General features: G+C 44.5%; 1 protein-coding gene across 1 annotated transcript; it reads left to right on the forward strand.

The window, feature by feature from the left end:
• Nucleotides 1-31,631: 31,631 nt before the first annotated feature.
• On the forward strand, nucleotides 31,632-71,414 carry LOC146208980 (glycerophosphocholine cholinephosphodiesterase ENPP6-like). The gene is made up of 9 exons (XM_084587344.1): nucleotides 31,632-31,756; nucleotides 31,918-31,949; nucleotides 37,126-37,602; nucleotides 41,518-41,865; nucleotides 46,770-46,879; nucleotides 50,549-50,710; nucleotides 56,862-57,005; nucleotides 57,327-57,438; nucleotides 69,988-71,414. The coding sequence occupies exons 3-9, from the start codon at nucleotides 37,290-37,292 to the stop codon at nucleotides 70,155-70,157; spliced, it is 1,359 nt and encodes a 452-aa protein (XP_084443470.1). The 5' UTR covers nucleotides 31,632-31,756; nucleotides 31,918-31,949; nucleotides 37,126-37,289; the 3' UTR covers nucleotides 70,158-71,414.
• Nucleotides 71,415-137,088: the final 65,674 nt, after the last annotated feature.

Raw genomic sequence — 137,088 nt, forward strand, 5'->3', positions numbered from 1 at the left:
CTGCAGTGGGTATAGTCAGGCTGATGATGATGATGATGATGCTATGGGCGATTAACAAAGCATTAAGCCAGTGCTATTCAATAATAGCCTAATACCGAGCGCTTAAAGGCGACAAATATATACAAGTATCAGAAGGCTGAACATGCTACGGAGAGGAACTGTCCTTCTTATTCGATGTCTGAATGCATTTTTTAACATAAAGAAACATTTAGTTTCAGTGCAGTTTTGCAGAAACAATGGATTCAGAAAGTCGCCCATAACCCGAGTCTACCATGAGCTCTAGAACAGAATGAGAAACAACCTACTTAAGTTTTTGGAGAGATGGAGTAACAATGAAATAGTTTCCAACATGAACGAAAAATCTTTTTTTCCTCTTGTTCTCAGTAGCAAAAGGCAGGAACACATTGAGTCTTTACGAATAATAAAGCAAGGCACAATTGTTTGCCCTACTTAAATAGAGGAAAATTACTCAACACTAAAATATTATTTGCCAATGCGATCGTTTTATAGCCAACATTTCAGTTTACCATATTGAAAAAAGATTTCTGTGTCTGTTTAAATCTCATTTCACAAACCCGTACTGTTGCTGTGTATTCGGGCCATCTATAGAATATACTGAACGGGTAATCGCTTGTGGAAACAAGGTTAAAGGCAGCCTTTCTACCAATATTTTTGTGACTGTAAAAATAAAACTTCCCGTGTTTCCGTCTTTAATTCCGCGAGTGATTAGACGGAGGTGTTGAAATAGAGGCCCCCTTTTCTGACAACACGCCACGCGACCACCTCGGAGTTCGTCGCACCAGCACTGCTACGGACGCAGCGACGTGGTGACGCATGTCGGCGGCGACGGCAGCATCTACACAATTTTATTTCGGTGGGCACAGGGTCGCTAAATAGGTCGTTGAAGAGAGAACCCGCCTATGTTCGTAAAAAATTATAGGGGCCCCTGCTTGTCAGCGCGAGGAGAGAGCGTGTCATCCCGCACTTGGAGGTGGGCGGTCAGTGCAATTCACAAACCACGGAGTGCTCCCGCGCGAAGGACCTGCGTGGGTGGCGTATAGTTTTCGACACTTTCGCAGCAACCAAACCTCCTTTCCGGGCCACCATGTCTGTCACCCCCTAGGTTTAGTCACCATCATGACGGAAGGGTGGAAAGTGAGTGCTAAAAGGGAATCTCTCGCTGGCGGTTCCCGAAATGAGTGCGTGTGATAAATTCGAGGGTAAATGAACTTGACAAAATGGACTAACTTCTTCAAGTAGGGACTTTGGAAAAAAAATCAAAAAGGGAGACCGAACGCTTGCTTGTGGGTGTCTTCTCTGATATCTCTGATATCAACATGTGAATAAACCATGGTGGGATAGACTCCAATAGAATTATGGTTACAAGATTCGGTGAGGGCTTGGCCTTTGTTCCCTTAGCTTTTACCTGCTTTTCAATAATTACGTTTAAAAAAGGGGTATAAATTCGGTTGATCCTCAGGACGTTGTCACCTGAAATTATGGGACGATAAGCTTTCTTAATGGAAGCAATTATAGCATTTCGGTTAACCATGAATTTGAAAGCGGTTTTTGAAAATTTGAAATTTGAAAAAGTCGGTTTTGGTGGAGTTGGCTCAAAGTTTGTGTTTGGACGTTCAGGACCAAAGCATAAAGCCACCTACCATCGATGCTATTGAGACACTTGAGGCAGACGCGAATCAGCTCTCGGAAGGCCCAAACCTAACAGCAACTTTCCTAGATTCAATGCTAAACGTGCTAACGATAATAAAGAATGAATATCCTACATCGCCCTTCTTTCCGTCGGGTGATTTTAATTACCGGCCAATCAACACGCCTTCGGCCCCTATCCTAAGTTGATCATCATCATCAAAAGAACAGAAAATGTGTTTAGGACTTTCTCTTGAATTCAACCTTCAATAAATGATCACCAGTTTCACCAGAGGACCCTTTGCTCACCCTTTGCTCACAACTCCCCCGGAGGTTGTAAAATCTGTAACGGTCCTTCCTGAATTAAGCAATCATGAACGCATCCACATCTGCATGTCGCTTCAGTTAAAATTAATGACATCTTAAACAAGAAAAAATTACAGGAGTTCAACGCTGCTGAACCAAATATTGAGCGGAAGCAATAGCTGCGGGTGACAGAGCGTTCTTCCTCTTCTCTTTTTTTTCTTCCTCAGCCCACTCATAAAGCCCCGTTTTAAGCAAGCCGTATGACCGTGCTTTAGCGACCTCTAAGGAAAACGTGAATGCCAGGGTCCTAGCAGGCTGATTCTGATATAACCGTCACATGTGAAACAAGAGACCAAAGTTGGCAGCTCCTGCTAACTAAGCCGCGGCTCCGACCGCGGCAAGCAGATCGCCTGAGTTCAGAGCCCCTCTCTCGCTTTTGTGTCACGTGGGGTGTGACGTCACAGCGTCACGTGGGTCCCACGTGGCTACCGCCGCGCTACGCCGACCGCTTGAGTTGGTAACCCAGCTCTCACCCTAGTTTCACGTGGGGTGTGACGTCACAGTATCACGTGGGTAAGACGTACGTGGCTACCGCCGCACTACGCTGAAGGCTCAAAAACTGGAGCAGTATTGCTTTCGCAATAAATATAAATAAGGATTACGCAACAACTTATATTGAGCTATTACCAACGTTCTAACCTAACGTTTTCTAAGATTTGTGTTGCTGTAATCTACACCGCACATCGAGCGAAACCTGGAAGCTGTTGAAACGTACCCTGCTGAAACTGTAAAAAAAGCACTTCCGTCTTTGCTTATAAAATCAGATTGCCACAATCAATTATTCAAAAAACCCGTAAACTCTTTTCGGTACAAAGAAGCGCATGTAGCGCTAAGCAAAACACAACAATAATCACTCAGTATGGGAAACGTATCGCATATGCGCCTTACAGCACCCCGCAGAACTTAAACATGCTAAAGTAAACATTTACCTACAATATTTATTGAGGACCCTTCGATCTAAACTGATCAATATCTAGCGCATACTGTCTCGAAAACCACAAGGTCGCATAGTACGGCTCCTGGTTCCCGAGGGCGACCATATCAAAAGCGATGTGTGCGCCGCTGTTCTCAGTAATTACTTTAGATGCGATTTCTCTGCTGCTTATCTTCAAAGTAGTGAACGCAATCCCTAAATCGCGCACCCAGAAATGCCCCAAAAAAGAAAATAATTTGGTAGGTATATCTCAGTAATTTATTTAAGTTATCAAAGTCACCTGGCAGCAATATAATCGATAGCAAACTTTTGAAAAATACTGTCCCTTTATTCACTCAGATATATCTAATTTTCACGTGGTTTTTAGAAACCAAATTCGTCCCCGACGACTGGAAAATGACTGAAATCACACTAGAATTTGAGGCCAGTCACTGCGTGCGCTCTGACAACTATCGTCCCATCTCTCCGCCTAAAATACTTAACATACGTCAATTTAAGGCGACAGCCTGTGCATCGGCTTAAAGTGACCGCCGAACATGACCGTAGGACGCGTCATCAGGAAATGTCGCCGTATGAAGACCGATTAAAGGCAGACTAAAGAAAGAAATATGATGGATAGGGACAGTTATTACTCACGGTTATAATAGAAAGTGGTAATGTTATAAGACCGTCGTTAATAATGACTACTAATGACTTGTAATAACCCATATTCTAAAGATGCCTTGTAACGACTACAACTGGTTAGAAATGACTAAAATGTTTCATAATCAGAAGTAGTGACAAACATCACCTACTAAACACTTGTAATGACCAGTGTGTCTAAAAACGACTTGTAATCACAATATGTCTAGCAACAACTTGTCACAACTAAAACTGATTAAATTGACTGAAATGCTTAATAAGGAATTCCAATAACTAAACTACTACTAATGACTTGATATTACAAATAAGTATAGCGACGACTTTTAAAGACTAAAACTGATAAAAAATGACTAAATAGGCTTACTTATAAGAAATAATCACTAAATTGACCACTAATACTAAGTTTGCACCGCTCACCTATAAAAAGATATCTTAAGAGACCCTGTAAGTGTTTTCCAATCCAATGACCTACAAAGCAACTAATAATTATTTCTTGGCGAATCAGCACCGCTTTAGGAATCACCTCTCATGTGAAGCACAGCTCGGTTAATCGATGAATGACATACTATAGTACTTAGATCTGTTTGCCAAGGTCTATACCATGTTTGTAGAATTTTCAAAAGCATTTGATTGTGCCTTAGATAACAATTTTTATTTTGTCATCGCCTGGCATTCTAGCAAACTACCTTACATGACTGGAATATTTGTTAAAAGGACGCAAGAAGTTCACCCTTCGATAACTGTAACGCCGCTCTTAAGAACTTGACATATGGCGTACCGCAGGGCACCGACACATCACATCTCTTGACCTACCGATTGACATAAAATCCTCAGTGCGTTTATTTACAGATGACTGCCTTATTTTCAGTCCTATCAGCAGCGCTAATGACTTCACTTCTCTCCAACCGGGGCTGACATGTCGATTGTAACATGGTGCGATAAATGGCACAACTCTCCAAAAAAAAGCTAATTCATATTATTTTCCTGCAAGCACACCGTAATTGTCAACGCATACAACATTAAAGCAGTGACCTTTAGTAATACGTTACCCAACAAATACCTAGAAGTGTTCATTACGTCATTATTACCATAGTCAGCCCGCATTAAAAGCATATGTTCTAAAGCTTCGTGCACACATATATTTCTTAGGCACAATTTGAAATCTGCATGACCTTATATAAAAAATTTAACATAAATAACATTCTTGCGCCCGATATTAGAATAACCTTTACCTGTCTAACATCCTTCAAAAGCATAACACACTTCCGGTCTTGAAGCTATCGAAAACCGCGCCACCCATTTCATCAAATCGGAATACTCAAGGAATGCGAGCGTCACATTACTAAAACGGTCCCTTACTCTTTACTCTTTTTACTCTTGCTTGCCTAAAATGTACGAAACTGGGTGGAAGAAGAGCCAGATACTACGGTCGTTATTAAACATCACAGCTGGAAAGTTTGTCTCGCGTCTTGCACAGACAAAAAAAAAGCTGGAAGAAAACTACCAGAATAGGAATGAGGCTGGGTGAATAAGACAGCCTTTAAATATATTGTAACAGTACTGAAGAAGACGAAGTTTAGAAGACAAGTGAAGGAGAAAGACGTTAAAAAAAGGACTCTCGTGCCGGACGCGCTGCCGTTGACCAGCTGAGCTCCCGACCCTATCGTCTTGTTCAGCGCTCCGATGTCTTACCCCCTTCGTAACAAATTGGTGGAGGTGCTGGGTACGACTACCCTCAAGACGCATCCTCAATCGCTGGAGCTTCGTCGGAGCCGTCGCCTCGCTGGTCTCCCACCCTTTCCAACAAGAATGCAGCAGACTACTGAGCAGCCCCGAACATCAACACGGGATCATCTACCCCCGTCTCGCGATGCGCCGCCGACCACCACGAATGCGACGCTACCGTTTCGCGAGCCTCGTTTCTTTGCCGGCCAAGCAGGGGAAGATGTTGATGACTGGCTCACTCATTATGAACGTGTGAGCCGCTATAACCGCTGGGATTCAGTGGCTAAACTAGCCAATGTAGTCTTTTTTTTTTGACGCAAACTGCCTTGATGTGGTATGAGAACCACGAGGACTCCCTGACAACTTGGGAAAGTTTTGTCGAAGCTATCAAGGAATGTTTCGGCGACCTAGCTGCAAAGAAGAAACAGGCAGAGCAGACACTTGCTCAGGGGGCCCAGGCAGCCGGAGAAACTTGCATCACCTACATAGAGGCCATACTCAAGTTGTGCAAGACCGTCGACAGCAGGATGCCTGAAGATGATAAGGTAGGCCATCTGCTCAAGGGCATTGCGGAAGATGTCTACCACTTCCTCATTGCCAAGGAAAACTTGAGTTCGGTCTCTGACGTTATCCGGCACTGCCGAACATTCGAGGCCCTAAAGACTCGCCGTATTACACCGAAATTTGGACGGCTCGCAAATGTGACTACAGTGGCTAGCATTGAAGAATCGCCATCTCAAAGCCTCCTGTGCGCGATCCGTGAGATTGTTCGAGATGAGACGTCACGACGTGAGCAGCTTGTCCGGCCAAATGGCTTCGGAGGGGACGTATATGCTCGTCCAACTTATGGGGGTGCGTGCCCGCCGATGTCCACGAATGTCACCGACTTTGTCTGCCGCGAAGACCTATACACTCCGCGACCAAGGCCTGAAGAGAATTTCCAACAATTATCTTGCCATCAGCGTAGAGATCCTCGCTCTTACTCCAGTCGTACATCGCGCCGACCGCCGGACAACTACATCGTCCCGGAACCACCATCCGGATATTCGTCGCGGCCTACCATGCAGGAACCAGCTGACACGCCACTTTTTGAGCGACCTCTTCCGGTGTGCTACCGGTGTGGGGCCGCGGGTCACATTTCCCGCTACTGCAATCGGCGCACATCGTTCCGGAATCCCCCGACGGCACCGAACCGACGCATCGTCCAGCCCTACATCGACAACTATCGGCCAGAACATCCTTCCCGGAGGGGCCGTTTTCAAAACGAAGGGCACCGCAGCCATTCGCCAGCGTCTGACCGTACTGTGACACCACCTCCGTCATTTCGTGTGCGCCGCTCCCCGTCTCCACGGCGCCGATCTCCACCACCAACGCAGGAAAACTAGCCAGCGCGGCCAATGGAGGTGAGGTCGCTGGACAATGTGCGCTGCTACCTATTATTCCTCCGTCTGTGTTCATGTTAAAGAACAAGGTCAATGTGATTGTTGATGGTTTGCCAACGATGGCGTTGGTAGACACTGGTGCTACAGTTTCAGTGATGAGTTTAAATTTTAAGAACCTTTTGAAGAACAAAGTTATGTTTGTTTGGGACAAAACTGCAAATTTTTATGTAGTAAGTGGAGAGTTATTGTATCCGGTTGGGGTATGCAGCGTTAAAGTTTCCTTGGGGGGCACGGTATTTCCGGCGGAGTTTGCAGTACTGCACCGATCTACGCACGACGTAATCTTGGGAATTGACTTCCTGCGTATGTGCGGCGCTACAGTTGACTATCGAACGGGAGAGCTAAGTGTTAGTGGTTCTCTTCCTCGTGAACTTTTGGAAGAGACATCAAATTATGAAGACGTTTTGTGTGTGTGTGATGAAGTCGTCATACCGCCACATTCAGCAGTGTGTGTCCAGGTGTCCTGCTCCCGTCATATTAACGACTCTTTTGAGGCTACTGTGGCGCCTCTTAATTTACAGTGCGTAAAGAAAAATGCGTTAGTGCCGCATTGTTTGGTTCGCGTGAAAGAGGGCCGTACCGGACTGTGGACTATAAATTGCTCATCGGAACCAGTTGTTTTTCCAGCGGGTTCCAAACTAGCTTCATGTAGCGCAACTCTCCCGAATTGTGTAGCTGTCGTTACTCCTGACCTAGACAACCCCGCTAGTAACTCACCTGCTGACGAAAAGCTTCTTCCGATGATCAGTGCATCGTTGAACACCTCACAACGACAGATATTGAAGAACCTCTTGTCCCAGCACCTATCCGTCTTTGATTTCACGCAGTCCGACGGCTCGCAACGTTTTCCCCTGTCGCGCGCACGCCACAGGATTGACACGGGATCTGCCCATCCGATCCGTCAAAAGCCATACCGTGTGTCACCATCAGAGCGTAAGATCACCGAGCAATTCCAAGACATATTGAACAGGGGCGTAATACAGGAATCCTCAAGTCCTTGGGCTGCTCCCGTGATATTGGTGAAGAAAAAAGACGGAACATGGAGGTTCTGCATTGACTATCGTCGCCTCAACTCCATCACTAAAAAGGATGTGTATCCTCTCCCACGCATCGACGATGCCATAGATTGCCTTTTCTCCGCGTCTTATTTCTCTTCAGTTGATTTGCGATCGGGTTATTGGCAGATCCCGATGGACCCTGCTGACAAGGAAAAAACTGCATTTGTTACGCCGGACGGCCTATTTGAATTTAACGTGATGCCCTTCGGCCTATGCAATGCGCCGGCCACATTTGAAAGATTTATGGACACAATACTTCGTGGCCTCAAGTGGGAAATCTGCATGTGCTATTTAGACGATGTTGTTATTTTTGGCCGGACTTTTACTGAACATAACACGCGACTCGCTGTTGTGTTAGATTGCCTACAGAAGGCTGGCCTTGTCCTGAATTCCAAAAAGTGCCGTTTTGGTGAACGTCAAGCGCTGGTACTAGAACATCTCGTCAAAAAGGACGTCCCTTTCGACTGGACCTCAGATTGCGACGCGTCTTTCCGCCAACTAAAGTTTCTGCTTACGTCACATCCCATACTACGGCACTTCAACCCCTCCGCTCCGACTGAAGTCCACACTGAAGTCCACACATGCAAGTGGGATTGGTGTTGGCGCTGTGCTTCTGCAACGTTCGACAACAGGCGAGCATGTAATTGCGTATGCAAGCCGTTCCCTCAGCAAACCTGAGCGTAACTACACTGTTACGGAGCAGGAGTGTCTCGCTGTAGTTTTAGCTGTTCAGCGGTTTCGGTGCTACCTATATGGACGCCATTTCACGGTTGTGACGGACCATCATTCCCTGTGTTGGCTTGTCAACCTTCGTGATCCATCTGGTCATCTGGCACGCTGGGCCCTTCGACTGCAAGAGTACGACTTCACTGTTTCGTACAAGAGTGGCCGCAAACACGCCGATGCAGACTGTCTTTCACGTCTTCCTCTTCCTACGACCGAATGTGACTCTGGTGATTTCGATCATTACATCGCCTCCGTCGTGCCCGAGTTTCCCGACGCCTCGGCTTTGCGGACTGCGCAAGAGACCGATATAACCCTCGAGCCCCTCCTTGCGGAGGCGCGAGATTCCACTGCTTCCAGCCCATTTTGTCTCCGCGATGGCCTTTTGTGCAAAAAGGCTTACTCAAGCACAGGTACGAATTTTCTGCTTGTGGTTCCCGAGAGCTACCGCTCGTGCATCTTACGCGCCATGTACGACGACCCCACTTCCGGTCACCTGGGCTCTGCAAGAACGCTCCATCGTGCCCGCGACCGGTTTTATTGGGCAAAGATGCGCCAGACGACTGAGCGATATGTGGCGAGCTGCACTGAGTGCCAACGACACAAATGCCCTACGTCCACGCCACAGGGCCTGCTGCATCCTGTGACTCCACCACGGGGCGCATTTGAGAAAATCGGAATCGACCTTATGGGTCCCTTCCCGAAGTCATCCGACGGAAATCGTTGGATCGTGGTTTGTGCCGTTTACCTCACCCGCTACTGCGAAACAGCAGCTCTTCCTTCAGCCACCGCTCACCACGTGTCCCTGTTCTTGCTCCGTTCTGTGATCCTCCGCCATGGACCTCCGCGAGTGATCATCAGTGACCGAGGTCGCCAGTTTATGGCAGATGTTGTGGAAGAGCTTCTTCGTTTGTGTGCGTCGCATTTTAGGCATTCCACACCATATCATCCTCAAACCAACGGCTTGACGGAGCGCACAAACCGCACACTCACAAACATGCTATCTATGTACATCGCATCTGACCACAAGAATTGGGATACTATACTGCCATTTATAACGTTTGCATTCAACACTGCAACCCATGAGACTACTGGCTACAGCCCGTTCTTCCTGCTATATGCCCGTCCTCCTCGGTATTGTCTAGACACCATTCTTCCTTACTGCGTCCATGATGAACCGTGCATCGCGGAAACTCTTTGTCGAGCCGAAGAAGCTCGCCGTCTCGCCCGTTTGCGAATTCTCGCTTCGCAAGAGCGTTCAAAAGCTCGGTACGACAGCCGGCATAGCCATGTGTCTTACGCCCCTGGAGATTTAGTGTGGCTTTGGCGACCTCTCCGAAAGCGTGGTTTAGCGCAGAAAATGTTGGCGCATTACGCTGGCCCTTACGTTGTGCTTGAACGCATCAGTGAAGTGAACTACCAAATAGCACGTATGACAGCAAGTGGTCGTCGTTCAGTCAGAAATGAAGTTGCCCATGTCGCCCGGATGAAGCCGTGTCACTCTCGTGGAAACGAATAACTACCTCGCCCGGAGGGGCTTCGTCTGCCCAGGGGGAAAATGTAACAGTACTGAAGAAGATGAAGTTTAGAAGACAAGTGAAGGAGAAATACGTTAAAAAAAGGACTCTCGTGCCGGACGCGCTGCCGTTGACCAGCTGAGCTCCCGACCCTATCGTCTTGTTCAGCGCTCCGACGTCTTACCCCTTCGTAACAATATAACAGTAAGCAGAGGGCGTACACCTCTCAGAACAAACGCCATTTTCAAAGGGTATTTGCTTCAACTTGAAAGCGACGATGAACATACAAGGATTTCGTTGTCATGCATCAAAAATGTCGTTGTGAACGGAAAGCCGTGTCGCGTGCTTCAAGATTGAGCAGCTACAATGGGGATGTAGTCCATCAATCGTATGTAGAGCCAAGAAATATTCCGGAGACTGTGTATGGAAAAAACAAACAGTGAATGCTTACAACGAGTGCCTTCCAAACGTCAAATGGACCTTCCAATTGAAGGTCCATTTGGCGTAAATCATGCTGAGGCTGTCGTATCAGCCTGCGTGCCGAAGCAGTACCCTTTTTTTTAAGGCTAGAGCTTTTAATGGCTCCTTCTCTCGGCATCTGGTCACACTGCGGCTGCCAAACAAATCACGTCATGATAATGGCATCTGAAAGATAAAAAGCCTCTCTCAGCCAGATATCGAACCTCCATGCCTCGGATCCCTAACTGAGCGGTTTAACCAACTACGAAACACCCGGCATCGTGAAAAGCATATCATACTTCTGCTTGTCTACAGTGAGGAGGATGGTGGTGATGATAATTATCCTTTAAATACTTATAACGACAACGACGACAGTAACAATCATGACAGTGCATTTAGTAGATAAGGATAATGAGAACAAACGTGATGCACAGTGTGGAGCAGCAACACTTAGGCTTTCGCATTTCTGCAGTGTAGATTTAACACTGCTGTCTGAATTTTTGAACAGATCTCTCCAAATGATGCAGCAGAAGGAACTGGTTTTTCGGAAAAAAAGAGCTGTCTACCGTTTGACTCCTGGTGTCCCATGTCGGTAGCGACAGCAGTAGTTTCCCCATACAGTACAGTACAGTGGGCTAATAATTCACTGAACAGCGCACGCGCCTGTGTTGTAAGCAGAGCGCAGCAGCACCTGCGTCTTAGCGCCGAGGAGACAACATATCAACCCTCCCCCCCCCCCCCCCCCCTAACCTTGTAGAGAAGACCAGTCGCAGCATTCCTTGGGAAGCTGCCAAACCTTCTCTCTGGACCACCATACCTCTCATCTCCCAACAGAGTTGCCATCGGGCTGAAAGAGTAGAAACAGTGTGCTGGGATGGCCCTTATGGTAGGTGGTTCTCTACGTGTGCGCATGTCAAGAACTCGAGAGTGAACAAACGTGACAAAATGAACAAAATTTCCCGAATAGCAATTTTTCTCGTCTTCCCTCTTAATACCATGTAAATAAGCTGTGTTCAGTTCTGATTATCGACTCATCTCTGTTTGGGTGACCACAAAATAAATCCTGACTCGGCTCCTCGCTACCAATGGATCCGCTACTGGAGCAGGTTCAAGGCAACAGCTTACTGGCAGGTTTGGGATGCACTTCGTAGGGACTATAGGTACAAGGTACGGTGAGTATGTAGCTTCCCTTCACTAAGGGTTTACCAGGCTTTGAAATGAGGTAACAAAAAAGCGTGTAAATAACTATCCTTATCATGTCATTTTAAAGTGCGAGACGATAAACGTTTTCTGGATGGAAGAAGTTATAGAACTCGGGGTAACCGAGAATTTGAGAGCACTGAAAAAGCCGCGTTTGGTATATTTGGCCAAACGCCTATGTTTAGGTATTCAGGACCAAACGAGCAAGCCAGCTATCATCGAGACTGTTGAGCCACATGAGGCTGACGACTATGAGCTCCAGTATTGCCTGGATCTGATAAAAACATTTCTATAGTCCCTGCGAAGCAAGGTTATGATCATTATAGAGTGTGTCCTAAAGCGCCCATCCTTTTGTTAAGTGGTTTCAATTACCCACAAATTAAATGGCCTTCGCTTCCAATCCTAATTTCATCGTGAACCAATGAGTAGAAACACTTCTTAGAACTAATTATTGATGTAACATTCAACAAGTGAACCACTGGAGCAAAGGCCGTATATTAGACATTTTCCTTACTACTAGTCTGGACGATGCCAAATCTATAATTGCGCTTCCCGGATTAAGAAATCCTGGTCTCATCTACACGTACATGTCCCTTCAGTTAAAAAAAAAAAATCTCCAACGAACAAATGAAACACAACAAACGTGGTTAATATTGACGGGATTAGCAATGGTCTTGCAAAAATATTTGAACGACTTTCGTTACTTTTATCTACATCGATCATCAAACGAAAACTGAAAAGTGTTTAAAAGTACCATGCTGATACTGTAAAGCAAGCACTTTCGACTATACTTATAAAATCTGATTGCCAAAATAAATGATTCAACAAACGCGTTAAGTCGTTCCTCGGGAAAAAGAGACGCCTGTATCGAACAGCAAAGCAGAACAGTAATCACTCATGGTGAGAAAATATCGTTCATGCTCCAAACAGTACGCCACAGACCGTACAAAAGCTAATGGCAAGTTTTACTCAAAAGAGTTCTAAACAGATGACGTTCTGGCACATGCTGTCCAGTAAAACACAAAATCTCATCGTAAATCTCCGGGATTCTGACGGTGACCTTATCGAAAGCGATCAATGGGCCACCGTTTTCAAAAATTACTTTACATCTGTTTTCCCCGCTCATAATCTGCAAACTAGCGAATGCAATTCCTAAATCCCACCAGAAGAAATTCTCAAAAATTAAAATATTCGGAATATATCTCAGGTTATTACTTCATTTAAATAATCCCTGGAGCTACTAATCATTAGTAAGCGAATAAAATACCATAGCTTTATCCAGCCAGAAATTTTCTCGCCAACTTTTGAAACTTTAGCCGTCACCGACGACAAAAAAAGGGCTTACTTAATACCGTATTTGAGGCCAGTGACCGCACGTGCTCTAGGAACTATCCTCCACCCCCCTCTAAACACTTATATACTTCATTTAAATGTGAAAGCCTTTCTAGCCTCAAAGCGCGCCGACAGAAAGTGACCGTCAGTCGTGGCTGCCAGATGCGTCATCAGGAAATGTCCACTGTATGAAGGCAGATTAAAGAAGGAAAAATGATTGATAGTGATAGTAATTAATTGAGGTAAATTAGAGATTGGTAGAGGTTAAAATGAATTATAAAAACTAATAATGACTACTTATTACTTGTAATCACCAATATGTCTATGAGTGACAAGAAATGACTACAGTTGATTTGAAACAACTAAAAAATGCTTAATAACGAGTAGTAAGGACCAATATGACTCACTAATGACTCGTAATGACTACTAATAACTAGCAAAAATTAATACCTCTAAATACAAATTGCAATGACTGCAATTGATTAAAAACGACTTAAAATGCCTAATAATGAGAGGTAGGGACTAAAGTGCCTACTAATGACTTGTGAAGGCCAATATGTCAATCGACAAGGTTGATGACTGGGCACGTTGGTATGGTTGGTTGATAGTGCAGCCTTGTCCTGTCCTCCTCTTCGCTGTGTTTCGTCTTTTGGCTGGTTAAGTATCTCTATCGACAACCTGAAGCAACAGAAAATGACTAGAAATTACCTAAATGCTTAGTAATGAGTTGTAATATATAAACGACGACTAAAAGGTATAACAACAACTTCTAACGACTACAACTGGTTAAAAATGACTAAAATGCTTAGTAATGAGTATAGTAATGACTAAAATCCCAACTAATGACTTGTTATGACCAAAATTTCTAATGACGACATTTAACGACAATTGATTACAAATGACTAAAATGCTTACAAATAAGATGTCCAGAGTAAAATCTTTAATACAGCTACTGCTGCTAAATTTTTGACGTTCACGTATTAAGAGTTACCCAAAAACACCCTTTATTGTTTTCCATTTTAATGGAATACATGCAAAATTAACTTCTACTTTCCGAATCGAACATGGCTTGGCTTTAGGAAGCAGCTTTTATGCAAAGCACAGGTCGCTAGAGTGACCAATGACGTATCGCAGTACTTGGATTACCCTGTTCAGATCGGTGCCATCTTTCTAGGCACTGTACTTCCCAAAATTTCCTTTCCTGGCTGGAACATTTTATAAAGGTAGCAAGCGATTCGCCTTTGTCAATAACTTTAGGTCAGCTTTTAGCAACATGACATCCAGGGTGCCGCAAAGGCAAGCCTCATCACCTCGGGGGTTTCTAGTATTCGCATCCAGCTCTCTTGAGTGCGTCACTATAGGAGTGACCTAATAGAAACGCGAGGCAAAACGGGCAGAAAGGCTGCGTTTATGCCTTTTCTTGGAGGACCCTGGCTTGAAAAGGGGCCAGCTTCGTCTCGCAGTTAGCCGACAGAGGGTCACAAATGAGACATATAGTAAAATATCAGAGGTCGTGTCTGAAACACACCCTTCTAGGACCCTTGCATTTTTAGTCAGACATGCTACCCCTAGACCACGCAGGCGCATTCGGAAGCCTGGGTTAAACGGGCTCTATATCCATATGTAACTTGGTCTTCCGCGTAATATGGTACCTTAATAATGTTTGGTAAATACTATGCGTCTGACAGTAGAGGAAAGAATTTTGAGATTATTGTTATATACAGCTAATAAAATGCGTGTACATCACGAGGCTTTGCGAAAGGAGAGGCGGGCGTTGTTTAGAGTAAAACTATTATAAAAAAAAATGGCAGCTTGAACTCGACCATAGTACCGTAATTTGTTTAAAATGCTTTAAGGTGGTGAGCGAATATGTGCAAATATTTCTTTGTCCCATTATAATTGATGAGGTGGTTACTGTCGTTATTTGCCATGGAAAAACACGAAAAAGCAAAATATTGAAGCCAGAAGTTCGGTAGTGAATTTATAGAGTGAAAGTTCTTTAGCATTCGTCTCGGGTGGAAAAGTGAACCCCTGAAAGAAAAAAAATCATTGTGCGTTCATTAATGCAACAAAATGTGATATCTGTTGACAATGAACGTAGATCCGCTTCTGAGAATGGGCCCTAAGGTGAGCGCTTGTGTATACAAACCATATAAGGACTTGGGGCATTTTTTATTCGAATGAATACTGGTGAAAGGTGACTTTAGCTTGAATGTTACAGCCCCACGTTCTTATTCCCCTATGTCAACAAAACAGAAAGTCGATAATTGTTTCTAATCATCCTGATATGTCATTCATCAGATATAGAAATTCCATGAAATCTGCAAATATTACTGAAATATAAAGTTCAAGATTCCACTGTCCTGTGGACGTCGGACAAAACGAGACGCCTACGAACTTTAGCTAAACACTTCGCCTTGCATTGAATGCGCGCGATGTCTTCATTGTCATCTAACCACATCTGCGAGTTGACTTGAATGAAAGACACTGCACTGAGAACTCGACACAATGATATTTTTCTCTCGCGCCTACAGTTATTATGTGCTTGCTGCTTTCACATGCTTTACTTCACTTTATCGCACACAAAAATTCATACGGATGAACATTTCTCCCTAATTTGCCGTGGTTATGGAAGCATACGACATATCACTGATATCGTTGTTTTTTACGAACACTAGACACTGATTTCTACAACTCATTCACAGCTGCACCAGTAAGGACCTAGTCACCGCACTATATATTGTCATTGTGTCATTCCGCGTTCATTTTTTTGTGCACGGTGTCATGTCGTGAAGAGGTTTGAAAATTCGTCTCTTTCAAATCCTCGCTATGGTACGTTTTTGCATTTATGGTCTGAGCTTAAGCTTTTATTTGCTGCATTTTTACCAGTGTGGGTTTGTCGCGAGGCGTATTGAATGACAAGGTGATTTGGAATAATTTTCTGCGCCCGAAGCCGATGTCTAGAAATGTGACTGCTGGCCCAATGGACCAAACGCCGTTCTATTGTCACAGTATGTTGTTAAAATGGCTATTTTTCCGCGGCTTTATTGCGATCCTGAGATTCTAGACATTTGAAACATTTTTAGAGGGGCGGGGGGGGGGGGGCATAAAAGGCATTTAATATTGTTTTACTTACTTTTACTGCTCTGTGCTAGCTATATTCTGGAGAAACAAAACGGTTTATTAGAGACACGGGCGCTATATGCATCTTTCTCTTGTTTCCGTCGTCCCTTCTGAGTCGTAGTTTCTATACATCATTGCCTTTTTTACTTGCGCACCACTCTACAGCGATCAGTAAACAACGATAATGCTTTTTTTAGAACAACGACATAAGACATTATTATAGCTCTGTCAGGCAATGTCAAGGTTATGGTGCAACCTAAATTTAGCCAGCTATTAAAAAAAGTATTCTTCATGAAACACGGGCACAACTCGATATTATTCTCTAGATTAGACTAGGCAACAAATAATCAAAACATATAAACTGCTTCTTAAACATGAAGTGTATGGTTCATTCAGCTCCACAGTGTTGAAAGATGCGTTCCTCAAAGTAAGAGTCCTTTTCTTTGCTTACTTGTCCACTAAGAAATGTGTGGCATTTTGGTTGGCACTGCAAAGGTTTGTAGCGGACACGTACCGCGCTATAAAAGCTTAATAATAATTAAATTTGCGGATTCCCATTTCTTTATTTGGAGGGGCGAGGGTAGGGGTGCCAAGAAACAAAATTTTGTCGCTTACTCCCCTCTCCGTTACATTTCATCAATATGGCCCAAACGGTTCGCGCGAGGTGCAAGAGCGATCTAAATAATATTTTAAAGAAAACAAGACGTGAATATATCAGTTACAAAATATCAGCGAGTGAAATACTTAAATATGTTTCCAACACAAGCACATTATTCATTCTTGAATAAAGAAAAGTCGTTTCATATTCTTACAGGAAAAATGCTAAGTAGTTACTTCACGAAGAAAAATATTACCGACGACAAATACGTTCCTTTCAATACCTTAATTATTTATGACTGTTTTTCTTCACAAAATAGGCGTCGTTGCCGACGCAATTCACAAATAGCATAAAAGTCCAAAATCTTTTTCCGTAGAAATCGTACCTCTTCTCATCTTGCCACCCCAGCCAAGAAGTATTCGTGAGCATACAGCTTAATTCAAATTATAGGTTTCAACAGTATTGCCATCAAGAATAAAAAGTTTAGCGCGATCCAAACGCGCAGCGAGAGCATCAGAATAAAGGTGAACTTTATCTCAAAAGTTCAGATTCAGCACAGGAAACTTCCTGTGTTGAGAGAGGTATACGTACGCTCGGATACATGTTAATATATTTTCGCTATCTTATACGACATAAATGAATTTAGAGGCATTCATAAAAATATTCAACAAAATACATACAAAGTTGCTGTGATACTGTTCAGCTTACAATTCGAGCTGTGAAGAAAGCCTGACATGGTTTTTAAACATATAAACTAAAACAACAAACGTCAATGCTCACTGCCAAACGTGTTGCTGATACAACGTGACATGAGGGTTCATGTTTTAGAAAACCTCCTATGTCTGCTCCCTTGCTGTACATTCACAGTTCTTTAGAAATAATAACGATGAATGAATGAATCAGAAATAGCAGAGAGTTCTGTACCATGCTAATAACACGACCACGGCCACTTGCGCATAGTGGTCACTGCTGGCTGATTAAGAAGCGGTGGCTTCATACCATCAACTTCGAATTCACTTATTGAAATCAACTTCGAAGATCATCGAAATCGTGTGTCATTTCTTGTTGAGATTGTTTCAGTATTGGCCTCGAGATTGAGCAGAGTCGCCACCTTACGGCGCAGCGGTGAATCCTATTCAATGTAGATGCGTGTGCGCGTCACGTGCCAGGCCGCAGTGATTTGATGCGCGCTTGCGGTGTGTACAAGCGGGCTTTTTGTTTGTTTCGCGTTTCCGGCGCGCTTTTGCTTGCCCACTTGCCTCTTGCAAAAGAAATGTGAGCAGGCTATGCGACGCTCCATTAAAGAAGAAAAAAAAACCTTCCTATCGAGATGAGGACATCATCAGTCGGTCTTGGGCGTTTGAGATTCTTTGAAAAGCGGTGTCTCAAACGAAGCGTTTGTGTTGTTAGGCGACGTGCCAAAGCAAAACAGGTCACCGCCACAAATATACAACTTAACGCAAACGCTCAGAAATCGTGCATTCCCATTTATGTTTGGAATATTATAGCTACTGAAGCATGCGACTGCGGACTGCTCCATAACAGAGCACAGTTCGAATAGACCACACTTTGCCTTCTTTATACGCAATATAGTTGTTTGAGTACCTTTTGCTAAACCGCCATCGTGGTGTCTGAGTGGTAGGGTGCTCGATTGCTGAGTTCGAGAACGGGGGGTTCAATAGCGGTTCTTGCGCAAGGCGCTGCTCTGCTGTGGATTTGACTGCATGTTAAACAACCCCTCAACGACACCGATGCCCGGTGCTACTTCATTCGTCATAACCGATGTCACGTCGGTGCGTTAAACCCATTGTGCATTCCTTTTGCTGTTGATGGTTTGTAAGCAAATCTTGCTTTAGTGAAATGCTCGAACGTTTGAGAAACATATCTTCCCAGCGCCTAATTGTTACACTAAATATTACATAATACATCTTGATCAATGTGTCTCACTGGTAGCCCATTACATTTTTTTTTTTCGTCTAAATGCTTCCACTGTCTTCCGAGCAAACTCGTTGTTTCTGACAAGGGGAGTGAAATAGCTTCCCACGGGCTTAACTATCGGTGCTTTGCTCGGGCATAAATGTACATCTTTAGAGTCGCATGGTAAAGTAAACTCTGTTTCTTTCTGGGCAGTTTTATGTCTGGCACTCGTTTTGCAACTAATTCTAATATTTTGCTTCGCATCATATTTAGTCACTCAGAAATTAGTTATTAAAACTCTTCAGCCTCTCAAAATGCATTGCCAGAACATGACAGCGCCCATGCACAGTGTTTTTTTACCATGTCTTTGCAGCGACTGATCCGAAGCTTGCACTTCAACCTTATTAAAAATTAATCTCTGATTATCCTAAACTTTGTCAAGTGTGTAAATCTTTTCTCACACAACAAAATTTATCGGTGGTAAAGAATTATTACACTACTAATTTACCATTTGTCAACTTCACACACATCAGATCCCTTATACTTTGATCGGCTTCAGGAAATAATTTAGCACTATTGGCGCTGTAATTTTCTGACATTGACAGCAAGAAGGTTTGTGCGTTTAACATCCCAAAGGGACTCAGGCTATCAGAGGCGCCTTAGTGGAGGGCTCCGAAAATTTTGACTACCTGGGGTTATTTAACGTGCACTGACATTGCACAGCATACGGACGCCTAGCTTTTCACCTACAATGAAAAGTGGCCGCCGAGGCCGGGATTCGATCCCACATGCTTGGGCACAGTAGTCGAGCTTCCTACCACAGCACCAACTGGGTTTTTTCTTCTTTATTACCACTGCACAACCACAGCGGGATAAGACCGCAAGATGCATTCACCTCGTTGTGAGCTCGGAAGACTCAAGCCACTCTTCGCTCTACACGTGCACAGTCAGGTTTCCTGTGAAGCGAGATTTTCTGCACAGTGTCATTGTAATCTAATTTTCGGAGAATACGCCAGGTTATGTAGCCAGAGTGATGTGCGCTATGTTGTCAGTGCTACATTTAACCAGCCTATTCTCGAGTTTGTCTGTGTCTGTGTCTCGATCGGGACCAGACTGTGTCTCGATTCGTTCTAAAGTACTGTAGGTTAGAGGGCGAACGTTGTGTCTGCGTCGGCTTAACACTAAATTTGCCGGTCTGACACCCGTATAAGACACGCGGATACTGTTGAAAAAGCAATAAGAAAAAGCCAAAGCTGTCATTAGTCAAGTGGAACACAAAAAAAATATAACGCCCATGACCGCGCGGTACAACGCGAAAAGCGTGCAAAACGACGCCAGTAAATATAAAAGAGCGGTGGTTGCGTGCCTGGTTACCCTAAAATACACGCTTATTTTCTGCAGCATTGACCAAATTGTTTTTATGGAGCACTCTAAACCATGCTAATGCACTGCGGAAGGCACGTTTTCTTCGCCAACAAACTCGCCGTAAACTTGGAAGCAGACCTACGCCGCGTGCGTTTCCGCGAGCGCCACCGGCTGCCGATCCTCACGGTTGGAACGATGGTGGCGCCACCTCTAGGTAGATCTCGCGGCGAATACTGTCCTTTCCGTGCAAAGGAGGACTTGCCTGGAGCAGCGGTAGATTCATAAGTCGCAGCTTTGTCTCTTCTTCGTAAGGCCACTAAAAAGCTCGTGCCGCCACCTACGCCTTTGCAGACATTTGGCACCAACGGACCGCGCACAAGATAAAAACATCGCGCAGATCAGCGACGGGAGTCTTGTTACGCAGCTAATGGTTGGCGCTCAGAAAGCGGAGACTGACACAGGGTGAATGGCACGAGCGTTGGCTGCGCGATGCAGCCGCCGCTGACACTCGGCCGCTGCTCGAAACACGACCTGCGATCGTCGCTCGCAGCCGCCGACCAGCCGCGCCCGCTGACGAGTTTGTTGTGTCGGCGGGCGCCTCTTCAGCTCGCCGCCACTCCATGTTATTAAAGCTGGCGACGCGTGTATCGCGTGCGGCTTTGGAGTTCAATGGCACGCCGCTGTGTTGACCACCCACGTTCCACTATCGACATCCACGTCCTAGTGAGTGGGAATAGATCAGGTTCGACTAAAGTTTCAAGGCAGAAAGTTCAAGACTGAACTCTTCAGGTGACAGTGCCTTCTGAGCCTTGCAGTCGGCTGCAAAAGGGTGAGGAGCAATCTCCATCCGCACCCTCAGGTGTTCTTGGTTAATTTAAAACGGCCCCGGAGGCTCAACAAGACTACGTAACACCTTCATGTGGCTTAGAAATCGGTAAGTATAGGGGATATCTACATGATTAATTCTAAATAACATACTATGTAACTTAGACGGTACTGTCGTGACGCTGGGGCTAAGTCGACCCGGCCTTCACTTGGTAGCGTGCAGAGACTCGGGGTTGAAGAAGGACTGAATCTTCGAAGTTGGTGAAATATGTACAAGCAGGTTTAATGGCACTTTGAGAAACTTATTTACAAGATTATTTACACGAAAAAGAAGGGTACATCAGCAAAATGGCAAGCGTTAAGAGTTCATAGCGAGAAGCGACTGGATGAGCCGTTTACCCAGGGCCCAGAGCGACATTTCGTGCTCTGCAGCGTCCTTAAAAACCCCCTATGTCCAGCCCCTCTCTGAAGATGCTGACCAACCAAATCCAGGGCACGCCCCTCAGGTATCGGCATCCAATCGAACACATCACTGCACTGATGGTCTGAAGCACTGACTGGTCCGGCATTCATTCGTTGGGCGTGATCACTTGTTGGCGGGAAAAGCTTGGGAACGGCGAGGAGAGGAGGTACATTTCTATTCTTCAGCAAAGAAACCACAGGCTGGTTCTGACAAGGGGTTTTACTTCTCAGAAACCCGAGTGCACGTGGCGCCGCATAGGGCTCCCAACATGGTCCCTTTTCGACAATTGCAAATCTTTCCTGCATTCCCGGGAAATCACTTAATGGCCGTATGAGTCATGCTCCTTTCTTGTCCTGCACGTCAGCGGACATGTCACTCTGTCGTCTCCTTTGGATAGGAGGCATTCATCACTGGAGGATAGCACTTCTCGACTGGAAGGGTGAACAAAAGAAAGAAAGCACTTCCTGCTATTTCCCTCAGGGGGACGTTTCTTTGTGTTTTTCCAGACGTTCTCTTGACAGGGTCAATTTGGCATTTGCAGGTTGTCCACAAAGCAAAACATGCTTACAAAACAGGATTCCTGGAAACAGGCTCACTTAGAGCCATTGGACCATCACCACATATTCACAAAACTTATCCATGCCCACAGGCGAACAATAGAGCGCGCAATTGCGGATGCTTGGTCGTAACAGCCTCCTCCCCCGCCAGAAGAGACTCGGAGGGCAGCAGTCCCAGCTGCTGCATGAAGAGACGACTTAATGGCCTGCACGTGAACGCTTGAAGCTCGCTGTTGCTTGTCGCGTTGTCTTGATTGTTGTAGGCCAAATTGCTCGAGCTGTCTGAAACTCAACCACATGTCGAAGCAAGCACTCGGCTCCCGTCTGAAGAGACCAGGTTAAAAGAAAACTGCCATTGTTGTTCGAGAAAAGCCCACTCTCAAGACGTTCAGGACCCACGTATTCCTAGAAAACCAAACGTGCTGCTTTACATAGTCACACATATACAAGCGCACGAAAAAAAAAAACCTGATTATCAATTTGGATACATGGTGAGGAACATCTCGGACCGCTTAGAAAGAGCGGCTAAGCGCGTCCGCATTCCCATTTAACTTCCCCTTTTTGTATCTTATTTCAAAATTGTACTGCTGTAAAATCAAGCTCCACCTAAGAAGGCGACTGTTCTTCGATGTCGCAGTTTGCAGCCAAGCCAGGGGACAATGGTCCGTCTCTACGGTGAATTTGGCCCCTCCAAGATAGCACTGCAATTTTTGAATGGCCCATACAATGCAAGCGCACTCTTTCTCTGACGCGCAATAAGCCCTCTCTCTAGAACTCAGTTTTCTGCTCAAGTAGAGCACGGGGTGCTCATTACCGTCGTCATCTCTCTGGCAGAGAACAGCACCTAACCCTCGATCACTGGCATCACACTGGACCGTGAATTCTCGGCCATAGTCTGGAGCTCGCAATACCGGACGGCTAATCAGCACAGCCTTCAGGTTTACGAAGGAGGCTTCCTTTTGTTCGTCCCAGACTACATTTGTCGGTTCTGTCTTGCGGAGAGCGTCGGTCAGAGGGCTGGCCAAAGCTGAATAGTTAGGGATGTAGTGATTGTAGTACCCAGTCAGACCTAGGAATGCTCGAATTTCCGTCTTCGTGCTCGGCCGCGGATAGTCTGCTACCGCAGAAATCTTAATCTCGCTGGGTTTCCTGAAACCTTGACCTACATTGTGACCCAAGTAGTCCACGGTCGCCCTTGCCAGGCAACATTTCTCGGCCTTTACAGTTAGTCCAGCTTGACGCAAAAGGCTCAGTACAGCTCTTAGATGTACCATATGGTTCGCCCATGAGTCGGAAAAAACCGCAATGTCGTCTAAATAAGGCACCGCGAATGTTTCACACCCCTTTAAAACCCTATCCATGAGTCGTGAAAAACAAAATGGAGCATTTTTGAGCCCGAAACTCATCATTGTTGGCTGGTAGCTGCCCGTCGGAGTGACGAAAGCCGCGTATCTGCTGGCGCGTTCAGTGAGCGGTACTTGCCAGTATCCTCGAGTAAGGTCCAGCGTAGTCACATATGCCGCTCTACTGACCTGTTCTACTCTCTCCTCAATATTCGGAATAGGACACACTTGATCCCTGGTGAGAGAATTTAGCTTTCGGTAGTCTACCACAGGCCTAGGGTCTTTACCTGGAGCTTCTACTAAGATCATAGGCGAAGCATAATCGCTTTCCGAGGGTTTTATTACTCCCAATTCCAGCATGCGAGTTACTTCCCTATCCAGAATTTCTCTTTGCCTTGGAGAGAATCGGTAGCACCTTGATCGCACTGGCACGTCTGAAGTCAGCTCAATATCGTGCTCAGTCAAATCAGTCCTGCCTGGCCTGTCCACGAAGCAGGACTCAAACTCTGTTATTATTTCGCCCAGATCGGACAGCTGGGATTTCTTTAGTTCTCCTCTCTGCTCCGTCTTTTTGAGAAGCTCCTGAGCGTTGCTTCCTTTTCCGCTGAGGCAAATCAAGTTATCCCCCATCTCCTCGGGAAGGTTTAACGTTAGATTTACCACGGTTTGCTCCATAGCGAAGTCCTCTCGGTTTTCACTTAAAAGTCTCGTTAGATTACTAGACGCTGGCGGCAAGAGGTTACTCCCAAGGACGTCCTCATTCCGCGTCTCATCAAGCTCACTTTCAAGTTGACTTATTTGAGATGCCTTGCTCTCAAAGTTTTCTGACCCACTGTCTTCCGCATCGACCACTGTTTTAGCTGTCGTTTCCTCCGCGGTGGATTTTTCTGGAATTAGCAGTGTAGCTAGTTCTCGCGCCTTTGAACGTGTTAAGGCTGGCACAACTCTGTCTCCGAAAAGGATGCCCCTCTTTCGCAGTAGCATATCCGATTTGTTGGAGAACAAATACGGATAGCACTTAGGAAGCTTTCCTGAAACGGCAGCCTCGGTTGTTAATTCGCCGAAAGGGCCCTCGATGACCACGTTCGCGATCGGCAAGCACACACTCTGTTCCTCAACTACCTGTCGGATCCATGCACACTGTCCTGTATAGTCGGAAGGCGACACATACGCCGGATGGACAACATCCATCGTTGCGGCCGAATCGCGCAGTACCTTGCAAGGCTTCCCGTTGACTACTAGGTCATGCATGTAAGGTTCCAAAAGCTGCATATTTTCATCGCAGTCACTGACATACGAGAAAACAAACTTTTCTTTCCGGCAGTTGACGGCAATGTGACCCTGCTCATTACACCTAAAGCATGTGAGCGGCTTCCTAGCCCCAAGCTTGATCTTTGTGTTCTGCGCGTTGGTCACTTCCCCACTTTTCTCACTGCCGTCCTTTCTAGGGCGTTTGCCTGAAGAAGCCTTCCTTTCTTCGTTTGCAAATCTAGCAAAGTGCCTTTTCTGACGGTTATTTACACTCAACTTGGGATTGCGGAGCCTATCCACTGCTGGGTTGCTGAATTGTCGGCGCGAAGCGTACTCCTCAATGACTTCGGCAGCTTCAGTTGCCGACTTAATGTCGCCTCGGTCCTGTAACCAATTTCTTTCTTTTTCTGGGAGGCAGCTATAAAACTGCTCCAAAAGAATTCGCTCGACTACAGCGTCCCTATCACTGTAGGAATCAGTGCTCTTTAGCCACTCGCCCAAATTAACTCTTAAATTGTACAGGAATTCAGGGTAACTCTCGTCCCTGGACTTAGTAGCGTTCCGAAAACGTTGTCTGAACGCCTCGGCGCTAAGCCTATACTTTCTCAGAAGGCAAGCTTTGACCTTCTCGTAGTTGTCCGCGTCCTCCTTGCTTAGCCGCGCGACAACCTCCGCTGCCTCGCAGGGCAGAACCGTCAATAATCTCTGAGACCAAGTGTCTCGCTGGAAGGACAGTTTTTCGCAGGTTCGCTCAAAGTTAGCCAGATACAGACCGATATCCCCTGATATCACATATGGCTGCATGTACTTTGACATCTTGAAATCTGCCTCCTTGTTGAGAAGAGGTACCGCTAGCTGGGGACAATTGCCCGACCTCTTGCTCAACTCTAGTTCTAATTTCCGGAGCTCAATTTCTTGGTCCAGCTTTTTTGCTTCTCTTTCACGCTTCTTTTCCTCTTTTTCCCACTCACGTTCGCGCTCCCTTTCCTCTTTTTCCCTCTCAAGTTCACGCTCACGCCTCTTTTCCTCTTTTTCCCGCTCTTTCTGCTGTCTGAGCTGCTCCTTTTTTTGACCGATGAGGTTCCATGCTTCACTGAGCTCCTCATCATCGGTTCCCAGATCAGTGATTGCCTTTATAATCAAGGGTTTTCGTGCCAAACCACTTGTATCAATTCCCAATTCCTCACACAATAGCAACAGGTCCGGTTTCTGCAGCTTTTGTAGGTCCATGATCGCTCCGAGTGTCGGCTACTTCCAAAACAACAGTGCAAACTACCAAACCTAAAGGCGTTTCAACACTTTTTACCAGTTCTAAAATCTAACCCTGTTCTAGAACCTGGTCCACATCAGAAGAAAAGCCAAGCACTCACCCACACATGCGATCGATGTTCCGAGCTGCTGTCTTGTTGGCCGATTGTTGCGCCTGCTTGTTGCTTGAGATGCCACCTCCGATCACCAGATGTTGTGGCTTGTAGCTTCAGATCCACCTCCAATCACCAGATGTTGTGGCTTGTAGATTCAGATCCCAACGCTGGTCACCAGTCGTTGTGCTTGCAGATTCAGATCCCACCGCTGATCACCAGTTGTCGTGACGCTGGGGCTAAGTCGACCCGGCCTTCACTTGGTAGCGTGCAGAGACTCGGGGTTGAAGAAGGACTGAATCTTCGAAGTTGGTGAAATATGTACAAGCAGGTTTAATGGCACTTTGAGAAACTTATTTACAAGATTATTTACACGAAAAAGAAGGGTACATCAGCAAAATGGCAAGCGTTAAGAGTTCATAGCGAGAAGCGACTGGATGAGCCGTTTACCCAGGGCCCAGAGCGACATTTCGTGCTCTGCAGCGTCCTTAAAAACCCCCTATGTCCAGCCCCTCTCTGAAGATGCTGACCAACCAAATCCAGGGCACGCCCCTCAGGTATCGGCATCCAATCGAACACATCACTGCACTGATGGTCTGAAGCACTGACTGGTCCGGCATTCATTCGTTGGGCGTGATCACTTGTTGGCGGGAAAAGCTTGGGAACGGCGAGGAGAGGAGGTACATTTCTATTCTTCAGCAAAGAAACCACAGGCTGGTTCTGACAAGGGGTTTTACTTCTCAGAAACCCGAGTGCACGTGGCGCCGCATAGGGCTCCCAACATGGTCCCTTTTCGACAATTGCAAATCTTTCCTGCATTCCCGGGAAATCACTTAATGGCCGTATGAGTCATGCTCCTTTCTTGTCCTGCACGTCAGCGGACATGTCACTCTGTCGTCTCCTTTGGATAGGAGGCATTCATCACTGGAGGATAGCACTTCTCGACTGGAAGGGTGAACAAAAGAAAGAAAGCACTTCCTGCTATTTCCCTCAGGGGGACGTTTCTTTGTGTTTTTCCAGACGTTCTCTTGACAGGGTCAATTTGGCATTTGCAGGTTGTCCACAAAGCAAAACATGCTTACAAAACAGGATTCCTGGAAACAGGCTCACTTAGAGCCATTGGACCATCACCACATATTCACAAAACTTATCCATGCCCACAGGCGAACAATAGAGCGCGCAATTGCGGATGCTTGGTCGTAACAGTACGTAGAGGAAGAGGATCACCAAGGCTGAGAACGCAGCTGTCTATTTTCGGCCATTTTCTGGCAATCAAAGATGCTAAAGTTGAAGCCAGCGATAGTAGCAATTTCACTGCAGTCGTCGGAGTGAGAATGGCCGACGCTTTTGCGTCACGCTCTAAGAGCAGACCACGTCGATCTCAGCGATAGGCTGCCTAAAACAACGTGAGTGGGCAAGAACATCGCAGGATGTGCAGCATATGACGAGAGTTGCTACCTAGCGACCTCACTGCATATCGCGTAACAAAAATTTGATGAAATAAAATGCTGTTGGTGGTAAAGAAATAAAAAGAAAAGCAGCATTACATATGTTCTTCGGCTACATTCAGTAAAAAAAAAAAAAAAAGGCAACATTTTTTATAACATATACAAAGGATAACCAAACGGTAAAATGTAATAAATACCCGAGTCCACTATTGCTCTTAATCCTACCATGTGCACAAAGAGCACGAAATAAAGGGTTTATTTATTGGTAATGAATTCAAACCCGGCAGTGGAGCGCCGGATACAGCAATTATTAATTTTTTTGCCTTATGATACCATACGAGTCCTCGCGTATATGAGCCAGGTTCAAATGTATTCTCGGGATTTACTAGGCTGATTATTTCAAGACGAGAACTTGTCACTCGTAATGGCACAAAATGCTTAGATCCTGACTAGAGAAGTAGCCGAAAGGAACGTCAGAGCGCCTCTTAAAATGTTATGATCGATGCATCTCCCTTTCTGCCTAGCGGTTGTTTTTGCGACCGGCCGCGTATAGCACCCACTGCAAGCTATATATGGCTGCGCCAGTGCTCATGCCTCTTTCCATGACAGTTTCCTCGTTTTGTAGCCTGCCTGGGACGCCCTGGTAATAGAATTCAGATTACCTCAGTAAGATGGAAACTTTTTTTCATCCTTACTGTCCTGGAAAGCCATTCTCCAAACGATTTTTTTATGTGGAGTTCAGTTTCAGAATTACAGTGCGAAAGGTTTTTTTTTTTTTTTTTTTTAAGCAGATGCATTATTCACAAGAACATGCTGCTGACAATTTTGTGCTGATATCATTGAAATCAAAATGCTTGGCACAATCGTTTCCCCTATTACTGTGTAATTTCCCTTTTAGTAGACGTGTAGCCTTTAAAGCACAAATAAAGTGAGCGTATTACCGGCGGTGTGAACCTGTAAAAATTATTCTGGACTGGATGAGGAAGGAAACTAACCTACTGATGAAGAGCCAGGTAAAGAATGAAATAATAGGTATCTTCAACTCGTGATTTGTTTTGCTTCCACACGGTTTAGGGCCCACAAAGGGTTTCTGTGACATCCTTGTTTGATTAGCGGTAAAAGCAGAGAAAAAAAATATTAGGGCAGATTAAACTTTCGAGTAAGACTGATGAACAAAGAATGCTGTTTGAGTTTGATTCGAATAAGTTATCCGTGATTATACTTCGGCAATCGTCATTTCGTCATTTTAATCTATTCTCGCCAATAGATACCACTCCCCCCCCCCCCCGCCCCCCCCCCCCTCTCCCCATCAATATCAAGAGTCAGTCATAAGTACGTGCAACTGTTTGATTCAATAATACAATCATTCTACATTCTTCCGTGCTGCAGTTGGCCATGGACATTGACAACTGTTTCAAACATGCTCCCCTTATAACGCCTACGTGGTTTGCGCTACCACGGGCAAGGCTGCGGTAGTGGTGGACGAAGCCACCAACATGCCACCTTGAAGCTTTGTCAAAGAAAGTGCAAGGACGGTGGACTTCGGGACGAAGAGCTCAACACATTCAGGACCATGTTTAAGGACGCAACTTCATAGTCGACTGAATCGTATTATGTCGTCAAACCAGCTCGACGCGACCGACAAACTTCTTTTTTTATACCACATGGTTATTTCATGGCCTTCAGGGCGTCTCCGTTTGTATATTATACTCTCGGACATATAATATACTCTCGGACAAGGGCGGGTTAAATATACCACATAGTTATGGCACATTGGACCCTACGGTTTACAACTAGCAGCGGCGCTCTCGGTTTCTGTTTCACCTATGCCTAAAATAATGGGTTTTCAGCCACCAACGACGCAAACATTTGTTTCTTTACACTAGGGAAGGTCAAAGGGAAATATGATTTTGACGGTGATTATTAACCAACGCTACAAGCGCATTACAAAACGTACAGATGGCGCATATCTCATAGGCACTAGAAACATTGGTATTTAAATATAACCCGGGACTAAAAGGAAAATCGATAAACATGACGGATTATCTAAGTTAAAAAAAAAACATAACAGAAAAGTTGAGCATGGTGATTACATCACCACATAGTTTCAAAGGGGTCGCTCATAACATCAATCCCCTTCACTAGGGTGTCTCGATGCGCACGTCCTCCTCTGCTGCTCTCTGGAGGGTAAGGACATCCTTTGAAAGGGTCGGCGCCGCTTCCGCGAAGGTGCGCGCTATATTTGCGTCAATCCCGCATTTCTTTTGCGTGAGTTGTACGTTCGGGGTTGTTGTTCCCGTCAATACATGCCGGGATTTCGTATATCTGCATACATGAGTGCCCGCATCACTTCCGAACTGGCTGGACGATGCTTCCATTTCGCAGAGTTCCAAAGAGAAGGCTCCTCTGAGCTAAAAATGTGAAACGGGAAAAATGGCAACCGACAAAGCGTTCACCCCTATGCATTGTGAATGCAACATTGCTGGTTTTGTTTCCTCCATTTTTAACCAGCCAAACGATGAAACACAGAGAATTGAAGCGAACAAGACGAGGCTGGACTAACAACTAAATATTTATGGACGGAAAGGAGACAACAAAGACTCACACTGAGATGCGTTCGCACAGTCAGAGGTCTGTTTTTATCGCCATGCAATTTTTTTATTGAAATCAAATTGTTTGCCTTGCTAAATGTTTCAACATCACTTGTTCTACAAATTCCGGTGCCCATCTCTTGCGTGCATTATGACTTCTAATTTCTTATTTGCGTTGTTTCACCTGTCTTTTTTTCTTCCTCGACGCATGCAATCATTTTTTTTTTACATGTAAGCATACTCAAAACTTTCCTTGCTGCCCAGTTATTGGCCGATCCCCCTCTGTGGGTATTTGCTATATGTCATTATGACAACAACAACAATACTGAAACCCGTGTAAGGACAGAAAGAATTCAAAGTCGTGGCCTAACAATCAATTTATCTAACAGAGCCAATTCCTTACTATGGAGGTTAACAGACGCCTTAGCCAAACGCGTGGCCTTATCCTTAAGAATGTAAAATGCCTCAACTATCTCTCGACAGGTTTGTTTTTAATTTCCGTAAACTACATCCGAGTTGCTGAAATCAGGCGCACAAGGGACGGATCATCCTCGAATTGATATTCCCGAGATTACTCGTGTAACGCCGGATTAGAATTCGCCGTCGGCTATCGCAGCTACTCTCGATGCAAAGCTTGAGGGCCCATAATTAAAAATTTAAACCATGCATGACCATGCTGCCCTGCCGGGGTGGTGCAGTGGTAAGACGCCCGACTACTGTCCGGAGTTCCCGGGTTCGAAGCCGACCACGCCGGCTGCGTTTCGATGGAGGCGAAACGAAGTGGCGTCCGTGTGCTGTGCGATATCGGCGCACGTTAAAATCCCCAGGTGGTCTAAATTACTCCGTATCCCTCCACTACGGCTCCCCTTTCTCTCCCACCTTCATCTCTTCCCTTACGGCGTGGTTCAGGTGTCCACATATCATGTGGACAGATACTGCGCCTTCCTTTTTCTTGTGAACCAATTATACAATATAACCATGTTGAACACAGTGTTCGCTCGTATGGCTAGGTTCAAGCCATGCGTAAAACGTGACAACTATTTTAATTTTCATTTTAGGTGGTATGTTTTATTTGTAGAATAGGAACTCTTATTAGAAGGGAAAATATATTTAGGCCAAGTTGTTGCTGATGGCTCATAAATGTATGTCGCGACATGCACGCCACAAAAGGATTTGACTGTAGCTGGAAAAATACTTAAGAAAACGAGTAGCTGGACGTGACTTGGGCCCGGCTGCAGCGCAAGAGGTATGAAAAACGTCATGACGTTCTAACATTTAAGCAAAGTGTGCTAAGTGGGAACTGACATTTGCCAATTTTTTTGGCGCTCAAGCCCATCGAAGTTCATTAGAGAAAGTTTTGTCCATATAAATGCCAGTGTAAAATATTCGATATGAGCTACCACTGGGACCGTTTTAACTACAGCGAAAGAGACTCGTAACAAAAAAGATAACTTCACGTGTCACCAGTATGTTGAGATCTAGCACATTTCAATTATCAGGTCAAATTTGTCCTAAACAAAATTTCTGCACAGCTGCTGATCACCAGTCGGAAGAGGAAAAAGTTACTTCTTGTTGATTCGGGAGGGTATGGAAATGGGCAAAATTCTTACATGAACAAGAAATATTTGTCACGCAAAGATTTGTGCGGAATTCCCAGACTCAACATTCACTCTGTCCTTCGCGTTCATCGTGACAGGACACGGCTACCGCTGATTTCAGATTGCCGCTTCGCACCTTTATCAGCAGCACGCTGAATAATGTTGATTGGTCATCGCTTCCCTTGACCGTAATGTGGGTGACGAACGTTCAACAAGACGCCCAGCGTGGCCCATCGCCGACGACACAACTGCCTCTGGCTTTGTTGCACTGGTGAGTTCAAAATTTCTAAGTTTATATAGGCTTTGCTATTAAGAGTTGTGCATCCTAACGCAGCAATTTATATAGTTGCAACAGCAAGTAAAATTTGATATGAATCTGCTAAGTTCCAAAGTTAATGCTTTTGTTTCTCTATTTTGACTGTATTTGCACAGCCGTCAAGACTTGGATGCCTGATTTTGCTACGGTAATTACCTTCCAGTAAGCGTCCTCCACCGCCACAATTTCTAGTGTTAATCGTATGTAATAAATTTCCTACCCTTCTCCACTTCTTTGGCTACCTAAAAATCTAGGCCACAGACAAAATCGTGGCGTTTGATGCATTTCAATACATTTCTGTTTCTAAGAGTCTCTTATGGGCACTCTCTTCACCTTTACATGAATTTGGCTCTTCTTTTAATATTTTCCCCAGCATAAACTCAATCGATAGTAGAGTACCGTCTCCGCAAACTTGCTTGATCCTTTCCTTTATTGCAGTCTAAGGTTGTCCTGATTCTATTAGCGATTACCTTAGTAAATACCTTATAAGTAACAGACAGCAAGCTGATTCGTTTGTAACTTTTAAGGTCCTTAGCATCCCGTTTTTTTTTATGAATGAGGATAATGTTTGCATTCTTCCATGGCTCCGGTAGCGTCTATGACATCAGGTACTGCGTGGTCCTGACTACTTTGGCTACTGTAGAGAGGAGTGTAGAGCTTATTCACGTGATGTCATTGCAGCTTTACTCGCAACCATGGCACGCACAATGCAACATCGGAGATGGGGAATTATGAGAGAGAGAGGGCCTGCGGCAAATCCTGCCACGGCGCATGTGAGATCCGAGCTCTGGTTGGACGGCATTGCAAACGGCGCCTCATGTGTCCGACAAGCCAGTGCCGAAACTCCTCGGAAACATATTTTCACTGCTTTTAGTTTCGAACCGCCCAACGTTTTGGCGTCGCCACAATCCAGGGTTGCCACAACTGCCTCCTGCTAAGCTTGTTAGCGAATAGAGTCTATATAACTCCTCGGCGATTCTGACTATCTTGTCCATATTCCCGATGACGTTGCCTGCGTTTTCTTTTAGCGCATACATCTGATTTTTGCCTATGCCCAATTTCTTCTTCACCGCTTTTAGGCTTGCCCCGTATCTTTCCAGCATGCTCAATTTTCCCCATGTTTACTTTCTTACAACGGCCACTTTGCGCTTATTGATTAGCTTTGATATCACTGCCAATTCTATCCGGTCTGTTGGATTGGAAGCTTTCATACTCTGGCGTTTCTTAAGTCTTTCGTCTCCTTAGGCAGCTTACCGGTATCCTCTCTAACTATCCTACCGTCTACTTCTACAGCGCATTCAGTAATGATACCTCTGAAATTATTGTTTTGTTGCTTCTAGGGTAATGTCGCCATCCTTGGTTAGAGCTGAATATCTATTCTGTAACGAGATTCTGAACACTTCTGCCCTCTCCTCATCGTTATTTCGCTGATGGACTGCTTTCGTACTAATATGTTGCGTTCCTTGTCCGGATTTAGACTAATTTGGGACCTCACCGTCACGTGGTCACTGCACCGCACTTTCCTGATTACCTCTACATCTTGCATAATGGCGGGGGTTGAACACAGTATGAAGTCAATTGCATTTTTAGTCTCCCCGTTAGGACTCTTCCATGTTCATTTCCGGTTCTTCAGTTTGCTGAAGAAGGTATTCATAACTTTAAGTTATTGCGCTCTGCAAGCTCAACTAGTAATTCCCCCCCACTATTCCTACAGCGAATGCCATAGTCATCTACTGCCAGTTCTACTGTCTTCTTTTTCCCTACCTTGGCATTGATGTCTCTCATTAGCATAAGTATACTGCGTCTTTACTTTTCGCAGTGCTGATTCTACATCTTCGTAGAAGCGTTCAACTGCCTGATCATCATAAATACATCTAGGTGCATAGGCCTGTAAAACCTTTATTTATACCGCTTATTAAGCCTAATTACAATGCTTCTCGTCTCTCTGGTAAACCTCGATAACACAGTACATGCCCATCCTTCAGTACAGTATATGCCTCATTCGGCCTTCTGACCTTACTAAGCCCTATGACATCCTATCTGAGTTCCTCTAACAGCACTGCTAAACTGGCTTCACTAGCTGGGGCTCTAGCGGTGAACGTTGCCAGGGCTGTTTCCCGATGGCGGCCTGTCCAGCGCAGCCAGAAATGTTTAGCACCCCCTCCTATTTCACAGGTCTGACCGCCGCCATGGTCAGTTGTTCCGCAGCCGCTGGTGACTGACGGCCGGGGTTTTATGGAGCTTATCATAGGAGGTTGCGGCCAATTACTGCACCAGAGTGGCCAACTCCTGTTCTGGTGGGGGAGTGCGCTGCTGGAGATGTTCACCGTCATCAGGACGCACCCCAAACCTGTTTATGCAATTCCATCGACACGCGGATTTTTTTTTTCTTATCCGGTGGAGAATTTCGCGGTACTGGGATTAGAGCCCCGGTCTTCTTGCATGCAAGCCGGATGTTTTACCGCTGCACTACCGCTGCACAGCCAACAAAGCAAAGGATCAAGCAGGTTTTCGAAAACGGTAGTATACTATCGATCATATCCATACCATCAACCAGGTGGTAGACAATGCTTGGAATATAACGAGCCCTTACACATAGCATTCATTTCAGTCATGTCAAAATTTGATCTAGTTGGTAGCACCCTTCTCTTCTTCTTCTCTTCCTGCTCTTCTCGGTGTTTCCCGTGTTTTATGTGCGTTGTTTTAGATGGATAGCATTCATTCATTACGAAAACGCATTTGACTCAGTAGAAACCTCGGCGGTGATGCATGCATTGCGAAATCTGAGGGTAGACGAGCCGTACGTGAAACCGCTGGAAGATATAAATAGAGGTTGCACAGCAACCATACTTGTGCATAAAAAAGTTGCAAAATTCCCATAAAGAAAGGTGTTAGTCACGGAGACACGATCTCCCCAGTACTATTCAAAGCTTGTTTAGAGGATGTATTAAGAGACTTGGAATGGGAGCAGTTAGAGATAAGGTTAGATGAAGAATTCCTCAGTAATCTGCAATTTGCTGATGACATTGCCTTGCTAAGTAATTCAGAAGATCAATTGCAAAGAACGATTGGTGACCTAGACAGGAAAAGTAGAAAGGTAGGATTGAAAATCAATATGCAAATCAAAATCTAGGTAATGTTCAATAGCCTTGGGAAGGAACAGCAGTTTACGTTAGTAGCGAAGCACTGGAAGTGGTGAGCGAATATGTCTACTTAAGACAGGTAGTAACCGCAAATCAGAACCATGAAAAGGGAATAACAAGAAGAATATGATCGTGATGAAGCGCATTTAGCAAGCACTCGCAGATCATGATTAGCAGCTTACCAGTATCGCTCAAGAGGAAAGTATACAATAGTTGCATCTTACCTTCACCCACCGATGGGGCTGAAACATAAAGACTAACCATGAGGGTTTTACTTAAGTTGATAACGCAGAGGGCTATAAAACGAAAAATGGCAGGGGTAACATTAACAAATAGGAAGTGTGCAGAGTGGGTCAGAGAAATAACTCAAGATACTGACATTCTAGGGGAAATCAAGAAGAAGAAATGGGTATGGGTAGGTCATATAGTGCGAAGAGAGGATAACCGATGGTCGGTAACAAACTGGATTCTATGGGAAGGAAAGCGTAGCAGGGGCGGTAGAAAGTTAGGTGGGTGGGTCAGGTTAAAATGTTCGCAGGGGTCAAGTGGATGCAGCTAGAACAGAACCGGGTTAGTTGGAAATATATGGGAGAGACCTTCGCCCTTCAGTGGGTATAGTCCAGCTGATGGTGTTCATGATGAAGCTCAATCAAGGCATGTGCGATTTTTTCTACGGTAGGTGAAATATCACTTTCGCAACGAAGCTCGAACTTCAACTCTCTTAAGCAGATAAATACTGCCACAAACCATTCAAACAATTTGTCGTCGCGGGATAAGTGAAATGTTGTACATCGAAAATTTGGGACGTACAGTAATATCCCTCGTCGCGTCGGACGACATACCATGAAGTGATTACAGATGGTAAGACAGCACTAAATCTTCTGTGCGCCCAGAAACAGTACATGTTTTACCTATGAAGTCGTATTACATGCGGTAAAGAATCTTTGATGTTTAAACTTTCTGATGTTTATGTCTACCTTTCTTTGTAAATTTTAGAACATTGATGAGATATTTTCTAAGTGAAGAGTAATGCCGCAACCATTCAAATCGCTGTTTTTTTTTTTTTTTTATGAGACGTTTGCGTTCAGGCATACTGAAAAAGAGATCTGGAAATAGGAGAAACTTAGAAGGAGGAGTATTTAGTGTTTTTCTGACAGCCGCCGGCATGTGGCCTAATCACCCTGATTGTAGCGCCTGGTTAGATTATTTATTTCTTGTTTGGTCAGGACCGTCCCGTGAGGCGGCTTTATCATTTAGTTTGTTGCGAAAGATGCTTCGAGATGTATATTGGAGGGTTCCGGCTTCTGTTTCTGCAATGTTCCTGTTTTTGGGATTCACCGTTCGGGGTTTTATATAGATGTTTTTTCACCGCCTTTAAACTGAGCGCAGGCAAATTAAACGGGCAATTGTTGATCGGCGACCGCCGAGCACGCTTTCTGCTATCGTCGCCACCGATTGCTCAGTTCTTTTGCGGGCGTAAGTCAGTCCAATAGAGTTCATTCTCGTAAATTTAAAGCCTCCTCATTTGTAACCAAAGGCATTGTCACCACTACGTAACCATATTGCATTATTACGAAATGCCATGAGTTCGTCAGTGATTCCAGAGGAGTGTTCACAAATTATCGTGTGAATAACAGAAAGCTTGAAAGTTCCTGACTTGCTCTAAGACCGCTGAGCAGTAACATCAGCGCTCAATTGGGAAATAAATTTCCAAATTTACGTAAACAAGAAAGATAGTGCTAGAAGGGACCGCAAAAAGTGTATTATGTTTTCGTGCACACACTTGCTCTTCACAAAAAAAAAAAGATCAAGTTCGCTTCACCCCTCTGTCAACTCGGCTAATGTTATATATCGCCTCTTTGTGCAACTAGTGGAATGGAATCTTGTTGAGTGTCTTTCTGGAATGCTGTATGGGGCGGTGCCCTCTTTCGCATCTGTTGTCCGAGGACTTGGATTCCTTTGTGGTGAAAGAGAGAAGACTGGAAATTCCACTCTTGTTGTTTAAAACTTCGGCGTAAGTTATGTGATCTAAAAATCTTTTTTGTCATTTTTGTAAATGAAGTTCAGGTAACAGTCACGCGACAAGAATGCTTGTTTTGACGTTAGGCAAATGGAAGTTCAGGTTTATGTGAAAATAAGAAAAGCCGATACATGAAACGCCCTACTGTTTTGCTGTTGCAGGTGGAGTGGGAAAAAGCTGGAATGCTGCATTGCAATCCTGGGGTCGTCAGTTGCCCTGGCGGCGATCCAGTCCCACACGATCCCAGTTCAGTTGACAAACCCGCTAAACTGACATCGTCACTGTGTTCAGACTTTAATGTCGACGGGGAAGTGAACCTGGGGTCATGGGTTCGCTTTACGCCTGCTCTGCCCTCCTCACTGTCCTAGCTTACAGCATCTTTGTGTGGGCACAACAAAGCTCAGAGGCTGTCGTTCTTGGAAAGCGTCCGGTAGGTGGGAACAGCGCCGATTCCCCTGGAGAGAATCTTTTTCGCAAGAAGCTGGTGGTATTCCTTGCTGATGGACTGCGCTGGGACTACCTGAACCGTGGCCGTTACCCTGGATTCGAACTCCTGGCAACCCACGGCGTTCGAGCAGGACGCTTGATGCCTGTCTTCCCATCAGTCTCGTATCCAAATTGGTATTCTCTCGTAACAGGTAAGATATATATATATATATGAAGGAAAGAAGCCAACAGTCGGCGAGGCCAAGGAAAGCGTTGGGGATGGTACTTTTATGTCTTTTTTTTTTTTAATGTTTGCTAAGCAAACATTAAAAAAAAAAAAAAGACATAAAAGTACCATCCCCAACGCTTTCCTTGGCCTCGCCGACTGTTGGCTTCTTTCCTTCATGTATTATAACGAGCACCCTCATTTCCCCTTAATTGATCTATATATATATATATATATATATATATATATATATATATATATATATATATATATATATATAATATGCTGAACAATGCTATTACTCAGCCACACACAATAAGCAAATGTATTAAGCCATGTGCGCCGAAATCACCCAAATAAAAAAAAATGAGTGAATGATTTTTTTTAATCTTTCATTCTCAGACTTAACCGCGATAAGTGTTCATTTCCTGTAGCAATAGCCTCTCTGCCATTTTTCTCGCCTCTTCGTGTATTCTTCCGATAGGTAAGTTAAGTGGGCTACATAAAACAATTTAGGCTAAGCTTTGACCTTAAAGTTATCGCGAAAGGCAAGCCGAAAGCGTAAACATGTGAATATTGATAACGTACCCCTCCATTAGGCGTCGAACCTGAGACTGCAATAAAGATCTCAATATACTGCCGCGTACAAAAAGTTGTTTCACAAAACCGAGTTTAACAGTAGTGCCAGTGACTCAATGATTGCGCCTACATAAATGTGCACATCACTGAGCTGCACCTGGCATATATCGTCGGACGGTGCAATGTAAAACGTATTATATGCACTGAAAGACGATTCATACCTAATTCAACGTTTATTGGCTTCACTCTTCATGCAATGAATAACAATTTGAGACGCTTTGCAACATGCTAGCCCTTTCCTCCATTTCCTGCAACTGACAATGCAAAGACCCCGCCATGATGAATCAGTGGTTGGAGCGCTTGTCCGCTGAACACAAGGATGGTGGACTGAGCCCCGGTCACTACGACCGTTTTTCGATGGCGGAGGAAAGCAAGTCGGCGCTTTGCTGTGCAATGTTAAGCACTTTAAATAAGGCCGGGGGTTCGAAATTTCGAAAGTCCTCCACTACGCTGTCTTAAGTTTCCAACGTCGCCTTCGGATCTTAAACCCCATAAAGCAATCAAGGGACGGTATAAAACCAAAGGACCGAACGAATGTGCCACGTCGCGTCGGAATGTATTATATACATGTCCAAAGGCTGTTTTCTCCTGTTTTCCCCTCCACTTTTACGTTCCTCGGAGCTCTTCTCTCTGAAGGAACATAATTATGATTTTCTTTTTTCTGGAAGTGCTAAGCTTGTGATACAATTGAGTTCAAAACTAAATCAACGCTGTAGGGCTTCGATCAACAAAGCGCGTCGTTTTTGGAGAACGTGGGTTTTAGTACTTATTCATGTCTTATATTATAAGCTGCCGTAAGAAACGAATATGCTTAAATAAAAACGACTGAACATGGATAATGGACAAATGTTTCTTTACCGCCCATCATTCAGTCCTCTGGCTTGGAAGTGCGTCGAATTCTTCAGATAAGAGATGTGCGGAACTCTGATACTTTGTCACTGCACAAATCCATGAAGAAAGCGCCGTACTTTATTCATAAATTGTGTAACCACACTAGTAACTGAAGCATAGTACACTAACAATACATTGTCTGCTTAAGTATGTCGCCTGTGAGCTTTTCAGTTTTAAAGGTCATGCCTTTATAATATAGAAGCATGAAACTGTGAAGTAGACAGCGTCACCCAGGCCCTTCACCGATGTTACTTTCGACAAGCTCTTTAATGAAACAGATAGGTTGATTATCGGTAGCGGATATTTCCTCCGTTCACAACGAAAGACTTGCCTAGGAGCAAGGCTTTTATATTACACGCTCCCGTCATCTGATGTTTGCTGTCTCAGCACGCTTCTCTAAGACGGTATGCACTTGTTGTCACTCCCGCTATTTTGTCGTTAAGCTAGGCGTTTTTTTTTTTTGAGAAGGCGCAGTGGAAGATAATCAGATTAGAAACGCGTAGGAACCTTTCATCATGCTCGTGAACAGACACTTATTCAGAGCTTGAGTGCACACCTCGATGCTGAAGCCTCGAGACTGAAGCGCAACGATGAAAAAGACTGATATTTTTGTTCCTTTTAGCCTACGGGAAAAAAAATCGTGTTGCACCTTCATTTAAGCATAAGATTAATTCATAGGCCACTATATAACCTTTATGAGTACCTAACCACTTGCCATGATCCTAACGTGGCGCTACATTTTGCCTTTATTTCCTATAACAGGTTCATTGTGCGTCTGGCATGGAAGCACTGTCTATGCATTGCCAGTACTGTCAGCAGGTCTAATCCCTTCATTGTTATTGTGTAATGTTCCTCTGGATTGAGAAATGTTAAATTTGCATCTTTTCTCCTTAAAAGTTTCTATTCTTTCGTAAAACGCGAGAAAGCTTTTGAGTTTAAGCAATAGCGTTCCTTTTTTCTTTCTTCAGGGAAGAAATTTCAGCCTAAAGCTCGCCCTAAAAATACAAGGACCTTGCCCTGTTTTTGGTTCGGTACTTATTCCAAAATGAAAACGCGTCGTGTGACATTTCAGTATTTGCTTGTGCTTTTTTAGTTTCTCATGTTAAATAATGCTTTATTTGATTTTTGGAGTCAAGGGAGTTAAGTCCTAGCAGGCCCTTAGCTGTAGTAAGAAATATTATGCAGCTTATCTTGTTGCCATTGAGCAAATAAAAAATAAGGACTGCGCATCACTTCAATTTTATTTAGCATTCCTTATTTCTACTTTTAGCAGCATGTAGACGTAGAATAGAACGTATAATAGAATAGAACTCTGGATAGAACTTGTCCCGAAGAGTTAATGCCACGAACTGACATTTAAACAAAAACCGTGTTCAGAAAGAAGCAAACGATGAGAGGCAAATGTTAGTATCAGAAGGGTAGACTTTCGCCATTCTCCTATTACTAGACATCTAAGATACCCTGTAATTTTTGGTTTAGGAAGAACATTAACGTAACCCTTTCCTCTAGCTAAAGATGCTCACAAGCGGAAAAACAAACACCTGATTTGTCATTTGCATTTAGCATAGCTTCATTTCTGTCATTTTCACATAGTGCATTCATGCCACTAACATGGAGCCACCCCAGAGTTATCTTATTATTGATCTTAATCTGTATTGATAGTGTTTAGATTATTCAGAGCAGACGGTGCTTATTTCGTGGTATACTAAAATCACCAAGGTTCATGGTGTTTACGCATTATGGAACTATTCTGCGTGATGTTTTGAATCTACACTGTGTAACCTGCGACACCGGTAGGCAGAATCTAGACACTGACGTAATGGTTCCTACAGTGATATAATGGGTCGCATGGATTGCTTTAAACCAATACAAAAGCTTTATCACCTCTATACGCGAATTGGATGGGGACAGGGTGAGGTGGCGAGGGAGCTGAGTGATACTATCAAGGCAGACGTTCTAACATCTGTCTCGGATTTGGTGCTAGGGCACATGTGTTTTGTAGGCACCTGCTCCTTTAAAACTCTACTCTTGACACAGCTGCGGATACATCAGCGCACTTGTTCGATATACTGAATGACAATTTAGTTATTGCCCACGTTTTGCATGGTTTTGCTGCAGCCAATTTTAACATCCGCTCGGATATCAGTTGACTTCCCGCTAGTGATGTTTTCCTTTGGTTATAGAAGACAATTAGTACAAGCTTATTATTTGTACATTTCGTATTATTTAGTGCACGAGCGTAAGGCTCGACCAAAGTTTGTGCTCTTGCCATTGGTTTCCTATATTTTTAATTTGTTCATGATTGTAGCTCAATTCTTGACTGGAATCCTCCTGCGCTGCTCGACATTTTTTTCCCTTTACCTACGTCCAGGGCTCTATACCGAAAAGCACGGCATACTAGGCAACTACATGTACGATCCAGCGAGAGGTTCCTACTTCAGGATGTCGGCTCCCGAGAGCTTCGATCCGCGCTGGTGGACGCGAGCGGAACCCCTGTGGACGCGCGCCTTGCGTAGGAACCGCACTGTGGCCATGTTCTGGTGGGATGGCTGCCAAGTGGACATCAACGGCACCCGGCCCCAGAGCTGCTCCCCGTATGGAGGATACTCCACCAAGATTGACCTCCAGATGGAGCAGAAAATACAAGAAACAGTTCTGGCATTCAAGAGAGACGCGTTAGACCTGGCCATGTTCTACTACGAGGGACCAGATGCCGAAGGTACGTGCCAGAGTTGTGTTGACCTAGATATAACTGCGGTTGTATCTAATCTTAAAAACCACGACTCGTGGTTTGCATTATTGCTGTTGATATTATGATGACAGATTGCTAATGTTGCCATAAAGAGACCATCCATGAACTGGGTGGCAGAAAGAGCTTTTTCAGATGCTTTGTTTTCTTTGTCGCTTTAACATCTCAGAGCGACTCCTGCCATAAGAGACGCGCTTTTTCGGGTGTACATTTGCATGGTGAAGCAGACAATAGTTGATGGACGAGTAGAAACAGACTAGAAAAGTGAAGAACCGAAATAAATTATCCTAACTTAGTGATTCTTCTCGAGGCTGATGTTTTCATTTCTTCCTTTTTGTCTACTGCATGCAATTCTCTTCCACTATCAGTTTTGCTTAATCGGGCGTTATAGCTAGCAAAGTTTAAAGTTTGCTGGCGCCGGCAACCAAACTCACAGCTGATAAGTGGACAACGTGCACTTAGAAAGGGATGATTAGAAAACGCTCTAAAATGTTTTTTGTTTATTTTCCTTTGTCAGTGGTAGCACTATTTTATGTGCTCGTTTCGGCACTGCCGGAGGGGGGGGAGGGGTGAAGGGGGCTTTGACCGCTTAATGGTTTAAAGCAGTTGGTGTTCTGTGCTACCTCGACTGAATGATCCTATCGCCAACTGGTTGAATAATGTAACGCGTTTCTTTATGCTGATGGCACTTGTTACATTATTCATCAGTGGGCACTGTTCAAAATTGTTAAAATATAATACCGAGATAAAGAACTCCACTCCTAAAGACGTTTTAGATGAAGATTTAAGCCAAGTAGAACAAATATGAGCTTCAAGTTTTATTACATTTCCAACCGTTTTGTCATTTCATTTAATTTCATTTTATTAGATTAAGACCGCTTATTACATAAAGGGTGCGTTAACATATAAGTGAGATTTATAATGTTCTAATATGTGAAGTTACAGTTGTCGTAAATATCGGTATGCGTGAAGGGGGGGGGGGGGGGTATGTAGCGGGAGGGGATGATTAAGCGAACTATAAAATAGCTTATGGAACAGGCAAAAGCTAGCGATGCGACGTCGGACGCTGAGGCTCATAAGATCGGATTGAAGTTTTAATGCTGTTACGCTAGTATTAAACGAGTAATTAGAGTAAATGAATCGTACAGGTCAAATCTGTAAAGCTTCAAGTGCGTTATCTAGATAGGCTTAATGCGGGGGCCATATTGGTGACGCATTGTCTACCCTAGTTCTGATAAGCGATTTACACGCGAATAACTTTACGTGCTGTGGTGCATGCCTTAGATGATATTTTAGAAAACCGAGAAATTTATTTGCAGATGATATCTCGTTAGAGATATGAGCGACCCAGGTAACATTACTGCTTGAGGCTACACCAGGTATTCATAAGATTGCACATGTTCAATAGTAGAAGTGATGATAGTGTAGTTAAATACGACGGGGTGTTAGTTACGGTGAAAGGATACTTGTTTTCATTTGTTAGCGTTTAGTTTCATGAGCCATTTGTCGGACTATTGCTTGGTGGGATATGTTAGTCTCTGATGAGAAAATGACGCAATCGTAGGCAAACATGCAAACCTTCCATGTTAGATGCGTTGGTAAGTCATTATGTGGATCAGGAAGAATAGAGGACCAAGGACAGAGCCTTGTGGGACGCCTGACGTTACAGCAAGGGAGGTAGAAATTAGGTTGTTAACAAAACTAATCTGTGAGAAGTTAGCCAAAATTCCTTGATCCACGCAAGAACGTTAGGGGGCAAATTTAACTGCTCTGGTCTTAGTAGTAAACGTTCGTGGGGTATACACTATCAAAAGCTTTTACGAAAACTAAAAAATACTATCAATTTGAATATTAAGATCGAGATTAGCATGATCATGAATGAAATGTTAGAGCTGGGTTTCGCAAGAGAATCCCTTCCGGAAGCCATGTTGTGCAGGAAAAAAGAATTTGTTAGCGTCCAGAAAATTCATGACATGGGAGTAAATGACGGGCTCCATGATTGTATATGGCACGCTTGTTAAAGAAATATGACGGTAATTAAGAGGAGATTATCACCTGGTGTGTATGCTGGAACCACCTTCCCCATTTTCTAATGATTTGGGAGGCTTCCTATAGCGAGTGATTGCGTAAACAATAACAAACATTCAACAGAGATTTTCTTAGTGTTTTTTTAGTAGTTGGAAATTAATTTCGTCGATTCCAGGCGATGATGAGAGCTTTATATTTTCTATTACAGATAAAATACCACAAGAAAAAAACGTTATACAGGGTAAAGGGGGAAGTACTGCAGTCTGGATTGCAGGATGTGATGCGCCAGCCTCTTTTGTGAATACAGATGAGAACGCGACATTAAACAATTTCGAGAAATAAGTGGCACTCACCTCCTCGCCTGCTGCACTAGTAAGGGTAATGGTATGAGTGTCCTTTGAATTTATTATCAGCCAGAGTTTTTTTTTTTTTTGCGTTACTGTTGAGGATGTTGAGTAAATCAAGTTGAAAACCAATTTTTTTTGCATCGCAAATCGCACTATAGTAGGCGCCGTCGGCAGCATAATATTTATTGCAGCTGCATAATAATATGCAGCCTGACTGCATATTTGACTTTCGAAAAAAGCGCTTTTTTTCCGTTCTAGCCTTTTCAACGTGTTCGTGAACCACGGCGTTTGTATATTGGCGCGAATGGTTATCTGAGCGATATGCTTGTCAACAAGCTCGGTGATCATTTTAGTAAATAGCAGCCAGTTATTGATCACATAACGGCAATAAAGTTTAGATTTAAATTCAGGCAGGAAGTCTTCAAACTCGTTGTTAATGGCGTCGTAATTCCCTCTATCGTAAATTCGAGTGGTTTTATCGCCCGTCTGGAAGATCTCAGGAAAAACCTGATAAACCGTGTGAATAACTTCATGTTCGCTAATTTCACGTATGTTGGTTATGGACGATAAGCTACCGGGATCAGTGGTGAGTTTACGATCTAGGCTGTTAGAAACGCCGCGATCCACACGTTTGGGCTCAGACACTAATTGGTGTAGGTTAAAATACCAGCACAAATCTAAGAATTCTCGCGATTCGGAGGCACTATACGTTTCGTTTTCACAGCAGTTATCTGGGCAATTGAAATCTCCAAAAAGAATTTCAGCGTTCGGCTATTTAGACTTAAGGCTGATTAATGAGTTATTAAGTTATCTAGAAAACAATGAGTTACTGTGCGGAGGCCTGTAGCACACGGCTAACAAGACAGCTTTATGTGTGGTGCGGCAGATCAGTCACAGCATTTCCAGTTTTGACGGAGTGTTAATGCGAGAACATGATAATAGTTTATCAACCGCAATGAGGACGCCTCCGCCACGCATTCCGGTACGGTTGTGATAAACGTCAAAATTTGGTAGGTGTGACTAGACTTCAGTATCAGTTACATTATCCTTAAGCCAAGTTTTAGTGAGAATCACTATAAATTAGTCGGGGATGATTGTACAAGACTTGCCAAGGCGACACCTTTATGAAAGAAGTATCGTATGTTAGTATAGATAACAGAAAAGGAAAGACTTGATCGGTCAGCAGAGCTTGGCGGTTTGGGAGAAAATTTGCGATTTCGCGGATGATACGCAGTTTTTTTCACAGTACCCGAGATTTCACTATACATGTAGCGCCTTGTACTCATATGTAAAGTCTTGTAGCACAGCTGAAATTTCCCAGATTTGTTTTTTAGCAAATGCGAGCAGGTGCTTGCAGACATCTCTAACTTGGCGAGAAAAATGCTCGCCAACACTGTAGCCTGTGTCCCTTTGGCGCCTATTCAAGGAAATAATTATTCTATGTTTGAAAGACCAAAACTTGACAATTATAGGGCGGAGTAGATCATCAGTGTATTGGCCTAGACGGAACGCGCGTTCGATGTGAGCAGGGTCAACCGTAACGTGCAACGTGTCACAACAGAAGCGGATAAAGACTTTTTCTGAGTCAGCATAAGTTTCAGAGGAGCTAGTGTCAGCGAGGCCATAGAATTGTGATTATTGCGTCGTGCACGGTTTTCCGACAGGTTTCCAAGTTTGCAAGGTTTCCAAGGTGTTTGAACGGCGATGGTCTGTATTGCTTCAATATCTGTCTTCACAGTTAGAAGATTTTTGTGTTGGGTTTCCAGGTCTGCTAGTTGTTTTGCCGGCTCTGGAATGTCATTGTGAGTAACTTCTATCTAAGAAAGTTCACAAGCGATATTATTTCCGCCTGACGAGCAGAAAGGCTTTGCAACTCAGCGAGAATGTAGGGTCTTGGATTTGTTTCGACATCACCGGACCCCAATAACAAGGTACCAATAACACTCACACATTCAGCAACCAGGCAAAAGCAGCACCAAGTATAGTAGTTACTAGTTCTCCTAGCAAACAAGTTCTAAGATCTACTAATCTACATTGCAAAAGCGAACTGCTCCATGGAATAGCACAGCTGCAGAGCCCGCAGAGCGCAAATGACGTTTTTCATATTGCCTTAGGCTATTGCATCTTTTATATTTTTATTAGGCGAAGAGGGCGTGTGAAATCGCCATGGTATTCGACATGACAAATAGCAGTGCTGGAATATTACAGTCAGCCATTGTGGGCCTCATCGTGCCGCAGCTTTCAGTCTTCGTTGATGTCTAAGGCTTTGAAAATCGTGCAAACCCAGCTACGCATGCAAAGCTAAGTGCGAGTTTTGGCTTTACGAGGCTTATGGTGGCCCCTACTAAGCCAACAAATTCAGCTCTCGCATGACAACCTGCAAGTCCCTATCAAGAGTTTTATTTTGGGAGCATCGGGGACAGGGCGATTTGCAACCTACCAGATATATGTTACAAGAAATGGAGATTGATGGTAATTTTGTCACTTCTTTCTTCACAGGTCACAGGAATGGGCCGGACAGTCAAGGAATTGAATTAGCTGTCGCGAAGGTTGATCGATATCTTTGGGACCTGCAGATGGGCCTCAAGAAAGAAAACCTTTTGGACCAGGTAAACAAGCTTTTGGCCCAATTGAATAGTCTCAGAGGCAGCAACTGATAGCACCAAAGAGCTCAAAGGAGATAACTAGTTGTAATCAGCGAGTTTAGCAGGATTCCGTAGTGAAACCCATATTTTTATGATTTTCTCATTTCTTCTGCTTGAGCGTTTATGTAGCTAGTTGGGATTGCGACTGCAAATACACGGGATGTGCATGCAGTTCATTACATCAAAATCGTAATTATATGTGCCACTGTTGCTTCCAGAGTTCACCATTTTTTTACTTCGTCACATGCCGTGCAGAGTACGAAGAAAATGAACATGATTAAAAGGTGGTTAAATATATTACAAAAGCGAGGAGAGAAACGTTGTTTTAGGCAGTCCACAAGAGCGAAGAACAAAAAAGTGTGCGTAAACAAAATTACAGTTCAGTTTCAAATCGAAGAGTATAAAACGTTATATGATATCCAAAAAGTGGCCGCGGTTTAGCTCTGGTTTAACCTGGTTGTTTTGCGGAAGCAACGACTGCTTGGCTGCGCTTATGATCCGATTTGTAGTAGCTTGGTTGTGCTAAGGTTCATCGACGTAGACAGACGAAGTATAGCTTATGTAGCTTGCTTATTAATCTCAATGAATGAGCTCTTGCGATTGGTAGTGTGACTTCTTCAGTTTCCTCGGCATGGCATTTCCACCTAGTTGCATTCAAACATTCCTGTTTGGTAAGGCTAGGCTCGGCAGAAGAGGACTCACACTGAGAACTCGAGCAGCTAGCTTCGGAGGCGTCAAACTCTTTAGCGGAACGCTTACCCTGCATACATTTCACGGCGTTTCTGCAATCGGGCGACACGTTCTTCTTTGGTTTCATGTGCATGTTGCTCCTTCCACTTTTCAGCTTTTCTCCTGGCCTTTTCTTTGCATATGTCCATGGCGAAACTGCTCAAACGAGCCGTAGCGCACTGGTAATACCCCACGGCAGCACACCCTGTCAACACGTAGCGAGCGCTGCTGCGAAAGAGGAGCGAGCGTGCGTCATGACGCTGCTAGGCGAGGCGGCGGCACCAGGCATTAGTAACTACCGCGAGACAGCATGCCCTGACTACCACGAAGAAACGGTATTGCAAACGTAGTGCTGCTTCCGCAACAAACGAAAAATCCTACTGTAAAAACGCACAGACACAAAAACCCATCTTGGAGGCCGCATTAATGTCAAAGTTCACAAGTCTACACAGCAGTCATTATTGATTTTAGGTGCGGAGTAACGCTAACTGTTCTGTAATAGAGAGAATTGACGCCTCCGATGAAAGAGTACGGCCGTTAAACTTTCCCACCCAAATTATGAAGCAATCGAATAAGATATGGGAACCTCCAGCATATGACCATGACAGTAATGAATAATAATGACCCCGTGGTAATTTGAAATTTCATTACCAATACAATCAATAACAATTGCTATGTTCCCGCGCAACAGACTATAGTAAATTGCGTTTGAACACATCTTTGAGTTTAAAAATTGGCACACCACTGATTTCTGAAATTGCTGAAATTGCAGATTTCGTCCTCCCCGCCGGGGTGGCGCAGTGGTAAGACGCCCGACTACTGTGCCGGAATTCCCGGGTTCGAACCCGACCTCGGCGGCTGCGTTTCAATGGAGGATGACGAAGTGGCGTCCGTGTGCTGTGCGATGTCAGCGCACGTTAAAGAACCCCAGGTGGTCGAAATTACTCCGTAGCCCTCCACTACGGCTCCCATTTCTCTCTTTCCACTTTCACTCTCACTTTCCTCCCTTCCCTTACGGCGCGGTTTAGGTGTCCACAGAGCAAGTGTGACAGATACTGCGCCTTTCCCTTCCTGTGAACACCAACCAGCCAGATTTCGTCCACTTTGTACAATTTTAGTTCTGTAGACGAAGAGCTAGAATGCTCTTACTCCCAAAGAACTGTTCCTCCTTCGTCAAAACTTGAGATTGTTTTTGCAGCAAAATGAAACTGTCTCGCAATGGCAATGTAAGGCATAAAGGGGAGTTTTTTGTTATTGGTGCTTATGCGCGTAGCCCACGCCGCGTCGAAGGGCTGCCTGACCTTGCTCTTCGAAGACAGGATACACAGTTTTGTTTTCTTTTCGTTTTTTGATCCGGCGCCGGCCTCATGCCGAACCAGCTCGGAATGCTTCTCGTTTTTATCACCTCCCAAGCGTTTGGAAAATTTTGAAGAAGGGGAATAGATGCGCTCCCTTTGAGCGGGAGAGCTCGTTTCCCGGAAACGCTCTGTGGCACAGCTTTCTCGGAGGTCCCCCACGCAGTAGCGCTAATGAATTAACGCGACTGTTAATGGAGCTGTTCGAAACACGGCGTCTCGAAGTCAGCCTAGCTGCGCACTATTCAGCAAGAAAATTGGGTACGCGCCCCGGAACAGTTCACAGTAGATCTTCATCAATGGCCTCCCGCTGCGCGGCTAACGCAAGGAAGATGCTGTTAACAGAGCAGTTTCGAGCTTACTCCTAAGTGAAAGCGGGCACCAACCTTTCCCTCCCGCAGTGTCTCTCCCGGTTCGGGCAGCAGCGACGGCGACGAGCTCCTCCCACCAATGGCCACTGACTGAATTGTCACCCTGTCCCCTGTGGCTAACGGAATAGCATCCTTGTTTCTTCGGGAAACGCGTCAGCGGCATGGCTGGTTCCCCATGTGGACCGTGAGATAAAGAAAGGAGGCCAAGCTTCTAGTAGAAGAGGTTAAAACCCTCTAGTGGAGAGAGCGTGCAGGGCGCATGCTGCATTTTTTTTTAAGAATTAAAAACTTGGGTCCGAGATAATTGGCAACCCATCCGGTTTGGGTCTTCTTAATCAACGAGTTTGATTGGCTGCGTAATTTCGAGGCGGGTGATGTGAAGCGACCGCCCTCATGTCATTGTTTGTCGTTGCCATGAAAAGCGGCTATCAGACCCGGTTGATCAGTTCTGTCCAGCCGAGCACAACTGGGATCTCCGTGCTCGGCACGCAAGCTTTCCTATGTGTGAGTTATGCGGTTCTCTGTGTGGGGTGTTTTGTTCATGTATCCCTTTGCTAGGGCGGTGGAAGCTCTCTCTGGGGCCACCAGTGTAAAGTCAGTTGTCTTTTGTATATAATCTGTAAATATATTTTCCCTCTTCCTTCATTCAACGCAAAGACTGTCTGACTTGTCATATTCCTTCTTCTGCCCAATCATCCGTTTGAGCCTTCGGAAGGTGACACCTATTTCATTACTGGGAGCACATTCACTTTCGTCTTGTTCAGCGCTCCGACCATCCTACCTCCGTCGTTACAATAGCAATAAACTCTCAGCTAGATTAGATGTTCGGGCAGATTAATGTGTTTTCTTGGTGAGAAACGTAATTACAAAGCATATAGGTAACTGACTTCTTGACTTTTATAATCTGGCCAACTTTGTGCACTGTTCCACGATGAGAGCTTAGTGGTTTGGCTTTTGGCTACGGCGCCTAAGAGTGCTAGGCGGTATTCTGGCCACGGCCCCCCATATTTTCGTGAAGTAAAAAAAAAAACACCCATGTGTTTTCTGTAATGAACGAACGTTTAAGACCGATGAGGTGCTAAAATTTTCTCCTCATGCCTGGGGGAAGGGGGGGGGGGGTAGAATAACTCCTCATCATATCGGGGACGTTAAATCTTCCTATCCTGTTCTGCCTGCAGGTCAATATAGTAGTAGTGTCAGATCATGGAATGACTCGCACAAATCCTCATGCTTCAAGTCACATTGATATGGATGCTTTGGTGAATGAACGCGACATTCACGTCATGCTGGACAAGGGACCTTTCGCCATGCTGCACCCGCAAGCCGGAAGAGAAAATGCGGTGAGTTCACAGTAACTTTAGCGGAAAGTATTTAAACTAAGCGTCTTTTTAAGACAAGTTTTCACTGTGATTAGCACACTGGTTATCGTTATCCAATTGAAAGAATTGGATGATATAATTTTTCGATTCAGATTATTTCAGCTAGAATAACAGAGGCAAAATTAATCAGTTATTTATTAAGCATTTATTTTTAGGGGCATGCTCATCTGAGCAAGAAAGGTATTCGGAAGGCATATCGAAATACTCTTAAACAATTCCGGGTTTATTTTGAATGTTACTTGCTGACAGGCGTGTAAGCATGCGGAAGGTCTGTTAGGTGGTCTTGACCATTTTTTTTTCGCGTCCTTGGCACTGCACCTGACATAACCAGCTTTCTTGTGTTGCCCATCTAAAATATATCAATAACTGTTATGATATTCCCTTAAGTGAAATTTGATTGCAGCAACTTCAGTGTTTTTCCTGTTTAGTGAGATGGTTGTATACATGCATGATGTATGTGCGTACCATTGTATGTATGTATGTTTGTATGTATGTATGTATGCATGTATGTATGTATGTATGTATGTATGTATGTATGTATGTATGTATGTATGTATGTATGTATGTATGTATGTATGTATGTGTGTATGTATGTATGTATGTATGTATGTATGTATGTATGTATGTATGTATGTATGTATGTATGTATGTATGTATGTATGTATGTATGTATGTATGTATGTATGTGTGTGTGTGTGTGTGTGTGTGTGTATGTATGTATGTATGTATGTATGTATGTATGTATGTATGTATGTATGTATGTATGTATGTATGTATGTATGTATGTATGTATGTATGTATGTATGTATGTATGTATGTATGTATGTATGTATGTATGTATGTATGTATGTATGTATGTATGTATGTATGTATGTGTGTGTGTATGTATGTATGTATGTACGTACGTACGTGCGTATGTGCATTTACAAAGCATGCATTTTTCTCAGGAGCCGAAGATAATTTTTCAGCAGAGGAAAAAGAAGAGCCTTGAGCGAGATTCTCTTCTTCGGAGAAATTCTCTGGCTCTGAACACTGTTACTTGATCATGCCGGTAACGGCACCAACGTCGATGCTGCTCATCCGCTCAGCGGGCGCACAAGAGCTGCTCACCGAAAGAAAACGTTTCCTTAAATTCGGATATTAAATTTCAATCGGTCATGTTAATTCTCGAACAAAAATGATAAAACGACACAGTAATACATGCCGCTAATATAAATAATACAATTCTTAAGAAAATTCTCTCATCTCGTGGGAAATCATAGGACATCGATGTAAACCAGGCCAGGCCGCTCTCAGTCAGCACAAAGGTGTGGTACTTGGCCATGAATAGGCAAGGCCAATACAGTTGTGTAGGAGAATGTAGTTAACAACTGCTATTTCACGTAACTGACAGGTTGTATACAGGCAAATATTATATATAAAATAGAAAACAAGAGACGACATGCACATGCTACAATAGACATTTGGTACTAAAATCATTCACTTAAGTTCAAAGAACAATATTATGCGCAGCATACGAAGCCGGATGTAGTACATCTGGTGTTAAAAAACTAAGCACATGCAAATAGTGAAACAGAAAATGTTGAAAAAGCCATATTGTATGACCCGAACAAAAAGTGACTGCGGCATTGACATGTCTCGGGCGGTGGCCTTTCTGGAGCTGCTTTGGGAAATAATGAAGAGGAAAATGTGGGTACTCTTTTCTTTGTTGACGTGCATCTTGTAAATATAGGGTGTAGAGAACGAAGAATCTCCAAGAAGGGTTCTGCAGTCAAGCTTCACATGAAGTGGAAGTACGAGAACACCGCAATGCAACCCCCGTATTCCGCCGCAGACCATTTCCGCAAAGCTGAATTGCGGTCCCTATAGCTGCTACTAATGCAGTGTAATCTATATCTTTGCAGACGCTACCTAACTTCGAATAACCGCAAGTGTGTGATGTAATTTAAGGCGATTAATTAACCATAAAAATAAAAACAAGAAAACTGTTAACATGACGATAATACGTCCTTGAAAGGACAGGGCACTGTGTAGGATAAGTGGTTAAGGCTTTCGGCGATCTGGAGAAAGTTTTTTGCTTTGCTGTCATTATTAGGGAAACACTTTCATGAACACAATGTGTCAAAGAAAAAGCACACATCTTTGTTTTTAGTTTTGTAGCAAACTAATCAGCCCTAGGTAATAAATCTTAAATTGAATCTCGTTGTTACGATGCTCTTGGTGCAAGATGTACATATGATCTCAAGGAAAAATTATTTTTGTATTGATTAGGATGGACCGGTCACATGTTGACAAGTCAGACAGTCCGTTTTGCAGAACAAGCGCTTCTATAGTTCGCATGGCTGCCACTGAGCGGCCGCGTTGCACCGAAGACATTAAACCGCGGAAAAAAAAAGTGCGTGATCGGTACATCAATGAGATTCCCTGGGACGGTCAGATCTTGTCGATGAGCTGCCAGGAAGGATTAATGGTCGAGCTTTTCCAGAGAGCATGATATCCTCATGGAAATGATGATCACCATGGTCCTATAGTATCTCACGCATACTGCTCGTTTCTCGCAATTTGAAAATATTCACGTTGTATTACGTGTTGTTCTTTACTGCCAGGTGAAAAAAGTCATTAGTTTCTGCCAAGTAAAACAAGCGATGGCAGCTCTGAGAATTATGTCGATATCAGCGTAAGAACCATTTTTAGAAAGCAAATTAATAGCTTCTCTGTACTGTGCCCGTAACAATCGAATTAAGGGTGCGTAATACTTAATCAGCTTTCCAAACTTGCCGGGTAAAGCTGAACCACCACCTAAGCTGGTCATTCATGTGTGAGCTCTCCCACTGCGAAATTAACAGAAAGTACGCGTAAAGTCATTTGTTTTTGCAATAAAAATTGTCACAAATTTAATGATTGCATCCCTTGAGTATTTAAAGCGGGGAGCTCAAAAAAGTGAAGGCCGTGCGAGATTTGTCAGAAGCAAGCGATTTAAGACGATGCAGGTGCGGACAGAAGTAAACGAAGCGTCCAGCACAAGAAAAAACTGCGGGCTATCGCCGCCTAGCTGAGAAAGCGGAAAGTCCAAAATCGCCACGCGCGTGTATAAGCCCCTCATGCGGAGCGACTCTCCAATTGCTCCTCTTGTCTTGCATTTTGCCAGCGTTAATGTAAAGCTAATGATGTGCATGTTGGATGTTTGCATACTATGTAACAAGCGGCAATTTTGAAATGCGCTGACCGCTGTCTGGATAAGGCAGAGCCCGCGGGGATGGCACGATCGTTAAGGCCCTTCGTCGCGACAGTTGTTGGCTTGCTTCTGCCCCAAATGACCTGCAAGACTTGAACTTTCGTTTCCTCTGGGACTCATTTGCTTCCAGCTAGTAGCCGAAAGCGCTGAAAATAATCGACCTGCCACTCCAGCTCCTTTTCTTTTTTAATATATTTTTATTCCATTTAGTACGCCTTGCTCCTACAGGCTAACTACGAAAATTATGCCTCAAAATACCACTCGTGCTTCGCGACTTGCACTGTCATTTAATACGTAAGAAATAAATAAGTCGAGGTGTTAAGTATATATATAAATATATAGCGATTTGATTGAATGCGCAAATGCATGTGTATCATATAGGCCAGAAGGCGAGTATCTGTGTCCCGTGTGGCGCTGTTATATTAATATATAATTCTAGATTAAAGCCTGAGTGAAATGCAGCGCTCGTACCGTCTTGTTGCTTTGTGTTCCCATGAATAAGTTTGCGTGGCTAAATTATAATGAATCACCAACAAGCGCAGTGCACTGTTCTAGCCATTATGTGGCGTTCGAAACCTTTTGTGCCGTGGTGTTGCCTACATCGGAGCTGAAAGACTCGTACCAGACACAACATTATTCGTTGCACACGAGGACTCGTATTTCAAGAAGTGTGCTGTTGCGTTCCAAATATTTTCTGCAGTGTGTAGTGCACCACTCTCCTCAATGAATTGACAAACTTTGAGCGTGGGCCATGACAATTTCGGGTGTGGCCTCTATAGTTTTGGTCGTGGGTTGACTCAATTTTTCAAATTTGGTAAGTATATTTTGAAGGCGCGCCAACTTTACGCTGGAAGTCGTGGTTCTCAGCGTCCCTCAAGAAAGGTCAAAGGTAGACGATTCAACATACCCAACCTTTTTAAGATTCGTTAGAGAATTACTTTTTCAGCTCATAAAAAAATTCTAAAGCGTACCTGGAGCAACAGTTTTCTTTCATTTGAAAAACAAGGACAAGATAACATTTCAGTGCTAATGCAGTGCGTCGAAGGAGAGACCGGAAGAGTGCAGCCATTGCTGCTCCATTGGAACTTCCTTGAAGCAACTAGAAAGCAAAAATACTAACACTATTTAACAAACCAGAAATGTGACGGCACGTTCAGTATTTTGGAGACGTTTGGACGCTAGCGACTGACAACTTGGTCGCAAAGGCAACAAAAGTTCAAAACAGGTGCTCCATCTTCGGTAGAAGCGCGTCTGTTCCTCTCTCGAACGAAGTGGCTTAAAGGTAGCGCCAAACTCGTGGTCTTCGCTGTATGCAGGCAGCACTTCGTGCATTCGAACAATCCCTATTCTAAAACGGACGTGACCATCCGATAATATCGTCTTGAAGCTGGCCGAATTGCAAGCAAGTGAAGAAATAGGATGGTGGCGCCACCCCAGGGGGTGTACACGCGCGTGCGATTTTGTGCTTTCGCTCGGCTAGGTTAGGTGTCGCTGACCCGCAGTTCTTTCTATAGTTCTTTCTTGTGCTGAGCACCCCGTTTACATCTATCTACATCTGAAAATTTAAGCATACGTTATAGAGGGTTTACCGTTGCCTAGAAATATCTGCGTCGTTTCGAAAAGCAAAATAAAATATAAGTAAAATGCGATCACTAAAAATACTCTCGGAGGCGGAGCGCGCGCGAACGAACACAGGATGGGTATTTAGAGGCATATTAGTGTTTCCCCCCGTTTGTAGGATTCATAATTAAGCAACGAAGACCAGCAAGCTCTTTAATAATTTACATGGCTTCGTCAAGGTTCGTTAATCCTCAGAAAAGTGTAACAAAGCGTATTAACGTGTATGGGAGAATCGCAGGTTACATATTTTACGATTTCAAATGGCTATGCTTTTCAGAGCACTGCTGCGAGTTTATTTAGTAAGACTTATTTCTGGATGAGCAGCAAGGATCCATGTTGTCATTGGAACCTTTCAGCTATATACCAAATGCCAAGGACAAAAATCAAAGGGCTTTTGTTTTGCCGGCTGCCTGCCCCACAGACATCACTTTATATTTTCTTTTATATAGCTTGATTGCTTCTTAAGGAAAAAACATTTGCATCAGTTTACATTGATGTTGGTTTGGCGGTTCTAATTCTGATACTATAGCAGGAAGAAATTAAAGTTTCGAAAAAAAAATGAAATCATATAAAAAATTGCGCTGAAAACAATTGCGACTGGGAAATGAAAGTTATCCCTCGTCTTAAGTGTTTACACCTCTTGGTTTACTATTTCGTTCATTGCAAAATTGACTTTCTTGAAATTTCTGATGCAGTATACGCGCAACTGTCGAAGAAACGGCTCTAAAACCTCGCATTCATGCTTTTCTTTTATTAGGAAAAATGAGCGTAAATGTTGCTTATTTAAAAGCTCTCTATTGATAAATACACTATGTGTTGATTTAATGTCATTTAGGGTTTATATGTGTTTCATTCCAGCGCGAATACGAACATTTCATGCAGGCCATATGGGGGCATGAGTCGAGAAAATTGGAAAACAATTTAGGCTCATTTGGTTCTTTATTAGCCTTTGCAAGATAACATAACCTTCCCTGCTCTTTCCTTTGAAGATGCAGTGCGAAAGCAAAAATAATTTTGTTTCGACAGCCAAAAAACACAAAAAAATTGTTCAGCCATGGGATAATGAGCAGGCCACTTAACGAAGAATGTAGTTTCTGTAATGTTTCTAACTAATTGCAAACAGGCATTATTAATAGCGTTTGTTGAAATTTCCGCGCCTAGAATGACAGGAATTCAACCATACTCTCATGAGTACATCGCTAATATGTGCAGAGATCTTTTCTCCTGTTATGAGGTCTACTCTGCGTTCTTTTTCAGGTGGTAAAGCAACTGTTCCTCAAAAAGCCGAGAGGGCTTCGAGTTTTCACAAAAGATGGTATTCCGGAAGAATGGCACTTCAAGAACAACGAACTCGTCGCGCCGATCGTTCTTGTAGCTGAAGAAGGATACTACATTATGCCAGTAAGCATGACACTTGCAAGTTTAACGCCATAAATATTGATCTTTTTTTATTGCGAAAACTTTGTATACACTCATGAAGGTGTGTTCTCTAAAAACTGCAAGAACTAAATGAGCTTTGGTAAATATCCATACTCATTCGTGCTTCTTTTAGAATACGTACTCTACGCCGCGTGGTGTTTAAGTTCCTTCTAAGAGGAGAGTGCCTCTAAATTAAACCACAACAATGTGAGCTACAAGATCGCTGCTATACTTAAAATGGTTTGTCTCGTCCATACAACTCTGAATATGCAGGTAACATTTGTTTGAAATATTTGCTTTCAGTTCAAGAACCCAGCAAAAACTCTTCCAGGAAACCACGGTCCTCCACCTGGAGTTCATGGTTACGACCCCGCTATGCCTGACATGTGGGGAATATTTTTTGCTCGTGGACCAGGTGAGGGAATATTCTGGCCCTTAATTTATGAATCACTTCGTGAAGCATCGCCCCTGAGAATTTCCTAAGTGAGGTAGAATTTTTTACCTCGTTTTGTAAAGGCGGTTGGCGCGGAAAAAAGTTAATTCATATGCATTGTATATATGCAAAAAACATATTCGAGAAGTGGAGTACGGTACAGAAAAAAATACTCCGAAATCGAGACTTCTGGATATAATTTGTTTTCTAAAATTATATTTTCGACAAGTTTAAGCAATTCAAAATGCGCGGGAATATAACTAAGATAACGTCCCAAATATGCGCCATTTGCGTCTGGCGCGCATAAAGGCGGCGCCAAAAATCATCACACGTAAACTTCGTCCTTAAGAGCATGATGCATCGGCGCAAATGCTTGTCCAACTAGTTCAACGATCCACCGTATTTTATGTTCCTAATCACCTGAACAAAGAGGTCTGCATAGGGCTCAGTTCAGCTCAGCTCAGCTTGTTCAGTCATATATTATTCTTTCGTCAACAATAGTCGAAGAACGGCAGCTTGGGCGGCAGCTTGGGCGAGTTGGTTATGCATATTGTTTGTGTAAACCAGCTCCGTCCCGTGTCTTCGCTCTAGTTTATACAAACAATAGCCGAAGGGAATGGCGGGGAAATCAAAACAAATCCTTCCCGGCTAACTACACCCACATATACACGGATAGCATGGTAGCGTAGACGGCATCTAGGACGCTTGGGATCGTCGAAGACTCGAGTCACTGCTCCTGGGTTGCTCACAGTTTACAAGGCTCGACGAACCAGCGATAAGGCGGGGAAGCACTGAAGCAACCCCACGTGGCTGCAAACACCTGTGCAGAATCTTCGTGTATCTTACGGTGTCAAAATAAATATTTTAATATAAGCATCTTAAAAGGATATAATAATTATAAAGCACCGCTCCAGTATTCAGTGCCAGATCAACAATATGAATTCAGAAAAAAAAAAACGCTTGGTCAGATTCAGATCTTCAAACGCAATCAACAAATCTGTCTCATGGCAATTTTTCAAAGTAACTGCGCCCTGCTGACCACCACTCTGCTTCTGCAGAAATAATAATGACAAAGAAAAAGCTTCCCTTGCTATGCCTTTACAGCAGGTGACAGGAAGAGTGTACTATATCCTAGACAAACAAAACCATTCTTATCTGATGTCTTTTGCGAGAAATTTTGCGGTTGGAGCATGCTTCTAACAAGAATTGCTAGCACCCATCCTAGCGCAGCCAAACGTAGCAAGACTACTCAGACACTTCATAGTTGAAAAAGGTTCGTCATATGCTGGGGCTCAAATTTCAGACGATCGTCTCACCGTGCCATGTCCTTGTCCTTAAAAATGACCTAATCAGAACGGCCAGTAATCTGAAGTTGGGGAGAACCAAACTGATCAACTCTAGGATGAAACTGTTTGTCTAATGCTTTTAGGGACTCCCTCCAGGCGGTGTAGGTTTTAAAAAGGGTATGGGGCCGCCGCCCCGTAAGTACGGTCGTTCCCTGTTTCAAACCCGAACCATGAGGTATTTTTATATCAAACCGCAAGTTTCTGAGAAGCCTGTTTAACTTTCCTCTGTAGCCATACGAATGAGCTCTGAAGGAGGCTGACGATCATTATTAGAAGCAAAATTATTTTTCGCCAAAGCTGCGACAAAAAATGGGCACGAAAGTCACTGTAGAGAAAAACCAGCTTACTTCATATGTCAATTAAAATAGCTCTTTTCTCTGAGTTGAAGAAATGTAGTTAATAAAAATAAATCAGAGCAACATGCACCTGCATTACGCGCGGGGAAAACGACTACATTTGACCACTGAATACAATTTACTAAAGGAAAGCACGCTCAGCAGCACGCAGCACCTTTAATGCTTTCTTAATCAATTCTCCTCGTGGTTAAGAGAGATATATTTTGAGTGCCTCTAGGTCATCCTCAGTTTTTGAAAAGGACCACAGGCATATAGTTAGTAATCATTTATTACTTATTAAGGCGATCCGCATAGCATGCAGCTGGGTGTAGTTTTGCAATTTTTGTTTTCTTTATCGACACTGGTCTTGAAATCATTTAACGTCAAAAATAAGCATTTGTTTTTCTCTGAAAGGTCGCTTCTCGAAACTTCGCATTTAAAATGGAGTCGCTAGGTGCAGTAATGTCATAGAGGTTACGTTAGCTGCTCCTAGTGCATACAATTGGCAAAAGACTTCCGCATTTGCTGTATTAGAAATGCAATCAACGCCACTTTAACACTGTGCATTGCGGGAAGCCAACATTCTAAGAAGGCAATGCGTATTTTGTCGTTAAATGTTTCAAACTGTGTTGGCAGAAAAAAAGTTTAGAATCGGACTAATATTTTATAATGAAGACCTTTAGTTTCTCAAAATAATCGTGACCCTTGATGTTGAGAGTAGAAAAATTGAGTGGTACGTTTATTTATTTAATTATTTTTTCTGCCCTCCATTATGTACCTACATATGTCCGCCTTGCAGTACCATCCACTGGCGTAGACAGCACCGACTTATCTGTCGCAGGGTTCTAAATAAAAATCTTCTAAGAAGTTAAAAAGGAAACATCCGGGATAGTGCTGCGTTTCAATAAAAGATAGAATGCTTTGATATTATTCAACTATCTGGGGAGCTAAACACCTCGAAATGAAGGCCCCCGTGGTGCAGTTCTGGAATTGACTCTCTTGTGATTTTTTCGGCTTAGATAGGCTTGTTTGTTGCTATATATTAATAGTTTATTTATTAATATCTGAGTAACACAAGATGTTGCATTGTATGCGGACGCAACTAATTTATTTTTTCTGATGAAAACACTGAACACATGAGAAGAAAATGTAACATTTGCTAACAAAACTGCAGCAGTGGTGAAGTACTAATCAATTACAGGTAATCGTATTAAAAAGGAAGTGCGCGTTGTTTCAGCACCGAAATAAACAAATTTAACTTTGTTTCGTGCTTAACTTTGCAGGCGCTTTCTTGGAACGCAAAGAATCTAAAACAATTGTGGGGATTAGGCATGGCTTGAACCTATTGATAGAGCGAAAGCTGTGTGTATTGCAGAAAGCCGCTTTTCAATTGGCGGCCTTTTCATAATTTTGATCTAAATTAGGTTTTGAGGAAAGAAATGAGCTTTATACTTTTGAGTAGACGCCACAGTATTCTAGATATCTGCACCTAATCAGGTCAAGGTCATGTTATCGTATTGTTTCTTGTGTATTGTGGGACCGAAGCGGAAGAGGTCTTGTAGAGGAAGGCTGAGAAGTAATTTGGCCATCTCTCGGATTTTAACTTGAGCGAACATTGCACAACTAAGGGCTAACTCTTAGTTTAATAGCTGTTCCTGGCCCCACGGGGCTGGTACTGGTAGGTCAACGCCGCTTTCGGCGGGGCCTTGTCTGCCACCGAATTTTTATCTGTTGTAGGTCGTCATTGCACCCGAAACCGCTTAAGTGGTGGACTACGGCTGTTGCGGCGTGCGTCTTTCTCACTTTTTTTTTCTTTCTTCTCTACTTTCTTTCTTCTGTGCGCACGAGGCAGCGGAGGTGGTTGAGCTACAGAGCCAGTGGCCGCCCCGTGCAGTTTCTTTTCCTTTTTTTTCTGATTTATTTGTAGGAAGGGAAAGGCGCAGTAACTGTCTCACTTGTTTTCTTTGGACCCCGCAACCGCGCTGTAGGTGAAGGGAGGAAGGTGGGAGTCAAAGTGGAAAGAGAGAAAGAGGAGCCGTAGTGGAGGGCTACGGAGTAATTTCGACCACCTGGGGATCTTTGACGTGCGCTGACATCGCACAGAACACGACGCCTCTTCGTTTCGCCTCCATCGAAACGCAGCCGCCGAGGTAGGGTTCGAACCCGGGAACTCCGGCACAGTAGTCGGGCGTCTTACCACTGCACCACCCTGGCGGGCCTTCTTCCTACAGCCGCAACAACCTCTTCATTTAATAATATAATAATTGGTTCACATGAAAGTTGAGGCGCAGTATTTGTCACACTTGTTCTATGGACACTTGCACCGTGCCGCAAGGGAAGGGATGAAGGTGCGAGTGAAAGCGGAAACAGAAAAAGGGTGCCCTATATAGTGGAGGGCTTCGGAGCAAGAACCACCTGGGGATCTTTGTTGTTGGCTGTAAGAAGAAGGAAAAGAAAATACACAAGCCTGCTGCTGGCTCTGTAGCTGAGCCACCTCCGCTGCCTCGTCCGAACAGAAGAGAAAAATGATCATATAATGATGATAGTATGAGAAGCCAAAGATGCGTGCTTGGGCCCGGGAGGAGGCCTGAGCCGTAGACAGAAGAGAGAAAGTAGAGAAGACAGAAAAAGAAGAGGGAGAAAAGATGGTGGTGGTAAAAGCATTTTGCTGCCATTGGAACGAATAGTGGGGGCGAAGCCTCCCTGCATGGCACTTGGGTACTTCCTTAAAACATGGGAGGCACTCTTATAATACAAAAAACGCCCTTGAAGAGCAATTCTACTCATAGTACTGGAAATGATATTGCGTCGGTCATGACTTGAGGTGCTCTTCATGAGAAAGTCCCAGCAGGACTCTGCGACGTTCGGTTATGGAGGATGAGGAAATTTGGGGCATGTAAGAAGGATTATTAGGAAGTGCCTTGGTTTGTCGCAGAGCCTGCTTGCGGAGGAAAACTGGTCTGGGTATCGGGCATGTAGAAGTGCGGGATATGGAGCAGTTTGAGTCTGCAAGCTTCGCCAGTGTACGGCCTGCGCTATGGCGAGAGAAGGGGCGGGGGCTGTATATTCCCTTCGTTTCTCTCAATAATACAAGAAAATATCACGGAAGGAGAGCAGGCGCTCGTCGGCCTGTAGAGGGGGCTCCATTGCTCTACCCAGGAAAGTGACACCTCGGGCTAGGGAATTAACCTCCTCGTTGCCAGGGAGGTCAGCATGTGCTGGCATCCAGATGAGGCTTATGGGGTGGTGGGGCTGCCAGAAGCGTAATATGCGAGCAGCGGTGCGGTATATATATAGCCGTTGGCATAATGTAGAATCGCAGATTTGTAGCCAGATAAATTTTTTGTGGCAGATGTAGAGATGAGAGCAGCGCAATGGCTGCCTCTTCTGCCTCTGTGGGGGAATTGGTGATTATAGAGCTGGAAGTAAGCAGCCTTGCTTGATTTTCGGCTACAGCCAGGACCATACGGGAGCCTGGCGTATATTCCCCTGCGTCCACGTAGACCACCTCTTGGTCCTCGCTATACTGTCTCTGAAAGACATGAGCTCTGGCTATTATGCGGCCCTGATCTCGCTCAGGGTTCATGTGATTATGGATGGGAGGTATGATGAAGTTAGAGCGGAGGTTAGGAAAAAGGGAGACACCGTCAAGGGGATATGTAACTGTACTAAGGTTTAAGTGGGATAATAAAGTGCGGCCAGCCGCCGAGTTGGATAGAGGGGATATTTGGTCCGTTAATGTAGCCCCTCTAAGTTCCTCGACATTGTTGTGTAAACCGAGTTTAAGGAGTCGGGCATGAGATGTGCTGGGGGGAAGTCGTAGAGCCGTTTTCGTTCAACTTTGTAGGAGCGCGTTCACCGGTTTCTCGCCTTTTGTTTGAGGGGGAGGTATGTGAGAGCATTTGTGCGCTGCTTATAATGTAAGCCTAGGTGACGCTAATTGCGTTTCGCTTGCGTAAGCCTGCGCGGCGGTTGGCTATGCGGCGAATCAGTCGGGTGGTCTGTTGACATTGTGTATGGATAGTCTTTCTGACTTCTCCGTGTGCACCATATGAGTGAAGAACGAGACCCAGCACACAGATGTTTGGATACTAGTGGGATCGAATGGGTACCTAGCTTTAGGGAAATATGCGGCCTGCCTGAATCGTATTGCTTGGGGCGATAGAGAAAGAGTTCTGATTTTGAAGAGGAACAAGCTAGGCCACGTTCCCTTACATAGGTGTTGATGGTGTTTAGTGCCAATTGCAGGTGTTCCTCTATTTCGGCATCACTGCCGCGGTTAGTCCAGACAGTGATATCGTCGGGGTAGAGGCTGCAATGAATGTCAGGGATTTGAGCCAATTTTTTGGGTACGTGAAGAAGTGCTATGTTGAATAGTAAAGGGAAGAGGATGGCGTCCTGGGGCGTACCTCGTGCACCTAGCGTAATCTCCGTAAGGCAGTGGTCACCAAAGGTACGTGTGGCTGTGCGCTGGCTGAGGATGTCTCGGACGTAATTATACAACTTGACGCCGACTCCCAGGATTGTAAGATTCTGAAGAATTGCTGATTGTGTAACATATTATTAAATTCATTTGTTAGACCCACACGTAGGATGGGTTTGGTTTCATAGGTTTGAAGGTTTATGTTCTAGCTTTTTAGATTTGATGTTTTACCTGTAAGAAGACATCCTGTGTAGAAAGGCCTGAACGAAATCCACACAAGCAGGTGTGCATGACATTGTCGCCTTCTAGATATTGACAAATGCTGGTGTGGAGTACATGCTCTATTAGTATGCAGAGAGAAGGGGTGAAAGAGATAGGTCTAATGAATTTAAATTAGCAGATGTTTCCCAGGTTTCAGTATAAACAGAACTTTGGCCTCTTTCCATTGAGTCGGGAGGGTTTTAGCGTTGCCAGTACTCGTTAAAGTATTCGGTAGGGCGGCAGTAAATTGGTTATCTAGATATTGGCGTACCGTATTATGTAGTCCATCTGGACCGGGTACTGAAGATGTGTTTAGCCTCTGAAGCTCAGCTTGCTCCTCTGATACCGTGATGGGTTAGTCGAGGAAGTCGTTAGGGGGCTCTGAATAGTCGGAATGTGGTATAGAAGGGTACTCGGGGAAGTAATGATCTCTTAGTTCTTGGAGAAGTTCCGGTGAAGGTGTATCGCAGGTATATAGTAGTCTAGTGAGGTTATAACGTTGGGTAGTCCTAGTCTAACTAGAGTCCATTAAGTGCCTAAAAAGGTTCCAAGTCTGAGATACACTCATCATCATCATCATCACAATCATCATCATCATCATCATCAGCCTGATTATACCCACTGCAGGGCGAAGGCCTCTCCCATATTTCTCCACTTAACCCGGTTCTGTGCTAGCTGCATCCACTTGACCCCTGCGAACTTCTTAATCTCATCCGCCCACCTAACTTTCTGCCGCCCCCTGCTACGCTTTCCTTCCCTTGGAATCCAGTTTGTCACCCTCAGCGACCATCGGTTATCATCTCTTCGCACTACATGTCCTGCCCATGTCCATTTCTTCTTCTTAATTTCCACTAGAATGTCGGTAACTTGAGTTATTTCTCTGACCCATTCTGCACGCTTTCTATCTCTTAATATTACCCCTACCATTTTTCGTTCCATAGCCCCCTGGGTTGTCCTCAACATAAGTAGAACTTTCTTGGTTAGCCTACACGTTTCAGCCCCATAGGTGAGTGCAGGCAAGATGCAACTGTTGTATACTTTCCTCTTGAGCGATACCGGTAAGCTGCTAGTCATAATTTGCGATTGCTTGCCAAATGCACTCCATCCCAATCTTATTCTTCTTGTTATTTCCTTTTCATGGTCCGGATCTGCGGTTACTACTTGTACTAAGTAGACATATTCGCCTACTACTTCCAGTATTTCGCTACCTAATGTAAACTGCTGTTCCTTCCCGAGGCTGTTGAACATTACCTTAGTATTCTGCATATTGATTTTCAAGCCTACCTTTCTACTTTTTCTGTCTAGGTCATCAATCATTATTTGCAGTTCATCCCCCGAGTTGCTTAGCAAGGCAATGTCATCAGCAAATCGCATGTTACTGAGGTATTCTCCATCTACCCTTAACCCTAACTGCTCCCATTCCAAGTCTCTGAATACTTCCTCTAAACAAGCTGTGAATAGTAATGGGGAGATTGTGTCTCCTTGCCTAACACCTTTCTTTATTATAATTTTGTTACTTTCTTTATGCAGAACTATGGTTGCTGTGCAGCCACTATATATATATATATATATATATCTTCCAGATAGATACACTCATATTTCCATCTAAATTGTTGCATAGCGATTCCCGATTATGTCGTGTCCACACAAACAATTGTGACAGATACTGCTTCTTTCCCTTCCAGTGAACCAATTATTATTATTATTATTTTTATTAGACGTCTCTAGGCATCAATAAAAAATATAGAAATTATTTACTTATGTGTCCTAAATCAATACTGTATACTTTTGTCTAGTAGAGCCTCGGCAGAAGTACTGTTTGCTCGTATGGTGTACGCCGTACGGTACTAATACCATACCAACGTATGGTTCGCTTGTATGGGGTACCAAAACTAAACCTCGCCTCATTGTTCAGTGTAAAAAATAGGAAATTAGTGCCATTTACTGTTTAGAGGTACAAGACCACAAATTGCCTGATTTTTTTTTAAGCCAATATACTTCGTTTACAAGGATATATTTGAATTCAAACTGCTGTATTTGTTTACAAAGAAATAAAACTATATCAGAGTTACTTCAATAGAATGTTCATTACACATGATCCATACCCTCTTAGGTACACACAATATCACTCCTCGCCTCAAACTATTTATAGTATGCAGACGAACTCGTATGCTGTTTCGGTCTTAATTAATAAAGTCCCATTCAAATACACCTTATCTCATGAATTTAAAACAGTTCGCTCATTTAAAAACATCATTAGAATTTGCCTTCTTGCAACTATTTTCACTTAACGTAACTTCCTTATTATAAATTTGCTGGATGCGTTTTGTTTCAGGCCTTATCAGTGTAGTTGGTCTGGTGCGATGCGTTGTGTTTGGTGGTGCATTTGATGCACTGGTATCACTACTAAATTAGTTCTGATGTGCTTTTGTTCCTTTTTAAGCACGACCCCACAGTGTAGCTGCTGTAACGTGTTTCTGTTTTTTTTTTTTTTTTTTGCTGGAGCCCGGAGCCTCGGCAGGTAGGGTTATCTTGCTCCGGGCTACACAATTTTTCATAATCCGAAGAAATGAAATTGCATTTCGAATTTTATTATTTAGGATTTTCCAATAGTGATTCTAATAGTGTGAACATCAGCAGCTTCCCAACTCCTGGTTATGGCAGTCTTCAGCTAATGCTTTTCGCAGTTTGCAAATTGTCTACATGGATCTCCTAGATGCTTAATCCAGAACTCTGGGAAGTTTAAAATGTGTATGCAGTGCTCGCAGCCTTTTAGTTTTTTCGCAGTGTTCAAAGTAAAAAAAAGCATATGTGTGTTTTTATATGGTATGATTTAGATTGCCAAGTGGGAATGTACGTCAGGAGAATACAGTGCTCGTACCACGTGATATCGTACCGTGTTTCGCTGGTAATGGAAACCTACCCGGCCAAGGTAGGCAGAAAGACGACCGCCGGAATGATTATACAAGATGCACAAATTATGTTTGTATCTTTGTCCAGATTATCCATTTCATTGCCATGATCGTTTACATTAATTCCATATAGACCGATGATAGCAATGTTTTGCGAATTTCACACAATTAACATTGCCGCTGTTCACTATTGTGTTGAATACCCAGCAAAGAAAAAACTGCCAACGGCGTTCCTAATCCCCTTTTAAATCACGCAGTGAGTTCCGGCACACCACCTCCCCCCCCCCCCCCCCCTCCTCTGTCCGGTATGCGCTGCAGATAGGCTAAAAAACCTAAAAGAATGCAAATGCACATCTAATACTTTGACACGCAGCGGTGGTTGTTCATTTTCATTACTACTTTCATGCGTGCTTATATGCCCAGTGTGCTTGCAATGAGAAAAGAAAAATTTTCACTTATCACTTCACCTGCGGGTTTCTATATCCAACATACACAAAAGGAGAGAGCATCCGACTTCCACGATGATAGACATCACGCAATGGGATGCTTGAGCACTGCCCGGCTTAGTTCGAAAAGTTTTCTTTATTTACACAACATTTATCGCCATTTGTATAGTGCGGGCGTTCTCGATTTTGAGCCTGCAGTGATTAAAATTTTCGTTGCACTCGTATATAAAACAGTCGCAGTAATTTTAAAAACGAGCAGCAATGACACGGAGTTTATTTTACGCGAGCGTCTTTGCAACTCACTCCGCCGAACAGCCGCTGTAGACGTTTTCTGGGTTCATCGGCAGAAACTTGATCGGCCGACGTTGTCTTGACCTCACGCTAGTATTTCAAGCACCCCGCTTCAAATGGCGCGAATGCGTTTACGGCGGGTTGAAATGAAGCTTAAATTCGCTAGGAGGTAGCTTTCTGTAATGGTGACATTTAAAAAAATGCTAGTTTACTTCTGTTCAATGCAGTGGCTAAAATAAACTTGACGCCTTGATCGAACCGAGGCCATTTGCACTTGATACTGGCATGCTGCATTGTCGCGAAGAGTCGCTAGTACAAGGTGTGTTAGAAGGGAGCCCGTCACGGTGCGTATCACCTACAAACAACCTTCACTATTGCTTTGTGGCGAAAATGCGGTGGCGCTATCGTCGGCGGTGACTTTCGCGCGGTAGGCAAAACATTTCTGTCAACTTTGCCTACTTTATTGCTGCGTGGTTGCTGCTGCCAAAAAAAAAGAAAAACAAAAAAGCATAGGATCATTCCTTCTTGTTGCGTAGCAGTGGCGTGTGCTGAAAGGTACAAGAAGGGAATTTTAGTTAGCTTTCACAGATTTCTTGCCGACAAAGGTTGCCGTATACAGCAAACTGGAAGCGCGAAGGCTGGATATCGACGCCAGCTCTTCGAATATGCGACAAACACTTTGTCACGGATAAGTCCGTGCTTATTAACATTACGCCTGAGCGTTCGACGTGTTCAAAGATAGCGAATAACTTGAGTTTGATCTTCTTTACGACACGTAATAGGATCTCGGTACTGCTTTGGCGCGGGTGCGGCTGCACACGTATTGGCGAGGCAGCTAGCATTATAATTCTATGTGAGTGAATGTGCGTAGATGTCAATGCATTTGTCAAGACTATATATTTCAAGAATTCCTTACACACGTTTTTCTCCCTTTGGTATAATTGCACGCATGCTTGGTGAGCTGCTCAACTCATCGGTGGTTGTGTTGCATGGCCAACCTTCGGCGTGTTCACCTCAAATCAATTTAATCTATTTCGTGATGAAGATTACCACTGCGTGCTGACAGCCGCCGATATTCGCTCGAGTCAGCCTGCATGTTTTTTATCACGAGCGGTTTTAGTTGCATTCATATAGCGGCTCATTGTGAATGCGAGTTGTGGGGTTTATTGCCGAGTGACATATATGGGCTCGTGGTTCCGTCTCTCTTTACATCAACTACGAACTTCATGGCGCACTGTTTCATGCTTCATTTTTCCTAATCTGAAATGCACCCACGGTGGCTGGCATAAACTGGGTCACTGTGACTACGAATCCTCGCGGCAGCTACAGCTTGCAATTGTAATGCAAACCGAAAGCGTGAATAACCTTGATCAAATTGCGAACGTTAACACTGACGACAGCAGCCCACGAACAGAGCAGATACAACAGGCGCGCAGAGCGGTAATTTCAACGAATAACGAAAAGATAAGCAAATCCGTGAAGTGCTTAGGCGCAATGGCCTATCTACTGTTGCAATGCTTACCTAAAATCTTTAACCATAAAGTCGCTTCATGCCAGTGAGGGGCTTCGTGCTTACCAACAACGCTTATTTGTCGCTCGGTTGAATTAAGAATCATCCGATGATGCTTGGAGTGGAATACTTCGTACGTGGTTTGCGCGCGCAGTTTGCTGGCGACAAATATCACCGTCTGCTTACTCGACTGATATTAGTTGTAAGCTTCCAAAAATTTGTAATTCTCAACACATTCCTCGATTAATTTGCTTTAGAAAACAGCAAATAAAGTTCCCCAGGTGGTCGAAATTACTCCCTATTAATTTAAATCAGCAAATAAAAAATAATGTTGCTCATTTTCCCCGGCGGGCATCAAAGCATAGCCTGTACGCCTTGAACCCACTCTTCGTCTATTACGGCGTGCTGGACCGGACACTGCACGCATGTCCACGTGGAGTTTTTCCGTGTATCGCGTTCGTCCCCATTGCCGAGCCGGTTTTGTATGGGAAACATGTGACTAGGGTTTTGATCTCTTACTGTACGTTTTGCCCTTACCCTTTTAAGCAGTGCCCGCTCGACTTTTGTCGGGTCCTGTAAACCCCCTGAGCCCATTGTAACATAGTCTGCCAAAAAGGCGCCTGTGCATCACAATAACACGCTCTTGATAAGCTTGGCCACAGTACCGCTCCCGTGCTTTTTGCTACGGTGGGATCGCAGACTTCTGCAGCGCCACCTCGGTCGCCTTGTTTGTTTGTGAACATGGAAAAGGTCTATAATTTTCTTTTGAATGTGTATGCGCGTTACAATTATATATTTCAATAAGTGTAATAATTTTAACAACAATTTGCGGTGTGAAACAGCACTGTTATATGCTCTGTCGCATCTGTCCCGAAGGAAAAGTTTAGGTGTCCGACTCATTATATTCGTATTTTTATTTGCTTTGTAATTTGTTCCTTACTATCAGTATATCCACATGCCTGCAAAACATTCAATGTATTTTTTGTTTCTATTTTTCTTCTTGCTAGCCGTTCGTCAAGACAGCGCAGGGCCCAGCATGATTCGCATGGTTGATGTGTACAACGTTCTCTGCTACATGTTAGGCATGGATCCCGAAGCCAACAGCGGGTCGTGGCACGACGTAAAGATTTTTCTGGAACGCAACTACGACGCATACCTTTACGACCGTATCCAGTAGGCAAACCTCGACTTAGTCTACACGTAGGGCTTCCAGACTACAGCATAACGGATAATGAAATTAACCCGCCTCAGCACAAATAACACCAAAAATACTTCTGTGTATCTATTCAGGTGAACATACGCGTATTCAATGCGGTGGACGTCATATATGAGTCAGCCGTGTAATTTTGTTTTGTAATGTAATCGAGAAATTTATCATAAATATAAGTCGATATTCCGATGTATTCTCTTTAATTTGTAGATCTTTTCTGTTCGCCGAGGTCTTAGAGATTGGTTGCCATTGGTCATTCTGCGGTGATCAACGTTGCAAGTGTGCGTCAGCTTCTACGCTGTAGAAGTAACATGTCACTTCCGGTGAGAGAAAAAGACCAAAGAGCGAGTAGCAAACAAGACATGCAGACGTCACTTCTCCACTACAAAAATGTTGAGCTGGACGAAATGACGAACGTCAGTGTTTTATCCCCATGTAAGTTTAAGCGAGTGATGTTGACATAAGGTCAACACCAGAGAAACACTATAGATTTGACGAGGCGAAATCTACAGCCAGCTTCTTCCCATTAGGAAGGCTGGGACTCGAACTGTTGCATTTCTGTAAATAATGACATGACTAATGGTCATAGGCAGAACTGCGATGTGCGAACTACGTGTCAGTCGATATTGCAACATATGGTACTTCTAATTAAAAACCGAACCGTTCAGGAACAAAAAACAGAAGTCTTCCTGCTCGGTCACTCATACGCTGCAGGCTCATTCGCTTAAATGTATCTTAAGGGCTCGCCCCATCTCGCAACATATATTGCGCTAATATGGGTTCTGTCGATATAGAGAAATCTATGGGCCAATCATAGTGGACACGTAACGTTCGATGAGTATTTTATTCTAGTAATTAGTCAGCTATCTGCACTCAAGATTGATTGTGGGAAATGAAACAGTCTTAATATCAATCACGCCATAATTTTGCAAATCAGCGTCTTGATTTAAACCATTAGCATACACTGCGTCGTGCTGACACTTTCCCATTGAGTGTCGTCGTCAGTTACATTGTGAACCAAAAATCGAGTGCTCTGGTCTAGTGGCGACTTATCTAAAAAGATTCGCTATTTGCTACAATTATCTTGCTTGCCCTGTACTTTGCAAAACGAATAAAAGGATGTCATCAAAATGATTTCCGACATATGCTCGTCTTTGTTGTTTTCTGCATTAACCTTCGTACCAATAAAAATGTTCCCATCAGGAAATAATGACACACCATCTTTGTTATGCGCTGCATATATCTGTGTGCTTTACAACGTTGAATACTTTTCTAGCATTTATAAGCACAATTTGCATCGTTGTATTTGTCGTCTTCTGTTTTCCTATCCACTACAATGTATCTTTTTAATTTTATATTGAAATATTTTCACTCCTGTGGTGGCTCGAAAGTTACACTCGACTGCGCAATCCAAGGACACGGGCTCAACCCAGGCCACCGCGGCCGTTTCTTTTTTTTTTTGTTATGAAATGCTATGCACCAGTGTACTGTGCCGTGTCAATGCGCGTTAAAAAAAAAACCTAGATGGTTGAAAAGTTTAGAGCCTGCCACTATGGCGACCCTTATAGCCTGAAACGCTTTGCAACATAAATCCAGTATGCCAGCCAGCCATTCCTACAATCTAATCGAGCACAAAAAGCGTTTTTTCGTTTCTAATATTCTAAAAGAAGATGTTCTGTATGGAAGAACATTGTTGAAAACGGCAGCCTGCATGCTAGTTTAATGCATCTGCGGAAATCCACTGATCTGCTGAAAAGATATACTTTTGCTCACTCTTATATCCGCTAGCGGATACAGAAGAAGAGATACAAAAATTGTTCCGTTTTTATGTGCTGATCACAGAAAATCTTTCGTAGGACCAGTATCTAAGTTTAAATGCAACTCTGGCGCAGTCGATGTCATGAGACCTAGGAGTGTTTGGATCGGCCAGAGATCTAATTAAATATAACATTCTTTTTCAATGTGGTAAAATATGCGTACTGACGGGCGAGAAAAAGCGTACACAATAACGACGCTCGGTAAAAGACAAACTGAACGCAGATTTTATTGCCATTAAACCTGGTGTCTTCTTCGTAAGAAGCGTAAGCGAGAAGCATGCGTACAGTACCGCAGTCGCACAGTTCCCAGGATCATTTGGTTCAGAAAATTTTATAAAAACGAATGAAAGCTGAACTAAATGCGCACTTCTGAACAATTCCGAGTGCATTTTGTCGGCGACGTTCTTTAAAACGCGAAAAACGGTAGTTCGAATGCGCATTTTTACAATTTACTTGACGCACAAGAAATTTACGGGCACTGATAAGCTTCTCTTTTAGGCGCAAGACCTGATAGCGTTAAGGGGTCCTTAAGGATTTCCACTCAGTCTCTCACAATTGTTTCGAGGCATCTGTGCTCATTATGAGCATGGAAGGTTTCCCGAAGACGAGAGGAATCGTGTGCCCCAGTTTGGCCTTGCAATTAATGGCCACTCGGGACTGTCTGTTAAGGGTGCACTTAAGCGTCGCCTTTAAGCAGGACGCGGGAGCCTTGAGATGCACCTAATGATCCCAACTTTCTCATTCACCAAACGGGCTGTGACATGTATGTTCCAGACGAAAATGGTTGGTTTCAGAAAGGCGATCAGAATCTTGAACGCCACGTTAGCCAGCGCCAACTGTGATATACCATAGCCAACGAGGACGAACTTGATAGTTTTTCACAGGGTGCTGACAACATTCAATACAGGAATAAAAAATACTCCCTGGTGTCGCTAAATACAGAATGCCTAAAGTCGGCAACTAATGCTGATTTCCGCCCAAAAGAGGCGAATTCATACTAATTGCCATGGTATTTGCGGAGGTTTTATTGTATTCCAACTTTTAACCTTGGAACGTGGGGTGCAGCCGTTAAAGATATCCAGACAATGCCAGTTGCATAAAATATATATGATTTAAGGAAGTTTTCCTCTTTGTGCAATACTATTGCACTGCCTGATAAAGCGGAGAGAATCTACCCCAGAGCTTTCAGCGCATAGCATGAACAGAAAACGGATTGCGCTAAAGGACACAGTATTTTCGTTTTACTCCTTACAAGATAATTAGCATTTAAAGTGTACTTACGATTTCCAGCATATTGGACGCGTGCAAAAATGTTTTGTTTAATTGTGTTGAATATTTCTTTTATACAAGCTCCCTAAAGTCGACACTGATGCATCGCCCCATTCATGCTATCATAGCCTGCTAATTTTACCATGCCGGGTAATTCACTCTGGCGTAGCTGTCCAAGATCATCATTTAAACTAAGCTTCATTTAAATTACGAGCGTCGGTTCGGGAGGTGCACCAAAATCTATAGGTGTTCGCCGCGGTTCGCCTTCCCTTACGGTGCGGTTGCGGTGTCCACAGAAAACAAGTGAGACAGTTACCGCGCCTTTCCCTTCCTATAAATCAATCAGTCAATCAGCTACCAGTAAAGCTGCAATGACGCCAAGGGAATAAGCTCTCGAACGTGAATCCTTAGTGGTGGCGTCATCACTAGTGATGATGTCATGACGGAATGTGACGTATCCCTTCCTGTTCATAAACATTGTCGGATGTGACGTCATGACGTCATACTTGATACTTTCGCATTAACATATAAAATAACAGGAGCCACATGTTCATCACACTGAAGCTTAAAATCACGACAATCATATTTTTACTTCTGGTAGCCCGAACGTTTTAGCAAGCAGATTAACGCTCACATGGCTATTAAAATTGTAACGTTTAAAGTCTCGCCGCCTCCGATACGCGTCCACTGTGGAAAATAGATGCAAGAACGAATTATGCGAGAAATGTTTGCACTTCAGTTCAAGAGAAAGGAATAATGACAGTGTGTTAAAACTTCATAGTTACCTAAATACCGAAATCACACTTTATCGAACGAACATAGCGTGTCTTACACTATAGAAGTTTAATGAATTACAGGAATTATACAGGAGAGACGTCGATGCACTTGGTAAACAAGAAAATATAACGATATTTGGCGCTCTTTTGAAAATAACAGTCCAATTACGCCGCTGTGTCATGTACAAATGTCGCATTCTTCAAACGTTAGCATAACAATTGTTCATTTCAGACGTCATAGTTATGAAAACTAGACACGAAATAACTAGAATAAAATTCGTTACATTGAATGGTGCGCTTCAAACGCAAACCGCCTTTTAGGCAGTATCCTGTTCAGATGAAATATCACCGGTGGGTCTGTTTTACCTAAATACCGAAACGCGTCGTGCAACAACGAAGAGCGTTTGTTTGTTGCCGGTACCGGTGGTACAAGAAACTCTTCCAGTGTAACCACGGGCTGATAAATCGCGGTTGCACCGAGTTGGGTAAGGTTTCCGTCCAATATGTAAGCTGTTTGTGGCGGCGTCATCAAAAACCGACCCCTGGATGGCTGCGGGAACCGCGACAGCAGGTCTCGCAGAACAGAAGGATTCGTTTCACTCTCCTCTCGTTTGTTGTGGCCAAGTTTATGGAGCCCCTGTGTTGAGGCAGTCATTGCGATAGAACGTCTTATCAACGCAGCAAAATCTAAAAAACTGTCGAAGCCTAAGGTATTGAAAGCTTCATCGTCTTCTTCCCGGATTTCAGGTGGTGCATCTCCCTCTCCAGAATTTATAAATCTTTGCCAGGCGCTCTCTGTTGAGATATTATATGCCGAAGTGCTCTGAGTTGATCGAGAGCAAAGGCTTGACGAATTGCATCCTGCTAATGTTTCAGTATCATTGTCCGGCTCCTGGTCACTTTCATCTATTATCTCAGCGTCCAGGTCGTTGAAAAGTAGGTCGTCGGAATCCGGATGCTGAATATCGAATATGCTCCGGCCGAACGCCTCGTCTTCTACTGGTAGCTCGATAACGCTCCGGTTTCTGGCACCGTTACTCTCGTCGGCCATTGAGATGTTATCTTTGGCGTAAATTCCCAGGCCACCTGCGGAATAAATAAATATTTTGGTTTGGTTTATAGGGTTTTACTTCCCAAACCGACTATGGCTATTATATACGCTATACTAGAGGGCTCCAGAAGTTTGGACCCCTTGGGGTTCCTAAAGTGCACTGAAATTACACACAGTACACGAGCACCTTGCTTTCGCATCCATTGAAAAGCGGTCCCCGCGGTCAACATTCGGTCCCCCATATAAGGGCACCGGAGTCGAGCGCCCTAGCCATTGCGCTATTTAGCGGGCCCCATATGCTGAAGGAGATAATTTTAGACAAATAGTTATTATAGAGAAGCTTGAACGGTGTTGTCAGCGCTCGTCTCGGCGTAACCGGTAGACGGCTATAGGGTGGTCCTGTGAGCCACCTAGTTATAGTTGGCTCTGGCCAACCTCGGACGAAATGTTCGGATGAGACTCCCGCAATCTGTCGTGGCATTCCACGACACAAAGTGTTGGGCACTCTGATTAATACCAGTTTTGGTATCCTCCTGGATCCCTTGACGCTATAGCGTCTTATATTGCAGCGAAACCTAAATTTACCTGGGACAGATTGCCATTAGCGGCCACTATATTACAAGTAGCAAAGACGAAACTAAGACTCAAGTTACTGCTCGGCTTCGTACAACATTCCACGATCATGCGGAACATTCACAGCACTCAGAACTACATCGCACAAGTCCTGCGCCATGCGTTGCCCGTACCTAGATAGAAAGCAATGTTTTTACTGGGGTACTACATCAGCGAAGGCCTCTCCTATACCCCTGATATTATCCAGTTCTGTCCTCTTGACCTATGCAGACGTCTTAACCTGATCCGCCCGCCTAATCTCCTGCCTCCTCATGCTGGAATCCAGTTCGTTACCTTAGGACACACTCGATTATCACAACTTCAAATTACATATCTCGCCCGTGCCTATTTCTTCTTGATTTCCACCAAAATGTCAGTTACTCGAGTTATTGCTCTGACCCACTCTGCACGCTTCCTATATTCTAATACGTAAGGGTAGGCATGAACAAAAGACAACAGGAACATACAGAATTAAGGCGCGCAAATATGGTCACCTCGTCAGTGTAAGGAAAAAGAGGTAAACCTCAGCCTGTGCAAGAGAACTCACTGCCATGTAAAAAGCACATTTGAACTTAAATATGAAACGACTTGAAAAAACCATAACAAAAAAAATACAAGAATTCGGAGACCTTATTTCCACTTGGCTGATGCCAAAAAAAAATAATTAGATTTTGCTTTACGTATTATATTGTGCGGAATAAGCATGCCCAAAAGTTGAAATTTTGCTTCGTAGAGACTATTTATGTTTGTGGACTATACATTGTCTCATTTTTTCATGGCGCTTACATGTTACCGTGTTAAATAATACAGCGAAATCATTTCTTATATGGAATAAACTTCGATATGCAAACGAATTCTGTCGTGGTGCGACGCGCGGCTGATTTTCAGTGCTTTCTTTCGCGAGAAACCTCACATAACCTAATGAAACAAACAAAAAATAAATAGGGGTCTGTAAGCGTAGATGGAACGACAGAGCTGTCACGGTCAAAATTGTTGCGATGGCTTTTCGGCAGAGTCAAGCCCCGAAAATTTGTTTTGACGCGTTATGGATGGGAAGTCAATCAAATGATACATCTCACGGTTTTATCTTTTGGGAAAAGATTGTTCCCTGTGCATGAAAATCTAAAACAAAGTCCGTTTTCAACCGAAGTTCGTCACTCCGGACTATGAAGCAAATGCGGGCTATCTAACAAAAAAAAAAGAAAACGAATTTTGAGCGAGAAGTTTTGCCTGCGAACTATCAGCCAGAAAATTATGGTAGATTTACATGAACCGTAATATCTTCCTAGAAAAAATATCAAATCACTGCAAAAAACATATTAATCGAAATATAAAACGCGCTCGGGAGTAGAAGGCGGTAACAAGACCGGGGCATGGTTCACTCCCACTACTGCGAATCGCTGCCGCTGTCATTTCCGGTCCTGGTCATCAAGCTAGAGGCTTTAAGATGCAAGTTGGATAAAATGAAAGCTAGGTTCTACACTCTATTTACATTGAGTCTACTCATGTTTTTGGTCTGATGCAGCCGAACGTTGACAACCTCTTTTGATACACAGCAGTGGAGACTGCAACACATAAAGCAGCAACCTTCCAGAACCACGAAAAGTGTTATTTGTGTTTTTAAGCATGTACAAGTTGCTCATCATATGCATCAGCAAGAAAAACAAGGGAAAAAGGGCTGTTTGCGGCCTAATGCCGATACTAATATTGCCTGATATAACTACTTGGTATTTTCACTCATATTTCTGATGTAATACCTATGCGTGGCTAATACTGTCTGTGATTATAAACTAAGAATATTGCTCTTCTATGTCACCTGGTAGCTCAATTCACCGTTTATGGGAATGAAAACCGCTTACTCTTGCAGAGGACAGTCATCAGCAAGGTGATTCTACATTATGTCGCCATCATCATAAATATATGCGTGATAACAATATGCGTTCCGCGAACCCTTTAAAACAGAGAAAGACAAAAACGCCATATCTATTTATAGCCACTGAAGCTTGGGAAGGGGGGGGGGGGGGTAGACTGGAGTCACAAAGGTGGCAGCATTTATATCTTCATAATATGGCCATTAACCATATGTAGTGAGTTGATTGAAATATATAAGTGTATCCTTTGTGCCTCTGTCTTGTCGATATGGCAAGAGCACGCGTACATTGCGCGTTCTCGTCGCGGGGTAGTTTCCGTGCACTTAAACAAACCCCTCGCAATGCGCAAGCGAGGGCGTCTTTGCTGCTTTATTTGTATATGGATAAATTTTCTCGCCTGCAAGATGTGAAGCTATCGCCGCGCCTGATGCCGTGAAGAAACAGCTCCTTTAATCACGATGGAGAGGCACGCAGCAATTTTCTCTAATGTCCCCGGCAAAACAGAATTGATTGATTGCAATCTCCCGCTCACGGCAATCGCACCCGTTCACGTTAAGCATTACCCTCTACCGTTCGCAACACGGCAGGGTATCGAGAGCAAAGTGCAAGAAATGGAGAGGCTGGGAATTGTTGAAAAGTCAGTCTCTCCATATAACTCCGCCGTACTCCTGGCGAAAAAGCCGGATAGAAGTAATCGCTTTTGCAGCGACTTTCGGAGGCTTAATGATGTTCTGATCGGAGACTCGGAGTCCATGCTCAGAGCCGATATTGTTTCTGCCACAGCGGGAGACAAGAGATATTTTTCAAAAGTGGACTTCGTGAAGGAATATTGGCAGATCCCGCCGTACCATGACGCCAAGGCTAAGACAGCGTTTTCCACTACTTCTGGATTCTATCAGTTTTGCTCCATGCCGTTCGGCATCAAGACAGCGCCATTAATTTTTGCCAAAATGATTCGCAAGGTGATCGGCGGCTTCCACAGAGTAGAGCCCTACTATGACGATATACTGGTAGCCAGCGCAACCTGGGAAGAACACGTTTCTATGCTGCAACAGCTTTCTGCAAGGATCGAAGCGGCCGGGCTTACGGTGCGACCAAGCAAGTGTGAACTTGGGATGATGGAAAATAATTTGCTCGGTCACCGAATCGATGCAGGCAAGCTGGCATCTCTGGGAAAAACTCTGGAGAAGATACAAGCGGCCGAGCCACCAAGGACCAAGCGCGAGGTGCGAGCTTTCCTGGGATAGAACGGCTATTACAGAGAGTTTATACTCAACTATGCGGAGATAAGCGCACCCCTCACTCAGCTGACCCGGAATGGCAGAAGTAACGCAGTGAAGTGGGAACCCGTACATGAGGAAGCCTTCCGCAAGCCTTAACGCTGTATATCAAATCCCCCCATTTGCGGCTGCCGAAATGTACCCAGACTTTCGTGCTGCGCACCGACCCTTCAGACACTAGCTTAAGCACTGTGCTCCTGTAGCCATATGAGGAACCTCTACACGCTATCGCGTATAAGAGCTGAAAATAGCTCGCTAGGGAGGTTGCCTACAGCACTATCGAACGAGAGTGCTTTGCTTTGGTCTGGGGAGTCCAAACGTTCTCGACTTATCTATACGGTGTAAATTTCTCGTTAACACAGATCCTCAGCCCGTGGCATATATACAGGAGAGTAGACAACTGAACAGCAGAGTTCTTCGCTGGTGTTTACTCCTTTAGGAGGGTAATTTACGTGTGCAATACATTAAGGGTAGTCAGAACGTTGGGGCTGACTACCTTGGCAGACTGTAGGGCTCATCTGATCTTGAATGCATTATGGTATATTGGGTTATACTCCTCTATGATGTCTGAACTTCAGTTTTGTTATGTGCTACTTATTTTATATCGCATGTCCATGCGTTGTTTCTGCCTGTGTGCCACGTTTTGTTTGTTTAGATTATTATTCCATAATATTCTGAAAGTGGGCGCCATGTCACAAAATTGGCAGCATATATATATTTATAATATGCCAATTATCAATATGTAGTGTTCTAGAAGAGTTCACAGAGATATGTCAGCGTATCCTGTGTGTGCCTCGGTCTTGTCGTTCATCGCAAGAACACGCGTACATGCGCGTTCTCGTTGCGGGGTAGTTTCCGGGCAGTTAGACATCATCATCATCATCAGCCTGACTATACCCACTGCATGGCGAAGGCCTCTCCCATATTTCTCCACTTAACCCGGTTCTATGCTAGCTGCATCCACTTCACCCCTGCGAACTTCTTCATCAGCCCACCTAACCTTCTGCCCCCCCTGCTACGTTTTCCTTCCCTTAGAATCCAGTTTGTTACCCAAAGCGACCATCGGTTATCTTCTCTTCGTACTACATATCCTGCCCATGCCCAGTTCTTCTTAACTTCCACTAGAATGCCAGTAACTTGAGTTATTTCTCTGACCCACTCTGCACGCTTCCTATCTCTTAATGTCACCCCTACCATATTTCGTTCCATAGCCCTCTGGGTTGTTCTCAACTTAAGTAGAACACTCTTGGTTAGCCTCCACTTTCAGCCCCATAGGTGAGTGCAGGTAAGATGCAACTGTTGTATATTTTCCTCTTGAGCGATACCTGTAAGCTGCTAGTCAGGCAGTTAGACAAACACCTCGCTCTGCCCGAGCGAGGGCGTCCTTCCTGCCTGTTTTGTATATGGGTAACTTTTTCTCGCCTGCAAAATGACCCCTAGCAGGACCGAAGTTCTTGGCGTACGTGCCTCCCCGTTTGGTTGTTTGGGTTATGACTTTTTTTTTTCATCCGCAACATGGTGGCCATGCACACTGTGTGGAAGTGGCGGGGCCTACGTGCCCCTTCCCGTGTGTGCACTTGTGCGTATTTGTTTTTACGGACCCTCCCTTACAAAAAAGCTTAATGAGTTTCTGATTAAATGTTAATTACGTTTCTCATCATGCACATTAACATTTCTATACATTTTCTTGATGCATTTTTGATGAATTTCATAAGAAAGTTGGTCACCGTGTTTATGGTTGGTACCTAATGTGTGCATTTCTTGTGTGTTGTTCATGAGTGTTGACCAATCAGCGCCTGATGGGCTTCACTTTTGGATAAAAAGTAAAAGCTAAAACGTAGCGAAGCACCTCAACTACATTAAAAAAGCTAAAAATTTAAAAAATTAAAACTAAGCGAAAAAAATAACTACTCCTCTGGCGCGATTCGAACTCGGTACATCTTACTCCGTAGCTTTCTACGCTAACCACTCGGCCACTCGGGAAACAGGTGACGTTGGTAACGTATTTGCTTCTTATGTCTGGACTGCATTCATAAGATTGGGACTTAATGTTTCGAAGCATGTTTCGAAGTGTACAGGTCATTGCGGCTGCTCTAACAATTACAAATTCTTGGCCATTAAACCTTGCATCTAATGTTCTGGATACCTATGCGCACTATTTTGTCCACTGGAGTCATTTTAACATGTCGAGTTTGGCATCGCTGGCAAATTTATCAGCGCTGGCTCTTCGGTGGTTGCTACATTGGGCGTAACTTTCGCTGAACACGGAGCTGTAGCACGAACCTTTAAGGAAAAAAGAGTGCGACCAAGCTTCAATACCGGCAAGCGCAGCAGCGCCAACACTATTTTACTGGTAACTAAATCTTATTTGTATTTAAACATTTCGGGAAGCGATGCGATGACTGAGGGCTCGGCTAATCTATACGCAGAGCAAGAACCCAGTCGGAAAAAACTACAGAACATTTTCTGATGTTACGACAGAATTTCTGTGCGGTTTTTGACCGGAAACCTGTTGTGACAACAGAACATTCTGTAGTAACATCAGAAGTTTCTGTAGTTACAACAGAAAAGTACTACAGAACTATAGACAACAGAAATATACTACAGAAAAACTACAGAACTACAGAAAAGTACTACAGAACTACAGAAAAATTTGATGGTTACGACAGAACTACAGGATATTTTGTCGTATTTTTGACACAGTTCTGTAGTTTTTTGCGACTGGGAAGGAGCTCGAAAGCATAAGAAACACGCAAAATATCATACATTATAAAGAAGACATTGCTTCTCGTGCCCTGGTCGCGCACATGCTCCCAGGATCGTCCAGTTCCGAGGCAACGCACGGCTCGGGTTACGTCCGCGCGTCGTCGTCGGCGCAGGCAGGGTACCCCTGCTGGTCTTTCCGAAGCGGCCTGCTCGCAGGGGCAAGGAGGCATTGGAAATGGAGCGGCCGTGCGTCCGTTTGCTTGGAGACGGTGTGGCAGTGCGTCGGTTCGCGTACGCAACAATATCCTTGCCCGTAACACCCTAAAGCATATTGTCCAAACATGGCACCCCTTCGCTTCGCAAGAAGTGATTTGCAATGGCACAAACACCCAAGACTCAGGGTGTAAGCGTGTTTTGAATGAAACAAATGTCCAAAAAGTTGTTTTTGTTTTTACAGTGCATGCTAAACAGAAATGAAAACATAGTAAAGTATATACATTCGCTTAGTGATGTATACTTTCTCTCATTTGAGAAAGTCAATGTATTTCCACACTAGCTCCTATACAAAAATACTGTGTTTTCCAAGCACAAAACTTCTTGCGTAATCTCAAATGAAAGTCTGTTGCGGATCTCATGTTAAAACACATAAAAGTTGTTTCTTAGGCAACATCCCACATATGCTAAACAGAAATGCAAACATAGGGCTTTGAAAGTGTGCAGTTAACAAGGAAAGAATATATATTCACTTAGTGATGTATACTTTTCCTCACTTGAGAAAGTCAATGTATTTCCACATTAGCTCCTACCCAAAACTACTGTTGCGTTTTCCAAGCACAAAACGTCTTGTGTGATCTCAAAGGAAAGTCTGTTGCGGATCTGATGTTAAAACACATCTAATCTTGAATCTCCTTTGAGTTGTTGATGACTCATCCAAAACACATTGCGTGCGTAAAAGAAATTCAATATCTACTTTTGTAAGGGCTAAATCGGGGAGGCAACCATTCAGTGGGCGTGCCTTGTGCATTGTAAACCGACGGCTAGAAAAGGAGCCAACTCGAACCCAATGACAGTGCGCCTCTCACTTCCAAGCCCTTCGGGCTCCCCGAAGCGCCGCCGCATCGCACCACGAAGACTGCCCCCCAGGGCTGCGGAAGGACCATCGCCTTCGAGAGCTCCCCATCTGCATCGCCTTCGTGAGTGGAGTGCCGCCGGGCTCACCGGACAGTATGCCCGTTTCCTAATTTCCTCTGAACCTTTTCTACACTCGTGTTATCCCATTTTAAATGTTTGTGTTAATTTGCATGTAGCTCGATAGTGAGAATTTGACAGATGTATTTGTAATTCGTAGTTTTCCATGTGCGCTACCTTCCCTGTTCTGCCTTAAAAGCATCTACATGCTTGCGTCATATAGTCCTGTATATAATACTGAGAAGATATTTGTTGTTTTCTCACAATTGACTTCGTGGCTCTGCTCTCATTCGCGACGCTGAACATAACTGGCTAACGCTGGGTGTCAAAGTTCCAACCCGTTTGCCTCTGTTCGAGAAGGTGTCTCGCAGTCTTTCCGGAGCCGTGATAACTGGGCATTGAGAGTAGTGCCGCAGAAAAATTGCTCCTCGCAATTTCTACAGTAAGGCGACTGGCTTACAAAATAATGCAATACGTTAGTCTGTTTTGTTAGTCTGTTGTTGCAGTGTATTTGATTTAACAATTGTCTCCAGTAATTTTTGCGACCGTGCTCTACAGCAGGAAAAGTGAGCAATTTTTATTCCACAAGGCTAAACTGAGACCGCCCATGTCTTCCCAAGAAACTTAGTACTCAAAGGTATGCTCTCGCGTAGGTTGTATTTGAAATGTTATGGAGGATGAAGGGTGTCGTACAGCTTCACGACGTAATAGGTATGGGCTTCAGAACAGTAAAGTACGTGCCATACTGCTAGAAGCCCGGCTCCGGGAGATTATACATGCAGTGAATGAGGAGAAGATTCGCCCAGCTCCTTGGTACCAATGATGGTTTTAGCCTAACCGTACTGTGTAGGTCTAGGTGTTACCCAAACTTAGGTCACTTATTTGTTTGCAACTTCCCGGGTTTTTCTCGAAAGGGGCCCATAGTTTTGGACCTAATATGGAGCGCAGCTTGCTGTTTGTATCTTTGAATTTATTGCCTGTTTTCAAGGAATCGCCAGACTCAACGGATGACCATACACCAATCATTAGGCCCAATCTCGAATACGCAGATATAGTCTGGAATCCGCACACCAAGAAAGACATTTTACAATTAGAAAAAGTACAGAGACGTGGAGTGCGTTTTATATACAAGTATCGCATAATGACTCTCAATGTGCTCTCATGATAGCCATTAAATACATCCCCTCCAAATCAGGATGAAAATTTTGCTACTGACTTTTCTTAATTCACTGCTTCATTGCAAATTACGAATCTGCACAGACAGTTGCGTCACAGAGTAAGTAACACAAAAAATCCGCTATAACCATAATTACACCCTGGCTCACTACTTTGCTCGAACAAGCCATTATAAATATTCATGCTCCCCTCGAACTATAACGTACTAGAACTGATTACCATAAATAGTGTTTGAGAATGAAAATTTTGTGAATGCAATTGCTAACATTGTAAATCTGTCTCCATAATCTACCATTTGTGAGCATTTTCAGTATTTATTTATGTGCACAAATTGTTCTTGATGCTTCGAATATTATTGATTTTCTTTGATTTCGGCACATCCTGCTTGAACCATATTAGGTCTGCAGTATCGCGTAAATAAAATAAATAAAAAAATATATAAAACACCCGTTTGCTACCTCCGTTCATATTTACAATTTTTGCTTGAGAATCAGACATAATATTTCCTCGCTAGAAAAACAGAAACTCACATAGGAAGTCGGAGAAGCTTTCCGGAGCCACGAGGTAGGCCACGTTGCCAACTAGGATGCATGCCAGAAATAGGACCAGCCACAGCGCACAGCAGATGCGCAGAAACCTCCTGGAGCCCGCTTCGAACGCCGTTTCTGGCTCTCCCTCTTCATCTTCTTCCGTGGTTTCGTCATTGAGGTGCCTGAGCGGATAATGAGGTGCCGCTTTATTAGCGAGAAAATGGCGAAACGAATCTTATCCTTTCATTCAGCGGCACGGGCGTAATTAAGGTTCACAATGGTGAACAAAAACCAATACTTGCGTTTAGTTCTCTTTGATGTGCATAACTAGAATATCGATGAAAAGAAAATGGTTAAAAGTAGACATTATTTTTTGTTGCGTGGAGCTTCTCAATATTGTTTTTATTCCAGCTAAATAGTTGACACATAGACTGAATTGGTACTTTCAGATTACGGTCATGTAGTGTTATTAAATTGATAATCTTATAGTCCTCGTTAGTGAGGTTATCTAAAGTCGGGGGGGGGGGGGAGGGGGGGGGGGGCGTTATGAGCGAATGGTCGCAGAGTCAACGCTGGTAACAAGTGTGGCCGATTAGAGACTCCGCGATGGTTTGTGCTGCTTTAGATGTGATGCTTTGACGCGTTTGTATGCCAGTTCAAGAATAACAGCGCAACTTATAGAAAGCCGGAAGGAAGCCACACACACACCGATCGTCCATCTGTCTGTTATTCTGTCCTTGTCTAAGTCACACTGTTATTCGTGATATGTGCGAATTGATGAGACTACGTGATATCAGAAATTTGGGAGCAGCTGTCAATTTGGGCCACTCTTTTCATGTATGAAAGTAGGCTGAGAATCAACATTCGAGTGTTTGTGGATGCCGAGCCAGGTATGCTACAACAAGGCTACGTAAGTATGTTTATACGGTTTGGTTGGAACGGGGTATTATACCAGCTAACCCGGGTGTGCCAGCTCCAGTACACACTTTGGGATCATTACAGTTGAATAATAAGCATAAAGACTAAATACCTAATTTTTCTAATTATTGGCTATAGGGAAAACGTGTCATGCAAAAGTTGTAGATCATCTCGCTAGCTACCTTGTTTCCATCAAACTAGCGTTTACGTAATGTGTTATTTTTACCAGTCGAAAACAACGCCCGGCGCAAAAACAAAATTGGAGGTGGCTTAGATTGGTTAAGCCTGGTAATTGCGAAAGCAATAGCTATGGCTACGCCTAGGTTCGGCTGGTGGTGTAGCTGGTTGTTGTGCTTGTGGTTATGCTTATGGTTATGCAGTGATTTACTCTGGCCACGCCATAAGGATCAAGTATTGTTTATTGCGGCTGCTACCTGGTTATTCTATGTATAACTAGTAGCGAGGCAAGGAGTGCCGAGGCTGCAACGATGTACTTGGTTGTGGGTGAGGTTAAGGCAGAATGTACAACTGCCGCTGCGGCACCACATGCAACGGCATTCTTTACGCCAGCAGATCTCTGCAGACTGCGTTGGTTCCACCTGCCGCTAAGCCACCTCCTATAGTATCCAACGCTGCACCCCCGGCGGTAGCTGCGGCTGCAGCCCCATAATTGTTCTTAGCTTTAGGAGCATGTGGCACAACTGCAGCTCCGCGGTTATAGCTACCGCCTCGCGAGCCGACGGCGCAATTTGGGGCCTCTGTTTTTGCCGCAGAGGAGATGACGTCACTCCGGCTGTAGCGCCACTCGTGGAAGGAGCGGGGGTTAGGCCGCGGTCAGTAGCTATCGCCTCGCGCGCCGACGGCACGAGTTGGAGCCCCTGTTTTTGCGGTAGATGGCATGACGTCACTCCGGCTGTAGCGCTTCCTCACGGAGGGAGCGGGAGTTGGGCCGCGGTGGGTAGCTACCGCCTCACGAGTTGACGGTGCGAGTTGGGGCCCCTGTGTTTGCGCAGCTGTGCTTGGCGGCGCGCCATAGGTCACGGTAAAGGTCAATGGTAGCTACCGCTTCGATACGCGAAGGGCTGAAGAGTGAAAGTAGTATTGCTTTCGCAATAAAAAAAAAAAAATACAATTCCTCGCAACTGCGGCGTCACTTTCAAACCTCGACGCGCGTCTGACATAACGCAACCCGCTTTTCTGGGTTGTGCTCCCTACGATGAAGCTGGTTGTACGCATTTGGCGAATGATGGTCACAGCTGGTCACGTGACTGAATTTTTGAAGGCCTATAAATAGGGCGGCATAAGTAGTACAATATTGGAAACAACGTAGCTATTCGTTTTGCAAGATCTTTACCTTTTGCTTTAACGTTTTTTCTTTCAAGCCAATAGTTAAATAACAGGCTAATTCGTCTGTACTATTTATTGGACTGCAGTGAACGAAAAAATACTGGACCTTAGCATTGGCGATTCTGAACATCTCTCTTATGTCGTTCTTTTTTTATTATTTGAAGAATTTCTGGAAAATATGAACTAAAAAGACGTATTTCCGCTCTTGTGCCAACAGACTTTATTACTACTAGAAGAAGATTGAACGAAGGGTGCGCGCTGGCCAGATCGAAGGAAGCGGCCGATTCGGCTCATTTGAAACAAAGCAATTTGCTGGACGAGTTGAGGCGGTCTGCTATAGTTAGTGCGAAGACAAGACAATACGGAAAAACACAGCATAGTGCTGGGTTGCGTTATTTTATTTTGTCACGTATAGACAACTCGTATAATAATAATTGGTTCACAGGAAGGGAAAGGCGCAGTATCTGTCACACTTGTATTTGTGGACACCTGAACCGCGCCGTAAGGGAAGGGAGGAAGATGGGAGTGAATGTGGATAGATAAAAGGGGTGTCGTAGTGGAAAGCTCCGGAGTAATTTCGATCACCTGGGGATCTTTAACGTGCGCTAACATCGCACAGCACACGGACGCCTCTTCATTTCGCCTCCATTGAAACACAGCCGCCGCGGTCGGGTTCGACCCGGATACTCCGGCACAGTAGTCGGGCGCATTACCACTGCACCACCCCGGCGGGGCGTATAGACAATCAGTTGTATCAAATAACTTACAGGCCGGCCACAGGACGCCAACTTAGATGCTGCTATCATTAACCTATTTCACGCAAAAAAGAATGATAGGATGAAGTTGTGTATATTAAGATCATAGTATGATCGTCATCATGACCTTGAAATACGTGCGGTTTATGGTAGACTCGATGGAGGCGAAAAGCAAGGCGCCCGTGTGCTGTGCGATGTCAGTGCACGTTAAAGAACCCCAGGTGGTCCAAATTTCCGGAGTCCTCCACTACGGCGTCTCTCATAGCCTGAGTTGCTTTGGGACGTTAAACCCTACAAACCAACCAACCATTCTTTGTCACTTGTGCTGCGTATCCGAAATACAACAACTAAAATAACAAAAACAACAAACTAAGCGGCAGGAGCTCAGTGTTTATAAAAGTACAACTTGCTTGTTTGCCTTTTGTCATCTTTAAGCTTCTGTAGTCTGATGTGCGTTTGAGTTATTTCACTGAAAACAGAAAACAGAGAGCATAACCGATGGTCGCTTAGGGTAATAAACTGGATTAGTAGGGAAGGAAAGCGTAGCAGGGGCCGGCAGAAAGTTAGCTGGGCGGATGAGGTTAAGAACTTCGCAGGGGTAAAGTGGATGCAGCTAGCACAGAACCGGGTTAATTGGAGAAATATGGGAGAGGTCTTCGCCCTGCAGTGAGTATAGTCAGGCTGCTGCTGCTGCTGATTATGATGATGATGACGACGACGACGACGACGACTGAAAACAGTCTCATCATTGACGCGACTACTCGAAAAACACCGATATTAAAAAGCTATTAAATGACCAAAAACATCCACCGAATATTCGAAAAATAAACACTCGAATGTATACGGCCTATAGTTATGTCCTCGTGCGGCTTTAGGGCCGTGCGCCTTACTACCGTGTGCGTCTTCAAGCTCGAGCGCATCATGCTAGTAAAAGTGAATGTCTCGGTTCATATTGAAGGACTCTGGCCCGAGTAAACAGCTAGAGAGCTGGAGCAGTGCCCTTCAACTTTCCCATATTGTTTTTTACTTATCAAATAAGACGCAACCGAAGCGATTATTTTGGAGGAATAGATGTTGCTAAATTTTAGTTATTACCTTATTGTGAGATACCCTATCAACAACTTTGGAAAGAACCCTAAAATTATATATGCTTGGCTGCCACTGCGTTTGGTATTTGCTAGGTTATGTACGGTGTCTATTAGCTGCGTGGTAGTAGAAAGACTTTGCCGGAAGCATTGCTTCCTCTTGCTAATTATGACATTAGTGACTAAAACCAATGTTTAGATATATGAGTACAGTATGCTCGAATAACTCACAAAGGCAATTCATGGATCAAAAAAGGGTTAAGGTCGAGCATTAATTGGCGATTGAGGGATATTAGTCGGTAATAAACAATTTTCGATAGATTTTATTGGTCGAATACGGGTAAAAAGCGCGCCACCAGAAAAAACCATTACGCACAACTTCTGACTGTAGGGAGGATTGAAAGGATATCATCAAAACCCTGGCCACAATTTTTGCATACCTCATTAAGAATGATGCTGGTATATTATCATGATCATAAAATGTTTTTCGGATCCATTCGCAATAGCAGTTTAGTGACACCTTCCGAAAAAATGGTAATATTTGCCCCATTGCTGACTGACATTGTATCAAAACTCTTAAATACGCTTTTGAAATGAACGTTGAACCTGCTTGCCATGTCCTTTTTGTATGTGATAATACAATAGTTACTTGTCCTAAGATTTTGTTGCCCTTATTCGACATGCACAGCGAGAATTTGTGAAGAGCTTCGGTTGCAAAATGACCTAAAGTCTCGGAAAGATATTTCTATTCTGCTTTTTGCAGTGTATACTTGAGAGAGACGCTTCATCCTGCGATTAATGACTCGTTCGTTTTTCTTTTTCTTCCGGCAGTACTACCACCTTAAATGAATCAGTCCTCGACTTACTCATGGAATTTCTCGTCCTATTTCATTCTTTTTTTCTGGTATCAAACTGCGTGCTATAAGGTGCTTCATAAGTCTCAACGCTGGTCACACATTGTGGATGAAGTATAAAAAAGAAGAACTGAACAGGGTAAATAGGGTACGCCTCAGGTCGTAGATGAGCCAACGTTTCCACAAGTGGACTTTTCTTCGTCTGGGCATGTCCACTTGTCGAAACGTTGGCTCATCTGCGACCTGAGGCGTACCCTATTTACCCTGTTCAGTTCTTCTTTTTTATACCGTGCAAACCATCTTCTTCCTTTCGTTCTACCTGAATAGTGGATGAAGGTTATATTGAAACTACGGCTGTACACAATTTTAGAACGGGCCGGCCAAAATTGCGTGAAAATTTCAACCTCATAACATTTTATCTCTGAGATCCGCAATCTTAGGCAGCTCTCAAAAACCCGTGCCCGATCATTTCTTAAGTGCATTGCGTGTAAGAAGCCATTTTCTCAGTCATTTAACGTGGTGGTAAGGCAAACAGTTTCGCTACTTCACTTTGGTACTGTTGCTTGGACATGTAGAATTCGCCCGTGTTATGCGCTCTGCGCAACAACATGCCACAGCTCACGAGTGTTCATCGTTGTCGCTGTTGGTATCCAAGGACGACGTCCCCAGTGCGTGAACCTCATCGGCGCCTTTTTTGCTGACCGCCGCGAGTGGAACAGCAGCAGTTGGTTGCACGCCTTTTGCTCCCCCTTTTCCGGGGGCTTCATCCGACAGGTCAGAAACATCCTGCGGCTCTTCATCGCTCTTAGCCTTCTTTTTCTTCTTCTTTCCCACGTTTGTGGATGCGACAGGATTAGGAACCTCGTCTACATATGCTGCGTTGCCTGGCTCTCCTGCGTCAGTAGCGACAATGAGTAGTTATTAAGTGTTGCTGTATTTCTTTTAACGCACGCTTACCGGGTTACACTATTGCGAAAGTAGGCTCCTGAATGAATGGAAAGCTATTTGTGATTCCTTTCTGTAAGATTGATCCTATGAAGAGCGACGCGTAACTCGATTGCGCAGCCAGGAAAATTGCATCTTTAGACGGATCTCCACAGTGTTAGGAGTAGCCTCTATTCCTTGTTGCTGCGGTACCTTGTGCTGTGTGGTGGTCAAGTTCTTGAATCTGTATATGAGCTATAGAATGGCAGCACTAGATCGACACGCACTACACTGCGTACACTCGAGGTCTTTATAGAGCCCTGAAAATGCACCTTACAGCTCGTTTTCAATCAAAACGTACGGGAATGCGTCTACAAAGACACTGGTACGTAAGCACGACGTTCGAAACACGAAGCCTAATCGCATGCCAATGAACAGCCAAAGTGGGGAGCAGATCGCTTACTTTAGAAAGGAAGTCATGCTAATATTTTGATAAATATGGCGCTCAAGGACGACAGCCAAAAAGAAAAATTACCGCTATTGCGAGGGCATCGTGTTCTTACAGCTGACGGCTAGCGTGCTATGCGCAACTTATCAGGTGCGCCGGATCTGAGGCATACTGGCTGGCTACTCATTCACGGTATCGCATCTCATCTACCATTAGACAACACTGACCACGTGCAATTTTTAGTCTCGGGCAGTCCCAAATTTCTTGGTGACAGATTTCAGGCGTTCAACTTTCACCACGCACTGAGAAGCTCCGTTCACAAGTACAGCGCCTGGCGGGCGGCCATTTTGAGTTAGCGTCCAAGCGCATCCTAAGGGATTTTCATGTTCCTCTATACGACATCTTGAGTTAAACAGTGACAAAATCTTTCTAGACAGCTATAACACGTTTCAATCTCCGCGGTTTCGCTTTCTTGTCCTACATTTCATTGCACACCGAAGCATCCAGAGCCCTAAAAAATGATTGAGTTGTCCAGTTATTCACCTGTTTCGCGATCTTTTCAGCGCGCAGTTCTGACAGCTTCGCAAGCGGACCGCTTTGTCCTTCAGCAGATGACGCTTGATGTAAATACTTTTGCATGCGCTTTTATCTGCTTGCGAGCGCAGTGAGCTGGGCCATCAGAAGACCTTTGTGAGCAGAAATGGCAAGCTAACTCTGCCAAACAGAGCTCTGCAAAACGCATCACCTACAGCCATTTCCCGCTCCGATTGGGAAAACACCAATTGATTCGAGCCTTTGGTGTCTATCTTTAGTTTAGCACGTACGCCAAACGATAAACGGCGCGCAGCGTCACTGTCAAATATCTGTGTCATGGTGACTAATGGTTGGCATTGTGTGCTAAAAGCAAACTATAGAAGGAGCTTGCAAAGACAAGTGACCATCAAACTGCTTCCTGTCAAGCGGAAGCTAAAGCCTGTCAGCAAGTATTCCGGGACTGAAAAATTGAATTTACACACGGTGCAGTCATTTCTGAAATCTGATGGAAGGAACCAATAGGGCTGCCGACCCGTAGACCGGTAGGGCGGGAAGTACAACAGCTGCATTGCTGGCTAACAGTGAGGACTCTCGCGATTCATCAGAAGCGTCGAATATCACAGTTAAACTGGCCACCGATGGTGGTGGTGAGGCCATTGAATTTGTGCAGACAGATGCCGCTGGTTCTGAGCACTCCTTTGTCGGTATTGCCGATGACTCTCGAGGTCTTGTGGCGTTTTTAAACCCGGCGATCAGTCAGTGCAGTTCCAAACCACCTATCACCTGCCTGAGCCATGCCTCAGATTTGCGGTTCAGATGCTGATACCGAAAACGCCGGCGCAGGATTCTATAAAAGAACGACGTCTTTAACCCTATCGCATTAAGAAATAGGAGGGAACAGGAAGAGGGACCCTTAAGCCCCGCCTTTAAGAGTACAGAAAGCGTAACAATTCTGGTCCGTGGCTTCGTTTGAGGATCCTCGCTCGCGCATGTGCATTCATTAACTCAGATAACCATCGGTGGCACTGCTGCCTTGCATTTGGCTTTCAACATGCCATGCCAAGCTAATGTATTATCTTAATGGCCATCCCTCATAGAGATTGCCACACTGTTCGTGGGAACGTGTCAGTGGCATCGGTTTTTGCATCAGTGTTATTTCGCCATTGAAAGACGGAGAAACTGAAGTGCGTGTGTGTGGCTGCAGGCTGCCTTGTCGGCTGCTGGTGCTTTCATACTTTCACCTGTGACAATACAACATTTTGCTTATCCATGCCACAAAAATGTACCTGTGTGACATTGAGGCAACATACCTCACTCTGAATGCAGTGATCCTAGAGTACGTTCTGATTTTATTAGGCCTTCCATAAAAGTTGGGAAGCCCAAGTCAGCAGCTGGTGCCAAATCAGCAGTGTCATGTGGTCGTTTGATGTTGGGCACGCCTTAGCCATTTGAGTGCCCGGCCATCTCAAGTGTCTAGTTGCCAGAATGCTGAGCCGTGGCTGTTAAATGTTCGCTCCAAAAGCCAGCGCCGATAATACAAAATGGAAGTTTCTAGACAACAGGGCGTTATAATGCTGTCCCTTAGAAATCGCTGGCGATTTTGCGCGGATAGGGAAATTATTCTTTAGGTTCGGCAGCCCCACGTTTGTATTTATTGTTCAGACCCTAAAAAATCATTTACATAGTCCCAATCTGTCACACTGTGTGAAGGGCCACATAAAGCGCCTGTCTACTCATGCCTTAGAACTGTGAAGTATGGCCTAGGAGTGTCGTATCTGAATAGAGATCCAAGGGTGGTGAAGGGTTGAATACCCTCTAAAAAATTCTGCCCACGTTTGCAGTGACTGTCCATTCGACCATGACATGTGCTTTTATGGCGTCATAATGATTCCGGCACTGTCAGCAGCGTATCGGTATAATGCCAGCGCCACTGCTGCACCTTCATGAAGGCTTCCTACATAACACAAATGTTAACTGGCGAAGTGAACTATTTAACGACATATTGCTGAAACCCTGGTCCTCGAGGACATGAAGAAGTACATATGGAGCGACTTGAATAATGCCGCTTCCACTGGAACCAAGAAATTAGTGAAAAATTGTCTGTGAGATACGCGTGGTAATTTCAAAGTCATCAGGACCAAGTAATTCCAGCGCTTCACCCGATTACAAGAAGGTTATAAAACAGGCTTTGAAGGTTTATTCATACAGTAGATGCGCTCTTCAAATCACACAAGTTTTTTTATAACTTCCAGTTTCCAGTACATCACTCAACGTCACAGGTTTCATGAAATATCGCTCATTTATTTAAGATATTGACGTAAACATATTGCGGTGTTGTACAGGCGACTTGAGTGTATGTGAGCGCTTCACCGTCCTCCGGATTACTTACGAAAGTTGAAGACAGGTTGAAGTTTATTTTATACATGCAAGAAAATATGCGGCGATATTCGTATAGAAGAATGTTTCGTAGTACAAGACTGACGGGGGACCTCCAAGCATTCATGTCTCTTTTCCACATAAAGAAGTCCTATTATTTTTCACAATTCGAGTTTCGCACAGCAATGCATTTTGGTTTGTTTTAGAAAATTCAATATATCAAAACGATTAGATCATGAGGTACGCCGTAGTGGAGAGCTGCGGAAAGTTCGACACCTGGCACCTGAGCCTGCATTGACATTGCATGGTACACATCCGCCTTGCATTTTGCATGCTCCGAGAAGCGGCCGCTGCGGCTAAATTTGAGCCTGCGGCATCTGAAGTAGTAGTCTAGTGAACTACCTACAAATTAAGCCACCAAAAGAGTGAAGGGGGTGAATGTAAACAAAACAATCAAAGAGGCTTTTACTTCACCTAGCTGAATTGATGCCAGCTAAATTGGTACGTAACTATTAAATTATTGCTATAGAATGTAGGAAAGATTCCTAGTGACAGCCATGTGAGTAAAGGCTTATTCAGTGATATGCAATAAAATTGTTATCGTTAAAGGTGATATTTATCCGTTTACTGTTACTGTTACTCAGCAACGTTTTCTAGACATTTACTTTTTAATTCAGCTCTGATATAAATATAGGAAAACACTGTCACTCTACCTGAAAGAGTAATTCACATAGAGTCAAAAGGTACCATATGAGAAGAAATGCATGACCAAGGATATTATTACTTTAATCGAGCCGTATGATCGCGCCTTTGTGGCATAGTGTCAGCGCGCTTGACGCAGGATCAATGTATAAGAGACGGTTCGACTACTATCAGCCATTCAATAGAAAGTTGAAACCAGAATTGGCATCTGATGATAAAACTGCCGTGTCCCCCCGACCATTTCAGCTGGCAACTTGTACCTGCTAGATTCACGCCAGTATTGTTTAGCTCCCAACGCCGACGCAACAGCTTTTCACCCATATGGCATGTAATACTTTCGCGGTAAAAGTGTCTTGATAGTGAAAATGAGCGCTTGATGAAAATACTCTCCCCCCCCCCTCCCTCCGAGCCAGAATGCAACCGCAATGGGGAGCTTCCAGTGAAGAACTCTAAACAGAGTGCCATCATCTCTAAGCAGCATGGGTAGTTTCATCCACGTGATCACATTTGGGTAATTGGGTTCAATATATAAACCTGACTATCTTTACAGGTATGCCTACAGTTACCATGGGAAACAATAATGTCTCCCTTAACAATCATTTCAGGAGGTGATAACACGTAACAGTGTCTAATTGTAGAAGATAGAACTATCAATAATCGGATGTGAGCCTTGAAGGTCATTTTGTCGTTTAACTCACGCCCTAAAAAAACGCTCGCTCACTGAGAGCGCCTCAGTGTTATAATGGAAGTCGCTTCCATGTTTTTGTTAACGTTCTGAAATGCGGCGGATAAGCGCATGCCTGGGTTAGGGACCGTATAAATGATACCAAATCAGGTGCTTAAAGTTCTGCGTTTTTCAAAGAGCCCAATTCCTAGCTTTATATGCAAAAACCAAACAGCAGGCGCAAACATGGGTCCAGACACACGGCCAGAGCTTTAGCACGTGGTGCTTGGTAGCTGACGTGAATTTTGAGGCTCTGAGGTTGCATCTTTCTGTCTGTCCGTCCATCTGATTGTTCCTCCTTGTTTCGCTATTTCCGTGGCATCATGCGACCGTGCGTCATGGCCACAACAGCACGGGCAGCTAACTTGGGCAGTTCATTTTTGGTGCGAACTGAACCCACCGCCCTGAGACAAAGAAATATGTTCCTAGGTCAGGTGCATGGTCGCACACATTTAGGGTGAACACGCATGCACTTGGCCATTGCTTTCAGAGTGACAGTACGTCTGATCAAACATTGCAGCTAAGCGCATATACGACCCATGTGAAGCAGCCCCTTAAGAGTCCTATGTGCATGTGCTAATTCGCTTCTGTGTATGTCCGTGTACGAGGCAACGGTGCCCAAAAGAGAGCGGCCATCTCTGGGCGCGTTCACGCAAAAAGTGGAGTACCTTTGTGTGACTTCGTTAAAGGGAAACAGTCACGGTTCTAGAGTTTGTTGTGTTTCGAGCGCTTGAATGAATATATCTTGCACATAAAGCATGCGAAATATCTTAGCTTTAGCATTCGAAACAATGGCGCAATTCGCGATTAAAGCTGCGACGGTTATCAGGCTTCACTGCACTGCACAGCGACGGTGGGGGACGCAGGATGACGTCTTGGACGGTACCGGTACGTTTAATGGATATACGCACTTGATTTGAGGAAATAAAAAAAAGATTGCCGAAAACAAAGCCCTAAATATGGTGATTCAGTTCAGTTCAGTCAGCCAGTCGTGTCCGACTCTTCGTGACCCTATGGACCATATCACGCCACGCTTTCCGGTCTCTTACTAACTTCCTAACACCCCATAACTTCATCTACAGCGCCTCGAGGATGCCATCTAACCACCGCGTTTGCTGCCTACCCCTTCTCCGGCGACCCTCAACCTTTCCCAACATCAAATCTTTCTCCAGCGACTCCTCTCTTCTTATCAGATGACCAAAGTAGCTGAGCTTAAACTTTAGAATTTGACCTCCAATGAGCAGTCAGGGTTTATGGTCGACAATATCGCCTGACTTAATCTTCTGGCCGTCCAAGGAACTCTCAAGACTCTCCGCCAGCAGCACAATTCAAACGCGTCAATTCTTCGGCGGTCAGCCTTCTTCACAGTCCAACTGTCGCCTCCATACATCGCAACTAGAAAGACCATAGCACGAGTTATACGGATCTTGGCAGTGTAATGTCTCTGCTCTTTACTAGGCGGTCAAGGCTAGCCATGGCTCTCTTTCCCAGAAGAAGGCGTGTCCTAATTTCATAGCTTCAGTCTCCTTCCGGGGTAATCTTGGAGCACAAGAAGAGAAAATCTGTCACAGCTTCCACCTCTTGTCGCTTCATGCTCCAGGACTTGATAGGGCAAGACGCCATGATCATTGTCTTTTCAATGTTCAGTTTAAGCCCAAACTTCTCACTCTCTTCTTGTACGCGCATTAGAAGTCTCTTGAGTTCCACTTCACTTTATGCCATTAAAGTGGTATCATCCGCATATCTAAGGTTGTTGATACGTTTTCCAGCAATCTTACTCCAGCTGAAGACTCGTCCAGACCGGCTTTCCTCATGATGCACTCAGCATATAGGTTAAATAGGCAGGGCGACAGTATGCAGCCTTGTCTCACTCCTTTCTGAATCGGAAACCAATCAGTAAGACCATGCCTAGTTCTGACTGTGGCGTCTTGCCCTTCATACAGGTTCCTGAGGAGACAGATGAGGTGAATTGGAACTCCCATCTCTTGGAGAGCTTGCCACAATCTGCTGTGATCTACGCATTCAAACGCTTTCGCAAAATCAATAAATCAGAAGTAGATGGGTTTCTGGATCTCTCATGCGTTTTCCAAGATCCAGCGAAGGTAGGCAATTTGGTCTGCAGTTCCTCTGCCCTTGCGAAACCCAGCTTGCACGTCCGGAATTTCCCGATCCACATACTGCTGCAGCCTACCTTGGAAGACTTTCAATATCACCTTGCCCGCATGCGAAAAAAGCGCGATCGTGCGGTAGTTGGAACAATCTTTGGCACCGCCTTCCTTTGGGATGGGGATGTAAACTGACCTCCTCCAATCCTGTGACCACTGCCGGGTTGTCCAAATTTGCTGACATAATGTATACATAACGTTAACAGCATCGTCATGGTTGAGGGTTTGAAGAAACTCAGCTGGAATGCCATCAATTCCGCTAGTTTTTTTCTTAGCAAGGCTGGCTAAGGCTCATTCAACTTCACTCTTCAGGATACCCGGCTCGAGATCAGTAATCACACCCACCTTATGTTGGGTTTGCACAACCGGGTCCTTGTACAGTTCTTCTGTGTATTCCTGCCACCTCTTCTTTATCTCTGAGGCATCAGTGAGGTCCTGGCCTCGTTGGCCCTTTATCACTCCCATCTTAGCACAGAAGCTTCCTTTGATATCTTCGATTGTCTTATACTGAGCTGTTGTGATCCTCAATTGGCTGTTGTCCTCAGCTGTTTGGCACTGTATGTTCTGGAAGGCATTCTTATCTCTTCTTGCTATTTTATGGAAATCCGCATTGAGCACCTTGTATCTTTCTCTTTCCCCCAAACCTTTTGCCATCCTCCTTTCTGCAGCTATTTGCAAAGCCTCTTCAGATAACCAGTTTGCTTTCTTGCATTTCTTTTCCTTGGGAACCGCCTTAGTAGCAACTTCTTGTATTATGTCACGAACATCAGTCCACATCTCTTCAGGCTCTTTGCCTTCCATATCTTATTCTTGATATCGATTCCTCACTTCCACAGCATATTCTGATGGAATTTGACCCAGAGCATACCTGTAAGGCCTTCAGTTTTCTGCGTTTTCCTCAATCGAAGCTTAAGTTTGGCAACAAGAAGCTGATGATCAGAGCCACAATCGGCCTCAGGCCTTGTTTTTACTGCTTGTATAGCGCTTCTTCATCTCTGCCGGCAAAGAATGCAATCGATGTGGTTCCTGTACAGACAGTCCGGTGAAGTCCATGTGTACAGGCGCCTCTTGTGCTGTTAAAAATGAGTATTCGCTATGGTCGGGTTGTTTTCTTGACAAAATCTACTAGACTCTGCCCAGCTTCATTTGGCTCACCAAGACCAAACTTGCCTGTAATTCCGAATATTTATTCACTCCCCAAACTAGCATTCTAGTCTCCTATGAGAAAAATGACGTCTGATGATGGAGTGCGGTCTAAAAGGCATTGCAGGCCAGTATAAAATCTCTAAACATCAGCTTCTTCAGCAGTAGTGCTTGGTGAATAGACTTCGATACCTTTTATGTTGAAAGGGTGACCTTGGATCCGAAGTGAAATCATTCGGTCAGCTTTGGGGTTGCACTCTAGCACTGCTTCGCCCATTTTTCTGTTTACTATGAGAGCGACCACGTTCCTTCTCCTGGATTTGTGCCCACAATAAAAGACATAATGGTCGCCGGAATTAAATTCTCTCATTCCGGTCCACTTGAGCTCGCTGATACCCAAGATCTTGGTTGGAGGTGCGGCGTACGACATCCCCATCCTCGCCTTGGAGCATCGAGGCCATCTTCAAGCCGGGACCATCACCGAGGGCCCAGGGACATCGCCGAGCAGCTTCGCCCCAGCCCTTCAAGCCCAGAACTGAACTACCACAACCCAGCCCCCCGCCCCCAGCCCGGACCTGAAGACAAGGAGAACAGACATACGAATCAGAACCGAGACGAAGGACCCGAAAGACCCGAATGACCCGAAGGAACCGATGGACACGAACACGCAACCCCCGCCCAAGCTGCCCGACGTGACCTCGAGCCATCGATCCCATGGACCCTGGTGGCGGATGGTTGACAGCTCCAAGGGAGGCGGATCACCCACGCATCAGACATCGTACCGGCAAGCCGTTCTATTCTTTCTTCTTCCTCTTCTTCTTCAAGCATCCAGACGCGCCCATCATCATGCCATAAAATCATTAACATCGCTAAACTTCCTCGTCCACGATCGGGACGATCGCTCGGTAGCCCCGGGTCATGTTACGGACGACAAGGAAGAAGAAGCGGGCAGTGGCGCGGGCAGGAGCGCTCGCGCTAGGCCCGCGAACATTCATTAAACGTCATCTACCATCGCCATCGGTCATGTTCTGTCTCCTGCCTTCATCGGCTTACCGCTTCGTAACAATATCAATATTCCATCTGTCCATTTCTCGCTTAACGACTTCCAGTTCACCTTGAGTCATAGATCTTACATTCCATGTTGCTATGTGATATATCGCCTTGCAACATCGGACTTTCCGGTCGCTTCCCGACACATCCACAACTGAGCGTCCTTTTGGCTTCAGCCCAGCCGCTTCATTCGCCCTGGAGCTACTAGGAATCACCCTTTCTTCATCCCCAGTAACATGTCGGATGCCTTCCAACCTGGGGGTTCATCATCCGGCGCCATATCATCAATCCTATTGAGACTGGTCATAGGGGTTTCTTGGCGGGAAATACTGGAGTGGGTTGCCATTACCTTCTCCAGTGAATCACATTTGTCAGAACTCTCTGCCGTGACCTATCTTGGGTGGCCCTACACAGCCGAGCTCACGACGTCTTTGAGTTTCGCAAGCCCCTCCACCACGTCAAGGCAGTGATCCATGAAGGGAAAATATGTTGATCAGCACCGTCAGAAAAGGTGCAGCAGTACGTGGGCGAAGGCGACGGAAATAAAATATATTAGCGTCAGTGACGTCATCACCGAGCTTGTCCGCAGAACTTCAGTGTTGTGAGAAGAAGCTCGAGGTTTAATCATCGATTAAATCATGAATGTGAATGCTAGCGCAAGAACACTTTGCATGCACTACCTACAGTCTAGTAGATTTCAATTCTTGAATATCACGAAATTTTCGAATCTTGATGCCGCTGCTCTTCGTATCTACATAGCTCCTGCAAACATGGGCAGCATATATCTTGGCCCTTTAAGCCAGAATGCATCTCGCTGGCTGCATAGTTGGTATGCAGCCAGCGGTATGCATCCATGACAGGCAATTAGGCAGCCTCCACTGCAAAAAACGTTGGATGGCACATAAATTCTACGTCATCACCACGATGAATTTACTGTAGCATAAAGTGTATAAGAAGGTGAAGCTTTATGTAGAATTATATTTTACGCTGCCACCTGAGACAACAATCATAAGAAGCTCTGATGAACTTCGACTTCTTGCCTACTGCCGCCTAGATGACAGGCTTCGGCTTATTGGCGGGCATACTTTTGCACGTACGTCCGGTGCCTTGACCATACATTACCACCAGCATAGCCTTCTCTTCCCAATGCTTCTCAATGCAGCAAATTTGTTTATTTGGTATTTTGTAATGCGACTCTCAGCGTCTGGACTCTGCGGCAGAGGTGACGACGAATGAACCAGATTTAGAGGTGATTAATACGATTACAGCTAATTTGCTGGAGTCTATGCCGAAAATTCTTAACCTTCAAGTGCGCGAATAACTAGCGGATTTTAAATCGACTTGATTCTGTATTATATATATATATATATATATATATATATATATATATATATATATATATATATATATATATATATATATATATATATATATATATAATAGTTATTAGTTTATTGTACGGTCTCGCTGCTCACACGACATCATCCTGGGCTATGATTGCCTTTCCACTCATGATGCCGGTATTGACTGCGCCCGCGTGGAAGTCTCCTTTTTGTCTCTTTGTGATACCGTCTTGTGTGACGTCCCTACCCGGCCTGCAAAACTCCTCGTCGACAATGACACAGACATTCCTCCATTTTCTGCTGCTCTCGTTCCACTCTCCTGTGAAAGCGTTATTAGTTTGACTGTCTTCCTCTCACCTTCCGACGCCGCTTCACGCCATCCCTGCCTCCTATTTCCATTTGCTGTCCTCAAGTTCGAAGATGGCCTTAGTGCAATGTACATCTCAAATTCATTTTCTTGCCCGTCCTTCCTGCTACGCGGCGAGTGTCTCGGTCGTATTGAAGAACTTAATCCCGCGCTTGTAAATACTTTCCTGCCACACCTACTTCATTAGACGTTATTGTTCTCAGCTCTTGCGATATAGCGACCACTTCGACACCACCCGATGTTCTTCAACAAGCTATTGAGGCGAATCTTCCACCCGCACAACGCGATCAGCTCGCTGCTCTTCTACAGAACTTCACTTCTACCTTCGACCTTCCTCACATCGCTCTGGGTCGCACGTGTGTCGTTACGCACACAATCGACACTGTTATAAACGGACCTTTACGACAGCGTCCTTATCGCGTGTCAGCCTCTGAGCTCCAAGTCATTGCTGATAACGTGGACGACATGCTTCACCGGGGCGTCATAGAGCCATCTAACAGTCTATGGGCTTCTCCGGTTGTTTTGGTCACCAAGAAAGATGGTTCCATCCGGTTTGCGTCGATTACCGTATACTAAACAAGATCACGCGCAAAGATGTCTATCCTCTGCCGCGAATCGGCAACGCCTTGGACTGTTTACAGGGAGTCGATTATTTCTCCTCATTGGATTTACGCTCTGGCTACTGGCAGGTACCGATGGCTGATGATGGCCGCTCGAAAACTGCCTTTAAAGCACCGGACGGCATATAAGAGTTCAACGTCATGCCCTTTGGCCTTTGCAATGCCCAAGCTACTTTCTAGGGCCTGATGGACACTGTTCTTCGTGGACTCAAGTGGCAGACCTGTCTTTGTTATCTAGATGACATTGTTGTTTTTTCTACCAACTTTTCTTCTCACCTTCTCCGCCTAAAGCATGTCCGCACGTGCCTCGCCGACGCTGGGCTTCAGTTGAATTTGAAGAAGTGCCACTTTGCCGCTCGAAAACTCACAATTCTAGGCCACTTAGTATCTAAGGACGGCATTCTTCCTGATGCCACCAAACTTCGCGCAGTTGCAGAGTTTCTGAAGCCAATCTCCCTGAAGCAGCTCCGGAGCTTTATCGGCCTCTGCTCCTACTTTCGACGCTTCATCTTGAACTTCGCGTCTATCATCGCTGCTCTGACCCAGCTCCTTGCCGGCAGCTCTGACCTTTCCTCCTGGACTTCAGCCTGCGACAAAGCCTTTAAAACTTTACGCCGCCTTTTGGTTTCGCCTCCCATTCTACGCATTGTGATCCGACTGCGCCTACGGAGATTCACACTGACGCCAGCGGTATTGTGCTGGGTGCCGTCCTTACACAACGTAAGCCTGGTTTCAGCGAGTATGTTGAGGCATACACCAGCCGAACATTGACTAAAGCAGTCTAATTATTCGGTCACAGAAAGGGAATGTTTGGCCATTATTTGGGCCATCGGGAAATTTCGTCCCTATGTGTATGGCCGACCGTTTTATGTTGTGGCCGATCCCCACGCTTTGTGCTGGCTCGCCTCTCTGAAAGACACATGTGGTCGCCTTGCTCGCTGGGCTTTCCGTCTCCAGGAGTATGACATTCATGTCATTTATCGGTCAGGTCTGAAGCATAGGGACGCGGATGCTCTTTCCCGCTCGCCATTGCCAAGTGATACATCGTCTGAGCATGTCTGTGCTTACGATTTGTCGACTCTTTCCACTGTCGACATGGTTACCGAGCAGCGGAATGACCCGTGGATCAGTGCAGTTTTGGAGTTTCTCTCAAGTCCTACTCTCGGTCATTCATCCAAAGCGCTCGTCCGGTAAGCCCACCACTTCTCCATTCGTGACGGTCTTTTCTATCGCCGCAATTATTTGCTTGATGGACGGAAGTGGCTTTTAGTCATCCCGCGTCATCTCCGCGCCGAAATTTGTGCTGCGTACCATGAAGACCCACAGTGTGCTCACGGTGGCGTATTGAAAACCTACACGCGCCCACGTCGCGATTTTACTGGCGTGGAATGTACCGCTTTGTACGACATTTCATGCGCGCTTGCGAATCTTGTCAACGCCGAAAAACTCCTCAGGAGTCCCTTGTTTTGTTGCAGCCGTTATCCTGTCCTACACGTCCGTTTGACCTCGTTGGCATAGATCTCTATGCCCTTCTTCCTACTACTGCCGCTGGAAACCGGTGGATTATCGTGGCAGTAGACCATCTAAATCGCTACACTGAAACATCACAGTTACCCTCTGCCTCAGCAAGAGGCGTTGCTTTGTTCCTTCTCCACAACTTGATTCTTCGCCACGGGACTCCGAAGGAGCTGCTCAGTGACCGCGGACGCGTTTTCTTGTCCGACGCTCTTGAGGCCCTACTGAAAGAATGCCGCATCATTCACCGCACCGCTACTTCTTACCACCCTCAGACGAATGGCCTGACAGAACGTTTCAACCGTACTCTGAGTGACATGCCGGCCATGTACGTTAACGACGCTCATTCCAACTGGGACCAGGTTCTTCCCTTCGTAACCTACGCGTATAACACTGCGATACAGACCACCACTAAATTCTCTCCCTTCTTTCTTCTTTACGGGCGCGAGCTAACCTGCACAATGGACGCGCTTTTGCCCTACCGCCCTGATATTTCTGAATCACCGCCACACTCGGACGCCGCCCAGTACGTAGAAGAATGCCACCAGCTAGCTCGCTCGCTTGCAAAGGAAAACCAGTGGCAACAAAAACACCATCGTGACACTGGGCGAGGCTCCTTCTTATGCACCCAACTCCTTGGTGTGGCTCTGGGTTCCTGCCACAACCACTAGCCTTTCAAAGAAGCTTCTTGCTCGGTGTCACGGTCCATACCGAGTCCTTCAAAAAACATCTGTCAACTACGTAGAGCCCGACGACCTCTGCGGACTTGCGTCGCCGTGGACGCGAAATAGTTCATGTGGACAGAATCAAGCCATACTACGATCCGTCTCTCCTTTCGGCTCCATGAGTCGCCAGGATGGCTCCTTCTCTACCCGGGGGAAAACTGTAGTATGGTAATCTTCATCGTTATTGCCACTGACATGCATCGCGTGCTGGCGCTCTCGAGGACGAAGAAGTTGGTCGTTGTCTTCGTGACTCGGTACGCCTCACGCTCCGCTGCGAATTCATCCTGAGCAGCTATCCCTCTGCGTGGACTGAATAACACCCCCTAAAATATATAATTATATATATATATATATATATATATATATATATGTATATACAATTGAAAAATTGCTTCATACTGTTTCCAAGGTTATTTGTAGTCGACGTTTCGGCAGGAGCCCTGCCTTTCTCAAGACAGGGCTCCTGCCGAAACGTCGACTACAAATAAACTTGGAAACAGTATGAAGCCATTTTTCACTTGTATGTAACCTCTAGCAACCAAGTACGTCTATTTACCTATGCTATATATACATATATATATATATATATATATATATATATATATATATATATATATATATATATATATATATATATATATATATATATATATATATATATATATATTTAGGATGCGAGATCATTTAACGTGCTTGGCCGCTTAAACATTTATAGAGCGAAATGCGAGCTTAATTAAAGAAGCATATTATTAAGCATTCCTTCATCAGGAGTGCGAATGTAAACGACTCGGATAGGGTATAAAGGCGAACAGGGGAAAAGAAACAGGTGGAGAGAGGCAAAGAAGGAAAGAGGGCTTAGCAGCAGGAAGTACAATGGTATTGTAGTGGTGGCATGGGGTAAATAGCAAAAACATAAAAAAGCAGGTGCAGGTGGGGAGTGCCAACAGTGCAAGTATAGTGCCTGTGGGGTGTTAAAAAAAAAAGAGAACGAAAGTCGACACATGGAATGAAGCACGTTAATAAGTATGATCACAGGGGATAAAAGCAGGAATTGTGTGCCCTTCATTGTGTGTATGGGGGGGGGGGGGGAGGCTGACATTCCTTCGAGCTATTGGCAGTAAGCTTGACATGCCAGTTTGGGTGAGTTTGAGGGAGGACTTTAGGAGGTAACTGAATTTCGAAGTGAAGAAAGAATATCAGGGCTGTCATTTATACCGGCCTTTAGGGCATTAAATTTAAAAATTAAGTACGATTCTCGTTGTTCCCGTTCGCGGTTGCTATGCAGCCGCTCGGGAATAGGATAACTTTGAGTTTGTCGAATTCGTGGCTTTTCTGTTGAAGGTGTTTGGACAGGGGAGGGTAGGGGAGAGATTTAGTATCGGCGCGATGGTTGGTAAATAGAATTAGGAAGAGGTTCTCTGTCTGCCAGATGTATTGCATTTGACACTCGCCACACTCGAGCATGTATGCCACGTTCCTGGTGTCACAGTTTAAGTTGCTCGACTACTGTTCCCAAGGACGTGGGATCGAATCCCGGCCTCGGCGGCTACTTTTCGATGGAGGCGAAAAGCAAGGCGCCCGTGTGCTGTGCGATGTCAGTGCACGTTAAAGAACCCCAGGTGGTCTAAGTTTCCTGAGTCCTCCACTAAGGCGTCTCTCATAGCCTGAGTTGCTTTGGGACGTTAAACCCCACAAACCAACCAACCACAGTTTAAGTTTCCGCGAATGGAGTGTTTAAAATCAGAGCGTGTGATCTTTGCCATTGTCGTTGTTTGCATGTGTTTGCAAACTTGGCATCTATTTTTTCCGCACGACAGTCAACCCACAGGATCTGCTTTATCGACAGTAAAATGGACTATACAATTTTGTAAATTTTTTGGTCGTCTGTATGTAACCCGCGGAAACACAGGAAAAAAATTGGAGTGGCGATCACTTTGTTTGATGACGCTAAAGTGTTTATTTTAGCATTTTGGTAATGTTCGGAAGGTTATTTGCGAAAGTTAAGATCAGATTTGAGCGTGTTCATTTTTTGCTTCCGGCCGGCCTTCCCCAAACGTTCCACTGCGATCAATTATTCCCGCTTTTCGAATGGTATCATCAATGATATACGGGGCGGATAGTGCTGCTGTTTCAGAACCTGCCGCATGTGGTTGGAAGTTTTCGCAAAATCTTCTGAGCACGAGCAGATTCCTTTCAATCTTATTGTCTGTGAGTAAGGAATTCATGTTTTGCAGTGGCGCAGGTGGCAGCTTTGAAAATGAAGGTATTGTTGTCTGTCCGTGGGTTTTCTGTAGACATTGGTAATTAGTGCACCTTCTTCAAATTGAATTAATATGTCCAGGAAGGTAATTTGAGTGGAGGAGTAGGTATGTGTGAATGAGATGTTATGATGTATGTTGTTACTTGAGGTAATGAATTGGACGTGTTAGTGCTTGTTCTCTGTCCATACGATAAATATATCGTCTAGAAAGCGTTTATAAAAATCTGTTTTTTTTTGGGCGCGAGCGTAGGAAGTCCGATTCAATGTGGTCTGTGAATATGTTGGAATAGTTTGGAGCCATTTTCGTTCCCATGGCTGTGCCACTGGATTGTAGGTAATACGAGCTGTTGAATTCGAGGAAACTGAGTTTTAGAAAAAAATAAGCGAGTGACGCGGTTGCGGCTTTGCTAGGGGAGTTTGGGGCTTTGTGTTTTCATATGAAGCGGTAAGAGCTTGGATCCCGTCCTCGTGCGGAATGTTCGTGTAAAAGGACACCATGTCAAGGGTCGCTAAAAGGGCACCTTTGTGGATAGTAAATTTAGATAACTCTTTCAGGAAGGGGTTAGTGTCGCGTATGTACGATGTATGTTTGGGAGGGATATGTTTGATGAGGGAATCGATGTAGTTAGATATTGGTTCTGCGAGCGTACCAATGCCGGATACGATTGGTCGATAGCGATGATTTTCTTTGTGCACTTTCGGGAGCATTTAGAAACGCCCTGGGGACAGATCTATTGCCTCTAGTGTTTTAGGTACTTGCCGTGGTAGTTCCCCCGTGACCTGCTTTAGAGTTTGTAGTATAATTTCCTGGTGTTCGGCGATGGGATCTGATGGGAGTAATTTATAGAAATTTGGGTTGTTGAGTTGGTGATATCCCTCGTTAATGTGCTCATCTTTGTTTAAAATTACTATACCCCCCTCTTTATCGGCAGGTTTGATGACGATGTCCGTTCGCTGGCTAAGTGATCCTAAGCGTTACATTCTTTCTTCGAAACTTTACAGGGTCCGGGTGTGTAAGTGTCGAAAGCTCGAAGGATGAAAAAATATTGCGGTAGTCTTAGGGTTCGCGGAAAATTGTCTAGATCCTTCAGTAATTTGTATTCGTCATATCGTCCCATATTTAGGCAAAATTTTAATCTACGGGATAGGAGTGCTTCTTCTTCAGGGTTAAGTTAATAATGTTCTGTTGAAAGTGTGGTCTGTCCGGTGTTTGGGTTAGAATTGTTTAGGTGGGTTCCTAAATCCTTACCTATTTGTTTATATTGATTTATACTATTAATTGGTTGTGGTGTCACGCCGTACTCAAGGTTTATATGAAAAGGGGCGTTATCTCTTTGAATTTGTTTACACTTCTTAGTCAAAATTTCTGTGGTTCTTCTGAACTGGAAGACCTCCAGCTCGTTGGCCTCAGTTGTTGATAATGTCATGTTGTGACGAACCCACCCCTCCTCGTAACTCAGTGATGCTAACGTCTCATCGCAGTGATGTATGGTTATTTTCAAAAGCTTAAGGAATGTATTGTGAAGTTTTGGCTGCAAGCTAATTTACGGGCATTTGAAAAGTAGTCCATTGACGAAGTTAAATTTACAGAAAGGCCTTTCGGTACCATATTTGATTGGAGGTATATCTTAAGGGCTTTTACATGAAGCTGGTGTCTGATTCGTTTGTCTTATTTTTCTGAATTTTAAGAAATGCTTTTTTCAAACTCCATACCTGCACGCTACCTGCAGTGTTTGGCACTCCCCACCGGCACCTGCTTTTAAAATGTTTTCCTTTTTACCCCAACCAACAGTACAATACCATTGTATTTCCCTGCTGCTAAGCCCTATTTACCTCTTTGCCTCTCCGCCACCTGTTTCGTTTCCGCTGTTCGCCTTTATAAGTTACCCGCGTCGGTTACATTCGCACTCCTGATCAAGGCCAGCTCCTGGTCGAAACGTCGTGTAAAATAAATTGTTGCTTTAAATTAATCGTACACTTTGCTCTCTCTCTCTCTCTCTCTCTCTCTCTCTCTCTCTATATATATATATATATATATATATATATATATATATATATATATATATATATATATATATATATATATATATATATATATATATATATATATATATATATGCATACCTATATATTAATGCTGGAACACGCATTTAACAGCTACCTTTTCAGATCATATTGTCCGTTACGGTTGGTCCACCAATGCAGATGGAAGATGGACATCCCGAGGTTGCACGGTAACTATAAGACGATTTTGAGAACTTTTCGTGTGCTGTAATTGTTACTTCAGAATCATTTGAGCTGACGAAGCACTAAATCTGGATAGTGTTTTTAATTTACTATATCCAGTAACGACACTGTGAAGGTGCAAGATATTTAGTCTGGGAAAGCTTCGATCCCGGCTCCAAGGATTGCCGCTATCGGCCGCCTATCGGGACTGTGGTGTATCTGGCGCAGCCCACGCACAAAGCAATCTCTTTATCGCTTTAATGACACGTCATAAAGGCATCATAAGCTCCCATAGTAGAAAAAGATGTGGTCCCTCGAAAACTGGCCTCCTAATAATGACTTGCAGCCACGCCTGTCGAAATCAATTTACTCTATCCCACGATTCAGTAACGTGTGGAGGCGCAGTTCTTGTACTGGTTCATAACATGTGAGTATTATATGCAGTATTGTCACCCAAGCCATATGCGAATTTCATAGCAAAGAATTCGGTGGAGGTCGCTACCTCGATTTAGGATTCCAGAACGTAAAAGGACAAGCTTGTGATGAGAGCTGAAACACAACGCTATAAAAACTCATAATTTATAGTCATAATCATAACTCTTGACCTGCATGCATTGTGCAATGTAACATCGGTCAGCACTTCATTTACCAGAAACGCAGTGTTGGCCGATCACAAGACAAACTATTATCCTGCGAACCTTACTTCACGCGACGCGCCACTTGCCCTGAGTGAGTTTCGCGCCTATCCCGCAATTGAGTAGTACGACGAAAGGCCGCGTCCATTAATAATAACCTTATCGGCTCCTGCGAAGGTGATCGTCAGAGTAGCGACAACGAATACGGCTGAGGCTTTCCCTCTACTCTGGCCAGCCATAAAGCTCAAACAGCAAAAGGATTTCTACGTTTCCGTTGGTCTGAAAGCCAATGTTTCATCACCTGAAACGGCCTTTGGGAGAGAAGTGAGTTGGACATTTACGCATGGTCATGAATATGAACTGATTTTTTATAATACCTTAGCATTTTCACTCTCAAGCAGTCTTATGTTTCATCACCGAATATTCTGAGGCATATATATATATATATATATATATATATATATATATATATATATATATACTCTAATGTAGTTTAGAGTTTAGCTAATAATACTAATATTATAAAGCTAATAATTTCTAATTTAGTAAAAAAGAGGCTACTTCGAGAAAATTAGACATTGTCCATGGAGCCGCTATTGGTTCCCAAACTAGCGCCGGAAATTGAGCGCACGAATATGCTCACGAACTAGACTAACCTGCAACATATTGGGGCACCGGGGCAGGCGCTTGTTGCAGCAGCAGGGTCCGCAGGTTGTCCGCCGTCACGGTGGGCAGGCAACTCAGCCTACGGTCGCGGAAGGCGACCACTGGGTCCCGCTCTGGCGCCGCGGATGGCTGAGGTTGTACCTCAGAGGGTGCGAGCGCACGGAGCGCCGCCGCCATGTCTTCGGAGCTGATGCTGCCTTTGAAGGCGTCCTAGTGCAGAAGATCAAGTTTTTCAACACCGCTTCTGCGCACTCTTCTGGACGCTTTACATGCTGCTAAATTTACCCCGGTGTTCGCTCACTTAAATAAATATTACACTGACGGTCGGTTCCTTTCCTTCGGGGCGCAGTCGAATAAAAGATGTTCCTGGGTAAATCTACGCGAAATAAAGGCTAGCTGGACTTCAGACTGGCTGCAAAGGCAGGGCAGTGTTTGTTGCACCGGAGCTAACGCGGACGAATTGAGTGGAAGATTCATTAAGCACGATTAACCTGCGAGGCACGTTCGAATATCGATGGACTCAACAGTACGTCGCATGGGTAACAAATGTGAACCGGATTTTGACGACAACGAAAGAAATCAATCCACACAGTGATTGAACTGTTAGTGAGAAAGTAGTAAAGTTTCCAAATTATAGTTTTGCCATCACATGATAATCGTTCGATCGCACTGTTGGAAAGTTAAGTGACGGTATCGGATAACATTTTGTGGGCATGTCTTTGTGGCAAACGATGTGCCTACTGGAGATAGAATATCTGCATCATTTAATCGAATAAACCACGAAAGGGTTCCGCCGTAGTGGCCCAGTGGTTAGCTCTACCGCTGGCCTCAATGGCGCCTTTCTCACAAAGGCGAAATTCTCAGAGTTCTCTACGCTATGCCTCATCGCCTGAATCGCTTTGGGAAGTTATACCCCGAACTAAATTCAAGAATAATTCAGTCGGAAGTCAGCACCAGTGCTGCTTCCAGTACTATCGTCCTCGCACTTCAGGGCGTCTTTGTTGGATTCGATAGTTCGTGAAATTTTCTAAACTAATATAGCCAGCGCTCTCAAAGGTGTGGTAGTATCTTTATTAAGCTTTGCGACTGACTAAAGCTACAAAGGGATTATAATATGGCAGCAAAATACATTATTAGTGAAAATCACCAGTACGATTACACCCCAATTGGCTCTCGTTTCCGTGACTGTGGTGTTATACGTACAAAGTTTTCGGGGAAGTTATCAAGTAACGTTTAAATATGTGCTTTTTATTTGTGAGCATTTTTTGTAGCGTACTAACCCCAATTTCGAATGACACCAAAAACAACATGCTAACTTGCTTGGCAGACAACTGAATCTTAATAGTTTTTCTTTTAACTGTTTTCGGTAGATTCGTAGCAATTAGAGCTTTCTTGTCGGAAAATAATAATGGAGAAGGCGTTTCGATTTTCGAAAGTGCTATTGTCTTTCGTACTGTAGCTGTACCAATTTCTATTGTTCCTTTTGCAATACAAATATCGCACTACTTGAGAGGCAGCACCACAATACCCCTCAAAACGCTTTATACTCAACGGCTATCGTGTCACACACTAGCAGCATAACTGTACTCACCCTCTCCTCGCAGCTTTATATGAACCGCGGTGTGGAATGGCATTCGGCCCGCACACCTCGGACCGAAGCAGTTTGACGGACGTCACAACTTGTTCCGCAGGTACCCAATTTTGAAATTGGGCTGGCATTATCTCAGACGCATTGAACTACACCGCAAACGGCGATTTTAAATTGAGGCAGCATTGCCTCAGCCTTAAATATTCATACCTAAAAAGCGTTGGCTCACAATGGAGGAAAAGAACTAGGAAACTAACCAGCAATTATGCTGGTCACAAAACAAAGAAATAAAGAGCGTTAAGCAACAGGTTAAAAAATAGAAGGTACGAATTGGATAACTTCGATGGAAAAGAAGCAGAGTGTGGAACTATAACGAAAGTGGAAAAGGAAGGCCAGGAAGGAAGCTTTCTTTGATAACTCAAGAGGCAGCGCCCTACTTTTTGAATCTAGATCAGGCCGCCTTAGAACACGCAGCTACAAAAGGAAATTTAACAGCGAAGGTGACGCATTTGCAGTATGCGGTAACTCTACCGAAACATTTGACCATATTATTATTGAATGTAATGGTATCCATCCGGAAGTCAATTCAGGCGCAGTCATTCTCCCTGAAGCTTTGGGGTTTAGAGATACCAGCGGCCGGGTGAATAACCCTGCGATGGAACCTAGCAAAAAACGATTGGAAGATTGGCGACATAAAAGCAGAAAAGTGACATAATGTGAGTAATCTAGAAACAAAAATTCAATAAACAGAATGAGATTATTGTTAACCAATCCTAAATCATAATGAAGATATAGGGGGAAAATGAGCATGATAGCAACTGCTACCACACCGTTGCAATGGGGAATCACCTATATTCCATTCATCCATCCATCCTTGCACCTTTAACGTCATCGCGCGCTCCATGCTCGGAGAGCTCGGAACCGAAACTGGTCTTGTATAACGTTATGGTAAATATTAGTTGAGGCATGTTGGTGCTTTTTAGGACGCATTCGTTTTGTTTGTGGCCATCGTGAATCGTTTAAAACAAAAATCCCGACACAAAAAAATCTACAGTCGTGAGCAAAAGTGGCCCGCGATACTTTGCTAACAAGACCGGCGCGGTCCATTCAAATTTTTTTTAATAAATTTGGCATTAAAATTATAGCATTTTTAATTTCAATAAAGCTACGCTACGTTTTTTGGTCTACAATCAGCACCGAATCTATTCTCACCCTAATATTGGGCGAGCTGAGACAGGCTGGGCACCAAGTTGCTTAACAACAGTGCTCTGTAGCAGGCCATTCAACCCTAAGTTGACTTGGGTTGCGCTTGAAAAATTATAATAGAAGTGCCCTGCATTATCCGCCACAAGAACTATTATGGAGTTAGCTGCAGTTGCCGCATTTCGAGGATTGTTATGCGCTCGGTTTACCGATATGGAAACTTGTGCACCAGCTTCCTGTTAGCAAGGTAAGGAAGATCGAATTCAACAGTCTGGTAACCGACCCTGCTACGGCTAGATGTCGGGACATGTTCATTTACAATGAGGCATCACACATGAATGACAGCATTTTTGAAGGCGTGTTTTTAAATTTTGACAATACAAATTTAAATGCTGCACATGATTGACCAGGTACAACACTGGGCAAAGTCGCGAAAGGAGTAATAGGAAGCGCGCTCGTGCATTGAAACTGTTCTCTCTCATAATGGAAACAAACAGGAATACTGGCTGTAGTTCTGAGCAAGGGCAGAATTTTATATTCGCCTACATGTCAATTATCAAATAACGTCATGTAAAAAACACACTGAAAAAATCATTTTTTGAAATGAAGTTAAAAAAACTCTGAACTGACTGCCTTGTCCATATTCATCTGTCCGCCATGGTAAATTTTATTTCTATGAACGGCTCCCAATAAAAATCAAGCGGATTTTCATGTATTACCTTAAGCCCTTTTGAAAATCCCGCGTGCGTTTTGAATATTAAAGCTGTCATTTATTAAGGCCAGAATTTCATATTTGCCTACGCACCAATTATCAAATAATGTTCGCTCACAAAAGCAATGCAAAACGTTTTTTTTCCTTAAATAAAGCTCAGAAGACTCCGAACTGTTTTGTCCGTATTCATCTGTCAGTCATGATAACTTCTATTTCCGTGAACTCGTATTATTAAAAAAGAATGAAGTGTGTTTTCGTGCAATAAATTAAGCCCTGTTGAAAATCCCGCGCGCGTCTGAGTGTGACAACTGTCAATTTATTCAGTACAGGCAGCAACCGCTAGCGTTTGACACAACTGGCATGTCACGCCAATTGAGTACAAAACCTTGATTTCAGCAAGTTTTAAAGTTAGCAGGAAAAGCAATCAAGGGAAAAAATTTGATACAGGTATAACAATTTAATTAAAGCGAGAATATTTCCTTGTCACTAATAAACGCCGAGGACAACTTTTCATTTAAGACACATTTATAAACGCATAAGTCTTTGCACGAAGGCGGGATTTGTGTTTCATAATTGAGAAATCTAAAAAAGAAAGCATGTCGGCACTCATTACAAATGCAAGCACTTGCCTTGAGCATCATGGCCGTCATAAGGGAGACCATGTCCTGGAGCGGACTGGAGCGTTGCTGAGCCGGTGGAGGAGCCGCAGGAGGTGGAGGAGGAGGAGGCGGGGGTGGAGGATTGATGACCACGGGGCCACTTGAGCCGGAGGGAATCGGCATCGGTACAGATATTGGAATAGGGATGGACACGATTGTTCCCTATGAACGAAATGATGGCGAAGAAAGCTCTCAGGAAAATGGCTGATCTTCCTTCATCTCCTTTCAGCAAAGGGCTCTTAACTAGAGAGTTTCGATGAGACCAGCGGCACGGGAAGAGATAGTTAGCAAGCCCAGACATCCTGTGCTGCACAAGAACGTCTCTGGTAAGGGCAGCCTGCCTGAAATGTTTGTTCTAAAAGAGAAAATTTTTATCCGCATGTTGTACGTAAGTACAGAAACATACACAGCAAATTTCGCAACTGAAGTAATTTTGTCGATTAAGCGTCACGTTTTGTGTAGTGATTTAAAACCCTCTGTGAGATTCATAAAGGCATGATTCTTTGAGAGACTTCTTATGTGTATATTGGGAGAGGAAAATATCTTCGTGCAAAAGTATATTGAATTGCCTATACGTCTGGCCGCTACATGGCTCGCTATGCAGGATGCGATGAGTTTGCTGCGCGCTCGAGTTTTATCCGAAATGGGAAGATGGCAGCCAGTTTAAACAAAAAGCGAGGAAAGCGCGAGGAACAGAAATAAAATTATTTCATTGCATTAGCTACGCTTATGAGATTAATGACGAAAGTCTTTTTTTCTCCAACCTGTTCTCTTCTACCGCTAAATTTCGTGTCTATATATCTGTTATAACTTCACTTCTTTCTTCCTTCCTTCCTTCCATTCTTTTCTTGTTTATTTCTTTCTTTCCTTCCTTCCTTCTTTCTTTTCTTTCCTTCTTTTCTCCATTTCTTCTTCCTTTGCTTTCGTTGTCGGCGGAGTCGGAATCTCAGGACTCCTCTCCTCTAGATATGACCGTCAACTGATTTACACGTGGCCTATTTGTTTTTTTTTTTTATAAGAAATGTACCGAACAGCGAGATTACTTCGACGTTAGAACCTTCTGCGACGTCCTCAGAATTATGTCGACGTCCCAAATTATTGCGACTTGCGGCGAACACACCTTTGCACAACCTCATGCACATATCTCGCGAACAGATCTCGCGGAATCTTGCAGACTCGACATTTTCAACATGAGCCTGGAAAGGTTTGCGCCATGGAAAATGCCGCCATAAAGCTACATGAGCGCCCCTTGCGTAAACAAAAATCTTCCTCGTTTCAAACATAGCAGACTGCGCATTACAATGCGATAGCTCCGCTCACTGCTATCAGCAAAGCATCGAAAATCACAATACTATGACTTACGCACAGCTTGGCTGCACATGGACTGGAATGACTCTCGTTTCAGAAGGATAGCGTGCGTGTCACCTGTTTCGGTCATCATCTCTATCCACACTCTAACCAGCAGTGCACAAGCAGTGCATTCTCGCGCAAAGCCTTTTAATTTCTCATACGCATATTATTACAAATATTTTAGTTACATAATAAAGTGTCTTCAGTTATCAGTTAAAGCATGCTTTTAAAAAAAGTGAAGGGAGGGGCGAATGCCAAAATTTGACACTTTCTGCCAGGAGTGGCAGCAGTGACCCCAGGTTGCAGCTGTCCAAGTCGAACGTGCTGAGCCAGCGTCTCCTTTATTTTTACTCTGCGAGCCGAATCTCCCAATTCGCATAGGAGACGTTGTACGCTTTCAATTCAGTTACTTGCTGCAATATCGCTGTAGCCTTATGGTAAGACTAGCGTTATTATATTGTTACTCTAGGTAAGGCTAAGATAAGACTGATTAAGTCGTGCTTGCGTCCGGCTGCGCGACGCTGGCATTTCTTCGCTCGCTCCAACAAATACATCACGCTTGCCAGATTCTTGCTTCCTACACCTTTTATTGTAGCTCACCCTGTATCCATAGCATGGCACTTTTTCAGTCACCGATTAGCTGGGCGGCACCGTTGCATGCCGGTTGTAGGGGTGGCTGCGTCGTTCACTCCGCTAATCACTTGACCAAAGTGGCTGCCGATTTTGAGGCGTAGTTTGAAGCTTTTGCGATGCGTATTGCTGTTTCTTGTGAGGCATGTTTGAGTTGTTACGTTCGTTCCTTCTGCCTACAGAAGCCTCTAGCTCGCGCAGTTACTTTGCGTCTAATATTAGCCAACTAGCTTGATCTGACTAGGAATGAATCCTCTCTGCGCAGTTGTCACAGTAGTCCGCAAAGCCAATATTGTAATGGAGAACCAGTAAGTATATCGATATGAGCTGTAGCGCCACGCATTATAAACTTGAGTTCACTTTACTATTCTTAAAACAATCTTTGTCGGCCGTAATGATAACAGCTTATCCTAGAAAACGTATCGCTCCGACTTGAAAGCTATTGATACCTGGCAATATCGAAATATGCCTTCTCAGGGAATATATCATACACACTTCATTGCTCTATTTTCCTTACTAAATTTGACTGACCAAAAACCATTACACCTAAATATGTAGGTAATTAAAGGTAATATATTATCTTTTCCCTCTGACATTGTATCTCCGCTCAGCCGATTCAGTGCCACTGTCGAAATGTTGCGGCTTCTAGATAAACAACATGCATAATTCCAGGTAACCTCAACGGCCTCTCATGGCGACGCCATTTCAACGCCAAGGCCACTGCACCAAACTGTCTGTGCCTCCTTTTAGAGACTGCTTGCTGCCACTCCATGAAAAGCAGCGTCATAAGCAGAGCGCTTTATGACGCAAAAAATCTGTCGAGCAGCCTGCCGACAATGACGGATGCAGAGCGACGCCCCACAAATAAATAGAGAATGTGAAGAAAACTCGCTTTTCTCGTCTTTCGCTGTGTGGCTCCGGCCAATATAGCTCATTTAGTAAGAGCACCTGAAGCAACATCAGTCGGTGTTCTGTTCGGATCCTGCCATCGGCGCTTTGTTTTCCTTTATATTTGATTATTTGTTTCCCTAATAGTATTGCAGTATTAACTACAATCAATAGCAAAAAAAAAAGAAATCCCCTGTGCTCTTCTTCGCAAACCAAGTTTGCTTTCGTCACTAGCACGCGGCGACGCTCTCCTGAGCCTGAAGACGGATAAGAGCGTCGCTCATTTGGTGCTGGCTTCGTCTACCATTCCGCTGCAAGGTCCGCCTGAGCAATTATACCGCTTTGAGTTCCAGAGTAAACGCACTGCTACATTTGGTGCAGGTGCGAATATCTATTTCATCCACCATGGAACTACAAAGGCGTAATCTGCTTCCTATATGCCAAATAAAACTACCTCGATATCACCGCCCAACCCACACACGGACCTCTGCTCTGGCGTCCTCCGGCGGTGGGATCCTTGCCTAATAGACGGCAGGATTGATGGTCGTCATATTGCTGCCAGTGTGAAGAAGAGAAGGCAGAAAGGCAGAAGACGACGAAGTTCTCGTTTCGCGATCGCATCCCTGGACTTCGCCAACACCGGGCTCTTTGTGTTACCGGCTCTGCGGCCTTCACACGCCTTTTTTCTACGTGCCATCTCGTGGAGAAGTGCTGGGCAGATCTTTCATGTACCGGACGCCCTTTTCAAGCAGCAGCTGCAGCCAAGGACCCACTCCCAGGTTAGAAACGCCTGCTCACCAAGGCAGCCGGCGACTACGTGACCTACCTCCCGAATTCGGTCCGCTTCCTGACCTACGGTCCACAAGTACACAGACTATGAGCACACAAGAGATTATACCCGATGTCCTGCTTCACCAGCGAGACCCTCCTCGCTTTCATGGTCTTCCACATGAAGACGCCGAAGACTGGCTGGACCAGTTCGACCGGGTGGCCACCTTTAATGCCTGGGACGTGAAAGCAAAGATGCGCCATGTCTACTTTGCCCTGGAGGACTCGGTGAGGACCTGGTACGTCAATCATGAATCTCGCCTGCAAACGTGGGATTCGTTCAGAGCAGAAATTCCTCGGGCACGAAAAGGCCCAGATTTTACTTCACAGTCGAATCTAGCATCGAAACGAAAGCGTGATTGTGTACGCGGAGGAGATGAAGCTCCCAACATGTCGGAAGAGCGGAAATTGCGATTAATAATCAGAGCTGTTAACGAATAGCTCTTCGCCGGCCTCATTCGTAGTCCGCCAGTGGCCGTAGATGCTTCTGTTAAGGAAGCTACTTCCATCGAGAGAGCGCTTGACATGCGGGCACGGCAGTACGAGCGCACAACAGTATCGATGCTGTCCGCATGTGCTGAGAGGCCCACCGTGTCGTCGGGAGACTCACTCCGCGAGACGATTCGAGCCAATGTGCGCGAAGAACTGGCGAAACTCTTGCTTACGCCGGCGCAGCCGCAAGTTGCATCGGTCATCAATGTTGTTCGCGAAGTGCAACAAGCTTTGGATGCTGCGCCGCTTCTTGCTAGCCCTCCACAACCACCTACGATGAGTTACGCCGCCATCGCAAGCCGTTTGCTGCCGCCTGCAACAATTACGAAACACCTGCGCCGCTCGCTCCCCAAGTGCCACTGCCACCTTCCCAGCCGACTTTCCTCCAGGAACTGAGATCTGGCGAACCGTGGACTACCGGCCGCTGTGCTATCATTCTGGCGAAGCTGGGCATGTATGGCGTCGCTGCTCGTACAAAAAAAATGGGTCTTCGCCGGTTCCCCTTCGGTGCTCGCTGTCCGCAGCCGGGAGAGCGCCCATGGCGGATTTCCGACTACCTTTCTAACCCAGACTCAGTTCAGCGCCATCGATCACCTTCCTTAGCCACTGCAATTCCTCCGAGCCGCGGGAACAGTCTAGAAATTCCCGTAGGGGAAACTAGACGTAGCAGCCTCTGGAGGTGTGGCTGCTCGATGACTAAATGTGCAAGACCCTCTAACGACGCACACCACTTCGCCGACGCCGAACAACTCAAAGACGATGACGACGATTACCGAGCCGCCCAAGTTAACGGCAAGCCGACAACACTGCCAACTGCATAGCCCGTCTCTGTCTCTACAACGCCGCACCTCTTCGACGCACCGGAGCAGAGACCGGACACCTCGACATTACCGCAGCGAGACGTCACCGCCAGTCGATTTAGACCTTTCAGTTTATGGCATCGCCGCAACCGCTTTGGTGGATACTGGGGCCGATTACTTCCTACTCAGTGGATCATTCTCCGCGGCACTCAAGAAGGTTACGACAGCTTGGAACGGCCCTCAGATACGTACCGCTGGAGGACATTCGATAACACCTAGAGAAACGTGCACAGCGCGAGTCACAGTTCAAGGGCGAACCTTCCCGGCAACGTTTGTTGTGCTAGCGAATTGCTCCAGAGAAGTTATACTCGGTGTGGATTTCCTGGCGGAAAACGGCGCAATCATCGACCTGCAGTTTCAGTCGGTTCAGTTTTCGACAGAAAAGCCCTCGAAGTTAACTATGTTCTGCCGGCGCCGCTCCACATTCTCGACGAGCACGTGGCTATTCCTCTCCGCTCCAGTGTAATGGTGACCGTCGGTGCGCGCACCCTCCGGGGAGTGGAAGGTGTCGTCGAGGGTAAACCGCCTTTGCCTCTAGAACCTCTTCAATCGCTACAGAACTGTGTTCGCGTCGCTGCCGCACGTCGGTCGCACCCATCTTGTAAAACATCGTATTATTACGGACAATACAATACAGCCATCCAAGAAACAACCAATATGACGCCGTTTAACCTTATTTATGGCCGCCAAGTCACCACAACACTCGACGCCATGCTGCCCCATGTCGACGACCAACCCAATGATGACGTTGCGTACATTTTGCAACGTGCCGAAGAAGCACGCCAGCTCGCTAAGCTGCGCATCCGTGAGCAGCAGGTGCAGGATGCTCGAAGCTACAACCTGCAGCACCGCGAGGTTGAATATTAGACGGGCGATCTTGTCTGGGTTTGGTCTCAGATTCTACGGCGCGGACTTAGCGAAAAGCTCTTGGGCCGCTACTTCGGTCCTTAGCGAATTCTGTACCGCGTTGGAGCTCTCAACTACGAAGTTGCTCCTCACGAGGCCCCACGATCAAGTCGTTCCGCATGCCCAGAGATGGTCCACGTCGTTCGCCTCAAATTTTATCACGCAAAGACGCCTTCCCTGTGAGTCTGTGACTTGCCTCGAGCATCGGATCGATGCTTCCTCATCGGGGGAGCTAATGCTGCCAGTGTGAAGAAGAGAAGGAAGAAAGGCAGAAGACGACGAAGTTCCGTTTTGCGATCGCACCGTTCGTCCCAGGAGTTCGCCAACACCGGACTCTCTGTGTTACCGGCTCTGCGGCCTTCACACGCCTTTTTGCTACGTGACAATATGAGAAAGAAAGCAGATACAAGAAATGTGATGACCCCTTCGAGCTGAGCAATGCTCATTTGTTATGTGACAGATGTGACAACCCTTTAATTTCGCCAATATGACCCTTTGTGTTAAACAATTTACAGAAGTGTTCACCCGCCCTGCAGGGTGCAGGATCCATACCAAGCAACGCTTGGATACTTGTATAGCCCGGCTAGCGACACCTTTGCGAACATATAAATCCGTTAACACCCGAAGACGATAAATTCATCACAACAATACAGCATTGCTTTTTACGGATTTCAAATGCCCTTAGCGACAACCTCATCCACCGCCAGTGACGTCATAAAGATTTGCCAAAGCTACGACGAGCTTCGCCAGCAGTGCGACAAGACCCTCTCTACACTGGCCTTGAGACCATGCGGTTTATTATGAAGCCTATGCTTTTTATTCCAAAAATGAAATTCTTTATTCACGAAGAAGCCCCGTGCCAGCTGTTATTCACGCCTCATTTCTGAACTCCTGGCAAGTTTGTTCTTGACACAGCTTTCTCTTTGGCCCCTACCATATGCCGTACGTACGTTGTTGTGCAAGAGCACGTTACAGATGTCCTGCCCCCCAGCCCAGTGATGCCGCCTGTGAGGCACTCCCAAACATTACCCCGCCGGGGTGGCGCAGTGGTTACGGCGCTCGACTACTGTTCCCGACAATGCGGGACCGAATCCCAGCCGCATATTTGGGTTTGCTCGGTACGGTGGCTCCGCAAGGGACAAAGTAACAGAAGAGACGAAGAAAACGGGCTGTTCCGACTAGTATCTACCGCCCCCAGGAGCCGAGCAGCCTAGCGATTAGCGGCGCATGCTTTTTCAATTGGCGTCACGTTGGACGCGGCACTAGCTTGAGAGAGCCTATATACTATTACTACTACTACTACTACTGCTAAATAATAATAATAATAATACACAGTAATATTTCTCTGCTAATTATTATTATTATTATTAGTAGTAGTATTATTATTATTATTAGTAGTAGTAGTAGTATAGAGGAAGATTCGTTTCACAAAGTTGGCACAGAATTGTCTAGTTAATGGCCGAATTAACTGGCTAAATATTATCTTCACAGTTTTAATTATTAATAATAATAATAATTGGTTCACAGGAAGGGAAAGGCGCTGTATCTGTCACACTTGTGTCTGTGGACACCAAGGGATGAAGGTGTCCACAGACACAAGTGTGACAGATACTGCGCGTTTCCCTTCCTGTGAACCAATTAATATTATTATCATTAATAATTAAAACTGTGAAGATAATATTTAGCCAGTTAATTTGGCCGTTACCTACAGACAATTCAGTGCCAACTTAGTGAAACGAGTCTTCCTCTATACTACTACTACTAATACTAATAGTAATAATAATAATAATAATAATAATAATAATAATAATAATAATAATAATAATAATAATAATAATAATAATAATAATAATAATAATAATAATAATAATAATAATAGTAGTAGTAGTAGTAGTAGTATAGGCTTTCTCAAGCTAGTGCCGCGTCCAATATGGCGCCCATTGAAAAAGCATGCCCCGCTAATCGCTAGGCTGCTCGGCTCCTGGGGGCGGTAGATGCTAGTCGGAACAGCCCGTTTTCTTCGTCTCTCCTGTTGCTTTGTCTCTTGCGGAGCCACCGTACCGAGCAAACCCAAATACGCATCCCGGCCTCGGCGGCCGCTTTTCGATTGAGGCGAAAAGCAAGGCGCCCGTGTGCTGTGCGATGTCAGTGCACGTTAAAGAACCCCAGGCGGTCGAAATTTCCGGAGTCCTCCACTACGGCGTCTCTCATAGCCTGAGTCGCTTTGGGACGTTAAACCCCACAAAACCAAAACCAAACCAAACTTTACCATGCGGTGACTCCCAAACTCTTCTGTATCTACCAGCCCGCACGTTCCTTCCGTCCGCCTCCGATGGCTGAGCCTTCTTTCCAGCGCCCCTCTGAAGAGTACGCCAATATCCTATGAACACTTCGCCTACTGCAGAGGAATGCCGATTTGATACGTCTGGAGGCTACTGGATCATTGCGCTCGCTTTTGCGGTCAGCGCCTTCCATATGCACGGCCGGGTATGCAATAATATAGATAGGATTCTCGGCCACCCTCGCCGAGAGCCTAGCCAAGTCCCCAGGTCGTATCCCGCGATCGTCAAGCCTGTGCCACTAGCCGATGACCTTCCTCACGTCGCCGTTCGTCTTCTGTGATGCTGCGACGTTCTATTGGCACGGTTCAAACAAATTTATGCATGAGTATGCTTTAGTTACTTTTCCTGTGGAGAATTACAGAGGGGACATGTAGAGCTTACATTTCGAATAATTGGCGACGATATACCTACCTAGTCATCTCAAGCCAGGTTTCCAAATTTAGAGTAGACAACATCGGATGAAAAGGGCAGAGACTTGTACATTATCAAAAATGAGCAACTCTGAAATTTACTTAGTGAGATGGTCACTTAAAAAGCCACGGGAGCACAAGCTCGTATGAACCTTGGTTGCATGCTGGATCATTATTGCCAACACTAGAGTGAAAAATGAAACACGAAAGGCTTTATAATTTGAACCAATTCCAGCCACACAGACGTATAATATCAATGGCGCAAGGGCATCAGTGGGGCGGCAGAGCGTCGTGACATAAGATAATTTTTCGTGCATGTAAGGTAGTCTACTAAACCTATTTCCTAAGTATTTGATTGAGAAGCTGATTTGCTAGTCAGGTTAAAATTATCGCGGGGTAACTCAACAACTTCATTATACTGGTTGAATGTTCTAACGATTAGGCTAGCGCAGCGGTGATTCAGGCAATAATGCTTGGAGCACTTGCGAGCTTTTCAGAGCTCAATTCTAGAATACAATCTAGGAGGCTACTACATGGTACTAGACAAGCAAGCGCGTGTGGCGAATATTTTTTGAGTGTTGAATGATTGCCGACAGAAGTACAAGTATTGTGTTCTAGTTGAGATACTCTAGCACACCTCGTACTTTCGGCAACACATATGATATATGTTCAGAAGTCGACAGCATTCCTTCCTTCCAAGAATCGATTTAAAGCGGTGCCTGCCAAAATACATAAGCATTATTCTAACTCAAAAAGCAACATCTTTCTTTCAGCTTAATTTTCTTATTTTTTGAAAACCATCTTGTTTCTGTTGTTGTGCGCGAGGAAACCGATATAATAATAGGAAAAATGTTAAAAGCGGCACATCACTGGGCTGACAAACTTAAAGACTCTTAAAAGTTCTCAAAGGAAGGAAATACTACAACGAACGCAAACTTACTATTTTTAATGCTGATCAAGGTTTCACACAAACCCGACTCACTTGGCTTGACTGTGGCGCTGGGTGATGCCTCCAGCGGCCGTGTACGGGACAAGTAGGCGAGGGGAAGGGAGGCTCGTGCAGATGATCTACTGGATAAGGTGGCTCTGGTGGGTACGGGTGGTAATTGGAAACGGGAGCCATTCCATATGGCGCGTAATATGGCCATTCTTCCTCGGGTCGCCATTCTGTAGACGGGAGTTTATAGAAACAATGTCGTTGGAAGCATAAACGACATTACAATTCTTAGTTTTTGTGTTACGCTCACCTAAGATGTCACGCATTTCGCATGAATTTTTCTTGTCTTGCTGGAAACCAACGATTGCAATACGGTGTCTTTTTTTTATCAGAGTATAGACAAATGTCCTGAGCAATTGAGAAAATATATCAGAGGCTAAAGCCCTTTGTTCTGAACAAAATTTGAGTCTTTAAATGCACCAACTACTGTGTTATCTTTTCTGTAACAAGCACTCTTCCGGATGCGGAAGAAAAGGAAACAGAAATGCCTCTTTCCACATAAAGCACTGTTACAACTGCGCTGCAATTCGACAAATTATGTTTGCGGAATCGTCTCTTTATACTGCTTTATTGCACTGCAGGTCATAATTAAAAACCGTATGCGTTAATTTTTCATTTATATGTTTTGTACTTTCTATAATTTACCTTCGCATCTTTCCTAGAAGCGCAATCTGTCTGAAGTATTAAAGCGCACTATGGTGCTTGTGGAAACTGCTATCAAGCAGTTTGCAGAATAAACATAAAAAAGGGGGGGAGGGGGGTGTTGCTCCTTTCATTGAGAATAACCTGTATTATGGGCACCGCTCGGCTGACAACTATGTCATCCTTATTTTGAGTTCCTTTTTCATCAAATGTTACCGACACTAAGAATATAGCTTATTACACGTTCAGACGTCATTTCTGGATGAAACCTTTCATTACAATGTATTATGTAAACTAGTTGACTGGCAAATTCCTAACCGCTTTAGTATTTGCTGTCCTTGATTTAAAAATACCAATTGTTCTTTCCTTTCTTTGTCCATATTTTGTTTTCTAATTTTCAGTTGTAAATTAAATGGGATGGATGGATGGAATATAGGAGCGTCCCCTTTGAAACGGGGTGGTAGCAGTAGCTGTCATGCTCATTTTTCTACCTATATCTTAATAATTAATTTAGATTGATTAACTAAACCTTCATACTATTTATAAAATTTTTGTTTCTGCATTATTAACATTATGTCACTTCTCTGCTTTTAAGCCACCAATCTTCCATTCGTTTTTTGCTAGTTCCACCACCGGTTTATTCCCCCGGCCACTGGTATCTCTAAACCCCAAAGCTTCAGGAACAGAGACTGCGCCTGCATCAACTTCCGGATGGATACCATTACATTAGAATTTATTATGGTCAATTGTTTCACTAGAATTACCACGTACAGCACATGCGTCATTTCATTGTTAAATTTCTCTTTGTAGCTGCGTGTTCTAAGGCACCCTGATCTAGCTTCAAAAAGTAGGGCACTGCCTCTTGAGTTATCGAAAAAATCTTCCTGATCTGCATTTTCCACTTTCGGTATAATTCCACACTCTGTTTCTTTTCTATCGAATTTATCCAATTTTTGCCTTCTGTGTTTTTCACCTGTTGCTTAATGCTCTTTGTTTCTCCGTCCTTGTGACTAACATACTTTCTAGTTAGTTTCCTAGTTCTTTTCCTCCATTGTCAGTCGAGGTTTTAAGTACAGGTATTTAAATACTTTATCTGCCCATCTGTTACTGTCCAATTTCCTCAGGCGTTCTTCATATAATATTTCACTCTCAGCTTCCCGTACTTCAAAAGATGCCCAGCCCAAATCTCCCTGTACCGCCTCATTTGTTGTTTTTCATGTGCGCCACCTCGCGTCCTAATAGTACAGTGATACAGCATGTATCACTGGTGATACAGCATGTATCCCCCTTCATGGATCACTGCCTTGTCGTGGCGGAGGGGCTTGCGAAACTCGATGAAGCCGTGAGCTCTGCTGTGTAGGGCCACCCAAGATAGACAGGTCACGGCAGAGAGCTCTGACAAAATGTGATTCACTGGAGAAGGTAATGGCAACCCACTCCAGTATTTCCTGCCAAGAAAACCCCATGGCCAGTCACAATACCATTAATGATATGGCGCCGGAAGATGAGCCCCCCAGGTTGGAAGGCGTCCCACATGTTACTGGGGATGAACAAAGGGCGATTTCTAGTAGCTCCAGGACGAATGAAGCGGCTGGGCTAAAGCCAAAAGGACGCTCAGTTGTGGATGTGTCGGGAAGCGACCTGAAAGTCCGATGTTGCAAGGAGATATATCACATAGCAACATGGAATGTAAGATCTAGGACGCAAGGTAAGCTGGATGTGTCGTCAAGGGAGAAATGGACAGATCGAACTTTGATATCTTGGGTATCAGCGAGCTCAAGTGGACCGGAATGGGAGAATTTTACTCCGGCGACCATTATGTCTTTTATTGTGGGCACGAATCCAAAAGGAGGAATGGGGTCGCTCTCATAGTAAACAGAAGAATGGACAAAGCAGTGCTAGGGTACAACCCCAAAAACGACCGAATGACTTCACTTCGGATCCAAAGTCACCTTTTCAACATAACAGTTATCCAAGTCTATGCACCGACCACTACTGCTGAAGAAGCTGACGTTGAGAGATTTTATGCGGACCTACAATGCCGTTTAGACCGCACCCCATCATCAGACGTCGTTTTTCTCATAGGAGACTGGAATGCTAAGGTCGGGAGTCAAGAAATATCCGGAAATATAGGCAAGTTTGGTTTTGGCGAGCCAAATGAAGCTGGGCAGAGGCTAGTAAAGTTTTGTCAAGAAAACAACCTGACCATAGCAAATACTCATTTTAAATAGCACAAGACGCGCCTGTACACATGGACTTCACCGGATGGTCTGTACAGGAATCAGATCAATTATATTCTTAGCCGGCAGAGATGGAGAAGCGCTATACAAGCAGTAAAAACAAGGCCTGGGGCCGATTGTGGCACCGATCATCACCTTCCTGTTGCCAAATTAAGCTTCGATTGAGGAAAACGTAGAAAACTAGAAGGCCTTTCAGGTATGATGTGGATCAAATTTCATTAGAATATGCTGTGGAAGTGAGGAATCGATTTCAAGAATTAGACCTAGAAGACAGAGAGCCCGAAGAGATGTGGACTGATGTTCGTGATATAATACAAGAAGTTGCTACTAAGGTAGTTCCAAAGCAAAATAAATGCAAGAAAGCAAACTGGTTATCTGAAGAGGCTTTGCAAATAGCTGTGGAAAGGAGGATGGCAAAAGTTATGGGGAAAGAGAAATATACAAGGTTCTCAATGCGGATTTTCAGAAAATAGCAAGGAGAGATAAGAATGCCTTCCTGAACATACAGTGCCAAACAGTTGAGGACAACAACCAATTAAGGAACACAAAAGCTCTGTATAAGACAATCAAAGATATCAAAGGAAGCTTCTGTGCTAAGCTGGGCGTGATAAAGGACAAACGAGGCAAGGAGCTCACTGAGGTCTCAGAGATAAAGCAGAGGTGGCAGGAATACACAGATTAACTGTACAAGAAGGACCCGAATGTGCAAACCCAACATAAGACAATTTTAATTACTGATCTCGAGCCGGGCATCCTGTAGAGTGAAGTTGAATGGGCCTTAGCTAGCCTTGCTAAGAACAAAGCTAGCGGAATTGATGGCATTCCAGGTGAGTTGCTTCAAAACCTCAACCATGACGCTGGTAACATTCTGCATACGTTATGCCAGACGATTTGGACAACCCTGCAGTGGCCACAGGATTGGAGGAGGTCAGTTTACATCCCCATTCCAAAAAAAGGCAGTGCCAAAGATTGTTCCAACTACCGCACGATCGCGCTTATTTCGCATGCTAGCAAGGTGATGTTGAAAATCGTCCAATGTAGGCTGCAGCAGTATGTGGATCGGGAGCTTCCGGACGTGCAAGCTGGGTTTCGCAAGGACAGAGGAACTAGAGGCCAAATTGCCAACCTTCGCTGGATCATGGAAAAAGCAAGAGAGTTCCAGAAACCCATCTACTTCTGCTTTATTGATTATGCGAAAGCGTTTGACTGCGTAGATCACAGCAGATTGTGGCAAGCTCTCCAAGTGATGGGAGTTCCAATTCACCTCATCTGTCTCCTCAGGAACCTGTATGAAGGGCAAGAGGCAACAGTCAGAACTAGGCATGGTCTACTGATTGGTTTCCGATTGAGAAAGGAGTGAGACAAGGCTGCATACTGTCGCCCTGCCTATTTAACCTATATGCTGAGTGCATCATGAGGAATCCCGGTCTGGACGAGTCTTCAGCTGGAGTAAGATTGCTGGAAAAGGTATCAACAACCTTAGATATGCGGATGATACCACTTTAATGGCAGAAAGTGAAGTGGAACTCAAGAGACTTTTGATGCGCGTACAAGAAGAGAGTGAGAAGTTTGGTCCTAAACTGAACATTAAAAAGACAAAGATCATGGCGTCTTGCCCTATCATGTCCTGGAGCATCAATGGACAGGAAGTGGAAGCTGTGACAGATTTTCTGTTCTTGGGCTCCAAGATGACCTCGGAAGGTAACTGCAGCCATGAAATTAGGAGACGCCTGCTTCTGGGAAAGAGAGCAATGGTTAGCCTTGACCGCCTAGTAAAGAGCAGAGACATTAGTCTGCCAACCAAGATCCGTATAACTCGTGCTATGGTCTTTCCAGTTGTGATGTATGGATGCGAGAGTTGGACGGTTAAAAGGCTGACCGCCGAAGAATTGACGCGTTTGAATTGTGGTGCTGGCGAAGACTCTTGAGGGTTCCTTGGACTGCCAGAAGGTCAAATCAGTCGATATTGTTGACCTAAACCATGACTGCTCATTGGAGGGTCAAATTCTAAAGTTAAAGCTCAGCTACTTTGGTCATCTGATGAGAAGAGAGGAGTCGCTGGAGAAGGATTTGATGTTGGGAAAGGTTGAGGGTCGCCGGAGAAGGGGTAGGCAGCGAACGCGATGGTTAGATGGCATCCTCGAGGCACTGCAGATGAAGTTAGGTGATGTTAGGAAGATAGTGAGAGACCGGAAAGCGTGGCGTGACATGGTCCATAGGGTCACGAAGAGTCGGACACGACTGAACGACTGAACTGAACTGAACTGACAGCATGTATCACCTTACACTCAGACATTACCCCTCACTAAAGAAGGCCGGCCACGACCTTTAGAACGTTCATAATTTATCACAAAATTTCCGAATAATGCTACATGTGGTTACGCGTTGTGTGAACTTTCTTGCTAATGTTGGGATGGAATCACACGCGAGCAGTGACGCCAGCTTGCAAACTCGATTGCTCTGCTTTCCTTCAGGAAAAGGCAGGAGATTATTTTTTTTTTATAATTTGTAACAATAGAAACAGACTTTGTTCAATGACACTGAATATCAATATCATACGGTAATCTGTAGGCGTCACTATCAAATTTCGACTACGTGAAATATTCCCAGTGATTTGTTCTGTTTGGTATTCAAATATTGCTCTTATTATGTGCTGAATACATATTGTTGCAGCATTGCATAATTGATTGCCTAGAGTTGCTTTCAGGGCTTCTGTGTTATTTTCCTCTGTAAACAATATTGTGATTACAGCTGTTTATGCGAATTTGTTTTATGCATTCATTGCTGCTTGGTTGCTAGGCCATCGTCATAATACGCAGCTTCACAGGTCGAGCTTTCTAGAACGCTCATAATAACTTCCTCCTTCCACAGTACCCCTCTCCTGCTTCCTCCCGTGACAGCCCCGTTCTGGGTGCGCATTGCGTCCATCTCGCCACACTGCACAAAAACATCACTAAGCCACCTGTTGCCTCTTCCCAGTTCCCTAAATGCGAGGACAGGACTATATGTTGCGCAAACTAACCTTGAATTATGCCGAATGGTATAAAGTAATCGTATTTGTTCAAGACATGTCTCTACTAATGCTGTGTATAAAAACGACGCTATCAGCGCCTTTTAACCAAAATATACAGCTACACCTCGATTCTAGCCAGTCGCAATAGCCAAGAGGTAGTACATAATTAGGAGAGCTACACTACTCATTTAACAAGCTGAGAACGATAGGAATACGGTGAAGAAGCGCATATGTTTTCTTGACGAGAGAAAATTGCATAACCCTTACGACAACTGTTGTAATAAACAAACTTACCGCCATACTCTCCATAGTATCCCCAGTCATAAGCCGGGTTCCAGGAGTCATTGTAGCGCCAGTAATAGGGGTCATAGTCAAAGTCAACTTGGGTGCTTCTAGTCTTGGACGCCTTTGCCTTAGAGGAAGACGTAGTGGGCTTCACTGCTTGCTTTGTTCCGAGGTCTTTATTCAGAGCTTTCTTTGACGAAGAGGGGGCATTCACTTTGCTGCCCGTTTCAGAAGGCTTCTTTGAAGCCGACTGAAGAGATGTCTTCTTCTTAGAGTCCACTAGTGCTTCCTTTGCAGGCTGTTGAACAGTTTCTTCCTTATTAGAGTCCGCAGGTGCTCGTCTGGTAGACTCAACAGATTCCTCCTTATTTGAGTCCACTGATAATTGCTTGCTAGACGACTGAGCAGGTTTTTGCTTCTTGGAGTCCTCCGATGCCTGCTTTGGTGGAGATTGCAGACTTTGAAAGGTGGGCGGGGAAAGAACCGCTGATAATGATTTTTGAATAGGTTCACGGCCCTGGCCAATAACCTGTGTTGGTGTCAATTTTGAAAATTGCGCCCCTTTGGGCTCCCTAATTATTTCGTTAGCTGGAGCCAGCAATTGATTTTCTGCAATACTGCTCGTAGAGGCTTTTCTTGATGACGCTTGCGAAGGCGCTTCGTCCGCTCGCGTAGAGTTTTGAATGGTCGGAGATTTTGAGGGTTCCTCTTTCTTTTCATTTGTAGGGCTGCCCACCATTGGCTTCGGGCTTAACAGTTTCGGTGATTTCGCGAGTTGCTCTTTCTTTATCTTTGTCGTACTAGTCTCTGTTTGCTTAGGGCTTTGCATTTTCGGAGATTTCGCGGGTTCCTCTTTCTTTTCATCTGTAGGACTGCCCACTATTTGCTTCGGGCTTGAAATTTTCGGTGATTTCGCAAGTTGCTCTTTCTTTGTTTTCGGCGCACTAGTCTCCGTTTGCTTAGGGCTTTGCACTTTCGGAGATTTCGCGGGTTCCTCTTTCTTTTCATCTGTAGGACTGCCCACTATTTGCTTCGGGCTTGAAATTTTCGGTGATTTCGCAAGTTGCTCTTTCTTTGTCTTCGTCGCACTAGTCTCTGTTTGCTTAGGGCTTTGTATTTTGGGAGATTTCGCGGGTTCCTCTTTCTTTTCATTTGTAGGACTGCCCACTATTTGCTTCGGGCTTAATATTTTTGGTGATTTCGAGGGTTGATCTGCCTTTGACTTCGTCCTACTAGCCTCTGTTTGCTTAGGGCTTTGTATTTTCGGCGATTTCACGGGTTTCTCTGTCTTTGCTTTCGTGGGGCTGCCTACTGCTGGCATGTTTATTGGCTGTTCATTTTTGGTTGCCATTTGGACTCGCTTAAACGATTATTCAGCAGGTGTAGTTTGGTGATGCCTCCTACGTTGTGCACGCTCGATGAACCAGCTTCAGGTTATTTACTGCCGGTGCTATAATTTCAGTCATCGAATTCTTATGCAGCCTCGCATGATTTCATTCCTAAAGTTGGTTTTGAATAGGTATTTGAACCTCTTTCTTTTGGTTGTCCTTATTCAGAAGAGGTGAGTCATTTCCCGCTTCTTTCTGCAAAATAGAACGATGCCTTTACATTCACCGAAATCAAGAGAAACAAAACGAGTAGGTATTCGCGCTTTTCTTTACTAAAAAAATAAAAGGTCCCCTTGAACTATAATACTATAATATATATGCACTTTGATCAGTACTTGAGCCTGATGCAATCACCGCAACGTTCAAGGTGTGAATTATGAAACGAAGGTCCTCTTTCACTGGCATAAAAGAAAGTAGAGCGGACGGTTGCAATCCCGAAAAAAGAGAGCATAATGGATGTTTTGAAATCTTTATGCGCAGCTGTACGAAACATGATAAAATGAAAGCTTATAAATACTTCCCGAACTACCTTTTACTGCTGAATAATCGAATATATTAAATAACGGAAGCAATCTGATACTTTATAGAAGCGCAGTCGTGCGTTCGAGAAAGATACTTTTGGTAAAATGGTTCTAAAGTGAAACAAATTGGCAGCCCTATTTTTTTAGGTGATTTACCTCACAACGTATCGCCCATAATCAATTTGTTAAAAGGTAGAAAACGTTTATGTTCACCACGTTGCACCTGGTGCGCCCCACAAAGTTGTACTGAGCGCTCTGCTTTTATTTTGCATACCAACACTATTGGCTTAGTTTAAACGGTTTAAAAGCCAAAAGCGACTCAGACTATGAGGGACGCTATAGTACAGTGCTCCGAATATTGCGGCTGACTGGTGCTTTCTAACTTGTGGCGTCATCACAAAATACACAGGGGCCATGATTTTCGCCTCTGGTGAAAAAGGCTGCCTGGGCCGAGATCAAGCTGGCGTTCTCGGTTTTAGCAGCCAGGCGCCAAACCGCTCAAAAACCCAGCTAAGGTTAGCAATGATATTGTTAGAGTTGTTAACCAATCCGTTCATTTTCAATTGTTCTCAGGTGATTTCGCTGTATAATGAAAATATACAAATAAACGATCAAAGTGACCTGGCCAATGGTCTGAACAATGTAGTGCAATGGTGAGACCAATGGGCATGCTTTTTATTGTTGTCAAAACGTAGGAGCCGCAATCCCAGACACGGTATACATCATAGCTATAGGCATAAATTAAGATTGTGATTAGAACCTCAAGGCCCCAGATTGGACATTACATGAGGGGTAATGTCCCCTCTTCGACTAGTTTCACATTATAAATAACTATTGGTAACCATAATTAGTAACCTATCACAGGAGTTTTATATAAGCAATATTTGCACTTCCCCATTTAACAAATTGTGCTGCTCAAAGGATAAACATAACATTGCCTCTCTATGACCAACTTTATTATTCTTTTCTAATAAGGCTTAAACACAAATATGCACGCATGTATGGGTCCCTAAACCTAAACTAGCAACACTTTAGGGGTCCAGCGCTTCTGAACCGAGTGTAGCAAAGGTTTTGGCTGTGTGCGACTGAGCTTTGCATCGCACAAGGCCAGAGTTCTAATTAAGGCATCATAGTTCAGCGGCGTTCTAATCGTAATAAAATTAATAATAACAATAACGTTCTATGTAAAACCACTTTAATGTCCTGCGCTGCGGTGCCGACAAACGTTCTCCTGCTCCACTCAATCAGCTCTCCGCGGTGGATCGCCCATTCGCCCTACGAAAAAAAAACCTCCTCCTTTCTGCATCGGCTCGCATCTGCTGGGGCTCGTTCATATCTATACAATGCTAGCGAAGCGGTAAAGCTCCTCACCGATCTCGAACGCCGTATCTCACTTGCCTACTGGCATTGCGGTGCCGACACGACGTTGTTGTCGTTCAGCGGCTTGTCGATGTAACTTCACAACACCTTCCTTGCGTTCTTCGGATGTCTTGGCTCCCCGCTTAGTCTTTCGCTCCTCGTTTTTACTTTGTAGGCCAACCTTTTACAATGCGACGACTTCTGGATCGCGAGACTCGAATTCTAGCAGCCTGTACTGCTGCCGCTACGAGCTCGGCCGCTCTGCTTATAGGTATATGGGCACGTCTGAGAAGCGACCGCATAGCCCCAACCAATATCTTTATTTTTACAAAGAGCAATGAGAGGAGGTGTTGCCGTGGCTTATATCCCTACGGCGCGGCGCGATTTGGCCATACGCAGTGAGGCGCATAGCGAAGAGATGACGTCACGGGCGGCGGACTGGGGCAAAGCCTTCTAGGTGGCACTCACTTGGCGCAGCGGCTGCTGCGGAGACAGCGCGCGACGCACATCTGGGGCTCTGGCGCAACTGGTAGTCACGGTAACGGCGCATGCGCAGTCGTGGCTTCTGCTCAGCTCCCCGGGATTTGCTTATACTTGCCTAGTGTATCTTTAGCTACAAAACTATCCGGATGGATAGAGGCCAAAGCCGCTTGATACATCTTTAAGAAAAGTGTTATGGTTGAATACGCAAATATTTTAGTAAGAATTAACAGAATGTGTTCCTTTATTTTGATGTAGGATGGTTAGTTGAAAATTTATTTTCTTCTTTAGCGCAAAAGTTGGCCTTGGTCCCTCAATGAACTTAATGCCTTCACGAACTACACCAACTCGGCAGCACCACCATAGTTTTCCTATAATCCGCTCAATATTTTTTCTTATTTTCATGTACCATATAAGATTGGAATCAGGTAAGTAAACCATTTACCCCCGAAGTCGAGACTATAAGTGGAATATTGTTTATTTTAATGCAGGATTTTAGTCATTTCAATTAATTCTTAACCCGCCTTGCTTAGAATGACGGTCCACAAAGTTTTGCAAATAAACGAATAACGCTAAGAAAAACGTGTTTCGATGCAACATCCGATATTTTGAGACATATTTTCTTTTTGATATATTTCTTGTGTTTCGCTGAGTAGGAAAGCAATCAATAATCGGCACTGAAAATTTTGTGAAATCTTTTTTTTAAACTTAGTCAAATATTCAACACTTTTGTCTCTAATAGTGCTGTTAAAGCCAGTATTGCTAGTATGCACACAAGAACGTATGTGTTTACGCGGGTTGGGTTGTATGTACAGGGGTAGCCATGTTCCCAGGCCACAGGTTCTTCTTCTGTTCGGCATCCTATGGATCTAGAGGTCCATTCAAGCAGTCCATTATTTCGAAGGTTAGGATAATGCTTCTTGTACAATGCATATACATTTTGACACTTGGGGCTGTCGTAGATATCTAGCTGTAGTACGCCTGGAAAACTTTGACTACCCCTGTACGTCTGCTCGTGCTCTTGTACGTGTGTGCCTGTGGTATCCCGTGTTGCCACTCATATTGCGCACAGCAAGAACTCAGTAACATGGGGCTACCTGCTCTTTTCGAAGCCTGTGCTTTTACTCTCTGCCCCCCAGCAAAACCGCACGTGAGCCGCCTTGCTGCTAGACGTAGGATCTGCCATTTTATCCGGAAGTGGAGCCCTTGTACAGTATTAACTCCCCTTTCAGATCACCTAACGTTTATGTACGTTCGTAATATGTGTCAAACAGGCATAGTGTACATTTATTACTTGGTACAACCTTGCTCTATTCCGCGCATACTGCTCGTGGTTAACGCGCTATTCAGTGCTTTTTTCACAAGCGCATAAATTCATTCCCAGAAGCGATTCGACTAGCGTTTACTGCTGCTGGATGAATGTTAATTCCAGGAATCGCTTCTCTGCATGTTTCTTTCCCCTCCTCACTCCATTCACCTGAGGTTAGGTTTAGCACATTTTGAGAAGCCTACACGCTTCTGAAAGACAGAGTGTTAGTCACAATAAAGCGGTTATATCCTTTTCTTTTGAGGAGCATTGGCAATGCTGCACCTTGCATCACACAGAAAATGCCAAAAATACAGTACACGCGTCTCATATTTGTAATTATTCCACTCTATGTTTCCGTATCAACTCTCACTGCCTGTCCTTACTTCCAAACACTTCCAGCGCCTCGCTATCCATTGCGAAGTGAGGTTGCTTACCTAAAATACTAAACATTAATTTAATTCGCAGCTACATCTTTAGACCCGCCATGCCCCGCCGGGGTGGCGCAGTGGTAAGACGCCCGACTACTGTGCTGGAGTTCCCGGGTTCGAACCCGACCTCGGCGGCTGCGTTTCGAAGGAGGCGAAACGAAGTGGCGTCCGTGTGCTGTGCGATGTCAGCGCACGTTAAAGATCCCCAGGTGGTCGAAATTACACCGCAGCCCTCCACTACGGCTCCCCTTTCTCTCTTTCCACTTTCACTCCCACCTTCATTTCCTTCCCTTACGGCGCGGTTCAGGTGTCCACAGAGCAAGTGTGGCAGATACTGCGCCTTCCCTTCCTGTGAACCAACCAACCAACCAACCGCCATCATGCCTTGCTCATCTTTATAGATCATGCTTTGCAATTTGTCATTTGGATTTATTAGAGAGGTCATTGATCATTCTTCGTGGCTCGTCTTCTTAGCTTAACGAAAATAATTACTCAGTTGCTTAGACTTCATAAGCCAAATGATCAGATAGAATCTCGCAAAATGCTGCTCGGCTAGGCACTATTGCCGCGCTGTCAACCAGGTAATAGAGATATGCAGTGAATGTAACCAAAGCAGAATCGATAATTGAGCATCAGGCTCTGTCAGGACAGGATCATTCGTACTGGCAATTCAAAACAGGGATGTAAGAGGGCATCCTTTCTAAAAAGTCTGTGAAAACACATCCGACCATCACAGTTGATTGGTTGGTTTGGGTGGTTTGTGGGGTTTAACGTCCCAAAGCAACTCAGGCTATGAGAGATGCCGTAGTGGAGGACTCAGGAAATTTCGACCTCCTGGGGTTCTTTAACGTGCACTGACATCGCACAGCACACGGGCGCCTTGCTTTTCGCGTCCATCGAAAAGCTGCCGCCGAGGCCGGGATTCGATCCCCCGTCCTTGGGAAGAATCAGCTGAGAGGTGCCTTCTCTCCGCATCAATTAGACACTCTAATAATCTATCACATCGAAGTTCATCGCAATACAAGCAAATCATGACTGGTATTCGAGCCGACTGCGATCGGCCACTGTCGTATACCCGGGAGAACACGCATGTAAACGTGTAAAATACACGTGTTTTTGTAATCTGGTAATCCTTGAAAACTGTTATTCAAACTCTTCTTCACTGAAAGGAGATGAATTTATGGTGTCCACCGTTAACACGTTGAAAGTCTAGCGCACATATGTCCATAAATACATGTCAAAATTATATCTGGTTCATGCTGTTAGAACGGCAATGGCGAGGACACACCCTACTGAGGTAGCCTTCCTCTGCCAGAATGGCCCCGTAGGGCAATAAAGTGAGAGATGCACGTTATAAAAGGAAGCAGCGACGCGTTGTGCAGAGTAATCAAGCATCAGACCCGCAACAGTGTCTTGTAACGATATTTCGTTCGCCTTCAGAATAACGCTTGCTGCTTCGAAATTAACCCTGGTTAAACGTCTTCCACGCATCCGTCTCAACACGCGAGCAACGAGAGGACCGCTGTAAGCTTGGACGGCTCAAGTGAGCAACCTCAACATTCCTGGATATCATTAACGAGTCCTTTCTCTATTCACGCTTAGTTTATAAGCACTGCGAGTCCGAAAATACATGAAACCACCTTATAGGCCAATATATCATGAAAAAAAGTCACAAGCGTGGCATGTTTGCACCGAAATCTATCAAGGTAA

This window comes from Amblyomma maculatum, chromosome 1 (genome assembly GCF_055883805.1).
Source record: "Amblyomma maculatum isolate TAMU_Amacu chromosome 1, ASM5588380v1, whole genome shotgun sequence".
NCBI lineage: Eukaryota > Metazoa > Arthropoda > Arachnida > Ixodida > Ixodidae > Amblyomma > Amblyomma maculatum.

Coding starts and splice junctions, on each gene's coding strand:
- LOC146208980 (XM_084587344.1), top strand. CDS start 37,290: ATGGGTTCGCTTTACGCCTGCTCTGCCCTCCTCACTGTCCTAGCTTAC. Junction 50,711..56,861: donor AAGCCGGAAGAGAAAATGCG/GTGAGTTCACAG, acceptor GTTCTTTTTCAG/GTGGTAAAGCAACTGTTCCT. Junction 57,439..69,987: donor ATTTTTTGCTCGTGGACCAG/GTGAGGGAATAT, acceptor TCTTCTTGCTAG/CCGTTCGTCAAGACAGCGCA.